Genomic DNA, 144,179 nt, shown 5'->3' with positions numbered 1-144,179 from the left:
CCGGGGGGACCGAGCCTTTGCAGCAGCGGCCCCCAAGCTCTGGAATAGCTTGCCACTCCATTAAAATCGTCCCCAACTGTTGAATGTTTTAAATCTTTGTTGAAGACCCATCTGTTCTCTTTGGCCTTCTCCTCGTGAGGAGGACATTAATATCCTGATATGTTGTGTTGTTTATTGTTGTCATGTACTTTTTACTTTTTATCTTGTAAAGCACTTTGGCCAACACTGGCTGTTTTATATTTCTCTTTTTTTATATATATATATTTTTTGGGCTTTTTACACCTTTATTGATAGAGGGAGAGGACAGTGGATAGTGTAGGAAACTGGGAGAGAGTGGGGGAATGACATGCGGGAAAGGAGCCACAGGCTGGATTTGAACCCGGGCCGCCCGCTACATGGGCGCACAACTTAACCAGTAGGCCAAGTCTGTGCCCAACACTGGTTGTTTTAAATAACAAATAGCTAAGCAATTTCATTGATTACTCATAGACCCTGAAAACTCTGCAGCAGTTATTTGTCCATTCAGGGGAACTGCAAGCACAGGGTTTGTCTTTACCTGCCCCTGATTTATCTTCCAACCATGTTTCATAAACAGCAACATCCATTATGCCATGAGAGACAAATCACACTACTTCATTTGTGAATCTTAGCTTGGATCTCAAATGTATTTTGACTAAGCAGCATGGGGGGAACGGGTAATAAGCAGCAGAGGGGAACCGTGCTTTAAACATTGCGGATGCTGTTATCACCAATAGGTGTCATTCTGTTCCCATTACGTGTTATTTCTACCTGTCACATTCACAAATTGCTCCTCTAATGCTGTTTTATTAAACTGGAGTGGAATCGTGTGGTGACTGAGTGTGAACAATGTATTCAGTATTCTCTGCGTGTCCATGATCCAACAGTCCAGCTCTGAGTACACAGCTTCTCCCCTCAAGAATGTAGCTATAGTGCCCCATTGTCCAAGGGCACAAGCTGAATGACAACTACTTTGGTACTCTACAGGACAATACCAATGTTGTCTTTTAACTCATGCGATCTCATTTTGTTACAAATCCACGATACCTCACGGTCATAACTAAAGCACTAGAGAACAGTGCTGCAGAGAAGCTACCATTCCAGACATCCAGTTCTCCTTTGACTTCTGTATCCTGTACAAATCTTAACAATAGCTAAGTCTCTTGTATCTTGGAGATTGTAGTTTGATAAAATTTCCAATCGGCGCTTCATTTGCTAGCTTTTTTTTCAAGACTTTCATCAATTTTTTTCAAATCAAGAACAAATTTTTAGAGGAATTTTGGAAATATGTTGATCTGTCCATTTGCCATAAGTCAGATGATAAAATCCAAAAAATGAATGCCCATTTTTGCCCATGCAGTGCTTTCCACTACAGAGTCACATCTGCTTTTAAAGCAGTGCAGCCTGGGGGCTTGAAGAGCACCACCATCTAGTATTGGTTTTTTCCCTTCTCTCTCTCTCTCTCTCTCTGTCTCTCGCCGATATCCGATACCAGGATCGGATCAGTGCATCCCTAGTAATAAGTCTTCAGTGTATAAGAGTGTTTCTCATTAGGCCAACTATATTGCTTCAAGAAGTACTGTTCTACAGGGGAAATTGTCATAGATTCTGAGTTTGCATTAAATGACATCTAAGCTAGGTCTTGATAGTTTATCTACAACCTGTTGAACCAATAAAAACTCAACATGATTTGTATGTCTGATTGTAAAATCTGGACACTCAAAAGTGTCCTGGTGTGGCTTTTGGAATTTGGACCAATGGAGAGTTTCCACACTGTTTTTTTCCTCTGGTCCACTACTCTTTGTAAGCATGCCAGCACTAGTTGTCACTGACAGCCAGTCCTTTTCAACTCATTTCTATGCCAGTCACAAACAGGGCGGCACAGAAAGGATTGAGGAACAGAAAGGGGCTCAGTTGAGTGACTACCATGGGCAGCCATACCAACAGCCCCCTCCTCTTTTTTCTTTCTCCCCTGCAGAACAATGTGTCAGTGTTTAACTGTGCCAGATTCACTGAGAGAGTTGCCCTGCGTTTATTTATGAGTGTATCCACAAGGTCGTGCAGCAATCGCCCTACATTTGACACAGTCTTTAAATGGTCACATCAGCAGACAGATAATCAGTGAGATAAAGAAGAGCATCCTCCATGCCAACTCGGGGAGGGGTGGAGGTGGCGTTGGGGTTGAAAGGGTGAAGGGAGGGGTGTATATAAATGGAGGCCAATGGGCATTCACAATCCCACGGTCTGTTTGTGCTTCATCACTAGCTGCTTTCAAACCCAGAGAGCCTGCAGACATGGCGTTCAACGGAACCTGGAAGGTCGATCGCAGCGAAAACTATGACAAGTTCATGGAGGAAATGGGTGAGCTTTTGGTAGTGTAGACCACAGTGAATATCTGAGTCACGTTAAGTTACATAGCTCTATTTTTTTTATCTATTACAGGCATATTTTCATGTTTATTTAGAAGGGCCAATTTTGAAAAGAGTCTACTTCCAAAGCATTTACTTTTGAAGTATTACCAGTTCACTTTTAAATCTTAAAAAGTAGGTTGTGGTTTGAAAAATGTTGCATTTGACAGCTTTTTTTCAGTTTGATTGTCTTTATCCGACGTCGTCAATGAATTGGCAAAAACGCCTTCCTCTTAAAAACTAAAAAAACTTAGTGAAGAGTTGTTTAAATGTGCATAAAAGGTGCATTACAGAAACACAATCCAAGGTGAGTCTTCAAAATGTTTACAGGCCTGATTTGGTCCATAAGTCCCCTGTTGATTGGGTCTGATCTGAGCTATGATGGCAATCTGTGTGACCGTATCATGTCTTTCCATACAGTTGGACATTGCTGTATGAGTGATAAATAGTACAGCGATGTGTTGGTATGTTTGAGTTGTTTACGGTGCAACCCATATAAATAGCAGCAGCTACATTCAGATCTTTTTTTGGACTTGGCCACAGACTGATACCTGGCAAACGAACAAGTGAAGACGTCGCATACAAACTGAGCTGAGGATGTAAAGGAGTGAACGTTTACTTCAATACCCCTCATTTTTTCATGTTTTGTTGTTTTTCTGTTTAACCATCAAGGTATTAACATCATGAAGCGCAAGCTAGCAGAGCATGACAACCTGAAGATCACCATCGAGCAGACTGGAGACAAGTTCCAGATCAAGGAGTCCAGCACTTTCCGCACCAAGGACATCGACTTCTCCCTGGGCGTCCAGTTTGACTACACCTTGGCTGATGGCACTGAAGTCTCAGTAAGTACCATGAAGTTTAAAACTTCTAATATAAATGTATAAAGATATAAACTTTTCCCAAAGTGCTTCACAGAATAACAGAGACAGAAAACAACAGCAATGTTAAAATTATAAAAAGGCATGATTTAAAAAAAGAAATACTTAGAAAATAAAAGAAAATCAACACAGTAAAATTTATAAAATAAGTAAGAGTGGAAAGAAAAGTTAAAAATAAGGTAGTTAACAAGATCAGATGAACACAAGAAATAAATAGATAAGTATATAATAAATTTTTATAAATAAGTTAAATAAATACATGTTAAAACAATGGTTTAGATAATAATGATTTTAATAATAATGATTTTAATAATAATAATAATAATAATAATAATAATAATAATAATAATAATAATAATAATGCAGTCCAGGGCTGAAATAAACTACTCCAAATTAAAAGCTAGATTAAAAAGGTAAGTCTTAAGTTTACTTTTAAAAACACCCAGAGAGCTCGCCGCCCTGATGTCCAGATGCAGAGAGTTCCACAGCCTAGGGGCATAAAAACAGAATAATCACTCTACTTTGGCAAAGAACTTAGTGGATGGAAGAGAAAATCTACACTAATGCAACACAACATAAGACACTGTTTATGTTTTCAAACAGGGAACATGGGTGATGGAGGGTGATGTCCTGAAAGGCAAATTCACCAGGAAAGACAACAGTAAGGTCCTGACCACCACCAGAGCTCTGGTAGGAGGAGAGCTGGTGCAGGTCAGTGAGCCTAGAAGCATTTTAAAATCAACAATATGTAATGTGTTAATGTATAAGTGTCTCCATAACCCAACACACCTCTGTCTTTTCCCCACAGACTTACAACTATGAAGGAGTGGATGCTAAGAGGATTTTCAAGAAGCAGTAACCTCCAGTTAGAAGTTTGTCTTTTATTTTTATATAGATGACACAATATAGATTTGATGGTTTTTTGTTTTTTTTTTTCTAACAAGGCTAAGTCAAGTGTACTCCAATGGGATTCAACTTTACATACCTCAAAAAATGTTAAATTCTCAAAAAAAATGTAAAACTGTACAGTAATTATGTTCCAGTTAAAGCCCAAATTAAAACTTTAAACACAAAATCAACACGAGAGGGCGACGAGTGAAGTACAGAAAAAGTCAAAGGAGTGTAGGTGCAAGGAATTTGCAGGAGAAACGGCATCACCGTGCCAGTCTGTGTGCCTTAAAAGACCCTTAACAACCAGTAGCCCAGAGATGGCAAAACACACTGAAGGTATTTAACCATGAGGAACTGTTCTGTTCTTTCTAAGCCCAGATTTTTAGTTGAAATTTATGTTTCCATTCAGTAAGAAAAATGTTAAATATTTCAGCGGTAGCATATCTTTCAAGGAACATCGCTTGTTGTCAACAGCTTAAGAGGAACTACTTTTTCAAGGCAACCTAGTTCCAGCTCATGTTTTAAAGCAAGGTCATATTTTACGTGAATATAGCTGGTGTTGAATCTTCAAAGCCATTTTTTAAGTTTAAAGCAGCTGAAATTATTTTCTCTAAGTTTGATTAGAATGTAGTGACAATATATATAAAAATGGGGCATTAAAACACAAAAAAGTACATCTAGATCAAAAGAGAGACAATTGTGGATAATGTAAAGAAAATTACCCTTTTAACATCTCCAACAGTTGAGTAAATTTTCACTTTTTTCATGTGCTGTTAACAGCCTCAGAACATCAGAATTTACCCCAACACTACTTCATTAAGCAACACAATAATTACACAACAAAAGGTAAAGTATTGTACATTGTCTTCAGTTGTTGGTGAAAAAGTCAATTTGCACTAATGGTCCTTTATTGTAGTCTGTAACAATAAAGCATTTTTTGTCACTTGATTCTCTTTTTTAGTGTCTTTTATTTGTTTATTTTTTAATTTTTACACATTTAAGAATAAGATGTTTGTAATGTGAGTTACGCAAGTCTAAGTGTTGTTCCAAAAGTCACCAAACTTGCAAGTCATGTTCCCGCCAGGTCAGAAAATGAAATTATCAAGCAGATCACAGCAACCACAGAGATTATCTCTGCCTGATTGTGCTTTATGAGTCTTGTAACTTATCAACTTCTTTATCAAGGGAAGGATTTTGAGGAAGAGCCATATCACGATGGGCATACAAGACTGTGCTTTAAAGCTTCCTCTGCACAGTGTGACCACAGTCAGGTCACATGACAGCAGCAGAGTCTTGTGCTGTCATGTGCTGGCCTTTGGGTGATATCCTCAGCAGGAGAACATACTGGTAAATATGTGGATTTCTCACATGATGGGGTAGTAGAAAGATTGTGGATAATGGGCCTCATTCATTGTAAAAATGTTAAAGTCTTGCTAACCAGTGGTGTAAGGAAAAGGAAAACGTATGTGTGCAGTGAACATGCCTGACCACAAGAGGGCAGCAAATGCTTGCATTTGTTGAAAAGCAGCAAGAGAACTGGAGTATTTCATGGGTGACCACTTTATGATCTTACAATTTAATGTTCTTTTGACCAACTTAAAGAATCATCAATGTATCAATAGAAATAAAATGGTTAATCAGGGGTCCCAGTTTCATTGTAAAAATAGTCAAGCATGCAAATGTATTTCTTTATGTGTATATTATTTGCAACAAAATTTTAACTTAAGTGGACAAGAAAAATGAACAAATCTAGAAATACAAAAAAAAAAAAAAATTTAAAGGTTGATATCTCAATAATCACAATTCCAATATATGCCATTAAAAAAAATTATGCCGCAGATTTTTAATATTTTTCAGTGCAATTATCATGATTGTTTTGACAACATTTTTTTAAATGATAAATTACAATATTCAATAACTGCCAATCCCTGATGTATTCACCAGCATCTGCATTTTAAATAGATCAGAAATCTCATCTAAACCCAGCTGATGACTAAAACAGTGAAGCTATTGTCTCTACAGCCACTGATCCAGTCCTGGACGGTCTGAGATGATGTCTTGGATCAATTGATCCTGGACCCCCTGCTGAGCCTTGAGTGGCACTCTCTTTCATGGAGGTATAAACCCGCTGGCACAAGGTTAATCTGGCTAAGGCAGGGCTGCTTTGAACACCAGTTTGCCCCTGAATCCACCATGGGGAGTAAAGTCCTGTGAGACCCCTCAGATGCTGAGGCTGGAAGACTGTGAGCCTGCAGATTTCAGTGCTAAATGTGGGTTGGTGGGCCTTTTTTTCCTTTGGGCTCACATTCACAGTACAATTTCATGCTTTCTATCTTAAAATGATTAAAAACAGTGAGACTATTTCATGACATATCAGGGGAAAGTATTGCACCCTTAGTCTACAGTGCTGTATTTATTTGAGAAATGTTGTTTCTGTTTGATTTGCAGTGGTGGAAACTAAATACATTTACTCCTATTCTTAAAGCTCCTGTCGTGAACTTTGTTAACAGATTGTGTTAGGACAAATTTAAACCTCTTATATCTTTGCTGATTTTTTCTTGTACATCCATAAATCATATTTTTAAACAAAAAATGGTATCCTGTTGACTGTCAACACTTTGGAAAAAATAATGTAAATGTAAAAGAAAGGCTGTTTTGGTGAAATTAAATCACTTCGACATACACCTACCCCATGCCAGTAGCTTAAGATACTAAAAATAACTATATAGAAATAATCAAACTCTATGCAGATTATGTAATTTGCTCTTGGAGGTCATACCTAGGTATTAGAATTGATTTCAGTCCATTTCTTAACCAGATAAAAAATCCTCACAGGAGCTTTAAATACAATACTAAGTTATTTCTGCTGTACTAGAGTATTTTCTACACCTGCCCTACAACAAGACAGAGAAAATGTAATTTCAATCGAATTACATTTATCTTTAAAAGGCATAGTGAATGGTTACTTATCAGAATAAAATATTGAAAACATTATATTAATCATTTATAAAATGTGCAGTTTAGTTATAGATTAAACTACTTAACTGTGTATCAATTAGTTAAAATTAGCTCAAATGACATCACTTAGTGTAGCAGGTTTTTACCCATTAAAACCAATGATCCAGTTACAACAATAATGTCTGATATAAATATCTTTTGATATTTGAACCATAATAATAATAATAATAATAATACATTTTATTTATAAAAGCGCTTTAAAAGATTATCCAAGCGCTTTACAGGAAAATACAATTATACAATAGGAAAGCAAAAGGAAAACACTGCAAAAAAACAAAGAAAAGCAAGGCAGTAAAATAAAACAAAACAAGAAAAAAAATCAATCAATTATAGTTTAAAAGCCTTTCTAAATAGGTGTGTTTTGAGTCCGGATTTGAATTTGGTGAGTGAGGGAGAGAATCTGAGGTTTAAATGTGCGTAACTAAATGCTTATCGGTTAGCAGATTTTATTCGTCATTCATGAGCATATTAAATGTATATCAGTAGTAAAATCTTTATCATAAGTACTTCAGAGCAGCATTGGTAGATTTACGCGACACTTTCGTTAATAACGTAGTTTCAACATACTGCTATAGACACAGCAACACACAGTTCCTGCAAACCAGCATCTGCCTTCCTGTTGTAGTTAGATAAGTGTAGCCCAAAGCGAAATAGCACAGGAGTGAAGTAGCTTTACTTTTAGCTAGGCAGTGTTACATTTACCCTATAAGGAAACCTGAAGGACAGGGGTTGAAAAAAAGCATCCATTTTCTGGAAGATGCTGTAGCAATTATTACCCCACAGACATCCACTAATTCTATCAAAGGATAGACGCATAAAGGAATTTGGCTCAAAATAAAAAAATAAATGGGAGTAATTTATCAGATGTAAAACGATTTTTAAATAGAAATAGAACTCATGGACTCGCACTCAAACACTCATTCATGCATCAAAGAAAGCCAACTGAAGGTGTTGACCCTCTTGTGAGCAAAATCCAACTGGACAAAGAGATCCAGCCTCCTTATAAAGACTCTCTCAACTGATTGACACCAGCTGAGGGAGATCACAGGTGCTCCCAATAACGACTAATGAGAGAGGCATCCTGGGGATCAGATGTGGATCTCTTTACTTCTACCCCAAAAACACTTTTATCTAATATAAAACTCTAGATCCATAACAGCAGCACTAACGTACAGTATCAATACAGCTCTTTTCCTTGCCTTGTATCTGTTAAATAAGTACTGTGGTCCATATACAGCTGGTCAATATGAACTTCTCTTTGGTCTTTCAAGAAAAAGTTTGACTTTAGTAAAAAATGTGTGAAAAAAATGTAGAAGAACTTTGTTTATATCGTGGTACACACTCATTCAAACATAAGATCTGACCAATCATATCCCACGACAGACATGGAAGGTTAAATGTCACTATAAAACTGCTGTTGGTGGGAATGGTGTAAAAAATGTTGCTTTTTATCTGCTGGGTTTGGAGAAAAGGTACTCATCTGTAAGTGAAGTAATTTGAGACTATTGCGAAATCTCTGCGTTTTCCAATGCCTTTGTATCAAGCAATGTTATTATTCCCCTCGTTCCCATTATAAAGGACCAATCATAGCTAATCTTCAATCCTCTGTCCTGATTGGTTAAGAGGTGGCCCCTACTACGTCCTCTGATTGGTTGAGTCCGGCACTATCATAACTGCACACCCCGATCTGTGTTGGGGGGCTAAGAGGAAATCTGGTTGGGAGGGATAGTGTTGACATTCAAGGTCCCTCTCTCTGAACAGGTGTTTACTCTGTGACTACCAACAGCAGCTTTAATTAATACAAAAGGCAGGACCTTAATAAAAACAGACTTTTTAAGTATTTTATCTGGATTAATAAAGTCCAGATTGATGTCTGCATCCAGTTACTGTTCCTTTATACAACACTGATAATTAGAATGCTGTCATGTACTGTGGATCAAGACTGTAATGTATTTTCATTAGCACAGGGTAGCGCTATGGAGCTCTTTATTCCCTGACAGAGAGAGCCTAGGCTGGTGTATGATGTCATCCTCAGTCAAGTTATCATATGACACACACCCTGCTTGTACAGACGGACACACACACCTCCAAAATTATTGGATCTGAGCTCTAATTATTAAAATAACATCTCTCTGTACTTTTGTGGAATCAAAGAGCCGACTGTAGCAACACGAAATGAGTGAGAAACAGGAAAGTGGTGGGAATGTTAGCCTTCAGTGTTTTGATTGCTGTGAGACTGAGGGAGCAGGGGCCCACCCAAGGGAGATGGGAGCTGTGGGTGAGAGGAGGAGGAGGAGGAGTGGGAGGGAAAACAGTGAGAGGTGGACCGAGAAAAGGCTGAGAGTGAGGACGATGAGAGTGCAGAGAGGACAGTGCAGGCAGAGAACACTCCTTGCCCCTCCTCTTAGCCACCCCCACCTCACCCCACCCCACCCGCTGTGAAATCAAATTTACTGACTCACTCTGAAGTCGTCAGCTTATCTGAAAGAGTAACAATCACAAAAGACACCAGCAGCGTGGTGGGAAGAGTCAGGGCTTTTAGTTGAGCAATTGTTCCAATAAGACATAACCCTGTTTAGGCCCATCACCGTTTAGTGACTGTGCAGACCTTTGCAGACACATGCAAACTGCTCAGTGATGACTCACTGGTTACTCAGTGGTGGATTCTCTATCTGGGGCCTTAAATGCCTTCAGATTTAACTACGACTTTGGTTTCATGCCATTGTGCATGCTCAGATGTGACTTTTAGCAGACTGAAGAATTTTAAAGTAATGCTGTGATTACAAGTGGGTAGATGATGTCACCCAAAGACTGCATGATCTCACCATTACACAATATGGCCAGTTCAGCATTTGCAACAATTGAAATGCTGCTATTTAATGTACAACATCAGAATAAGGCTCTATTATCTACACGTTTACAGTGAGTAACTGCATTGGAAAGTTGTTGTTGTAAATTAATAGACTATTTCAATACATCTGTTCTTTTACTTTTGCTCGTATTTATTAGACAGGAGCATGTACTGTATAAAACAATGGATGATTTGATAGCAAAAACAAAACTAAGGCCAAAAGAAGTAGGTAGAGATGTGTCGTCCATTTTTACATACAGTCAATAGACAGGTTGGAGTGGGGAGTGACTGGAAATACATGGAGTCATATTCCCCTGTGAGTATATCCAATACACTGTATGAAACATGGACACAGTCTCAGTGATGTCACCCGTTGCTTTCTGAAGAGGCGTTTTGAAGCCCATAGATGGCTGCCTCCATGTTGGATATCCCAAAAAAATTCTAATTGTCTCTAACTTTTGTATTCTTTTACTCAAACTAGATACTTGCACTAGAGTTGAGGAGGACCAATAGACTGTATAAATAATGGACGCAGTATCCGTGACGTCACCCATCTGTTCCTGAGGGCTGTTTTGAAGCCAATCGACGGCGGCAGTCATATTGGAAACGGGGAACTCAACCAGTCATAGTGTGACGTAAAGAGGTGGGGTTTGAGCCTCTTAGCCAACAGCTATGTGTTCCCGTCCAGGAGTCAAGTCAGTCATGTCCTTATTTGGGCAAAAACTCATAATCTTAATAACTTCTGAACCGTTGCGTTAGAAAAAAATTAACCCCCGTACAGTGTGTGCCGATAGAGAGATTAGCTACGTAGAGCCAAGCCGTTTTTTGAACCAGGCTGTAAACATGTTTATTAATGCTGTAAAGATATACTTTTTCCCATTCATGTCTATGTGGTTTCCGGTGTTTCTGCAGCCAGCCTCAAGCAGATTCTCGATGAATTGCAGTTTAACTATGCAAATACATGGATACTCCTCACCCTTATAACATAGCTCATAATCACTTTTTGAGCTAGGCTTTAAACATGTTTAATTCTGCTGAGAAAATCAGCTTTTTAGTATGAGCTCTCATGGGGATTCCTTGACTTTTGGAGCCAGCCTCAAGGGGACACTCAAGGAAAAGCATTTTCTTTTCCACCAGAATTGACTGTTTGGTATATTAAGTGATGCTAGCAAGCTAAAGCTTTCATTAATCAAACATTGACTGAGACTTAAATGGTATACAGACATTACATCTGAAGCAACTTAAAGGTGACATATCATGCTCTTTTTCATCAAAATATATTAGTCTAAGAGGTCCCAAAAACATGTCTTTAAAGTTTATTGCTCAAAAAACATTTTGAAATCAGATTTTGGTATACCTGTAAACCCCTCTTTTTTCAGCCCTGCTCAGAACAGGCTGTTTTCTGTGTCTGTGCCTTTAAATGAGAATGAGCTCTCTGACCACGTCCTTCAGGAAGTGGATGTGCCTCGGCTGTCCAGCACGTTGATCTAATGTTTACATGTTGGCTGAATATACACGGCTGCTCACAGACCCGGGTCACTTCAACCCTCTGAATTTAATCAAGAATCTGATCCTGACGGAGAGGCGCCATCAGCAGGACCTTTCTGAACGATTGGTCACAGATTTAGTGTTTCTTGTTGTTTTATTTGTCAGTATGTCGACGTGTGTCTTGGTACACAGCTACAAACATGTAGCTATGTGGCTATGCTAACTAGCGCCAGCACTTTTCCATGAAAAATAAAAATCATCCACTAGATCTTCAGATCTGCAGACGTGGGGAGTAAAACCGACCTTTGTGTTTATTAAGACAGCCTACAACTAGCATGCGTCCCTCCTAAGTTCCTTGTTAGCACACAAGTGTGCAGGTAATGAAAAACAAATGGGGTGTGTGTAGACATGCCAGGGACACATATTTCAGGTAGAGAACCATTAAAAAGTCGATTTTGCATGATATGTCACCTTTAAGCGATACCCCATTGTTGTTGTCTCTAGCAGCACCAAGATGTGGCGATACCTCATTCATAGTGAAATTGCTCAAACACTGCTAATTGCTATATTTTATCTGTAAACTGTTATTCTTTAAAGTTACCTTTGTGGTCTTCTGTTTTTTCACCTAAAATGTATATATGCCCTTATGTGGTTTGTGACCAAATACCTGCAAAACGTATAGCATCCCATAAGCCACAGTTTTACTTTCTGTTTGCCGCTTATTAGCAAGATGTTGGCATGCTAACCTACTGAATTAAGATTCTGAACATGTTGAACATTCAATCTGTTAAAAGATTAGCTGTGACAGTTGGGACTGATTGAACTGCTTCAACTCTCCATAAATGATTCAATTTACCAACTAAGAAAAAGAAACTTGGCATATTGTTTGGATTACACAAAACCATAAGCTCTGTGACCTCTGACACAGAACCATTGGTAGACTTCGCTTTATTTTAAGCGGCAAAGCTCAAGAGATTTGGCAACTAAAGCATCAAGATGAGACACTGTAACTGCAGTGTATGACAACATACCCCAGTTGATTATTACAGAAAGAGGGGGTCAATGTTTTACTGCAGTGAGCAAGCAACACATTTAAAAGAGATAGTTTAACACAGACCCACATGGCTGGATAATGGATAAATCCAAAGTAGAGTAATACATTTTGAAACTCCCGTGGCAGAAAAAAAACCCAGACACATTTTTAGCAATGACCATGTCTGTCGTGCTGCAGCAGAGAGGGATGTAGAAGGGGAGAGAAACACCTCTCTAATGGACTTGTCAAAGGGAGTAACACCATTACAAAGTGTTGCCAGTTGGGCGTATGCATGTATGCACCCTGATGAATATGTCCCCTTGCCCACACGAATGCACACACAAGGACTTTTATCCCCCTCTTTACTCGACTCTGACACCCTCTGTGTAACCCCTCTAGGCACGGACGAGTGTGTGTCATGTGAGAAGCTGGTGTGCGCCACCCGGTGCGACTGTGCAGACAGGAGAGAGTGGAGATGTGGAGAGAAACTAAATTGGCTTTGGCCTCCGTCTCAGGAGTAGCCAGCCCCTGGGTTAGGAGGGCTATTCTTATAGAGGGCAGAAAGAGGTCTCCAGCTCCCCCGGTACACAAACCACTTTATAGGATCCCACATCATGTTTTGACGGCCTCCTGGGAATGTGGGGGAGGTGTTATCCAATGACAAGTGTGAGAGTGGGAAAGGAAATTGAGCTTTATGCAAGCCTTTGTCAGTAAAAGGCAACTTCTAAATGCAGCGAAAATCGCAAAGCCAGTCTCCATTTTCTAATTAAGGAGCCAAAAACTGACATAAGAGCAAACCTTTCATTAATCAAAATGTCGATAAGGTTCAACTAAAACTGATGAATCTAAGAACTTTATTTGCTTCTCTTTAATTTGATTGTTTCTATTCCCAGTCTCCTCTTTTCAACTTTATTTTGGGTTTGCCAGATAACATATTTACGGTGGCCCTGAAGGGAAAACACAACAACATTTCACAAAACGGAAAGGGTAAGGACAACACTTCTTGTTTCTGATTGGACAGAAGCCGACAGCTCAACGTCATTTCCTCTTTCTAATACTACTCCTCAGCTGAGTCCCAGCACAAATTTTAAACTGAGTTGGAAAGATTGGAAGAGGAAGACCACCTTATTGCTTTTTCTCCTTGTTATGGTGATTTTCATTGCTTTATTGAATTCATTGCTTTTTGTCCTGCTCTTCCTTGCCTCATCCCTCTTCTTTCCCTTCCTACTCCCTCTTCCACTTCCCCTGCCTCAACCTTGTACATTACCTGCCTCAGCCTTGTTCTTACCTTAAGCTGGACTTGAACCCAGAACCATCGGACTGAAATTTAGCAGCCCTGTCCTCCACACCACAGAGATGCTTGGCAGTGCATGCTTATTTCTATCTTTTCATTCCAGCATTTTGTTGTAATAGCTTAAAAGCACAGCTTTTGAGGAATGTCTTACATTTTAATCTCCCATTGGAAACCCATAGTGGGATTTGAACCAAGAACCATCAGATTGAACGGCAGTAGACCTGTTCTTATCACCACAAGGCTGCATGGATGAGCCTACTTTTGTAAGTCTTTTAATTCCACCATTTGGATATTGTACTTCAAAAGCACAGCTCAACCACACTGTGAGGTAAGTGTTTTTTCATCACACATTGGAAGCCCTTAGTGGGATTTGAACCGAGAACCATCAGATTGAAAGGTAGCAGGCCTATCCTCAACACCACAGGACTTCTTGGATAAGCTTTCTTTTGTTCTCATTCCACGATTTGGATTTTGTAATTCAAAAATTCAGTTGAAACTAAAGTGTAACTAATGAATTAATAAATCTTAGACCATTAACGTTAGCTAATATTTTAGCAAGGAAATTGGTTCAAAATGCGGGACAAATCAATCAAAAAGGTATCAAAAACTTCTTATTTGCTAGCTAGCTAAGATGTGTAAGCTACTTCTACCAGTGTTTATCCTCTGATGTTGCAGCAGTATACCGGGGTGCTCAAGTCTTGCGCATTTCAACCTTTTCACACGCTCACGCACCACACCTTGTATTTCTCACGCAGAATAATTACTAGGACAACCGCCACTGAGTTGTGCCGATTTTCTTTAAACTGTGGAACAGGTAGGAATCAAGTGGGTTTCCCGCAACGTTACGCTCTAAAGAAAAGGATGCACATGTGCGGTTGCAGACTGACCGACGTAGATCAGAAGACGCAGGAGCCCCATATATCAAATGTGTACAGTAAGTCATCTCATCAATTGATTTCGTAGGCTATTTACTGAACAAAATTACTACTTTTTCATTAACATAAAGAGAGCTAGGGAGAGAGTAAGAGAGAGGGCAGTCAAAATTGTTAAGGTAAAGGAACAAAATACAGCCTATATACAAGAACTGAAATAATATATCCACTGCCATATTCTCACCCTGAACTGAGTTCAAAACTTGAGAGCCCTGGTATACAGTATATGTTTTTGAAAAAATATTATTTGTGCTAAGGACAAGTCTGCTTTGAGTGAAAACTAGTCGAGAACATGGATGGAGAATTGCGTGAAAAGGCTGCAGCACCAGCTAGAATTTCCAGTTGATCTAGCTTGGCGCATGTTCCTCTAGTTTGTTCCAGTGAGTGATGTCACACACATTTTTTAGTGATTGGAGATTAATAAAAAGGGTCAAAATTTTCAACAGTAGGCTCATGTTTCACTCTGTTCTGTTTTTAAGTAGGATTTATATCATTAGTAGTTTTTCTATGCTAAATGCTAATTCAAATATGTTTTTTTTTTTGTTTGTTTTTACTTTCGGTGCTCTGAATTGTGTTTGGTTTGACTCGAAAAAACTGGAACAACGTGTAGGATTAATTTGCATTTTGTGGGAAGTAGTTGTACGCCTAGTTGGCAACCAGTTCCAACAAATCCGCTATCCTTACGGAGGCCTGAAGACCCTGTGATTTATTTGTCCAGTTTGGGCTACTGTAGCAGAATGTTTGTGAAAATAGGATGGCCTGTGCTCATTCTTGGGATTTGAAAACTGCTTGTTTTTTCAGTGACTTAACATATGTGTAAAAAAAAAAAAGAATAATATACTCCTTTTCTGACCCTAGCACACCTGTCTCTGTCCTTAAACTAGTCCTCTAGAGCAGGGGTTACCAAACTTTTCAGCCCGTGACCCCTAAAATATTGGTACAAAAGCCTTGCGACCCCCCACTGTCCCTCAAAGTGATTTAATTTGGCTTCATTTATCTGGTCTGCAGAAAATTAACCCACCTATATGAGCATGTGGCTGTGTTTCCTGTGCTGGTACTGATGCTTTTGATAATTAACGGTTCACTAACCTAAACTTAGGAGTCATCTGGCAAAAAGAAAGGCAGAAAACTCATTACATTTTATATTTTCAAGGTTTTTGCCACTATTTTTGTTGATATTTTTTTTTAACTATAATGGATAAAATGTACTGTTTTTAGATAATAAAAAAGAAACATTCTGGAAGACATCTCACGACCCCCCATTTGTGTCTCGTGACCCCCCAGGGGGTCCTGACCCTCACTTTGGGAACCCCTGCTCTAGAGCACGCTCCATGATGCACAATAACAACAATATTCAGAAAGAAGTGACCATGACAGCAGCAAGGATGATGTCAATCTTTAATGGCAGATGGCCTGAAATGTCTTCATTTAACATTTTCATAAAAACTTCTCATTTTGATCACCTCTTTTTTTTGGTTTCAAACAAACAAACCTCTGCAATTCACTGAAATACAGTTTCTCCTCACAGGGGTTGAAGTACATAAATATCAACAGTACTATGCATTAAGAAAAAAGAAAAGAACACACATGCTGTGAACATGCACAGAACACACAGGTACGCACATGGTATACTGAAACGAGAAAGGAAAATTTCTCATCCACAAAAGGGAGGGATCATCAGATTAATTTCCAGAAACTTCTGTACCGTACTGCTGGCAACACACACAGAGATCCATTCGTTCCAAGAGCAATGTTTTTCTCTGGATTTCACAGTGAGTTATGTAGGTAAAACAGCATTTATATATCAGATACAAACACACAGAGGAGCTCTAGAAAATTACCAAATGAATATACAATTAAACTTACATTAATACTTACAATGAATTATATAATGGGCATCTTCTATTAACTTTAAAAACCCATAAAAACACACGCACGCACACACCTTATAAATACTTGTTCTAATAAATTTGGTGCCACACTTGGCTTTAAAAAATGTCTTTAAAAGCAAAAACTGCTTCAGAGAATTAGTTGAAAGTATGTGCATATTATTATTATTCATTACAAACACTGACTATATTCTTCAACCACTCCAATATGATTGTACACACCCGGGCAAAAGATTACAGGAAAGATTGTTTTTCAGTTTTTGATTGTCACATCACTGCCGAATGTGACTTAGCCTCATCAGAAAAGTACAAGAATCAGTGTTTGTTTTTGTAAGAATGTGACATGAATGAGAAATTTGGCGTCAAAATGTCACAGGAATATGATCACTCCATGATATGTCAAACAGCAAAGACGTTATTGCAGGCCCAGAGGAGGCAAGATTACAAAAGACGATTTTTTTTTAACACTCTAATCATTGTTATGCAAATTGAAAATTTCTCCAAAAAAAAAAAAGAAAGAAAAAAAAAAGAAGACGAAGCAGGTTGGCTCCCTAAAAATAGAAGAAAGGGACAAATTGCTTTAAGTGACTATCCTTTCAGATGCAGAGTGGCTCTTTGGAGTGACACCAAAAGAGACATGCAGCAAAAATAATGTCATACTTCAGAAGAAATCAGATTGAGGAGTACAAAGCAGTCAGAAACGGAATAATTCCACTAGCCTAGATAGCTCTCCAGTGTAAAAAATAAAACGCCTTTGGTCTTTTGTTTCTCTATACTGTGCTGCTGTCCTCCCGCTGAACAATGAAGAAGCACATTTCTTTTTATAGCAGGGCTCAGTTTGCCGTGTTTTGCAGTCTTCGGGGTCACTCTGCCTTCACCGGCGATGGCTTCTTCTTGTCAATACCTATTTCTTTTCTTTTCTTTACACATTTCATTACCTGCAAACTGCAAAAAAAGTAGGATTTGGATCCGGCTGCACATCCTAAAGGACTTATATCTTGGCTTCTTCAGGTAGAGACACCACACAAAGACACAGTGTGCAGAAAAGACAAGAGCAAACCATCAGGGCTGCTTTGGTTTAGCAGGACGACTTAGCATCTAACATGGCACAAATAAAAAGGACAACAAGAATAAACACGTATGAAAGTTTCTCACACGACATGAACCAATCAAACATTTCAAACATTGTCTTGATTACAAAAATACTTTTTTGTATTTCTTTAAAATATCTAAAAATGTACAGCATTGTTTTTTTTCGCCTTTTTTTGCAAAGTCATGCTTCAACATGTATTTAATAATCATAATAACATTAATATGAATGATATACAGAATAGTAATAATTGTAGTCATATAATAACATTACCCGGCAGCGCTTTGGTGACACCTCCGGAAGTCTGGCCTCACAAAGTTCCTGCATATATTGTCGTTACACTTGCATATACACGATGCACAGCAAGAGGCCTGCTAACCAGGGGGATGCAGTCACAAAGGGGTGCCTGCGCCTTTGTTGTGGTACCTTTTTAAGTGTCAGAGGAGGCGTGGCCAAAGCGCTGCCGGTACATCTCGAGTATGTAACAGTATAAAAAAGAGTTGGAGGGGCTTTTTTGCGGGGAGGGTGGGGGGGTGCTCGATGTGTGATGGAGGCTGAGGTCTAGTATGTCCTGAGGCCCATGAGGCTGCTGCTGCCTGAGAGAGAGAGGGAAGAAAAAAAAAAAGGTGGGGGGGTGAGGTTGCCATGGTCACAGCACACAAACCTTGTACACTAATGAAAACACAGGGGAGCGTGTGGAACTTTTGCCCGACTTGAATGCAGTCACACAACCACAAGGATCACAAGAGGTAGAACCTTGCACACACAGGTACATGCAAAACATGTCTCTTGTTTTGTACTCAATTTGTCGCAGTGATGCCAGGACCACACACTCTTTTATCCCACAAATATCTTGTACCGGGTTTGTTTTCAAAACACTTTCTGTTGAGCAAAAGCTGAAACACACACACAAGCGAGAGCTGACAATATGGCTCAGTGCGGCTCAGTCATTCCAGCAGTGAGATACAGGCTCGAGAAATGAGACAGACCCTCGGCTTTCACAGCTTTTTCCACAAATCTACACTTTAATACCAGTTATTTCGCCAGAAGGGAGAGGGGAGCTTCTCTGGTAGTGAGGTGAGATTTACACCTTTTGTCCTCGCCTGTTGGGATCAATGGTTGTGAAATCCCAAGTTGTAAAAAAAACTCACCGACGGTACGCTGCTCCGAGATCTGGAGTCAGCTCCGTCCTCCTGGTTTCCTAATTGGACATGAGAGGCAATCAGCAAACACCCGTCACAGCCGGCCACGGCCACCATCACACATCAGGAACCTGTGGACACAAAGGAGATGTGGATTCAGAGAGAAGAAGGAGCAGGAGCGTTCAGGCTGCTGGTGGAGAGCATTTTGTTCATGGCAAATCAGCTGGCTACACCTTCAAGAAAATCCTTTTTGCCACCTTTTCTCCAAATCTGTCAAGCTCTACCCTAGCTGTGGCACGCAAGATGTCAGCCCAGAGTAGACTTAAATACTTCCCTTACAGCCATATCTCCCACGATCCATCCTAACTTCAGCTCCATCATCCCCCCATCAGCAACAGCAGCTGACTGAAGGGAAAGGTCAATCCTATGACCCCCTCACCCAAACCCAGATGTATCACCAAAAATAGACATCTCTTAGAGGCCCTGTTAACTCGGGTTCAGAGGGGTAGAAGGGGGGTAAAGAAACTCTTTGGAACAATAAACAATTAGAAAACCAAACATGACCTTAAGAGAGAGGAAGAGAGTGACAGACTGTTACAGGCAAAGAGGGGAGGCGGGTTCAGAAAGCAGTATTTTCCTTTTTATTTCAAAGGGGCACGGCTGGCCTAGCTAATGCCCTGTTGCGCGTCCAATCAGGGGTGAGGGAATCGATGCGATACTCAGCCGCTTGGCTAAGCTGATGCGACGCATACTTCCAGACCTCCCTATTTGTTCTGGCTGAGACACCAAGGTTAAAGACTGGGTTGATCATTGAACATGTCTGTGCGGATTAGGAAAAGGTTTAGTGATCTGCAGGCTTAATGTGTTACAGCCAATAACCCGGGCTGGGCGCATGATGTGAGATAGGTAAACAAGTGGTGTTTGAGAATGTGGGAGCTGACTGGCTTTCTCATGAATGTGTGCACTGTTTCCTGGCTTTATCTCCATGCAGAAAATGTTCCTGTGTGTGTGTTATCATCGATCACTGATCTCATGCTGCAAATAAAGAGAGAGAAGTCTTGTTCAAATTTAAACTCAGAATTTGACGGTGCTTTGCTCGAGCCTCAACCGTTTCATTTTCAACACTATGTAACCAGGCTTAAGAGAGCTGGATGTCATTTTGCTACCAATCAAAGAATTCTCACTTTCCATTAATAAGACTGGTGAAACACTCTGTTCGATAGGCGGTTCAGTTTGTTGTTTTGTTTGTAAAATGACAGTTGTTATACTTGAAAGCATTAATTAATTAAAAAAGGTAAAAGGTAAGAAAACTGAAGAAACTTACAGTTTCAGGCCTTTACTAATGTAGGCTGTATGGTTTAAAACTAATTATATCAACAACTACAGCATTCCTTTGGTGTTCAGCAATAGTACAATTTGAATGCTATATTGAGGGTGGGAATGGCACAGTAACTCATGATACTATAAGATACAATACAACAGGAATTTACAACATGATACAACAAGACATTAATATGATACAATGTGATACTAGACAGTATAATATAATGTAATATTATACAACAAGGCATGATATGACATCACACAACATGATATGATACTATACAGTATGATACGATACTATACAGGACGATACGATACGAAATGGTACGGTATAGTACGATACTATAAGGAATGGAACAATTAGTTACAATACGTAATGTTGCAATATGATATCGTAAGTTACGAGACAATACCGAACAGTGCGGTATGATACGATAAGAAACAGTATGCTACGGTGCGGTGTGATGCGCTACGTTACATTATGGTATGAGATATGATTTGTTAGCTTATGTTGTGTTAGCTTACGTTGTGTTACGTCACGTCGTGTTACGTCACGTCGTGTTACGTCACGTTGTGTTACGCTACATCCTGTTACATCACGTTACGTCACCTCACGTCACTTCACTTAACATTACGATGTGATACAACACAATACGATACGTTACTATACAGCATGATACGATACGAAATGGTACAGTACAGTACGATACTATAAGGAATGGAACAATAAGTTACAATACGTTATGTTGCAATACGATATCATACGATACGAGACAATTCAGAAAAGCGCAGTATGATAGGATAAGAAACAGTATGCTACGGTGTGGTGCGATACGGTGTGGTATGATATGCTACGTTACGATATGGTATGAGATATGATCAAGTCACGCCACGTTATGTCATTTTACGTTACGATGTGATACAAAACAATACAATACGATACGTTACTATACAATATGATGTGTTACGATACTGTACGTGTGGTACCATGTGCTACGATACAGTATGATATGGTACGGTACGATATGATACAGGTTACGATGTAATACAATATGATACAGCACCTGATTCATTGCACACGATATAGAAATTAATGATAATTGATAAGATGCAAGACAATCATCACACAATACATCATAATAGTTCATTAACTAAATGTACAAAATGACCCTTAGAGGTCAGGTGCCGGTTGAATGTGATTAGCATGATGTAGAAACAGTCTGCACAACAGTATATTGCAATATTGATATTTTGACCTGCTCCAAGTGTATAGTTGTCTTCTGACGCTAACTACATTTTTACATAACTCAGTTTTTAATATCATAATTTTATGAGCTCAGATGTTAGTATGAATTTCAGAAATGTAGTATTAACAGTGACATGTTCCATTTTGTTTTACCCATGGAGGTTATATGTACAGATACAGTGGCAGCTCCAAATTAAATCAAGCTGCACTTAAACTGCCAGGCAACAAATCCAACGCTGTGGAAAGACACAGACTCATTTTTCATGATACATGAAACAAACCTAAGTGGTGTAATCTGTCCTCTGAATGCTTTTCATGTCAAAAGGAAGATAATGTTAAACAATCACCCTCTCCAACTGAAGGAGTAATACATGAAGAATGTAAAACTGTATACCCGGTGTACAACAATGTTCACTATGTTAAATATTCTCATTTTGTAAATCCAGAGCTTTAACCTGCAAGCAAACCTGTATAGCCCTTAAAGATTTCTACCTGTGCAACCAAGCCAGGAAAAAGCAGCCTGTCTGTAGCCCCTTTAATCTGGAGAAAAGCCTTTAGGCCCCGGCTGTGTTTCTCACATACCAGCCAGAGCTGCTGGAGCTGGGTGGTGATGAACACAGCTGCTGACATGTATCCAGCTCCTGAGACCCAGTGCAGGGAAGAGGCAGCCATACTGTATGTGTGTAAGTGTGGTGTGTGTGTATGTATGTGTCAGTAGGGGGTGAAGGAAAAAAGTACCACTTCCTTATTAGACGGGGCCCCAGCTGGCCCTCAGCTCTCCTGTGGGAGTGAGTCCAACGTTGCACAGGAACCATTGGTTTTGTCGGGCTATTGGCCAAAAAAGCTCCTCAGGGCAGGCAGCCAGACACAAACACACACACACACCCACCCATACACACACACACACACACACATATATGCGTCTCTCACACACAACCATGCATGACACACACACTGCAGTCCCCCGCCATGTCTTGTCAGATGGAAAATCCGGATTACCTTTCCGTCCAGTTCACTAGGCATTAATGTCCACTATTAGGTTGTCTTTGGATGGAGCTCTGTGCCCGAGCATGAATGTCAAATATAATTCACCTTCACGAACATTCAGATAAAAAAACAGCCAAAGCCTTTAGGGGGACTACAAAAACAAAAATGTGTTTTTAAGGAGTCAAAACTGTGTAAGCTACCTGTTTCAACTTGCATGAAGTGGCACTGCTGTATGAAACAATTCTAAAAATGGCACCTTTTTTTTTTTTTTTCTTTTTTGATTGCACACCATCCCGTCACAGGCAGACAAATTGTACAATACCAGTGCAATGCAGACAGCCTCTCAGTAGTGTAACCTCAGATCATGTTTATTCTTGCAGTCTTGCAGCTAAAATTGCTTCAAAGTGTTTCACAAGCTCTGTTGCACAAATAAGTAACACCCTCCTCTCAGCCTCCATCAAGACATTAAGTAACTGGGTTTCCAACTTCAAACTGTATCCACTGAACAAACAAGCAGGGCCGAAAGAACACAAGGTCTGCTACAGCTGTGAAATGTCAGGGACGAACCGAGCAGCGAGGCTAAACTCTACTCTGACAGTTTACTGCAAGGAAGAAAAAACAGGATTTGTTTGGTTTTGAATCCTGTCACAAGTCAGATGTTTTGAAAAGTAAGATAGTCATTTCCATTTAATAACGAGGTTGAATTATATTGGAAATAATACAAATTTAGTGCTCCATCTAATCCTCCCTCCCTCCCTCTTCCTTCACCACAAAACTATGAAAATATGACTTGTGCTAGCTTGTGAGGCTCAAATTTAATAAAAGACATCTCAAATGTACAACAAGAACAGAAGACAGAGCCATGTCGTCTGCATCATCCACATATGTCATGGTGAGCAGTTTTTACCAGAGGCTTAAAGAGGAAGTGCCTCTAAAGAAACTGACCACAGTGACGTTTGAGGTGTTCCCAGATGCTGTTCCCAGCATCAAGGACAGCTGCTAACTTATTTAAGTTAAAGCTCTCAAAGCTTTGACTGTGACACATCTCTTTTTGCAAAACATGCTGGGCAGTAGGCACAGACACTTAAAAAATTGTAGCATGAGTCAGGCTTTATTACTGAGCATGTGCTGCATCTTTTTATGGTAGGCCTGTATGTGTAAATCTGCTGCAGTGGCCTGCTGTTCTCACAGTGTTCTGACTCGGCTGTGCTTCACCCCCTTCTGTAAACCGGATGTGGGGGTGTTGTTCCATCGAGGGGCTAATATCCACTGGGGCAGCCTGACCCTTTAAATGACTTCCTCCTGGTCTGATAGAGAAATAATTATTTCCTCCAAGCCCCTCCCTTCTCTAATCCCTTTCTCCTTTACCCAGCAGAGATGAAATCCCCCAAATTACTCCAACTTTTTCTTTTTTTCTCATGCTGCATGTTTTTACTCTCTCCGAATCAGGATGCAGGGTTACAAAGGGACAAGTGCAGAACTAGCACCAATCAACAGCTTGATGAATGTTAGCCTCCTCCATAGTAACATCACCACCCACCCGCTCCCCACCGGCTCCCCAAGGGGTCGGGAGGACATGTTTCTTCCTGTCCTGAGACATTGGAGGGAGGGTACTGGTGACAGAGTGACTGGCGCCGAGTGCAAACACACACACACACGCACTCACATACACACACGCACCCAGACACAGTCTGCCAACACAGATATAAGGAGTAGCAGAGGATTTGTTGTGCTTTGTGGTTTTGTTTTTCTGCAAGCACAACAGTGTTTAGTTTGTCTTAACCATAGGCGAAGCACATGTGCTGTGAAGCTCATGCTTGGTTATAGGCAACTCATGAATTTATCAAAGGACTTATTAGAAGCTAGTTCCTGTACTGTCTGCACTTAAACTAATTCATCTGCAATTTATTTAAAATAAAGCCCCATGCTAATCATTTTTTAATAAAGATTCATAAAAACTGCCCTCCCGGCATAATCCAGGTACCTCAGATGTTCATGGTAGATATTCCACATTTACGACCTTTTGAAGAATCACATCCTCTCATTCTCTTTCTGCCTAGTCTTCTTTATAATTCTCCACTGTGTGCTTTGTAACAACATGGAAATGCAGGCAGCGTTTTAAAATTAAAAACTGTGTTTCATACTGCCAGGATTTGACAAAATGACAAATATTCCCTAATATCTGCAGCACAGTACCAACATTATTATAGAACAATATTCAATGTTTTTTTATGAGGAAGAGAGTGTGTGCCTCGTAAAATACTCCTACACACAAACGTGCACAATAAAGGCTGATATGTGGAACCAATAAGTTCTCTCTAATCATCCACTAAAACTCTTGAGCTTGTGTTTTGTTAATGAATAACCATTTCCATGTAAAAGGTGATTTGGCACAGTAAGTGTAAAAAAAAGTCTATCAGTTTATCATTATCAATCTGGTTCAATAGTATTTGTAAGTTATTACTTACTCCTGTACTGATCTATATTTAACATCATGAAAGGGGACACTTGTAGTATGATACTGAGAGTTATCACCACATTATGTGCTCTCCCTAGGCTCTACATAGTACTAAAACATCTCTCACCTCATACGTTTTGATTTCTGGATACAGCTTTACTGCCTTGTTCATTCTTACTGCCTTGATTAGAATTGTTTCCAGACACAGCATGTAGTTTTTTCAGCAAATGGATGAATCCAATAGCACAATACCTGGCCAGCACCTAACAGCCGATGCATTTAACTATGCTACTTGCTAAGGCTAACTATCAATCTCTTTCAAGGGCTAGCTAAAACTGAAACAGAGCTAAAGGAAATATGAATGTGAATGCTGCTCTTCGCTGAGTTAGCAACTAGCTAAATAACTATCAAGATGTTTCTTTGAAGAAGTAGCCAAGGCTAAAACTGGGCTGCAGGAAGAGTACATATTAGACCTAAATGGATATTTGGCTTGTGGTTAAGTTAGCAACTAGCAAGCTATCTATCTAGACATCTGAGACTGCAACAAAGGACAACTGCATATAAATGTTGCTCTTTTTTAAGTTAGCAACTGGCTTATGAACCTTCTAGATGTTTATTTTAAGAGCTAGCTTAAACAAAAAAAAAGGCTGAAGGAAGGATTAATATTGAACCTTCAAAAAAAAGGTAATTTGGCTCCTTGGTGAGTTAGTCACTAGCTAACTGTCTAGTTATTTTACCAGTTAGAGGGATGAACTAAAGGATGACCTAAAAGTGACTTTATATGAATGCTAATCTTACATTTTCTTTGTTTGTGTTTTGCACTACGTCAACTCATGTCTCACTCAGCGGTAAGAAAACACCAAAACATTATCATAGTGAAAGTTAAAAAACACAAACAGACATTAAATGTACGCGCAGGAGGCAGACAGAACGGCAGGACGGGATTTGATTGGTTTCATAATTTGGCTCCTGATGGCAGGGATTCGTTGGTGTTTTCCAAGGTTTACTCCGGCTGTAGATAGCAGCTTTTTTTCACTCTTTTTTTAAGAACACATTATGTATTGATGCCATCGGGGCATAAAGATAATTTTAACCAGTATAACAAAAAGTGTATCTAAATCTGATTACCAACCGCATCTTTAAAGGTGACATATTATGCAAAATCGACTTTTTAGTGGTTCTCTACCTGAAATATGTGTCCCTGGCATGTCTACAAACCCCTCAAAAATGAAAAAAATCCATTCGGCCCCTGTTCTGATTTCTACACCTTTCTGTAAATGTGTGCTGAAACGAGCCGTTTAAGTTTTCAGTGTTTTTCATACGTCACAACGCCATCCGGTCTGTAATGGAAGTCAGATCTCAGAGCTTGTTCAGCCCATAGACTGTATAAAACACAACTCAACTCCTCTGTTTTTCATTACCTGCACACATGTGTGCTAACAAGGAGCTTAGGAGGGAGGCATGCTAGTTGTAGGCTGTCTTAATAAACACAAAGGTCGGTTTTACTCCCCACGTCTGCAGATTTGAAGATCTAGTGGATGATTTTTGTTTTTCATGGAAAAGTGCTACCGCTAGTTAGCATAGCCACATAGCTAAATGTTCGTAGTCTGGTACCAAGACACACGTCGACATACTGACAAATAAAACGACAAGAAACACTAAATCTGTGACCAATCCTTCAGAAAGGTCCTGCTACAGGCGCCTCTCCGTCAGGATCAGATTCTGGATCAAATTCAGAGGGTTGAAGTAACGTGGGTCTGTGAGCAGCCGTGTATATTCAGCCAACATGTAAACATTAGATCAACGTGCTGGACAGCCGAGGCCACATCCACTTCCTGAGGGGGCGTGGTCAGAGAGATCATTCTCATTTAAAGGCACAGACACAGAAAACAGCCTGTTCTGAGCAGGGCTGAAAAAGAGGGGTTTACAGGCAGACCAAAATCTGATTTCAAGGTTTTTTTTTTGAGCAATAAACTTTAAAGACATGTTTTGGGGACCTCTTAGACCAATATATTTTGATGAAAAAGAGCGTAATATGTCACCTTTAAGAATGAGTGAATTCTCATCTCCAATAATGAAGGCTTCTGTTGCTACTTGTCACTAGCTAGTTAACTCTCTAGAAATGTATTTCAAATGCTAGCTAATATTACAACAGCGCTGAGAGGAGTCCAACGTGAATGCTAAAGTTGCTCTTTGTTTAGTTGGCAACAAGCTAAGTACCTGTCTATGTCTGTCATGAGTAAGCAAGGACTAAAACAGAGCTAGGAGACCAATATCTGGTGCCTGTGTTTGCGTAAACACCTATATCACACTCTCTAAGATTAAAGTACGCTAAGTATGTGTAATTATGTGTCAGTAAATCAGGTTTGAGTTAAACTATGAATAATCTAAGTACAAAGTAACAGCACTGAAATGAAAAAACTCATATCTGTAACTTGTAGTTAGAAAGTAACCATAATGAATATTGGGTATATCACAAAGCACTACAGCCACAGAACTGGAATGAATCCACTGAGTGACTTTTACCCCTTGCTTTAATAACATTATCTACCGAAGCAGCATGTATTAGCATTTTACTTGTATTTGCTGAGATCAACCCTGTCCGTTTTATTAAAATGTTGGCGTCGGAGCTCGTTGTATATTCTGTTTGACTCACTGCCTTTGATGCATGAGATCAAGCATCACATCAATAGGAGAAGTCAACCCTCTGTACACTGTGACCTGAGAGGGGAAAGTAATGGAGTTCCCCCTTAAAAATCGCATCTTTCATCTCTTGTGATGATGTCTAAGGCGTGGCTGTGGTTTCACTGACCCACTAGGCTTTACACTCCAACATTTGCTTCTGGTAGGGTAATTATTTTTGTTTGCTGTTACACCTCTACATTTGAAGTCAACTAGCAGAAGTGTTACTAATTAGTTGGTTAGTTGGCAGAAAGCTCGTGGTTGTTTTTCATGTGAAGGTTTGAGGGCAAGAAGAGAGTGACGCACGAGCCATCTGGCGTGACAACCTGTGGTATTCCTGACATACAGTATGTGTAAAAAGATCACTGTGCTTCTTTATATAAACTGTCATAACATTTACTGTACTATTTTTATAGCACTGCACAATGTACACTTCTTTGACAGTGCAGGGCAGGGGGCTGTGTGTGTATGATGTGTGTGCTGTTACTCACACATACTTCAGCAGAACTGCCTGGACTTCCATCCCTGAGGAGTTCCATCTGCAGGTGGGAGCCAGCGAATCTAAACATGCAGAAATACATGAACATTAACACACGTATGCATGCAGAAATGTATATGACCATAAACAATCCCCACTTATTGGTGTGGTACACAACTTTTTGAGTTCATTTATGCTGGACTAAAAGTACTGTTGATCCAGGAAGAGGGAGTTTCTAAAAAGCAATTAAAAAAAAATCCCATTTGTTTTTGTGCTTAGAGTTTGATAAAAGCAAAACCTCTAGTTAATCTCTGTCCAAAGAAGGGGGCAGTATTAGCAAGGACATCATGATACGATACATATCATGACATGTGGCTCACAATGCAATAGGTATTGCAATATTTTGCCATATTCTACATAAATTGGTGGACATTTTGATGTAGTTGAGAAAACAACCTGCTTTCAAAAATTCAATTCTTGTCAAAAACATACGGTTGTCAAAATATAAACATTTTTTAACTTTGGTACGATATTATAAATAATATGATATTAGTACCTGTACCTACAAGTTCTTGGCACCCAAACTTTGGGAACTTTCTTGTTCTTAATTAGCGGTAAGGCCAGCATAAACTCTGTTCCCAGGCTTTATGCTAAGCTAAGCCAATTGCGACTGCTGGTTAGGTTTGCAAAGGGATGGAAAATTTCCAGAAAATTTCCATGGGAAGTTAAGCTGGGGAATTTTGGAAATATTCCAAATTTGAAACTTTCCATGGGAATTATTGGAATTAACTGGGAATTGAGGGTAATTTAATGGAAAGATATCATATCCAATCCAAGCATAAATATTTGTTTTGTTATAAGCAGACATCCATCCAAAATAGAAATCATCTGTGCATGTGATGGAGGAATGCACAGCACATGTAGGGGGCATGGTCTCAATAGCCCTGCAGTAAGCAGTGTGCTATGTGCATGTGATTGAGGAATAGCACAGATATTCAACTGTACTTGCATGAAATCTGGTTGTTTTAGTCAGGATTATGCTAAAATATATTTCCCCAACTATATTTAAGTTCCCTATTAACAGCCAACCTTCAATTTAGTAAATTCCTGTTTATTCCCATAAATTCCCATGGAAAGCTTCCAACTTTGAATTTTGCAACCCTACTGCTGGTAGCATTACTTAAGGGCAAAGTGTAGCAAGAATCTTTCTACCAATTTCTTGGCAAGACAACCAAAAATTGAATTTGCCCTGATACTTGCAACTCAATTTAGCAATTAATTGATTGACATTAGCTTGTCTTCAACATGGAAGCACAACAGCATGACATGTTTTCTTTGTTTGAGTTGAGTTTGGATAACTTTACAGTAAATTGTCCTCTTTATCCAATTGTCACGCTTGTTATACTCAACAAAAGTGGAACAGATAGGTTTTGTATTTAAATGAAAATCATATGAGGTTCCTCTACACAGGGACTATTGTTTTTCCAAAATCTATATCTTGGCAAACAGTCCAAAAGATAGCATTTACTAGAAATCCAATAGCATGACTGTACTTTCCCTGGAAATGATGACATCTGCTGATTAACATGGAGCCAGAAAGCTGAGCTCATGGTGACCTAAATTAGAATTCATCATTTTGTTTCATGCATGCACCGTATATCTTTTCATGTATGTCTCACATCAGTTTTTTACCGTTGGTCAGAAGAGGCTGTAGGATGCTAATGCAACCCACAAGCCCCTACTGACATCCCAAAACCCAATCCTCTTTGTGTGTGTCAGTGTGTGCACACATATCCAACAAATATGGAAAAATGCCAGCGAGGCAGATTCCACTTCATTTCATATTCTGACATCATCTGAGCTTCAGCTTTGGTCTCTTTGCTAGGGGCCTTTATACTTTCACAGCATCTGCATTATGTATGGAAATATGCTCTTTATAGCAGAGATAAAAGACATTAAAGAAAGTGTGACAATTTGAGCTTAAAATACTGCAAAGCATCGAAAAAAAAAACTAAACAGAAACTCAAAAAAACTGATTCAGAAACAGCATGTCGTACACTGAGAATTCATCAGGGTTAGCTGCAGCATACTGGCTCCATGAGAAGAATTTCAAGAGATCAATAATGAACTCTCTTGTGAACCCACAGTGAAGCTGTGCAGATTAGAAGACCTCAATAAACTGGATCACTGTTGGTTGGAAAAGAGGGTTTTTTTAGTGAAGTAGCTGATGGACAAATGATGATGCAAAAAAACTTCTCAAATACTGAAGCTGTCAACAGAGAAAAGCCACTCCTAGAGATAAATAAAGTGACATAAAACAGTTTTTTACTGTGTGAAATCTGTCATCTGGTATGCCAGACCTTGACATATTTCTCCATTTTTAATCTTGAATTCTTAACCATAAAATATGCAACATGTCTCAGTCAACTAAGTTCTTTCTTGCAAGCTCATGCAGAAAAGTTATGGTACTTTTGATGATTTGTCTGTAATTTTTTTTGTAATCTTTTCCCCAGAGTAATAAGGCAAGTGGTTGGTTGCAATCAGCATTAGCCCTACATGCAAATACTTAATGGATGAAGCATTTAAGATTCATTTGGTTCTGTACAATTCCTGGAAGTTAATAGGATCAAGAAGCACTTCAAGAGAGAGAGAGCATTTTATGTTTGCCAAAACTCACTACACCCTGTGTATTAAATATTTAAGTTGCTACTTTCACTGTCAATAAACATATTTCCTACATCAAGTTCTTGATTCATAAACTGCTTCAGCAGAAGACTATGGATACGGTTGTTTACTTGTGAAAGTTATTCGTGAAAGTAAAAAAAAAAATGTAGTATGGGAAAAACTTGATTGCTACTTGTGAGAACTGCTCCCATCATCATTCCATCATCACTAAATTGAGCTTAACGGTTAAACCAAGGATTAAGCATAACATCAAACTCCCTGTAAACATCCAACCTGATTTTCCTAATAAAAAAGGAGAAATCTAACATCCAAACTACCCCATGACTTTAAACCACCACAGAAGAAATAAAGATTGGTGCTAGTCGGTAGATTTCGTGTGCTCTGAGGTGAATCTGTGGGATGAAGCAGAGAATGATTTCAGGCCTGACAGCAGCAGCTGCTTGAGGGGCTACAGAAACAGAAAGGGGCAGTGGTCGAGGTTGAGGTGGTGGTGATGGTACGGAGTGGGGGAGGGGGATGGGTTTTGCAGGTTACCTGAGCGTGGAGCGAGGAGGGGTAGGTGAAAGCGGGTGGGAGGGCCGGCGACAGCTCCGCCGGGTACAGTGGGTATGATGCCCACACGTCTGGGCTGCTGGGATATAGAGCAGGCACTGTGAGCTCATCTGTGGAAAGAAGAAGAGGAGGAGTGGAGTGAGGAAGGTGGCCAGTGGATGGGCGGGTGGCTGAAGAGACAGGGTGGAGGTGGAAGTGGTGATGGTGGTGGTGTAGGTGGTGGTGCTGATAGGTGGTCATTTGTGATCTGAAGTAGCTTCCTCTCATTTTTATTATTTCAACCAAACCGACTGTTTGCTAAACTCCTCCCCCAAACAACAATTTGTCCAATCACTGCTGAGTCAACCAGCAGTGGATGCTGCTATGAGTCCCTCCTTCCTGCATTCCGAGCAGGAGGCGTTCATCCCTCAGCATCCAGACTGCAAATGTATTATGCATGTACGAAGACACCACTGGCTGATCCGGCCTACTGTCTCTTTTTAGTCTATTCAGATTGTAAATGTAGATTGTATACAATGAATATCTTGAAAATGTTATGGTTGAAAATGTTGTGGTTGAAAAATGTAATGTTTTACTTTCATTTGTTGTAGGCTCCTAAGTGTAATTATAAACATATGTAGGGTGTTTTTTACTCTCTTTCTGTCTCTCCCTCAACGTTACATGTCTCTCCGACAGCATCTATTACAATTCAGATTATGCAAATTAAGCGATGGAGTCATTTAGCAACTTCTAGCGACTTTTAGGACAGCCAATAACTTATTTCCTTATCGAGGAGTTGGCAACACTGCATCAGAGTTAAACTACTAAGATTTAGCTAGATGTAGCTAGAACTTGGTGTTGACTGTTGCCTTAGCTAGCTAGCCCCGTATTAACACTATATCTTGTCTGAAGCTTCCAATAAGAATCAATTGTTAGCATAGCTCATAGTTTTAACCAGGTTACAAAAAATGTGCATGATTGTTTGTCATGATTGAAAAGCCAACTAGAAGCATAACCTTTCTATTTTCAGCTACTCATGAAACTGAGGTTAGCTTGTTTGGGTAGTTAACTGCAGCTGTGACTATTGCAATTTTAGTGGGCGAACTTGAAAATTATTGGCTATGAATAAAAAGTCTTAATGTCTCTGAAATCTGAGACAGATGTTTTATAACTACTTGATAGGTCTGTCCCAATTTGTTGTCGCACACCACTACTTTGCCATGTGAGAACCAAAACTAACAGGCATGGCTTAGCCAACAGTTCATCATACGTCTCTGAAATCAGTAAAGCTGTCTTAATTGAAGTTGAAATGAGAGGAAGCCATCTCAAAAATGATGATTTACTTACTGAGTCAAGTGTAAAGTGACTGTGGAAAAAGATCATAGTGCATGAGTGAAGAGATAGGTGAAAGTGCAGAGTGGTACAGAGTAAACGAAGATTTAAAACGTAGTTCCAGAAAAAAAAAAAGACAGCAGCTCAATGGAGAACCATCACATAGCTGTAAAATTTCAAGCAACATTTTTCCTGTGTCTCCTGCTGAGTGTTTATCATGGCATGATCAGATAAATGGCTGATCTTATCAGGAAATGACGGCTATGTCTCTCCTGGTGATTATGTCATGGTTTCATTAATCGTTTCCCTCCGTTTTCCACTGGGGCACGGAGTACACACCCTTTCTCCAAGATAAGAGCAGTTTGATCATTTGGGAGGAATGTATGACCACAGCTGGCCTATGTTCAACTATCAATGGGTAATTCTTGTTGAATCCTTAACTCCTTAGAAAAACATTTGATTGAATGGGGAAAAAGGACAGAGCTACTTTAGCAAATTCTGTACACGGCTGGTACTTGAACTGAAGGACTGTAAGTCCAAATAATTAGATATACAGCTAACAGGGAGCATGCAATGTTTGTGAATTATTAATCTAGAAGGAGAAGCTGTCATACCAAATAGCTCTATTAAAGTTAACCCACGACTGAAGTTTGCAGAATCTGATTTTAAAGCAACCTTTTGCATGAAAAGTTAGAGAGAATCTATTTTTGGTCTAGATTGATAAAACGGATATGCAATGACCTGTTTGCACAGGATGGGACATGAAAACCATTGGCGGCCAATTCAATCTCCATTTCTGAAACAGTCCTCTACTAAAAACAACAAATCCTAAAGGGAAACAGCTGTCCAGCCAATCTAATAAAAGAGAAACTAATGGCCAAGGAAAGCAGCAACACAAACAAACTCAGGGACAGACAGATAAATGGTCGGAGTACTTACATGGGTCTCTGCCGATGAACTGTGGCCCGGGGCTCTGCTGGGACGGAGGGGGGTTGGGGGTGCCAACCAGTTTGTTCTTGGCCATCTTGGTGTTGGCTTTGGCGAACTCCAGCCGCAGGGTCTGAGGGATCTCTGGATCAAACCGAACCCCCTGAGAACAAAACATTAAGGTGTGTCAGCAAAAATTAAATTGAAAGTTTGCCTTGTGAGTGGATAACAGTTGGACTACATTTGTACTAATTTAATATGTGGGGATCACTACCACTATTTTGGCAAAGGTTGAATGGTGATACATGAGACAGTTTGGATCTGAGATGGAAACTCAATTTTGGTAGTAAATATGTGTCATCAAGAACCAAATGTGTCATCAGTCAAGAACCAAAGTCTGTACCTTCACTTTAAAACTGCAATACACAGATAGACATCTAGTAACTTTCTAAAGACATTGATAGCATCTCTGCAGAAGTAAGTGTGATCATTCAGCTTTACATTTTCTATTGTTACTCTTTTGATAATGCCTTAAACAACATATTTTCAGTGTCGTATCTTGGATAATTTAATATTATGGGTTCATCATGTGGGTATCAATAATTCAAGCATAGTTTCGACAATAACATGTTTTTCTCAGGGATGGCAAATGGCTCTTTAATACCCATGAACCCAAGCTGAAGTTGTCACAAGCAAACTCACAGTTCTTTGTTGTTTTAAATGATAAAGGTGTCTAAAAATGGTGCTGTCTTCGGTTGTCACTCATCGAAAGCTGAGTGGATTTAAAAGATTGATGGACTTTTTTGTAAAGATTGCCTCCAGGGATTTGTAGCTGGCTTCTCTTTTGTCTCCAGACAGACTTGACTTGAAGTGCTTTTATAGAAGAATACACATCCTCTGCCTGGGCAGAGAATAAATGACCCTGAACAACTAAAAAAAACAAGTCCTAAATCTCATCCGTAAAAGGCATTATCATCGACAAAAGAGGGTTGTTGGGGAGAGCGATGGTTATCTTGAATGCCCATAGAGCTTACATGAGTTCCTCATAACTGTTCTATCTTTGGACACTTACAGTCAAGGTTCATGTTAGCAAAAATCCAGAAAATAATGCAGGTATAAATGCATCAGTTAACCATGGCTATCTCTAATTGAAGTGTTTTATGATTTCAGCACGCTTCAGTTGTGACAAATGCTGATTCAATTTGAGATTTAACACACTCCCACTTTCTGAATTGTATTTCTACCTAAAATAAAACGTCCGTAGATTTCTATAGACGTTCTATAGAAGGTTACGAGAAGTCAGCACCTTGGGAAGTGCCTTTGTTGTCTCAGTTTTGGGTACATCACATGACGACTCTAATGACCTCAAAGACAAGAACAGTAACACTCTGCTTTAGCAACATTGCCCCAAACAGACCGAAAAAAAAGAATGATTTTATTCAACGCTGAAGTGGTGATGTTGTAGATAAATGAGAGGGTCTGATAGCCTTCCTTTCATGTGCTTTAAAGTGGTGACGAAGCAATTCAGACCACTGAGGAGTTCGTTATCATGCATGACTTTCCCATTTCCATTTTTAGCCTTGTTTTGTGTGGCTTCTACGTCAAACTGGACCTAGCGAATATCTGGGAAAGTCACTCTGAGTACTCTTCGCTTCAGGATTGTATGAGTGAATTTACTGCTGAGAACTTGGCGGTAAGAAGACTTTTTTATTTGTCATAAGTGGGCTGTAAATTTCTCACTTTGGAGAGGAGCATTGTTTGGGTTGAGGGGAACTGATGTGAGCCAAGATAGAAATTCCGAGGCTACCTCATGATGCCATTTTCTCCACAGTGGACTCACTAACTTAATAAAACATTAAATCTGCCATTGGCTGTGGCATACTGGAAGTCTCACAGCTTGAAGTAAGCCAGAAATTCAGGGAAATTCCTGAGATGCCAACGCTAAAAGCTCCCTGACATACCAGTTATTTTCACTTGCAGTTAGATCTATGTCAAAAAACCTCTTCATGTTCTCCAGACCAAATCATTTTTCTATCTTGATTACATTCGCCTGAGGAGAAACACAAAATGTGACATAAACAAAGGTCTCCTTCATCCTCAAACAATGCATCTATTTGTTTGCCTCCAGTGGAAGCAACAAGGCCGGAAGAATTCCACCAGCAACTATAACCACCCTCTAATTAACCTCATTCGATTGTCTGTTAAAAAAAAAAAAAGAATAGAGGCGCAGGAAAACACGAAGGGTCAGATCAATGGTGAAGGGAGAAAAAAAGGCAGTGAGGAGTGAAGTTCTGCAGTAAAAAAAAGAAGCGAGAAGCTGCGCTGATCGTCCCTGCAGGCTCGGGCTGAGCTGAGCTGAAACAAGCGAGGGATGGCTCTTCTCATGAAGGGGAGGGAATTAACTAGGATTGCCTTGGCTCAATGCACTCACAGCTTCTGCCAGTGGAGGCTGCAGAGGTATAATAAGGTACATGGATATAATGAGGCCTGAGCACATCTCAGTTTGAACCGTGTTGAATCCCTCCCTTGAAATGTTTTTTTTTTAGCTTCTTAGCACTTCCTTTGCACTTCTGCGTGTATTGTTTGGGTGATAATTGTTGTAATGGTGTTTTGCAAGAATAAGGAGCTCCTTTAGAAGCTCACAGTTTGGGGGAAATATCACAGAAATACCATGACGGGAAACAAATCCCCTCCTTCCTTTAGTTTTTTTCCGTCTTTCTCATATTTCAATATGCAGATAGATGTTTGCAAAATCTCCATATGACCCCCGGGACGTAGCTTTACCCGAAAAAACAAGAGAGCTGCTCGATTCTCAGCCCCACTGTGTTATTCTACGGAAACAGTCTGACTATTGTTGGCTCATAATCAGATGATAATTTTTATCCTTTCTTCAACTCTTTGTGTGCCTTTGATGCGCAACAATCTCTCAACATCTAAAAGTTGACAGACCCCGCTATAGTTGTCACCCTTCCTCTTTAGGAGGATGATAAAGCTGATCTTTTTCTGCAACAAAGAGATCAACACAAAACTCAAAAGAATTTGTGTATGTGCAGACAGGTTAGAACAACAATGGGAAACTGAAGCTGTGTGAGAGCGACGCTGTCTATGCTTTGTTTTAAGAGAGCTGAACAAAACCCTGTGAGGACGGGCTCTGTTTCATATTTGATTCTCCCTCATCAAGGCTTTCTTCTGAGCTACATTCTGAAATAAGTGAGATTAAAATTAAACCCTGGATCAATATCTTCTATTTATATGTGAAGAAGGAGCTAATTTTCTTTCTGACCTTGCAGCCGAAGCTTTAAGAAGAAGGCTTATTTACTTAAACAGATACATTCAGACGTACAGTATGTAGAGCAGATATTATATGTTGACTTTGCTACTGTTTCCTGTGTGTTGCATGTGAAAGGAGATGTAAAAAAAAAAAAAGATCTGGATTCACTGGATAACACATGCATTTGCACAGAAGGCAGACAGAGATGCGATTCCGAGTCATCACAAGATATACAGGCGCAGAGCTGGAGCACGAAGAGGGCATGACACTTACGTTCAAGGCATTCTTAGCAGCCTCCGCCTCTGATCGACTGTCAAAGCTGACAAACCCCACCGGCTGGGGAGACAAGGAGACAGAACAAAAGAAAAAAGAAACATGGTTTAAGGCAGAAAACTGAGTCGGCGTTTCTGTCTAGGTGACATAGACATGTTGTTCTTTTTTTTTTTTTTTTTCAAGAGCCCCCCCATCATCTCCAACCCCCCTCTTTTTTTGCTGTCTCCCTCTTTTTTGACCTGTTTATAAAACAGTGGCGACAGAGAGAGGAAGAGAGCAAGAGAGAGGGAGAAATGGAGGCTGGACACTCGCAAGGAGAGTCCATCATTCTGCTCCCCTATGCCCAAATACGGGCAATATGAGAGAGGGAAAAGTGCATGTGAGGGAGGCAGAGAGGGGGAGAAAAGATAGAGGAAGAAAAAAAAGAAGACAAATTGTTAGGAGAAGGGAGGGTGTAGAGAGAGAGAATGTAGAGGTTAAAGGTAAGAGGAGAAATAAAGGGAAGTGAGGCCTCATGGAATGGGCCTGTCAGTGGAAAACAATGCAATATTTTTACATCTTCTTCACTGGTGCTTGTTTTATATCCCAGTGACATCACTCTCAAGCCTGTGCCCGAGATTGTAAAGGTGAAAAGAAACAAAAACATCAAGCATGAGGGTTTGGTTGTTAGATATCTTACTGTTGTTGCATCGACGAACAAAGAATACACATTTTTTTAGGGGGTAAAAAAAAAAGGCGTCTATGTGTGGATGTTAGGAGGAGAGGGTGGGGGGTGAGGAGAAAATCTCCAAACATGCTGCTCCCATGGGGTCGCACTGCTGCGTGTGATCTGGAGAAGCAGTGTAGGGTTATGGGAATTTTGTACAAGAGGGGAAATAGGAGGAGGAGGAGGGAGTGAAAAGAAGAAACATTGAGAAAAAAGAAAAGAAGGACGAAGTGAAGACGTCAGGAGGAGGAGGAGGAGGACGTGTAACAGGAGTATAAATAGAAAAGGTCTGAGATCTGACTCTTGCTATATATGGAGATGGCTCTGTGTGCTCGGCCTGCGAGGGAGCAGGAGATCGATTGATCTGCATCATATTTGTCATTAGTGGTGGAGAGTCGCTCCAAACAAAGGCAGGCTGCAGGAATGTTACAGCACTCAGCAAGACAGGAATATAAGCATCAGCTGACTTTTAACCTTAGGAAGGTTGCAATTATGAAAATACGAGGCAAGGTGAGGAAGTGCAATGAGAGGGCAAAGTGCACAGAGAGCCGCTGAGCATGTCATTTATTCATTAAACAAAGAGGAAAAACTGCACCGAGCACATTTTGTATGTGCAGAAATGTGGACTCCTGAAGGCTAAAGTAGGCTGGCGTTGCTTTCGCCACAATCATAGGAGTCAAATTTGTCCATTTTAATTTCACCGGACGAAAACCTGTGACATTTTGGGGCTTTTGCATTTCATGGATATGCTTAGCGTGCAGTTTTGCACCTGCAGCCACATTCCAAAGTACACCTGTGCATTGTAGTGAGGAGTCAGAGCAAAACCAGCAAAAGCATGGCATAAGTTCTCCATTTATGGCTTATATAATGTGGTGTGTTTTTATGTTTTCTATCAAAGTAGTTTCAAGATATTTTTGGAGATAAATCTGTTTTTAGGGATGTACAATCCATTTAAAGATCCCATAGAATACCACTTGATAAAAAAGATAAACTTTTTTCCCAGCACTTAGTGACTGAAGTCTTTCTGAGATAGAAGACCAAGGATCTCACCAGCTGATGGCATATTCGGAACAACTTCCTGAGTCGCTGCTACTTTTCAGACTCAAACCCAACCTGCCTTGAATGATGTGACCTTAATACACATTCACAGTGTGATCAACAACGTCAGTGACATAAGTTTTACCACAGACATGTGGACTTCCAGTGAGGTTTGTCCAGTAATGTTTGATTTGACGGATCAGTGTCTGGAGGAACATTACTGTATGTACAGGAGTGCTCTGAAAAAACTGACAGAGGGTCAGATGTGTTCTTTGTTTTCGTGTATTGATAGTGATTTCTGTTACAACTGGTAGGTACAAAATATTATTGTATATATGCATATTTGTCCACTAAATCTCAGCCTTCCTTACCCTCAGGTGTCCATAAATTACATATTTCAAAATACAAAAATGTAAAAAACAAAAGTCGGTAAGCTTAATGGTTGTAGCCATCAGGAGCAGGTTGTATTTAGTATTTGGTATTGGCTCAGAAGAGTAAATACTGTGCATCCATAAAAAGTTGTTACATGATGTTGTTTGATGATGTCATTATGGGCAAAAGAGACTTGTTAAGGGCATTTCAAGCATATTTAAAGACCTAACAATGGATCAACTTCTCAAGAAAGAGGGTTGACAAATTACTCTGTAAAACACTCATTAGCTGCGGGTTCAGACAAAACACAATAAGGTGCAAATTTGAAAAAAGTACATAGTTGCTAATTACCTTTAAAAAGTTTCTGACAGCATGCAACCGCAATGAAACACAAAATGGGAAAGTCCCAAAATAAGTAATAGGATTTCACAACCGGAAGAAAAAAATCCTTCCTTTGTTCCTAGTTTTAGAGGTATTATTCTCAGTTTAAATCGCCCTAAACCCGTCTAATGAGCTTGTCATGTCTTTATGGGAAACAGTGTAATGTGGTAATAAGTACACTGACATGAAGCTAAATTGCTTAAGTCTGGATGTGGACACCTGCCAGCTGAGCTCATTTTCAGTCCCACGCCCCTCGGGGCTAAACTCAAGCGTCAGTTCTGTTCTTGTCAAAACGCTTCGCTTTGACACCTCAAAAAATCTTTTCCCGTCTCCCTCCTCATCCCCGCACATCCCACCGGAGTCGACTGTCTGCTACTACAAGCGCACTATCCAACTGCCAAAGGCAAGTTGGTGCAAATCTTTCTCCCTCCTCTCCATTCCCCCCTCCCCGCAATAAAGTTTTTTTTATTTTCCGATTCCAGGTACTTCCTGACAAAGTGTGCTAATCCTTCACAGTCAACAAGCCGGTAACCACAGGAGGGAAGGAAAGAGGACAAAGGAGAGACAAAGAAATTAAAGGTGTTGATGAGCAAAGAGGTGAGAAATTTTAACAGTGACAGCATTATGAAAGATTGACTGACGCCATAGTTCATTAGTTTCTTTGTTAGGAAACAGAGTTCAGGGTGTCATGTAGCTCACCTGTTTCGAGGTGAGTTTTATCAAGGAGCCTTCATAGCCCTGAGAAAAGAGAAAAACAATGTCAGAACAGTCAAATGTTGTTTTGGCAAAAAAAACAAAGGATTTAACTTGATGTGGAGAACAACATACTTTTGATTTTCCAGGGACGGAAATGGAGTACGTTTGATTTTAAGGTCAATGCTGAGAAATTAAAAATCAACTTGTTTTTTCTGTCTTACAGGGTCACCAATGATTTTGGAAAACAGTTTTTTAGTTTCTCTATTGCAAAATGAGTTTGCATTATGCGTATAAAAAACAGCATTTCTCATCAATTAAACATGGACGTCGTTCGATATATTTCTTAGATATTTTTTCATGTTTTTGCAGTTAAAATAGTTTTGGATCGATATTTTTTGGAGAGTTTCTTTAGCCAAATCGGTTGAAAAAACACAATTTTAGAACTTGGATGAATTATTGAAATAAATGACAGTAAGCACCAATACCAACGAAAGCACTGACAGACCAATTTGTATGAGAGTTTAAAGGTTCAAGCAAGGCTATTTCTCGTTTGAAAGTGCTCTTAAGAAGACCATATGGACCAGTTGTCGTGTCTTACCTGATTAATTAAGATTTACTGCCTTAGCGCTCATGTTGTAAACCATCTACTTAGAGTACATGCCAGGAGCATTATCCAAGGTAGAGATGGATGCATAGCAATTGTCCCATTATTCACTTTAACTGTGCTGCTGCCACCCCATTAAAGTGCATTATTCAAGGGCAGAAGTCCAAAAAGGCTTGCAGCATTTACCTACATGCATTCACCTGAACTAAACTCTGGGACTCTGTGTGCCTGTGACAAGGTGAAGTTTCTGAAGTGAAGCAAATAGCTTTGTTTTTGTATTGCAGGCAACAAGCCATTTTTCCATGACACACACACACACACACACACGCACGCACAAGCTTCCCATGGATCAAGATGTGATTGAAACTCGGCTTTAGGAACACAGACACTTGAACCTCGCGGGAGAGTTTCCATTGCCGTTTATTTCATCACCATTAATGGAGGTCCCATTGACTGCTGGAAAGAAAAAAAAAGCTGCTAAGAATAGCTGCAGCCCATCCATTTAAAACATACAAACATACCTTAAATGGTCTGAACAGGAGATAGAGCTCCCGGGGCTTAATATCCAATGGAAGCCCGCTGACAAATAGCGTTCGGACCTGAGGAAGACAAGAAAGAGATCATGTATTTTTCATTAACCTCCACCGGTTATTAATAGCCACTTTGCATACATGACAGTAACAGATGACGTTGTGAGAAAAAGGACACTGAACATGGGTTAAATAGTTCTCTGGGTTGGCTTTAAACTAAAAGATAGCCTTTTCAAACCCTGATAGTGATGTGTTTCAGCTCAGCAAACACACCCGCACACCCTATCACACACACACACCTTTCTACAGTGAGCGCATTGTGTTCTCCTGTGTAATCTACAGCCTGCTGTGTTTTATGGCAATCCTCCCTCACAGCTCTGGCCTCTGTTTTACATTTGAACTTTTCAACTTGCAACTTGAGCTGGCGTTGCTTGGGAATTACAATGTATACGTTCGCAAAGACAGACTAAAAGAGAATTTAATTGTCGAGGTCCACACAGAGACAGAGAAGGTGAAAACCACAGCGGGAGTAACACGAGAGAGACTACAAATGTATTTCAGGCAAAAAAAGTGATCGTTATCATGGCTGTTGATAGACAACAAAATGACAGGTGTACTGCAGGGAAAATTTGGGGTTGTCAGAAGGAAATTATTCAGATGGAAGCTTTACTTTCAGAAGGAAAATCTCAATGTTCAATTATTTTGAAATCACATCTAAAACCTATGTTTTCACTGCAAATGTTCCTCTCTACTCAATCTAAACTCTAAGAGGTAAAAGAGCTGGATGATATTTGTGGGTATGAGATACAAGGGGTTGTACTCATGTGCTGAGAATAGGGATACACGTGAAAAGTTGCCTGGGAACTGCTGGTAAAAGGTAGAAAAAATTCTATGCATTTTAATGCAAAGTGTTTCTTAAAGCCCGCCTCTCAAATATCGAATTACCCATTTAGCATAGCAGAGATGCTAATGTAGTGGTGGAATGTTTTCAGGGCAGTGTGAAGCATCTTGTGTTGTAATTTTTAAGATAAATATGAAGATGGATTATTTACTTTGAATGAAAACAGCTAAAACTTTTCAATACGTATGGTAAGTTTTTGTTTCACAAAGCTTTACTTCTTCTTTGTCTCAACCACATGAGGTTAGCTTTCTCTCCTCTCTGCTTTTTTGTGTTTTTCTTTTTGCTATGAATATAGAGCTAATTGCCTTACAATGTATTTCTTGTAACACGTACTTATTTACCAATAACAGATAACAACAGTCAGGCTTTGTGTGTCCCTAGGCCGCCATGTAGCTTGCCATGCGAACTGGTGAGACTGTGTAAGCTAGCAGTGATACCAAGATATTTGACCCACTACTCTATACATTTAAAAACATTTTGGATAAGTTGCTGGAAAACAAAACATTCAATAAAGAGAAATAATAAATTGATATGCTTCATCATGAAGCTGGAGCCACGAGCCAGTTAGCTTAGATTAGCAAATCAGCAAACGGCAAAGGAACTATCCAGAGTATCATATGAACAAGATTAGGGATGCAAAATTCCGGGAATTTTCAAAGTTGGAAACTTTCCATGGGAATAAACAGGAATTTATGGGAATAAATAGGAATAAACCAGGAATTTACCAAATTGAAGGTTGGCTTTAAATAGGGAACTTAAATATAGGTGGAGAAAATATATTTTAGCATGATCCTGACTAAAAAAAAACAGATTTCATGCAAGTACAGTTGAATATCTATGCAGAGCCATCCTCAACAAGGCTGGTCGGTGACACTGAAGAGGAAGAGTAGGAGTTGGATGTTGAGGAAGTGGACATGGAGGATGTTGATGAGACCCAGGGAGAGCCCATTGCCTGAAAGGGCTTAGCAAAAATGCAGATGCTAGGCTTGAGAAGCTTGAGGGAAAATGCTTTTTTATTTGCATGTTGAATGGGACTTTTTTGGAGGGAGAGGGTCTCTTTTCATTTAACATTTTGAATGGGACTTTGTTGGGATTGTGTTTTTGTTCATTTTTGAATGGGTTGGGTTGGGGGGATGAGTAATATTTCAACATTCATGTTTTTGTTCTTCAATGAAAGAATTGATGTTCAATAAAATATAATATAATAACACTTGATAAAGTTCTACTTACAAATACATCTGTTTTAATTGCATTATTTTGGATGGATGTCTGCTTATAACAAAACAAATATTTATGCTTGGATATGTCACCTTTCCATTAAATTACCCATTAATGCCCATTCATTCCCATAATTCCCATTAATGCCCATTAATTCCCATGGAAAGTTTCCAATTTGGAATATTTCCAAAATTTCCCCAGCTTAACTTCCAATGGAAATTTACTGGAAACTTTACCGGAAATTTTCCACCCCTTTGCAACCCTAAACAAGATATGTATCCACATATCTTGTACAATACAAGTGTAAATCTAAATGATACCATGCTAGGGAGCTAACACTGTGTGCATTTCCAACCTAAACTAAACAGGTGCTAGCTCCAGCTTCATACCTAAGGGATGAAAATGAGAGTAACAATGTGGTATAATAAATTATGCTTTATCACACAATTGCTATTCATGTGAGTTGAAGAAAAATCTTTCAATGTTAAGTGGCAAGAAGTCTGTTTTCGATGCTTGTGTTACCCCGTCAGTGACTCAATGAGTAACTTTGCTGCCATGTCTACAAAAGGCTTGTGTGAATAGTGGTGGCTCTTTTCAACCAATGAAACACATTAACAGCAACCTTTAGTCAACACAGACATAGCGGTACTACACAACAAAGGTGCTGAGATGTCCTGTCTCAACATATGAATGCAGATCTGGTTACATTTTCGGGGTGATGAAACAGGAAAGTTGTATTTATTACATGTAACTGTAGATGTGTCAAAGCTTCATCAGGTCTGTAAGTTGTATTTCTTTTATAAACTACATCATTTTGCATGTACTAACACAACAGCTTACATTTAGGAATTACTGAGCGACATGACAAATCCTCCCTATCCTAACACAGTGACAGCACACTATCTGAAGCAGACACTAACCACACCTTATTCTCCAAATTATCACATAATTGAAGTTGACTAGATACAAGAGAATAATTGCTTTCACGCACATCAGACAAAAATCAAACAATAGACTGTGTGCACACGAGCAACTCCACTGTACACAGCCACATCAATACCATAATAGTAGATTTGGAAGAATAATTGAATTAATTGAACTTCTGATTCAATTTAAGGCTGAATTTTCAATAAAATGGTAGGTATGCATTGCACACAGCAGATTTAAAGGCCCCTGATTCATTGAGTAGAAGATTCAGAACTCCAGAGACAAAGGAACTGCTGAACTAACACTACACCTCATTCCCACATGTAACCTGATACGCACCACTGATGCCAAAGGCAGAGCAACACACAAACAAAGAAGCTTAGCAACTGGGCGAGTGATAGCTGGAGAGTGCCAAGCCGGCCATCCAGCCAACAAATCTCACCTCGGCGACTTTCTCACCTTCGCTTCTTATCTTATCTGAGGCGAGCTGAACCCCCGCGGGGCTGTCACTGGGTTCTGTCTCTGGCTGTTCTGTTTAAGTAAACTCTTGTAGAGGGTCTCCTTATATGGAGTTACACAGGAACAAAGAGTCAGGACAGGATGGTATCAATCAGACACGAGCAAGGCCAGTCACTGACAGCTGCTGAGCCTGATTACACTAATAGTAGTGTGGTGGCGAAGCAGCAGGAACTAAAATAGAAATGAAACTAAATTCTTAATAAAAGGTCTGAATCCTTTTAGGAGACAGTTTAATGTCCAGTCTTCTTTTTTCTACCACAAATAGTTTTGTTGAAGCAATCCATGACCAAATAGAGATGCTCAAAAAAGAGATTAACATTGGATGTTCCTGGGTAACATTTTTCATTATTAAAGCTAGTGTGAGATACTTTCATTTTGTGATGCACCCCTAATCTATTTGTTGAATTTGACCTGTACATTTGTAAACGGTGGTTTTTAATAGCATTATTTTAACAGTGAAATGTATCACTAATTGCAAATGTCTGCCTTGGAAAATGTAAAAAAAAAAAAAAAGAAAAAAAAGAAAAGGACTGTTTCTGAAGCGTGTTGTTAATCACCATCTGGTGAAGACCCCCCAGCAGCAGTTTCAGACATTAACAGCAACTTGATACGTAAGTAGTCAAGCTTCATGCTGATGGTCTTGTTCGCTTTCGTAGGTCTTAAAGAGATAGCACTTATAATTTCTGTCTGTTTCATTAAAAAGTCCTCACTGGAGCTTTAAAGTGTCCTATACCATCAAAGTAGATGTTCAACTATGTCTTGCACTGATTTGTCAAATGATACACCAACGATGACAAAAAATATAATGCTGTATGTATTCCTACTGATATTTATGACTTGGCCAATTATTTTAATGACAAACGGGACCAAAACAAGCTAGCTATCAGTTACTGGTCTTTATTGTGTTAGTGTTTGAATTTCCTCACATTGAACACTATTGGCTACCATGAACACCAATACACATATATACACTTAGTCCTTCTCTATCTTTCTTTTAAGGGGAACAGCTTTAACATGTGTAATTAAATGACACTACACAAAGCTGTCTATTGGGAACTCTGAGTATTGTTTCACTTTGATAACATTAAAGATGAAAAATGTCAGTTGCACATTGTTTCTGTAAACCTTTGCACACCCTTTTGGATAAATGTTGCAATTTTTTGCAAAGAGTATCCAGTATCTAGTATCCAATTAATTTCTGTCTCTTGTAATTTTTTGTAATTTTTTATTTTTATTGTTATTTTTTGTTTTTCTATTGATTCTAATTGTTATTTTGGAACTACCTATTGTCTGTTCTTCTCATACAGTAGGCTTCCTTCTGTTCCTTTATGTCCTTTGTATAAGTCTATTTTCTGTCTACGTGTTTAAATTTGAAAAGCAACATAAAATAAAAAAGAGTATCCAGCTTTTTTATTACACACAACAAATAAGTCTGTAATACAATTTGCATATCCCAATTGTCAATATTTGTTGTTTATTTTATCCTATGAGATTTCCTTCAATTAGCAGTAATGCTGTTATGCTTTTATACACTCAAAGCACTGACAAGACCTTGGGATTGTAATCCTATAGAAAATAAAGCTATAAAAAAAACAAAAATTCTCCATGATGATTTGACAGTTTGCAACACTTCTGAAACTGTAACTTAAACAGGAAGTTGGTGCAAATCAAGTCATCTATCTCCCCTTCAGCAAGATACCTAATACCTCATCCCTGCTTTACCTTGAGTCTTCTAAGAGACACTTGAGATCTGGATGTGCAGACACACCAAACAATGAGTCCTCTACAGGTTTAGAACAATGGGACATTCTTTGCTTTGTGGAACCTCATTCCTGAGACTTCCTGACGTCAGCTGTTGTGATATATGATCGCTTCGTCGTGTGTCCGGTTGTGGAACTGACTGAAAACTCTGGATGAGGGATGACTCACAGGCAAATGTGTCATCAGCTCTCTCCTGCAGACATCTGTTGTTGATTACAGTATCAGTCTTTATTTATGTTCCTCTGAAACTAGCTCAAAGAGAGGTAGAGAGAGTTGTAAAGGCTGAGCAAAGTGAGGAATCAAAGTTTCACAATGCAGTAAAGTAAACTGAAGGTCGAGGCAGGGGTTGAGAAGATTCTGTGTATGCATAAAAAGCAAAGATAAACCCTTTGCCATTGTTTTATTGGGTTTTAAGAGCACTGTTTTATTACTTTTCTTGTGAGTCACATACCTACATTTCCATAGTGCTGAGTAGCCTGCTCTGGGGCCTTTGAATCACTGACCATTTATGGCGTGCTCGCACACCAACAAGCAGTCAGGCTTCGATCAAAAACAGCAGTCCCTACCTACCACAAGCCAGCTGAGCACCTCACAGCCGGCTACCAGCGCAGTTCCCTGGCAACGCCTTAGTGCAGCACAGCAGAGCGTGGAGCCCCGGGCCAAAAACATCAGATCCTATTAAGGCCACTTCTGCAGCGAGTCTCAGGGGATCAATGCACCTCTAATCAGAGATCCTTGACTCCACAAGCACCGGATGAGGTCATCACCTTATTGATACTCTATCATTGCACCTGGAAGGTTTGCTGGTGCCACCCTAAGTCTGGGGAGGGAGGGGGGGATCTGCTCTGACAGCTGCTATTAAGTACCACAGTGATTTATAAACTATGGCGTATTACAACATTGATCATATTTATAGAATTAGGGCTACTCAAACTGGGAGCACTAATAATCAAATACTGTTTTTATCATTTTGTCTGCATTATTTACCCAACCAACTGCTACAAGAAAAATACAAAGATGTCACTGCTTCCCAGATAATAATTGCAGCTTCACATGTCACCAACAAATGTTAGCATTATTGATTTAAAAAATGGATGAATTACTCAAACAGTTTGTTGAATAAGGAAATCAACTTTCTCTCAATCAATCGATCAAATTAGGCACCAAGCATTCTACAGAGAAACCGTTGATATTGATTAAGAAAGGTCTGGAAGTCAACAAACTCAACCCTTCAGAAACTGCAAACAAGCCAACAGTTGAACCAGACTATTTGAAAGTGAACTAGACCCGCTCATTGATAAGGTCATATTGGCCAAACCTGTCACAGCAGATGGTATTCCACCAATGAGTCTGGTTCTGCTCAAGTTCTACAGAGGATCTGAGAGGATCTGGAGATACTGAGACTTTTAAACCTAAACTAAAATATTTATTCAGTCTGGATTGTATGTAGAGTTTAACAACTTTCGTACTTTCATGTTTTACATTGTTTTATTATTTTTTTTAATCTTAACTATCTGTTTTTTATCTACTCAATTTTTTTTATATTTTCAGCCTTTATTTTATCTTCAACTCTTATTCTTACCCTTTTTTATTCATTTATTTTAACTATTTATCGTCTTAATGTTGATTTTATGCTTTAACTTATTTCCATTACTAGAGGTGTGAAAAAATATTGATACAGCAATATATCGCGATACTTTCGCCTTCAATATGATATTGATATTTCAACTCTTAATATCGATGTTTTTGTAATAATAAAAATTCACATTTAAGCCGAGTTGGAACTAAAATACAACTTCAGTATTTCAAAAACAATAAAGTGGAAAAGTTGTTTTCAGTCAAACAGTTTTTACTTAATTTGTCCTTTCAATTTTGAGTAATATTGTGTGATTTACATAAACACCATCCTTATTTTTTCTTAGTTTACTGTGTAGAATATCGCAATATATCACAATAGTGTGAGATGCTGATACTATCATATCGTCACCCAAGTATCGTGATGCGTATCGTATCATGAGGTTCTTGTCAATACTCACCCCTATCCATTACACACATTTTATTGTTGTTGGTGTGCATTGGTCTCTATTTTAAAATACTTTTTTATATATATAATTCTTGCCATTATTTTATTTTTGCTCCTTTCTTCTTTTTTGTATTCAATCGCTGTAAAGCACTTTAAATTGCATTTGCTTTGTATAAAATGTTCTATATAGATAAAGCTTGATTGATTGATTGAAGGTTTCTGCCTGTTTAAAGGAAGGTTTTCCTTGTTATGCTGCAAGGTAATTGCTCATTGGTGGATCGGTGTTGAGTTTCTGTGACTACAATTTTAACAGTAAGGTAAGTAGGACCTGCTTTTTATTTGAAGTGTCACAGGATAGCTTTAGCTGTGATTTATAAATGAAACTTGATCGACTGACTTTAAGTTGAAACAGAACAAAAAGTTTTGATGTTGACTTTGGGGAACTTTTGTTACCATTTGACAGTTCCAAGTTCTTTTTAACCTCTAAATAAGTTTGGCTGACCTTAAGGATATTTTCAAACCCGTCCTCTTGTCTGAGAACAATGCAAGTATCAAGCTTCACACAACTCTGATTGCTCATGTTTCTTCCTTGTCTGCTGAAATCGCATCCATTTCACTCGAGTGCAAAACTACAGAAAGAAAAGACAGCCAAACCTAGAAAACGAGATCCAAGTTATAACGAAACAAAATGATCTTTATGTGAACCTGATGAAGGAGCTAAATTACAAAGTATGATAAATTTAGAAATGAACATCTGATGCTAAAAATATCAGCCTGGGGACAATGTTTTCTTTTTTTTTTCTTCAATCCTTTAAGTCACGTTAAGTAAAAATCTTACTCAGGGTGTAAAACAAAGAGACCAACCTTCCATCAGAGTATTACATGTCATGATGTGTCAATTAACAAATCTAAAATTGACAGCAAAATTGCTCGAGAGCTTGAATACTAACCGACTGGAACACCGTTCAAAACCTGCATTAAAGCATCTTAATTTTTCTCCAGCACAGAAAGCAATTTGTCAGCTGTTATAAAAGCTGCTTGATTTGTCTAATTAAATGTCCTGGCTGCTTATTCATGTGTCATTTCTATTCAGCCTGCGTCGCAGACTTATAAAATCTGTAACACCTATTGCCTGAAATGCCTCATTATACTCTGGGTGACTTTCTCAGATATTTGCCCTGACTTTAATTGAGAGCTTTTTTGACCGTTCATTCCTGGCTGAAATGAGGGACATGACCTTGGCGCGATGTGAGATGATTACTATGTGTTTCTGTGTGTGTGTGTGAGTGTGTGTCCGCCAGCCAAGTTATTAGACAGAAGGCCTTCGACCCAGATGTGCCAGGACGAGGCTTTAACCTTGAAGCCTTAAAACAGAAAGTAAAGTGGCTTATTGTAATGTGTTTGTGCCACAGGCTGGGTAAAAAAATGACAGCTTGCCAGCTCAAAAAAGTAAAGCCAAAACATCTGGAGCTCCTCCTTCTGACTGGCTGTAGTGTCGGTCATAATCCCGCCTCCTCCATGTTTACAGATGGGACATGGCTCAAAGCTTAAAACTAAAATACACCTAAAAGATATTTACCTCAAACATAGTTCCGGCCGTCAGAGTTTGTTCTTACCATACTCAGTATTCAGAAAACTAAAGTCAGTATTTTTCTGAGTTTAGTTTTAATTACCAAGAATTAACAACCTGGAAAACAAGTTGCATCGTAATATAAGATGCAGTCTGTTATAGGGGGTCTGTATAGTGTCTTCACTATGTGGAGTTAGCAATCCTGCTAGCTAACCAAGCGGCAACCTTTGGTCTCAAACTATGAAGCCCATGCGGAAGTGTTATAAACTGCAATTCATCGAGAATCCGATTGAGGCTGACTGCAGAAACACCTGAAACCACATAGACACCAATTCAAAAAAGACGATCTTTACAGCATTAATAAACATGTTTACAGCCCGGTTCAAAAAACGGCTTCGGTCTATGCAGGTAATCTCTCTCTCGGCACATCCTGTACGGGGGCAAGTTTTTTTGTAAAGCGACAATTCAGGAGATATTAAGATTACAAGTTTTTGCCCATATAAGGACATGACTGACTTGACTCCCGGACTGGAACAAATAGCTGTTGGCTAGGAGGCTCAAACTCCGCCCCTTTATGTCACACTATGTCTGGTTGAGTTCTGCATTTCCAATATGGCTGCCACGGTTGATTGGCTTCAAAGCAGCGCTCAGAAACAGATTGGTGACATCACCAATACCACATCCTTTATTTATACAGTATATGTAGCTATGGTAACGTTACTTTACCTAATGTAAAGTAACGCATAATGTAACGCACCGTAACATAACGTAGCGTAACATAACGTAGCGTAACATAACGTCCTGTGACATATCGTAGCATAGCGTAACATCGTAGCGTAACATATCGTAGCGTAACATATCGTAGCGTAACATATCGTAGCGTAACATATCGTAGCGTAACATATCGTAGCATAACATAGTAGCATAACATAGTAGCATAACATAGTAGCGTAACATCGTAGCTTAACATCGTAGCGTAACATCGTAGCGTAACATCGTAGCGTAACATCGTAGCGTAACATCGTAGCGTAACATCGTAGCGTAACATCGCAGCGTAACATCGTAGCGTAACATCGTAGCGTAACATCGTATTGTGCTTAGCCTGTGATAATTTTTTTAAAGGATTTTGGCTAGACTTGGATTTATCACTGTAACAAAGTTTCTTTTCGGTTATAGCGCCATCTTTTGGGTGAAAATAACGGAATGTAATAATACACCTCTTCCTACATTTGATACTTATATAATGGTTGCACCAGTGTATAGGATGCAGCCCACTTTTTAGATTACAAAAGGTATTTAAAGTGCATCTTATACATCACATCTTACATTACTTGATGCTTTTGGATCCAACACCATGATTGACAGCTCTGATGAAAAATGTAATAAAACTTATAAAGAGTTGCTGAACTTCACAGAATTCTGAGTGTCAGCTTCAAATCCACTCAAGAAGCTTTTCTGCTCTAGAAAGTATTGTCCTGAGGGATCTTTTGTTATTTTATCGTTTTATCCGATTGCACATGACTCTGACTAGAAGCATCATCACCAGCGCAACAGGTCAGCACCCATCAGAAGTGCATTTTGGCTTCACTTTTGACACCAACAGGAGATAGGTGAGGATGTCTTGTCCATCTTTATATGCAGTCAATGTTTTTTGTTTGTAAAAATGCTAAGAAGAAGTGTTTAATTGGACTAGTTGCATCCAAAGTTTGGTTTGGTGTTCTCAACCTAAAATCAAAGTCTACCCATAAGCGTGTGAGCTCAGGGTGAGTTGAGGTTTCTTGCATCAGTTGAGCGCTGCGTTATTAAAAAACAGTCTAACTGACAGACTCCCACACTCCCCTGCTATCTGACTTGTCACTGCTCAGTGTTGGCATTGCTCTCCATCATCCTCACCGTTTTTTTTTTCATCTTCCGTGTCAGAGAATGTGAAGAGTGAGAGATAGCAGGGCTCCGAGAGGTGTCAAACGACCCTAAATGGATGACTCCGTTTGTCTGTTAATCACCAGAGTTTGAAGGGTTGAGTTTCACATGCAGGGTGAGAGGTCACAGGTTAGGTGCGGGTTGTTGCGTAGGCCAAGGGTCAGCTGTTGAGGTTGAGCACACTCTAAACGTCACAACTTAACTTTTGCAAGGAGATTCTTTGTTTTTCTCCCTCTCACTCTCTCTCTCTCTTTCACCAAGAACTGCTTTTGAGCAACAATTACGGCTCAGTGAAGGCCTGTAAATGTTCCAACAGGTTAACCTTTAAAAGACATTTAAACAAATGACCTAGGAAAAGCAAGCAAGCGCCCACTTCGCCGTGTTTTTTTCCCCCTTCTCTTGCAGAGCTCCTAACACTAACAGTTTTCATTGTTTTAAATGTAGACTGGAAAAGACGTCACCAAAAAGCCTTAAGGTGTTATTTAGATGTTGTTGAAAAGAGCGACTTCCTGGCTGTCAGCTTAAGAGTTTATCAAAATCCTTCATAGCAGCTTGCTCTCTTCTTCCTTTCTCTTATCTGATGCCTCCCGGTGAATGGACTTAACATTCCTCAGCGCTCATTAACGTGAACTAATCGGCCAAGTCTGCCCTGCCTTTTCCTGGACTCCCTTTTGTTGCCGCCTGCCTGAGTGGACACCTTACACTGTTTGGTTTAGAGGGTTGGGTGGGCAGAGGGTTAAAGTGTCCCGAGCAAGTGGAGACAAAAACAACAGCAGATACTCAGTCATGCTTTGTGTCTCCATGAGGAAACGTAAGCCTTCTGCTAATATGTTCCTATTATATGCAGCTGTTCCTCATTGTGTGTGGAAGTGTAGGCACTTAAAGATCCCATTTTTAGGACTGCCAATAATGATTATCCCATTTGAACTTTGACACCTAGTTAAACATGTTTTATATACTTAACTTCCTTTAATGTTCAACTAGGCAATTTTTTAATTTACAATACTGTACAAATTAAGAAACTCAGAAAATAAGCTTGGTCCAATAAAACGCTTTGGCTTGATAAAATTACAACTCTTACATGTCTTGACTTTTCTACAAACAAATTGACTTTTAGCATTAAACAGTTCATTTTTAAGATGCAATCGGGATCCGTCTGAAGTTTGAAGCAAGGCTACAGACTATTAAACGGTGAATATCAAATTTGAGTCTCAGAAACCAACAGTTTATTATTTATTTTCAACAACTTAAGCAAGGTTTGGGACAACATGATCACACAAGTCTTATCAAATAAGTCTGTGATAAAGAGTTCCTGCACATTTGCTTCTGCCTGTTGACACTGTGGCAAAAAATTAAGTTCCCGTTAGCATTCTACATTTGTGAACACTGTGTTAAATCCTTCGTTTTCATCTCAGGCTGGACCCTTAAGCATTGCATATAGGTCCGTCTCACCCTGTCAGAATTCTAATTTGCATAATCATCTGTTAACCATACATTACCACTTACTTAATGGTGCCACTTTGTGTGAATGTGTAACATTTTTTTGACAAAGCAGCTATTTGCACACACTTAAAAGATACATTTGAATGCAAGAGACAATTAAGTCTTTTCTTTGCTATTCTAAACTCAACGCACACAGGGGTTTAACAGCTACAGCCTTTATTGCTCCGGTAAAACTGGTAACCTAGGTTAGCTGTTGTTTGCTTACTTTTTTAATTCACCTATATAACGTAATGTTTTTTTATGGAAAAATATTGTTGTCATTTACGTGCTTTATCTGACATTATTGTCTCTAATAGCCACAGAGCCTGCTGTTCTGCTAATGGTACATAATCCTGCTTTACAGGTTAAAGGTACAGTGTGTATATTTAGCGTCATTTAGAAGAACAGATTTGGTAGAATCGCAACTATCAACGCAAATTCAACCAATCAGCGTGATTTTTTCGCGGCCCTACAATTTTTTACAATCACCGCAACTTTCCCGCAAATTTGACCTTTTACCTCAATCTCAGCCCCTGCACGTCATCGGTTTTGTCATCAATTTGACTTCCTTGGAACATAAACGTAAGTCCTCACTTGGTCGGCACTTTTCAACAACAAAACACGCACAGAGAACGGGTGAAAAGAGGGGACAGCAGGCAGGACAAGTGACCATGACAACGTTATTATTTATAGATAGAGGGGCTCAGTGTTAGCTTGGTAACCTACCTGCAGCAGGTGTGCTTTATGAACCAGCTCCCCTCCCCCCCCTCCATGCATCTGTCTCATCTTCATTGATGATTTTTACCCCCGGTGGGTGTTAGTGACAAAGACACAACCGGGGGACGTCTGTTTACTATTTGATGTTTGACGTTGTTGCTGTGGTTACCGTAAAAAGCTCTGCATCTACAGCTTGATTTAATCCAGTTTGGTGAAACATCTGACACATTCAGTAAGTTTTGATCAACTCCTTGTCATCAAAGATGCAGATTAATTTCAGAGTGCGCGAACTGACTGTGCATCAGTCGCTGCGAGGTGCATTCAGGGACCGTCGTAAATGTGCAATACAGTCCTTTCATGGCATTTTTCTGTGAATCAAGAGAATCAAAATACAGTCAGTGGCCACATCAAGAATGCTTTCTAAAAACAACTGTAATTTAGCATATTTACTTGCCCCTGAGATGTTATTGGGGGAAAAAAGCAAAAAAAAAAAAAAACGCAACTTTCACCGCAATTTTTTCAAAAAGCTGTCGCAAAAAAATCCCGCGAAATCCTGGAGGGACTGGTTTTTAACCAATGTTTAATTGGGTTTTTTTTAAAGGTGCCATTGTTCTCAAGCTCCCTAATGTGAACTGGTAGTTTGTTCCAGGACTGTGTGCCTCTGACAGACACTATCATTTGGCTGAATTTGTTTTTAAGTCTTGGTACATCACAGTCCCCTCTAGTTTGTGCTCTAGTATTTATCATATGGTGTAAAATTGCCCGAGTGTAATAATTTTTGTTTTTTGTTTACTTACATAGCCGGTCTCCTTCCACGGAGGCCGCCATCTTGAATCGCCATGTTCCTTCAGTAAGTTAGAACAGACAAACTAGTAAGGTTGAACACAATTTTGTATTTGGTGAGGGGCAGCCAATTTGTATTGATGGAAGTTTTTAATAGTAAAATCTTGTCAAATGGAGGATCGTACTTATCATTCACTGAGGTGCTTCTTGACCTCAAAGACCACTGTTGATTCTGTAATTTCACCAACAAGAGGGGTATGCACGGGAGTGTTTCAATCAAGAGTCTGACCACTAGATATATCACAAAAGATATTCCCACTTCTGGACACTCTACCTTTAATAACGCAAATGTTTCCTGCTTGAAAAATTACTTCGGAGATTTTAGTTGTCAAAGTAGCTGCTGATTAATCTGTCAGTTTATGAATCTGTCTGCCAGTCACATGATCCACTTCAAGTTGATTCTTTTATACAGTAATGAAGAAAATCTGGATTACCACTATGGGAACTTTTATGTGAGCTGGTTTGACAGGTGAGAAAGTTCATCTTCTTTTCCTGGTAAGTGTACAATTCCAGTTGAACAACAGACAACATAAATAAAGCTTGTGATTAGGTAATCCAAAAAGAGCTTACTAAACTTTTCTCCCACCTTTTTAAGGCTAATCTGGAGCTGTTTGACCGTGCTTGGCTAACTCTCGGTGGCCAGCCAAAACGTCTGTGGGCACTCAGATGTCCAAGTTTCTCCAGGTTACCGTTCTGCCAGGCTCACTCCTGTCTTAAGAGCTCTTCCCATGACCATAAAAGGCCCTTCTGTTCAAAGATCTCAGGGTCATGCTTTCAACGTATGGGGTGATAAGGGATAAGGGGTCCGTCTAGTCCATTGGGGACTAAAATGGGCAAGGGAGTGAGTGAGTGAGGGCAGGATGAAGGAGGAGGGAGCGGTAGGAAAGAGGAGAAGAAGAGTGCCGAATTATAAACAGTACCAGGGCGGAGGGAAAGAGGGAGGAAACGGCTAAAGAATGAGATAAAGAGGGAAGAAAAAGGGCAAGAGGGAGGAGGAAATGGAGAGGAAGGGAGATAAGTGTAGAAAGGGAGCAGGAGAGAGGGGGCCAGGACACAGAAAGGAAAAAGTGAGCTGAATTTAAAAGAAAGGAGAAGGAGGGCTCACAGCAGCGATACCAAGGTGGATAATTATAGCTTGTGAGTAAGCATATTAAGTGGAAGTGACAGAACAAGCGCATAAATACAGTATGACAAAGCAAGACAAGATGGTCGACACTGTCTAGGCACAAACTCTCACTTCTTTCGCTTGTGCGGCACATCATTAATTAGAAAGCAAACTCAAGGATGACAACTGCGGCCTTGAAAGGAAAACATATGAGAGACTTCACTCCTCAGTTGTGGTCAGTTTTTATAGTTTATATATAGCTGCAGATATAAATATATATTTAAGTATCTCATACAGTTCTTTATCTGATTCCTTTTTTTCTTCTCTCCTCACATCAGGATCCTTTGCCAGCCGCTCCTGACGCTAAGCCTTGTTGTTGTCTTTTCAAATACCTCTTGTCGCGCAGCTGACAAATGGCTAAGATAAGATGACAATTCCCTGCGCGCTTTTATAAATAAACTCCTACCTATCAGACGGAAAGCAGGAGCTAAGTTTCACAGTGTATGTGTGTGCTTTTTTCTTGTGTACATTTAACCGTTTTCGGGAGTGTTTTATAGTCTTAATGTACAATAAATTGTCTTTTCTTTATGCCTGTTTCGTGGTCACTTTACCCTCCGAGCACCTCCCTCTGTTAACGTCTCATGTCACAGAGCGTTAATACATCTGCGTGCCCTTTTCATAGATACATGCACACAGGAACGGACCACACACATGCCCACAGCAAGTGTGTTACGGACCGATGTGGCCTCCCTCCGCTTCATCGTGCTTCTCCAGCAGCACCACGCCGCTCCCCACCTACGTCTCCCCACCGAAAAGGTCACGCCGGCCACATGACCCGCTATTTGAAGAGGAACCCGGTGGATACCCAAAGCCGGCCAAGCACAGTCCAATTACACCCCAGGGAGACATGGAGCATTTGCTGAACTCTGCTCGAGTGATATTCTGTTTCTCTTCGGGCGCTTGTAAAGATCCACTTACATGTTTATGGACAGCCAAGAACTAGAATCAACAGATGTTTTACGAGGCTCAAACTCCTGCTTGGCAGTCCAAGGAGGGACAGGTTTACAAGGATTATGATTATGAGTTGGATTTCAAGTGATGAGTAAAAAAAACAACAACAAATGCACAGACATTTTACGCTCACTTATTTGTCAGCAGTAAGGTGCATTTTGAAGTAGAGCTGGGCGATATTGAAAAATATGTTAAATCATGTTAAATTATTTCATATCAGTCGATATCGATAGTTATCAGGATAAATATTGAATCATTATTTCATTTAAATTTGAAGTCAGATTTTTGGTCCTGAGTGAAAGTCGAAGACGGTTTATTATTTTGTATCTGGATTTAGTTTTCTGATAAACGTCTTGAATCCATCATTTTATACAATGTTAATTTGCATATTAAATGTATGAGTATTGTTTTGAGTAGTACACTCCACTGTAAGGTCACTAAAGGTTATGGGCAGAGTGATTTTGTTCCCACAGTGCAGTGAACGCATCACGGTTATTCAGTGTTCAGTTGTCCTACGGTTTTGAGTTTCCTTCAGTATCGCTTGTTTCAGCTGTGTTTACATTCCGCTCCAAGCCCCGCCTACCTCTCACTCTGCAACATGATTGGCTGTTTAGTTCTCATTAGTGCCCCCTCCCTTTCCACTGGTTGAGGGGTGTAATTACTGGTTTATTTAAATCAAATTTTTATCGAACATTTGTTATATTTATACTGAGAAAAATCATATCATGATAATTATCATTATCGAATTATCCCCCAGCCCTATTTTGAAGGCAGACCTCCAAGGTAGAGCAGGCTGCACAGCTCTCCACTTAAATAAACAGAGGTTGGCTTGGGGGAAATTTACAGCAAGGAGGTTGAAGGTCAAGCTTGGTCGGCTGGCTTGGTTAGCTACAATGCATTCCATGTACTTACAACCTGTCCTCACCTTCCCCTCTCTTCTAACTGTCCCTCTCTTCACTGTTATCTATTAACTCAAACCAGGCCTAATGTTAATCTTAAGTAGATATTTTTTATTATTTCCAAAACAGTTTAAACTGTTCGTTTTTCTGTTGATCAATCATAGTGAAGAGGATGAAAAATTTGTCACTTTCCATAAGCATAAACTGTCATGTAGTTATTCCATTTAAAATGATAGAAATTGGGGAAAAACATCACGTCCTTAAACCTTAAAAGGAGCAAACTAATGACACCTGTCGTTTTGATTAATCAGCTGATTCTGTACATGAATGAATGTTTATGCTTTATGCTTTATAATAAAGGAGAAAACTGGACGTTGAATTTAACTTAAAACATGAAGGGAGGCTGGATTGTTTTATGTTTACGATGAAGTATAGGGCCACACTAAAGAAGAAAAAGAATGAGATTTAATGAAAAATCGTAAAATGACGACAATAAAGTCATAAAACTATAAGAATGGCCCTAATATTAAAAGAACACAATCTTAAAATTTTTGATAAAGTACTAAATTTACCAGATTAAAACAGCACATTAATGAGAATAAAGTTGTTACAATACTAAATTTGTATGTAAACTTACAAGAATACAATCATTTATAAGATTAAAGTGGTAAATCAATTAGAGCGCATTTGTAATATAACAAGAAAATACTGTACATTTACACCAATGAGATCAAACAATTGCAAGAACAAATGTCAAAATTAAAGGCGTAAACTGCCGAGAATAAAGTCGTAAATTGACGAAAATAAAGAAAAAAACAAAATTGTGATTTTACAAAACTTTACAAGATTAAAGTCATACATTTAATTGTAATTTTTTAGTCTGTATTAGCCTTTATGTTACTCTGAATGCCAGCCCTGCACTAAAATGAAGAACGTGGAGCATTTTGTGAAGTTTTACTTGAGTACGAGTTTAAAAGAAATGTATATCATACTTAGAGTTGTGCAACATTTTTTCACAGTCCTGAAACCTCAAACAATGTGGTGCTAATGTGCCAAATTTTAAGCATTTTCGTATTTGTGACACCTGTTACTCAGTTCAACTTTACAAGATGCTCTACATTCCTCGTTTTGGTGTTGGATGCTGGCTGCTTTTCCGTTATCCCCTGTCAACAGAACGTATTGGTCAACCACAAACTACAATGATGAATGTATTATAGTGATGGTATGACTTTGTTGTTGTATACACTACCAGTCAAAAGTTTGGAAACACCTTCTCATTCAATGGTTTGTATTTATTTTAATTATTTGAAACACTGTAGATTAATACTGAAGACATCAAAACTATGAAAGAACATATATGGAATTATTTAATTCACAAGTGTTAAACAAAGCAGAATATGTTTTAGATTTTAGATTCTGTAAAGTAGCCCCCTTTCTCCTTCATGACAGCTTTGCACACTTTTGGTATTCTCTCAGTCTGCTTCATGAAGTGGTCTCCTGGAATGGTTTCTAATTAACATGAGCCTTGTCTAGAGTTCATTTGTAGAATGACTTGCCTTCTTAATGTGTTCGAGACCATCAGTTGTGTTGTTCAGACGTAGGGTTAGTACACAATGGATAGCCCTATTTGACTTCTGTTGTAATCCAGATTATGGCCAAACCAGATTATTTCATATTTTTGATGTCTTAAATATTAAACTACAATGTTGAAAATAATTAAAATAAATAATAACTATTGAATGAGAAGGTGTGTCCAAACTTTTGACTGTTTATGACATATACATTGATATAACTTATAGCTTAAAATGTACATTTCTGCTTTATTCTCACAATGTTATTAAACGTACAACTTCACTCTCCAAATATTTAGACTTCAATCTAATAAATATTTAACTTTTTTGTACGACTTAGTTCTCTTTAAATTACGATTTCCTTTTTTGACATCTCAATTTTTTTATTCCTGATTGTGGCCCTTATACTCTGACGTATGTTTGAGATCCTACTACAAGCAAATATTTTCACAGCTTCAAAGATAAACAACTTCAATGATTCAGTGATGAGGAAAATTTAGGCTGCAACTAATGAATGTGATCAGTATTGATTAATCTGCACAAAGATAAGTGGCTTGTTGTTTTTCCAACCAAATATGTGTTGACCACAGACTTTGAATGATCTGTAAAATAAATCACATTAACTGTTTTTGTTATCAAAGAATGCAGAAACAATGTTTTTCAGTTGAATCATGCATAAACATTCTCATCATTCTGGCCCTAAAGTAAGTAAATAAATCTTGATGTGATACATTTTTGGTCAGCTGTTCCTGCACTGCATGCACTGTCAAAATATGTTACCTTCCCGATAACACAAACATGTCTGGAGTTTGTCACCTCACCTCCGTCACCATGAATATACATCAAAAAGTTAACAGGAACACGTGCAACTGTACGATTTAAACCCTCCACAAATATTTCCTGTAGAAAATCAGATCTACTTTAAGCCCCCCCCCCCCTGCAGGTCTTTTGTCCATACAAGGTGTGGAAACCCCAGCTGTTCCAAGCGTATCTTAAACATCCACCACACAAGAGCCAGTCTGTCACCTCTGCTCCATCAGTGGCCGCTGAGTGCCACAGCATGTGAGAGCCTCCAGAACACCTGATAATAAAGCTTATCAAAACCAGCCTGCAAGATTAGATGCTGCAGGGAGGAGGAGGAGGAGGAGGGGGGGGGGGGGTCTTCCTCCTGCATTACTCGCCTGAAACAGCACCATGTTTGGTAAGCGTTGGTTTACATTAAGCATCGGCGAGCTTTGGTTTACAGTGATGATGGTTGAGCAATGAAGCAAGGCAAGAGCTCGCTACGGCGCTTTACTGGTGCGAATCAGTGATCCATTGAGTCACATACTACACAGTGCAAGGAGAAGAAGAAGAGGAGGAGGAGGAGGAAGGGGAGAGCTGCTGCCGTTCAGCATGTGAGAGTCATACCAGAGGTTGTTAAACTTTGGCTCTCATAAGGTCATCGTTTATGGTTAGTTTAGTGCTGTTTAGCATTTTACTGTAACGGCTACCGTGATAATTGTGAATGTTTCCGCTCAGATTCAAATAAAGAAATGTGGCGCAACGCATGAATGCACAAATTTGAAAATGAGTGAAGAAGTAGTTTGTATTCTACTTGTTTTCATCTCAACAAAAGACTAAACAGTGTCGTTAATGAATCAGGAGGAAAAAGCGCAAGTCATACTGAAGAATTGGTCTCATTTCTCTAAGTCGTGTGTGTTTTCTGTGAAAGAAATGCACACCCCGCCTGCAGGAGTCCTCCATGTTGAATGTCTTTATGTGCAAATTCACCTTAAACCAGCTCACTTACACACATCATTACCTAAAAGACAAAGTGGTGCTCTCTAACATTACATTAATTCACTGAGTAAATTTACGTCCCTGCCAGTCTGGGTGGCTTCCAAACATTTCTACAACCATTAAGAATCCTCCGGCCATTACTCTTTCCTTGTCTCTCCGTCTGCTTTTTACACGATGCAAAAACCACTTGTCTCGTCTGGAACTGCTGCTTGTGGACGCAACAGAATATTAAACACTAGATTTATTTATCAGATAGAGAAGAGATGGAATTTATGATGATTATCTTTTATTCTAGACGGACTACGTCACCTAATGTGCTTGTTATTCTTAGCATTACTGAGCAGTCACAGCTTTGTTGATACTTCTTATCGCTTATTTTGTTCAACCACCAATCAACCAACTAAAAATTAATAATTTTGTGTCCTATAAGAAAAAAAAAGGCAGTAAATCTGTAAATTTGAGAACCTAAAATCATAGCTTTTTGGCCTTTATTGTCTTGAGTTATTAATAGTTAAATTAGTTTGGAGTTGTGCTGAGTGCCTTATCTTTTAACTGTTATGGCTTTAAAACAAAGCTTTTAGATGTTATAGGGAATAATGTGTGAAGCTGAGAAACAAATCAAATAATTTCTTATGTTTTCTGCTATTTGGTTAAAAAGATAAGTTTCTAACAGTGGTACGTAAAAGTGTAGTGCTCTTTAAACTGTTAGTTCTTGCAAAAGTCATTTTTCTAAGCAGATAAATGCATCAAGTTTCAGCTTCCATGTGATCAAAATGTGAAGGTGTGCTGCTTTCTCTTGTTTACGTGGCTTTTAATTTGAAAAACCTGCATTTTTCACTCTTAATCTTGCCAAATAAGACATCCGAAACACGAGCCCTTAGCCGAAACTCTCCATCAGGTTCCCAAGAAGTCACTTTCCCGAATCTGCAGCGTGCTCACTCACACTCACTCACTTACTTACTCCATCTAACCTCTGCAACAGTGGACCAAATATGGTGTTACATCAGGCCGGCTGCGTTTGGCTATTCAGTTACAAAGTGACGAACACAACACCCAGCCGTAATCGAATTGCTCCAAGAGAAATATGTGATATAATCTGATATACCTTTCTTACATCAGTAGGCTGCGTATGTGTGGAGCTCTGAAACAACAAATCTGTCGTTTGTATAGAGATACTTCCATGCCAAAGAAAATTCCCTCATTAAAAAAGCAAACACTACAACTGAATTTTCTAAGAAGGAGATGTTCTACATCTATGATTGTGCAATGTTTACTAAAGGGAAGAAGAAAAGCTGGGCTATTATCCAGCATGTTAGAGAGGTAATGGATTACCTCACTTTTTGGAGAAAAACATCATCATTCTGATGTGTTAAGACATAATTAAGTCCTTTTAATAAGGAGGATCCTCCTGCTTGAGTGTAGTGCAGGGATTCTGTGCTACAAAGACGTATTGCCTACATGTTGCAGCAGCAGATATCTGAACACTAATTCACCCCCTGGCTCTGCATTCTCTTAAGTAGTGGTTGTGAGTCTTGTGTGAAGCAAGACCAAACAATACTTAAATTGTTACTGTCGGAGAATAGCTTGTTATCTCCCATAAAGAATCATTCAGGAATTTTTAAGGAGGGATTAATGAATCTCTCAGTCCAGAGTTATTTGTTGGACTTAACTGTGATTAATTTAAAGCTCCTGTGAGGGCTTTCAGTTTGTGTTGATTTTGGCGCCCCCTGTGGACAAAGTAGCACACTTGATGTCTTCGTTCAATAATAAAATATGTTTGGGGACCATAAAACTTAATGCTTTCTCCGAACAGTCAAATATATCCTTAATTGTGAATTCTATGATGTGAAATGTACAAAAATAGGCTTTTTCAGCAGTGCAGAGTTGGTCACTTTGTCTGACACCTACCTCGTGGCAGCATTTACATTATATATATATATATTTTTTTAAAATAGTAAGCCTTTTAACTGATGGTCTCTTTTTCTTTTATAGGCCTGAAAAGAGAAATTAAATTTAAATTCAAGCTGTTTCATGACCTGCTAGAAACACATCACAGGAGCTTTGAACAAAAGGAAAGGGATATGGCTAACCTGAACTTTCATAGCAACAGTATAGGCGATGAGGTATAGTACAAAAATGAGGAGAAAGAGATGTAATATAAGCTCCACAAAGGTAAAGGTGAAGAACAGGTGCACTTTTTAGTCAAATAAACCCAGATAGGGAAAGATAAGTGCACAATACAATCCAGCTTCTAGGCTGATATCAGCAAGACTTAGATAAGCTGACTTCAACGACATGAAAACTCAATATTACTGCAGGAAAAGCCACAAAAAAAAGTCATGACACCTTAACCCTCCTGTTATCCTAACATTTTCCTGAGCTGTGCATTCTTCTATATGTCAGCTCCACCCCTATGTTGTGTGAATCATCAATGTCTTCACAGGACAATATTTCCCAACCCACGGTACATCAATGTTCTCATCGGAAGGAGTCCCCCCTCCCTGTCCCATGTTGTTTGACCTATCAGAAGTTCACACAGTAGGCTACAACAGGTATGGTGATGTTAGGTTAGGGCCCTAAAGCAGAGGGAGGTTTTTCTAGATGATGAAACAGCCAGGGGTTAAATTGACCCCAAGGAACAGGTTGCATATAAAATGTGTGGAGGACAGTGTAACATACCACCATATTAATTTGTCTGTTTACCCACACTGAAAAAAATGTTGTGTTGAATCTACTAAATTGTATTACGTCAAGTTGTTGCATTAAATACATTTCTTATTTAGAGAAATGTATTTCATGCAACAACTTGACATACAGTTGTGCTCAGAAGTTTACATACCCTGGCAGAATTTGTGATTTTTTTTTTTTGGGTCATTTTTCAGAGAATATGAATGATAAGAGAAAAACTTTCTTTTCACTCATGGTTAGTGGTTGGGTGAAGCCATTTATTGTCAAACAACCTTGTTTACTCTTTTTATAGCCTATCATAATGACAACAGAAACTACCCAAGAAATCATACAATCTGCCAGGGAACTTATGAGCACAACTGTAATTAAATTTAGTAGATTCAACACATTTTTTTTTCAGTACAGTTGCCCCTTTTGAATTAGGAATAGTCATGAAATATGAAGCAAAAGAAAAAAAAAGTTAACCAGATGAAAAACTGAATGGGGTGAAATTGACCCCAAGGACAACAGGAGGGTTAAATATCAAATTAGAATCTTGAATGGTAAACGCAGGGTAAAAAGTTGTGCTGAAAACAAGCTATCAGCAGTGGATGTAAATATAAAATGGTTTATTCAGATGCCTTTATGCATCACGCGACGACCTGTTCAAATTCAAACTGCAGGTATAGATGCTCGCGCGCGGGTACATACCTCCTCTTCGTGGTTGGTGAATTCACTCTGCTCGTTTTCCTTCTCGGTTTTGTTGTTATTCATCCTGAGTCGGGCTCTCTTTTCACCTTCGCGTTGAGGACTATCTTCTGTTTCTTCCTCTTCTTCTTTCGTCTTGCGCTTCTGTGTGGCTCCGTCCTTCTTCTCCAGGACCACAATCTTTATAAAAGCCCCCTCGCGACAGACAAACAGTCCGCGTCCGACCGCTGTCCTACTGACCCGAGCTTCCCACTTACTTTGGCGACATGAATGATGACTGAATATCAATGTTCTCAGAAGAGGGAAAAGTCAGCTGTGAGAGGTGCTTTTTTTTTCTGTGCAGGCGGATATTCCTCAGCATTCCCTGGAAAGCTTCTCCGCAGGCTCTTGTTGCTGTTCCCCAAATGAAATACAGTAAGTGTTCAGTGGACTGCGCCGCAGGCAAACTTCTCTCTCTTCATCTCCGCGTGAGGGAAGGAGGGACGGATGAAGGAGGGAGGAGGGAGGGGTTTAGGGTGGGGTAAAAGGGTGGGATGCACCGTCTGCTGCGCTGTAACAAGTTTTATCAAGTGCTGAGAGAGTGGCAGCGGAAAATTGGTGCCTATCACCAATCGGCTTCTGGACCAGCTGAATGTTATTTTAGTCACTGCAACATTCCTGCAATATTAATGCAGTGTGGTGTCCATCTATAGTGGCAACACTGTGTCTCCTTCACTATTCATGTTTGGCTACTTTTTAATACCTTTACAATGTGTAATTGAAATGAAATCCCTTATATTTTTAAAACTATCATTGGAATTTTAAGATTTTCTTTTATCTGTTCACCTTTGTTTTCTGAAGTAATATCTAAATGCTTCAAGCTATTTAACTGCCAAAAACAGAGTGTTAATAATTAGTGGAATTAGCCTCACAGTTTTTGAAGTGAAGTAATGGTTGAAGTGCCATAAACCTGCATTCTTTCAGACGGCCAGTAGGGTGTGACTGCAGTAGTTACAAAAAAAATCGGTTAAATTTAAGCGGCAACCTCCGGTCTCAAACTATGAAACCCATGCGGAAGTGTTATAAACTGCAATTCATCGAGAATCCGCTTGAGGCTGGCTGCAGAGACACCGGAAATCACATAGGTGACAATTCAAAAAAGACGATATTTGCAGCATTAATAAACATGTTTACAGCCTGGTTCAAAAAACGGCTTGGCTTTACGAAGCTAATTTCTCTATTGGCACACACTGTATGGGGGTGAATTTTTTTCTAACGCGACAGTTCAGAAGATATTAAGATTACTACTTCTCTGTTAGCTAAGTAAGCATCTTCCCATCGATTTTGAAGTTTCAGCCACTCATTCAAAGTCTCCTCAAATACAACACAATGTTTATTTTGTGAGTTCTGATTCATTTAAGAGTAACTTGACAGTATTTTAGGATACTCTTTTGGGCGGAGCTACCCGTGACTGACAAGTAGCTTGCTACTATAGGGATGGGAATTTACCGTAATCCTTGTACTTGATTACTTGAATTTCCTAATGAAGGATTACTCGAGTACTCGCAACACAAACCTTAAGTTCCCTACAGGAGCTTTAAGAATTGTAAAAAATGAAACATATTGAGAAACACACAAATTGTGGGATTCACACGATTATATCATACCTGGTAAATGGTGCACCTGCAGTGCACATTAAATAGTTTGGTAGCAATTGTGTTTCTGATAAACATTACAGTTTGCAGTGAATGCTCTTGTCTGTCAGATGTCCATTTAACAACATCATGTATGTTAAAGATCTTGTATAGCTATGTTTTGTCTTACCTTTTTAATCTAGCTTTTTATTTGGAGTAATTTATTTTTAGCCTTGGACTGCATTATTATTTTTATTATTGCTTTAACATTTATTTATCTTATTCAATTATTTATTTATCTATTTATTTCTTGTATTCATCTGATCTTGTTAACGCTACCTTATTTTTAAACTTTTCTTACCATTATCACTTATTTTATTAATTTTACTGTAATGATTTTATTTTTAAGTATTTTATTTATAATCATGCCTTTTATAATTTTACCATCGTTGTCGTTTTCTGTCTCTCTGTTATTCTGTGAAGCACTTTGAGCTGCATGTTTTTATGTATGAAAGGTGCTATATAAAGAAAGTTGAGTTGAGTTGTAAACTTCTGCTTTTAAAGGACCTATACTAGTAATACTAGTAGTTTAAATGCATTTCATATATGTTAATTCCAAAAATACTGTGTGTCCCCTTGTGATTGGACGCCAGATGTACAACATTAGCTTAACCTGATAGCCACGCATCTCTTCACTACATTTGAAAGAAACCTGTTCAGCAGTGGAGCACACTTCTGACACATGACTCATAAGGAAGAAGTGTTTGTAATCTATTTGATTTTTTTGCAGCATTGTTCATATTTACATGCTACTTCCTTGGAAAACCCCACATTGTGCTTTGTTGGTATTTACTTACCTTTGTATTCGAAGAGTCACTAATTTCCCCTTATACCTTAACCACTGTTTAACCTTTAACCAAGCTGCGTTACATACCATCAGTTTCCGTCGTAAATCTGGCATCACAAGACGTCTTGGTAACCTGCATACTCAGGAGTATTTTCTTTCTTTCCTGGTCTAAACCCCTTGAAATCCAACACTCAGCATAATCCATCATCAGTTAAGACGCACAGAGCAGTAGACACAGATAATTATCAACCTGGCTGTTTAATAAATATCACATGCATCATGGTTTATCATTTCAAGGCCTCTTTGAGTAGTCTTGTGGTTTCAGGCAAATATTTCTCCTCAGACATCACCATGTACAGCCTACTTATGTCTCTGTTTACAATGACAATGGCAGGTTGTTCATGTAGAGAGGTAGTGGAAACAACACCTGTAAATTACTCGAGATTTTGATATGATAACAAGTTGCGCTAAACCGCTGTGAGCTCACTCAAGACTGATTTATGACCTGAGAGTGGAGAACAAGAGAGCCAGACCCCGCAGCTATGGAAGTGATGTCTCAACAACAGAGAAGATCAACAAACCACTGACTAAGTTTGCTGGCACTCCTATTATTGTCTACAGTGCAGGGTGCAGAACAGCCTTAAAAGCAGCGATCAGGTGACAAGGCAGCCTTGAACGCTCCCCCTGTTTCAAAACATTTATTTTGAGCAACTGCCTCACTTTGTGTTTCATGATGAAAAGTTCAAAAGCTGACAGTAGCTTGCTGGTGGAGACTTTGACTATATGTTGCATGACATTTATTGCGCTGGACAAGAGATAGCGTTTTATGACAGCGGGTGCAGAAAACAGAGCGCAGTTTTTGCTGAACTTGCACCTTAAAAGCAGCTATAGAAGAAAAAGCAGTCATCGTGGATCGGCCGTGGAGTTATCAGCTCTCTCCCCCCTTCCAGATTGTGTCTATATCAATTACTGTGCGTCTGAAGCATACACAATGAAGAAGGAGAATGGCAGATTCTTTTTATGCTGATGAGAAGCAGCTCGGGATAAGGGGGGAGAGGGAGGAGGGTCTTGGAGTCTTCCAAGCAGATAAAAATGGAAATGTTCCCCATGCTGCTCAACACCCCTGTATCAAAGCTTCCTGCTGGAGTCTGGGGAGCAAAAGAGGGGGAGGAGAGGTAAGAGGGAGGAGGAGAGGAGGGGATAGGAGTTTGAGAGGGGGGGGGAGATGAGAGGGGGAGATGTCCCAGCTGTGTTTGACAGGTCTCAGGGCTGAGCTGTGTGGTCTGATGCTCAAGGAGGGAGGGTGCCCCCCCCTCGCCCCTCTCTCCACACACACACACACACACACACACAAACACACACACACACGCACACACAGGGAGGGAGGGGGGAGCAGCAGCTAGGAGACGGTTTGGTCACGGTGTCCTGGGTAACATGTCAGCAAGCTTTGACATGGTCCAGCCTTACATGAAGATATCTTTGTGTTATCAACAGCACGCTAGCTTAAGAAAAGGCAACGTTATCTGCTTAATTGGATGAAGAACTCTTGTTGTTTTAGGGAAAGTTGAAAGCAAGACAAAAGAGAGGAAATATGTTAATGTCACCTTATAGAACAGAGTTATTTGAGGCACTTTGGGCATTACTCCTTTATACTTTAAATACTGAGATGTAGTGGAGAGGATCTTTACCTTTTTCTGTGTGTTTAATATGCCAAACGTGCAGTAACAGCTAGCAGCTGGCCTAGTTAGCTTCAAGAAAGATGAGCCAGCATGGCTCAGAATGTAAAAAATAATGTCTGCCATCAGCACCCTGAAAAGTCTTACTAACACTTCATATACCCTTATTGGCACACATATACTTTTAGATGGCCATCTTTATTGGATGTCATAAGCTTAGGTTGGTATTTTAACCCTCCTGTTATGTTGTGGGTCAAATTGACCCTTTGTAAAGTCTATTTTTAGGCAATATATGCCTTCCAAACAAGCTAAATGCAGCATAAAAATCTGGGCAGCATGTGACATCACTTCATAAAAATAAAATTCAAAATATAAAATAAAATAAAAAAATACCTGTCATGTAAAACTATTGTATTTATATTTAGGGCTTTTCAATGTACATTAAAAAACGTTTTAACATGAATTTTAATAAAAACCAAGTGAGTTATCCTCATTGAACCATGATCTGTGAGAATTGAAGAACACCAATGGACTAAATCTTGATTTCAATGGTCAGTAATGAAGTTAAAAGATAGATTCAGAGATTAGATTAGATTTTTTTGGGTCCTGACACTTTTGGATAATTGAATATGCCCCGGGTCAAATTGACCCAGGAACATTATTGCTGTTCCAGAGAAACGAACATAACAGGAGGGTTAAAAGCTCCAGCCTCAAAGATTTCCATTCCCAACAGCTGGCATTCAGTAAACTAAACTGGTTTAGGAAGTCTTGTCTATTACAATACAGTTAACAATTGACAGCTAAACAAAAACAGCGTGTAAGAATGTCAAAAATTCAAAATATCAGAACTAATTCCTTTAAAAAGCAGGGTTATAGCTTCACTAGCTTGGCTCTGAACAATAAGGATAAAACCTGCACCTCAACATTTTTCAAAAAGCCTTGTCATTACAAGATATTCTGCAACATGACCCTTGTTATTAGCTGACCTCAATAGAAGGCCTGTGGTCCAACTTACATTAAGATAACTTGGGGTATCAACAGATCACTGGTTTGAGGAAATAAAACTGTTGGCTGAACTTGTTATGGAGCCCTTGTTGTTCTGCTGTAATGATCATTTCACATAATAGAAGGGATTTATTTTAGGCTTATAAGGAATAGGCATCTTAGCAATCTTGCTTAAATATCACCAATCTCATCTCAACATTCTAACCAGGAAGCTCCAAGTAGCCAGGAATGGTGAGCTAGGAATAAGGTAAGGTAGCATGGTCCTATTTTACCTTTCAGCTCTTCTGAAGCTTGCCAATTGCTGTCTTATATAACCTAATTGGCGTGAATATATTGTTAGTTGATCCTGTCTTTAGAGGTGTTCAAGAAACATTTTTAAAGCTAGTAAACACTGTTAGATAAATTCTGCTGATAGATTTTCTCAGGGACTTTATCAATCAAAGCAACGACAGTCATTAAGGCCCTTTAAGATAACACTTAAAACACCTTGAGTATAACAAATCAGAACCTTCATTTGTGTAGCATATATGATGTTTTTTATACTCAAATTAAGACTCTTGAAACTAGCATGATTTTTGTTTTCGCAGTAAGCGTTTTTGAGACTTCTTGTTTTTAAAGAGGTCCACATCCTTTGCGACAACAGTTACCCTCGGCTGTTTGTATCTTCATTAGGATTCTTTAAAATACTTGAAGACAATGTTACTTTAGTTTGTTGTTTTGGGTTTTTTTTATTGGCGAACCATAAAAAGCCATTGTAGTATAAAGTTACATTTTTAGGGGCTAAACAAATGGTAACATTTAGCAACATTAGGGTATGACTAACCCGCTCAGCATGGGTTGTTGTTGACAACACCTTCAGGTTGTTTTTTATGACCTAAAATTGGTCTGTCTCTTTACAATTGTCTTCAGTCTTTTTAAATAAAGCTAATCTAACTGGCTGAATGCTGTGGGTCCACATTCAACATCATGTTACATATTTAACATTAGTATCATTTTTTTTTAACTCCAAAGACGGGCATATTTCTCAAAATCTCAGAACAATGTTTTAAGAACCAGGGGTCTTTTGTAACCCAGATAACAGACATTCTGACTACATAAGACAAACCTTGGCTGCAACAAAGGCAAGACTGAAGATTGAGACATAAATCAGATTATCCGATATCTTCTTCTGGATCACTGACTCATAGCTAAAAGGCCAGCTTGATATGAGCGCCAAAACAAGAATCTATCATGACACAATGCCGATGTATTGACCAGTGGTGTTTTCCCGAGGGAGGACCCCCACGGTTCTCGCAGTCTGCTCGGTCGGTGGTCAGATGACTGGTAGATGATGTGTTGTCTTGTTTCTCTTTTCTTTCACTCTTTCTTTGCATTCCTTGAAGTCGATATCAAAGCAAACTCACGGATTGCTATGGTTACTGACTTCTTCCAAAACAACTTGAGACAAAAAGAGAGGGAGAACAATGTTGCAATCCTTTTTAGAGGTCATCTGTAAAAACAAGCAGGCCCTCTTGTAAGACCTGACAGCAGCTCTGGGTTTGGCAGAGCAAAACACTTCACCCTTTTGAGTGATGTGGGGTAAGTGGGTCTCATTGGGCTGCAAGCCAGACCATTCCATTCCTTTGACTTACTGATTCTTTCCTCCCTTATGCTTAGTGCCCTTTGATCTTCCTCTAACATCACCAATGAGCAGTTTGTGGTCAGATTGACCCACACTAATTAGCCATGAGGGGCAAGAGCATTGTTTTAGTGTGGTTGGTGTTTTTCACTAGCTTTATCACAAGCTAAGGTATTTTCATGACTTCCATGTGACATATAAATCACACTGAACAACAATACCAACACTGTGAAGTTTTCTTTAAATGTTTAGGTTGTTTTCTCTCATTTTGAATTATCTAAAGTGATGTTTGTAGAGTGTTCTGTTGTAGAGCAAGATAATCATGCTAACTGCTCAGTTAGGATCTATTTTCAATTTAAAGAAATCCCCCGTTGTCGTTCACTTAATGATCCTCAGAAATCCATATACACACTAACACACCTGAAAATTCATATGGCATGACCATTCAAGATTATTTATCTTGTGTTTAAAGATGGGCCCATGAAATGCTTTAAGCTTAGGCGTGCAAACCACAACCATGCTCAACGTATGCCCACGTAAAAGGTACACTTAATGCGGGCATTGGGTTAGGGTTATGATAAGGGTTAGGGTTATGAATAGGGTTAAGGTTATGATTAGGGTTAGGGTTATGAATAGGTTTGGGGTTATGATTAGAGTTAGGGTTACTGTTAGGGGTTATGGTTAGGGTTGGGGTTTAAGGTTAGGGTTAGGGTTGAGATTTGGCTTTAGGGTTAGGGTTTAGGGTTAAGGGTTAGGGTTATGAATAGGGTTAGGATTATGATTAGGGTTAGGGTTGGGGTTATGATTAGGGTTGGGGTTATGATTAGGGTTAGGGTAATGATTAGGGTTAGGGTTATGAATAGGTTTGGGGTTATGATTAGAGTTAGGGTTACTGTTAGGGGTTATGGTTAGGGTTAGGGTTTAAGGTTAGGGCTAGGGTTGAGATTTGGCTTTAGGGTTAGGGTTTAGGGTTAAGTGTTAGGGTTATGAATAGGGTTAGGGCTGAGTTTTGGGTTTAGGGTTAGGGTTAGGGTTGGGGTTAGGGTTATGATTAGGGTTAGGGTTGGGGTTAGGGTTAGGGTTAGGGTTAGGGTTAGGGTTAGGAATAGGGTTTCTTGGATCAATAAGTGAGAATTTGTGTTTTTTTATTGATAAATTGGGAAGAAAATATATCAGCTGTTTTACGGTTGAGAATTTGACTATCAGAAGGGCCCCTTGAGGATGCTTCGCCCCCTTTGCTCTGAGAGTCTAGCTCCGCCCCTGGATCAAGCTACTACATTCATATTTGTGTATTGCTTTGATTACTAAAATTAGTAATCTAGTAAAAGAAAGAAAGAAAGTTTGTCTTTAAGGCGTATACCATACTGCTTAGTATCCCTATAACTGTTCAAAAGTTATTGCATGTTGTGTGAATGTTTTCTAACAAACTGAGCATTTTTTCTTGACGCAATACGCTAACTTGACCTAGATTGTAGTATCTGAAAAAGCAGCTCCGATTGATTACCTTTTGCATTCAAGACTCAAGCTGACATTTCTTGCTCTTTTTCCAAGGGCAGCGGGTTATTTTTGGCCTGATGATGGCTCTAAACAAATCAAAGAATCGCCAAAGTTAGTACATTTCATTCTAAGAGGAACATGATTGTCAGTTTCCTATTTCGTGGCAATCCATTCAGCAGTTGTTGGCATTGTTCACTTTAAACCACATGTCTCAACCTCATGGTAGAACCAGAGAACAGACAGTAAGTCCTAGACACTGTCTTGAAAACATTTGCATGTATATACAAGTTAATGTAAATACACAAGGTAGATGTTGCTCAGTAAAGTAACACTTTTGGCCAAGTGGAAAGGTTGTGAGATCACCAAATGTATCAAGATGTATCCTCTGGGAACCATGAACATATTTACAAATCTCATAACAACTTATCCAGGGTGTCTCTCACTTATTGTTCAACACATGAGCTTAAGCAATATACCAGAAATCTTTAGTTTAGTTATTAAAGTTTGCCTTTGTTATCACAAAGACTTTGTGCCAAGGTTCAGTGTCCTCATATCGGTCCTCGCAAAATGTTATGCTCTGGTTACTGTCAATCACTGAACACTTGCAAGAGGAAATGAAAGCCTCTGCCAGGAGAAATAATCCCTCAAGAATGTGTTGCCTTACAAACTTAAGTTTCCTTTAGTTTAAGGTTTCTTTTTAGCTGGCAATGTACAAAAGTGTAAAAGGTGAGGTTAATAGTTCAAGAAGGCCAAAAAGTTAAGTTCAAGATGTTCAAGTGTGGATTTTGTTTTAGCAGTCTGATCTGTATTATACGTTACTGTTGTTCATCTTCACATTTCCTCTGAAGGACTGGCTCAGATAAATGTAACAGGCCCTTGTGATTGCCTTGTTTAAATTACTGAGTAGTGAAGAAGAATGTGCATGTAACACTTCAGGTCATAGTCTGGAGTCTTTAGGTTTAGCAGAGCGTAAAATCTGACAAGCCAGGAGATGGAAATCTGCTGCAAACATAAGTAAGAACTAGAAAAAAAAAGGTGCCTTTCTGGAAAGATCTGAGGTCTTAACCTACAGAACACACATGAAATAGGCACAGTTCTGTGTCATTCAACTGTACTTTAAGCTTTCATGGTTCAGCTGGCAGAGGAAGGGTTGAGAACAGAGAACACGCTAAGTATGTCTCCTAGGCTTGAATTCCCAAATGTTGACACAAGTCTACGTAATGGACTATAATGTTCCCTCTGACTGCAGTTGAGTGGTCCTAAAAATGTCTTTAAGCAGGTCAAAGGGAAGTGCGTAAAGTTATATCTTCTCCTTTGTTGTGCAGTGGAACCAATAAAAGGTTAAACTAAAACCCAGCCCCAGAGGTCTTTGTCTTTCCCACTGCCTTTAATCTTTATTGAACAATTTGTGTGTGTGTAAAAAAAAAAGGTAGTTAATTTGCTCTCTGTAGTTAGCTTTGAGCTGCAGAACTCTGTGTATTGACCTTCACTGAGCACATTTAAATCTTCTACTTCTAATTAAATCTGTAACATTTGATGTAGCAACACCTTGTTAATGCACTATGGGGTTTGGGTATTATTAAATTATATTTTACAGTTTTGTGTTATTACTATCATTATAAATATCATTACTATTTGCAGAAGTAGAAAATCATTGATATAGCTATTTAGCATACACCTGTACACCTCTCTTCTTAAACCCCATTTTTACAGACTTGCTTTTATGTGATTTTATCTTTCTAACCTCTTTTACTTCTATTTTATTATTAATTTCATTTTTTATCCAAATAATTAATTGTTTGAAATTGTATTTGATTATGTATTGTTCAATTTATTTGTATTATTTTCATTTACTATTTTAATGTTCCTAATTTATCCTGAACACTTTTTCTAATTTTCCCGATGTGATGTCGTCCTCTTAATCTGAAAACCTACTTTATTGTCCTTTTAATGCTTTTATTTACTTATCCATTTTTATTTATTTATTTTCACTTATTTATTTTATTTATTTATCCTTGAAAAACCTCTCAACAATGATTTACTGGTCTATTTCCTACCGCTTCATTCTGTTTAATTGACGTGTATTCCTTTTAACCTCTTGTGTTGCATTTTTGTTTCGCATTTTTAAAATTGAGCGAGAAAAGATTTGATTGTTTCCTGAATCTTTTCTACCTTTAAGACTAGTCAGTTAGTTGGAATTCCAATTTCCGTTAAAACCACCAGGAAATAAGTTGCTTCAGAACATCCCTAGTTAAGACACTGCAAATGTTACATAAAACTTTCTAAGAGGTTGAATTTGTGTTCCAAACTTAATGACAAACTATGAAATATTTGAGAATGTTCTCTTAAAACCACAAATATACAACAAAGAGTGGTGCTGAGGAAAAGAGGACCCCCAAAGTATTGTATATTCATCCCCTGTAGTACACAGATATCTGTATCAATTGTATTTAATCATCCAATAAAATACTTTGAAGTCTGGACCAAAGCAGCGAATCCACCAACCAACACGAACACGGAGCTATAGCGCGGCTAGAGATGCATGACATCCAGTGTTTCAGGGTCCCTGTTGTGATTAAATTAATAATTTCAGTCGGATTGCAATGGAAATCACTGCGCCCTATAGGTCACATTTCACTTTTCAAAGGTGGAATGGACCTGGATGCAAAGGTCAGCTGTCAGAAAGCCTTTATCCTCCGAAAGCAACTGGTGGCCTGTTTGACCATGACTGACTGCAGTGGACAACAGCAGGCCTTTAACTGCATGTTTTGCTGAAAGCACAGATATTATTGTCACTGAAGAGCAGGGACAGGGTAATTCTTCCATTTTTATGCAGTCATTCTTTCTTGACGGTGGGGAAAGATGAGTTTACTTGGGTTTCACTCACATTTTTACATTATGAAGTGCTCTATTAAAAGCTAAAGTCCCATTCTTCTCTCTTTGTTTGAAACTATTGACTCATATAAAAAATCTATACTGTATCAACAGCCAAATATTGATTTAAGATAATCATAAGAAAGAAACGAGCATACCACAGCTTCAACAAACAAGTGGGAGATGGATAATTCAGTTTCACAACAGTACAGTAAGGGAGAGGTATAAATAACTACTTCCAAATATAGAACAACATTTGAACTTCCTCTTCAAATTCCTGCCATGAGTTGCTATCATCACAGCCATTTCGCCTCTCGAAAAAACCCACCGCAGATTAAGGCTACACTCAGCCCCCATGAGGTCCTTGTCACTCTTCACATCCGTGCAACTGTGCCCAGCATCTGTCTTGCCTGTCATATTAAAGTAAACTGACGCTTTGGCAACACCCCAAAATAAAAGTGATGGTACTGCAGTGAGGGGAGGGAAAAACAGAAGAAGTGAGAACGGAGAGGAGCCTAGAAGTGGCCCCTGCTGCACTCCACTGCTGAAATAATTAGCCCCTGGTTGACGTGGACTCCTCGTGGGACTCCACCGTGACATGTCCAAATGAGTATTGGCAGTATGCGACACCAGCTGTGGGCCTCCTACAGGGAGCTCATGTCCTGCGCAGCACTGAGTACAAAAACAAACCCTTTATACCCTGAAGAGCAGAGGCCTTGGGCTTGTTTTACAGCGACAAGAGTTTAAAGGAAACAACTGTTCAGTGTGGTATCGTCTGAACTTCTTGTGTCAGGTGTTTCAGAGAGAATGACCACCATGTACAAATCCATCCACGCCCCAATCTGCAAGGCTATGCCACAGATGGGAGCACCACCCAAGGGGCTCAAAGATAAAGGGGAGTGGAGGGGCTCCAGGGATAATCCAGACCCATACTGCAGCGGAAATGCAAGTTGCAACCACACCCGTGTCAATTACAATAAGCCAGGCATTGTGTGAAATTCCCACTGTACCCACGGCACCAATTTGGCAACCTCTGGTGGGAGGGCGCAGGACTGGCAACCAAGATGAGGATAACCCCACCCAAACTTATCTTTTCTGCTCTGAAATTACACTTTTTGAATGATCAACAGATAAACAGACACAGCAACCAGTACACATGCTGTTTTCTTGTCTTGAAACTTCCTTTTAAAGCTATTTTTAGGACAAAGAACATGATAATATCGATATTTTTGGTTGTTTTATAAATAAATAGTGTTTCAATTGGTTATTTGTATCACCTGATGGAACAAAGCCTCAAAGCAGAGGCTGTACAAGCTGTTTCTCAATAGCTCCCCCTTGTGATCAAATAAAAAAGGAACACTTGCAGACATAAAAGCTTCTTGGTGTGATCTTTATTTCAATAATTAGCTTACTTTTTATTACATTTATAAATATATAAGAGTGTTATCAATAACATGGCACAGGAAAATTTGAAAATATATCACGAATAGGCTTGATCTGAAAACAAAAGTGCACAACCAGATGCTGTCATATGTCGAATAACTGGTGTTATTCCTCATATTCAGGAAGAAATTGAGGGCGTGCTGTGATCAAGAGGTATTCTCATAAACATTAGGGACACTCAAGTGTAAGAGAAGTGCAAGTTGAGAGAAACATGTGTGCAATGGCTTTGTGTAGTTGGATGTATTATTGCTCCATCTTAGTTTCTCACAGGCGTGCTGCCTCCTTTGGCGGTCTTCTTCAGGTGGTGATAGTTGGGCAGAATCTTCATGAGGAAGTCCAGCTGCAGAGTCTGAGGCTGTACGATTAAAAAGAAAGAAAAAAAAACATCCTCTGTTTTACACGCATCTGTGCATATGTAAACAAAACTTTGTGACTGGCAGGCATGTAGACAAGCATCGGAGGAGACTGACCTGTGGCTTCTCGCTCTGCACGCGCCTGATGCAGTTTGAACCATACACGACTGTGTTCTCCGGGACGACCTCACACGTGTTTACCTGGCAACACGCCCCGATGATGCACCCGCTGGTCAGGATCACGTTTCGCCCAAGATCAGCTGGGATCCAATACGGCAAAAATATACTCATAAGTCAAACATATATTTCATTTATACAGAGGTCACTATCCATTTAATATTTCTGAGTGACAGACAACACTGATTAAAAATCTCATTTTGCAACACTGCTTTATGGAAAACCTTTTTTTTTCTGCTTATGATAGATGCAGGGGAGTATCAAAAGGGATGGCTAGGGGTGGCATGCCCCCCCAGATCTAACTGGCCACCCCTTGTGCTTACCTAAAATCTTAAAATATGATTGGCATTTGCCCTGATAGAGGCAGAACTTATGTTAAGATAAATCGTTTGGGCTGTGTTTCAACCGGCTGTGAAAAGCTTTCTTATAGCTCAAGCTTAGATTTAAATGTTGGCTCTCTTTTGTGTTTTTTTTCTTAACCCTCCAGTTATGTTCGTTTCTCTAGAACAGCAAGAATGTTCCTGGGTCAATTTAACCCGGGGCATATTCAATTATCCAAAAGTGTCAGAACCCCCCCCAAAAAAATGGTAAATCTAATTTTTAACTCCATTACTGACAATTTAAATCCAGATTTAGTCCATTGGTGTTCTTTAGTTCTCACAGATCATGCTTCAATGAGGATAACTCACTTGTTTTCATTCAAATTCATGTTAAAACTTTTTTTAACATACATTGGAAAGACCTTAATATAAATACAATAGTTTTACATTAAATGGATTTTTGTTTTTTTAATTTTAAATTTTTTATTTTTTTTATTTTTATGAAGTGATGTTCATAAATTAACAAGACATCTCTTCTGTCACATGCTGCTCAGATTTTTATGCTGTATTTAGCTGGTTTGGAGGACATATATTACCTAAAATACACTTTAAAAAGGGTCAATTTGACCCACAACACAAGAGGAGGGTTAAATATTTTTGATGCTTTACTAGTATTTGTTAAAGTGGATGTGATTACAGGAGATAGAAAAGGTAAATAAAATCGTCATGCCATTCCTACATGAGTTGGGCCACCTCAAGAAAAAAGTCTGGACACACCCCTGCAGTGGTGATGCAGCTTCAATAGAAGGCAAATCAAAAACTTTTCATATGTGAGAGTATTAGGAAGCAATTCAGCAATTATGTGGTACTTTTCCCATGTTGCAGACGCTTAATAGGATTACAGAAAGTGATTACAGTACTTGCCTTTAGACTCAATCACATTGTTGTCTCCTATTTTCAAAGCCTGTGAGACTGTGGTGTAGTCATTAAGGATTATTTCTTAACAAAGACAATACATTCAGAAAGATGAGATATTTACTGAGTGTGATATTTTAAACAGAAGCTTGTCACTGCTCTCTGGTGGTTACTACCCACATTGTTGATACACTCGCTCAACCACATCTTTAGTCTTTCTATGCATGTCCTTTTAAATGAATACCAACTTTTCAGCAGTAGCATTTCTTTGTTGTGTTACTGCTTTGTGTAAAGGATACCACATCCAACTTCAAACACATTATTGGTCCCAATTGTCATTGTTTTTGGCTCCACCCCTTCTGTGTCTGGCATGATGTTTTCTGGATAACTGTGGGAAAAAAAATACATACAATTATTTTAAACATATAAGAAGCCAGAGGAGAAGAAAATAGTCTGATAGGTTATTGAGTGTGAATGCACACTGTACCTGTTAATGATAAGCGCCTGCTCCTCTATTAGATTACCCTCTCCAATGACAATAGGCCCTGCCTCTGCTATAATCCGTGCTTTGGGGTGGACAACTGTTCTAGCACCTGAAAAAAACAACAAATAAAATATTTAATCTTATTGTAATATACAGCAGCTGATTTGAATGAGATGTAAAAAAAAAATAAAAATGGCGTTTGTAGTTAAAAGCTATTTCTCACCAATGGTAACATCTCCTCTTATCTCACTCTCAACACAAACAACAGCTCCAGCTGCTATTTTAGCACTGCAGGAAGACAAAGGTAATATTTTCTTAATATCAATCATGCACTGAGAGGGGAAGCTACATGACAGGCAGATAATTGGTCAATCCAATATAAAAAGGCTGTCGCCGTCTGTGTTTCAGCAGGATGATGAAGATTTGAAACAGACATGTTATTTCCCAATATTTACATTTGTTTAGAAATGATCTGTAATGAAACAGGATAATGCTGATCAGGCGTGTTCATCTACCTTTTCTGTGCCGCGATTTGCTTGGCGTCTGACATCCCTGCGACGATGAATTGGATGATCGACTATTGATTAGTAATCCTAGGAACGAGCTGGAGCTCAGGGGTTGATTGTGTTGGTCTGAAATGAACACATGAAACTTTGCTGCACTCTACTGTATTTTTAATGTTACTGCATTGTAAGGATGGTGCAGTTTGTTTTATTTCGATATAATAATAAAAAAAATAAAATAAATAAATAAAATAAAATAAATAAATATAATAATAATAATAATACATTTTATTTATAAAGCGCTTTTCTAAAAACTCAAAGACGCTGCACAAAGGGTAAAACACAATTTAAAACAACAGAACAATAAAAACATGAATAAAATAAATTTAATAATCACATACATTTTGTGCAACAGAGGCTTTTATCCAGCTAGAGTGCCTACCAAGCTAGCAATGTTCTGTTCTAAAAACATTCTGTTATTGTTACAGAGAATGTCACTGTAATGTTTTCAGCAGGAAATTAGCTTTTTGTTCAAAGGATGTTCTCTGGTAACATTCTCTAAAAACATTAATAAAATGTTTGGTAAGTGACAACATGCCCTTATGTTCTTGAAAAATTCTCAGAGGGAAGTTTTCTTTATGTTCACTATTTGTTCTCAGATAACGTACTCTAAAAACATTCAATAATCTGTGACCTAAAGAATGTTATCAAACATCCATTGAATTTTAAAGATAAAACATTTTATCTTTGTTCTAATTAAATATCACCAGAATATTCTTAAATAAAACATTTTGTGATTTGAGGCGTCAGAAACATCCTGAGAATGCTTTGAGAATGTTGCTTTTTTGTTATTAAGTAAACTTTGGCAACATTTTAAAGAAAACATTCAATAATCTGTTACCTGAAGAATATAATCAAAACATCATCTGAATGTTGAAGACAAAATGTTCTTCTTTCATTGATAGTTAACAAAAAAGCAACATTATTTACATGTAAATCAATAAACATCCTTAAGATGTTCTTTGAATATTACACCCAAAACATTGTCTTGAAACATAATCAGAATTAATAGGGAATGTTAGCCAATGTGGTGAGAATATTCCCTGCTAGCTGGGTACCTATCTTCATTTATAAATTATAAAAATATTGCTCATTGCTTTAAAAACCTTCTCCTCCATAAGGCTGATGTTTTACTGTGAAAGGGGTTTCAGTGATTAGAATAGAATAGAATAGAATAGAATAGAATAGAATAGAATAGAATAGCCTTTATTTGTCATTGTCAGGCGTACAATAAAATTAGAAGTGCTGCTCTTGAAGGTACATGTGATAAATACAAATAAAATAAAATAAAAACAGGTAGAAAATATGTATTAAGACAATATAAATACAGTAATAATATAAAACAAATGTCAAATATATACATATATATACAGTATATTGCTGTGTCCCCATCACTCCAGCAGATGGTATGAGTAAGCAACAGTGAGAAACTGCTGGAGCCAAATGAAGACTTATATTTACATAAATGTAATTTGAAAGAATCCCATATGTTGCTAACTGTTAGAAGGTTTTTTTTTTTTATATTGTGCAAAATCTGAGATGGTCAAATAACACTTGCTCCAGAAATAGCTTATTTTCTTTTATTGAGATGCAGAATAAACAGAGTCACTCATTCTCTCTGTAACTGCTGAGTGCGTGCGCATGGAAAAATTTTAACACAGATACAAAGTATTTCCAACAAATCTAATCCACTCCCTTAAGAAGGAGTTTGATCTGTGTCAAATCAACCGGATTTCTCTATGACAATACAGGAAATTGAACATCACTGTATTTTCACGATAAAATATAGACTATTTTCAGACAAATTGAATAAATTTTTTTTTTGTTCAATTGTCCAATACTACACAAGCATAGTATTTTAACACTTTTTACGAAACTAAATGATCTGAGAATACGTCTCACTGCTAAACAGGTTTATCGAAAAGACATTACGTTATATTTTGTTTGATAGAGCAGTCACACAATACTGTATTTACAGGCTAGATTAACAGGTACAAGGAGGGCCTCCACATTAAGATGGCATAGAACAAAAGTAGCATATAATATGTGCTACTTTTTAAAAAATCTTAACTTCACTTTAGCATGGTGGATGGGGCGATGCAAATTTACAAAGGATGAAATACTTTTACAAATTTGGAGACAAATTCGCATTTTTTGGAGAACATTTTTACAATTTATAAAACAGAATTTACTAAGGACAAAACAAATTTACATTTGAGGTAACAAATTTACAAAATCAGAAACACTTTTACAAGCAATGAGACAATTGTACAAGTGATTTTTACCAGTCCCGAAACAAATTGCAAAAACAAAAAACTGCAGATTCTGATGGAATGGGAATGCATCAGTGATTTTCAAAATAAAAGGTGTTTGTAATATGCAAATGTACAACAGCCAGTGAATTCAAATATATTTGACATTAACAACCCTATTTCCACGAGAATACTTTAATTCAGACTGATTAGAGACCACCTCAAAATCTTTTCCTGCCAATCACAGCTATATCTGATTTGGAATTTCATTAAAAAAAAACATTGGAAATTTAGCATAGGCTATACATTTATGTTGCACATACATTCATATTACAGACGTCTTTTATTTTGAAAATCATGGATACATTCTCTTTGCATAAGAATCTGACGTTTGTAAATTTGTTTTGGGACTGTTAAAAAAGTTGTTTGTAAAAATGTAAAAATGTTTCTGATTTTGTGAATTTGTTTTCTTAAATGTAAATTTGTTTTGGCCTTGGTTTAAGTATTTTGCTCATGTAATTCTGTTTTATTAAATGTAAAAATGTTTTCCAAAATAGAAATTTGTCTCCAACTTTGTTTCATCCTTTGTAAATTTGCATTGCACTTCCCAGCCACAATACTTTAGTACTTCAACTATATGCTATATAGTACAAGTGAAGTAAAAATAAATGAGAATTATATGTGCTGAAAGAAGCACTTGAATAAATGTACATACCTTTGTTTAAAACAGGGGTTCCCAAAGTGGGGGTCGGGACCCCTTGAGGGGTGCTAGACACTAAAGCTGGGTCCTGAGTTGTTGTTGTTTTTTTCCAAGTAATCTAAAAATTGGACATTTTAATCATTATTGTGAAAATATCAACAAAAAAATAGTTACACTTGAAATATTTTGTAAAATGTGTTTTCTGCCAACATTTAACTCTCCTGTTCCCCTCAAATTTACTAACATCTTTTATCCTTGGGGTCAATTTGACCCCAGCAATTTATTCCTCCAGAAACTGATTGTTACCCAGGTTTATGTGTCAGGTACTTTATGTTTCTTTATTGACTACCTAAATAGCCCTTTAAATAAAAAATATTTCAAGCATAAACACAATTTAAAGCATTAAGAAGGACTTTATTTATAAAACACAACATCAAACTGCTGCGAGTTTGTCATGCTCTCGTTGGCCCCGCTTTGTTTCTTTCTTATCAAAACATATTACACAGGACACATCATTGAATGTCTTCAGAGACATGGTGGCTGGAAATATTATATCTCAATCTAAAGGTTGGTGGTACGATCCCAGCTCCTGCAGTCACATGGGGAAGTTTCTTTGGTTAAAGTGACCTCAATATCATCCAAAACAACCAAAAGAAATGTGTGTAGAATGTTGAAATTTCTTATATACAGCTACAACAGCCTGGGGTCAAATTGACCCCAAGGAACACCAATGCGCACATTTTTTTACTACAGAAAATTGGAAAATATCAACATTTTAACATGTTTTCCCAGTTATCCCCATTCAATTACGTAAAGTAATGAAATATGAAGCCAAAAAAAAAAGATGTTAATCATTAATTTGGAGACGTTAAACACTGAATGGGGTCCAATTGACCCCAAGGATAATTGGAGGGTTAATCACTTTGAGTGACAGTGGGGATCGTGAGTCTTTGGCACCAATATTTTAGGGGGTCGCAAGTTGAAAAGTTTGGGAACCCTTAGTTTAAAACAACAAGTTATACTACACTGGTCCTAAAATACAGTGGATACACAACGTACAGTATATTGGTGTTACGTGTCTGAAAGCCGCATGACATGAAGGTCAGAGGTCATGGACAGGGACACTAACAAAAAGACACTTAAAACCCTCAAATACAAACAAATGTAAGGCCCTTGGGGTCTAAAAGGTTGAGTGGAGGTGTAAAACTCCACAGCCACCCACTAATTCTACTACAAAGAGTAGACAAACTAAGGAACAGGCCTAAACCAACTGTAATCTGAAAAAAACTCTCCTGAGAGATCAATCCTCTTTTTAATTATCCTTTTGCCACCCTCATTCCCTCCACAATACATCCACAAACATACACACTCTCTCACAACACACTCTTCAAACAAACCCCAGAGGAAACAACTGAAGGTGTTGTCTTCTCTGTTGCACACCCCTAACCGAGGGAAATGAGCTCTTTTTATTGAGCAGCCAGGCTGATGAGCTCAAGCTGGGTGCAATGAGGGCAGGTGCTCTCAATGATGGGCTTGTTAGGAGCCCTGGAGGTCTCAGACTACCTCCATCTGTAACAATTGGTATGCACTATATCAGACTTTTATTTTGAAAATCATCATGGGATGTGTATCCCCTCATTCTGTCTAACTTAGCAGTGCTGATTTTCGCACAAGCGCTCCTCGTCTCATCAGCTGCTTGAACTCAAAGTGAGCAGCGGACAGGAACACTTGAGCCCTCGTGCTCAGTGAAGAAGGCAGTTTGGATGAACATCAGTAGCTTCCGATATTACAGGTTTAAAATATCGCGAGAGCCCTGTTAATATGTAGTTTATAAAAGTGTTAGTTACATAAAAAACTGGATTTTTTTTTATTTATTTTTTTTCTGAACGGGTGAGAAGCAGAAGAGAGAATTTCGTGCAGCCTATAAAGCAATTTAAACTTTGTGGAAATATGTAACTGTGACAAATGAGATTAAAGCATGGAGCAGTCGGCCACTCTCGACATAGAGACGCTAAAGGTAAGCAGAACATGTTAAAAATATATGTTGGGGTTTTTTTTTGCTGTATTTTAATTGAATAGACAAGTTAACAAGTGAAATTGGCGACTGTTTGACTCGGAAAACTCATGACGCAACAGAAAGCTGAGTTTTATTTCTCGGGGGATACTTCACGGACTTGTTTATGAATAATTTATCTGCATATGTGTTGTTTTATTCAGCAGTTCAAGCTCGAGCCCCTCTTGAGTGTTCTCTGCAACAGGTGCACCCTTTGCTTGAATTGTTGAATTAAAAATCTCAGTTAATCAAAGATGAATGTGAAGCGTCTGCTCACTGTTCCAAGTCTTGCAGTGTTTGCATCTCTCTCCAGGCTGGGAACATGATGATTAATAACCGCTGACCAGCGCTCAAACACCTCAGGAAGCCTGCCTGCTGGAGTTCTTTACATATCTCCTTCCTGCACTATATCTCATTTTCTATGCATCCTCCTCTTCAAGAATCAGAGTAATGTGACAGCTTATGAATATTCCTCCTGCATGCTTTCTCATTATCATTCCAGGCTATAGCAGAGGAGGGAGGCACTAACCTCTGGGTACAGTGAGTGCATCTCGTCTCCTGTGCTGCAGTGCAAAAAGAAAAGCGGCAGCTCGATGTCAGGGAGCCACACAGCACAGCTACTGTTAGGCTGTGCACTGAGGGAGATCCATTGGCTGTTTACACACACACACACACACACACACACACATTCACACACAGAGCTCCAGGCTTAGTTGTGGGTCACACTTATCAGTCAAGAAATCACTCCAGCTCACTTTGCCAGCACTTCCCACTTCCCAGTGACAATCTGCAAGTTTCCCCTCTCCTCTAATTTGTCACGCTTTGTCTGCTTCTTTTCAATTCTAGGGTATATCATGTAAAAATCCACTTTCCTTTTTTATGTTTTTGCAACATTATGTTTGTTGATAACATTCAGTCTGGCACCCCCTTCCCCCCTCCCTTGTGTGTTAGACTGATGAATGCAAATGACGCCTATGGGGTGCTGTCCAAAATGGACCCGTAGGCTCTCCAAGGATTTGCCAAGGGATTAGCAGGGAAAGCTAGTGTACTGTGGAGAAGTGTCTGTCTGTTTACATCAGCAGTTTTGCCAGCGCCATCATCAACACTGAGGGAAGGAAATGACAGAAGCTGAAGACATTTGAGATTTAAAGGGATATTTCAGTTTTTTTTAAATGGGGTTGTATGGGTCGGTCGAGGACCGGCCGGCAAGCTAGGCTATAATTCGCTGCGGACAGGGCCTCCTATTTCGCATAATTTTGCTAAAGTTGAGAAAATATGGTCCAGGCACTCATCGCAGTGCAAATGCATGCACCAGTAGAAAAAATTGGAGCTATTCAGTTTGCCGTCAGAAACTCCCTTTTTGTTTTGGCACTATTTTCAGACGCACCTCGCAGACCGGTGTTCTTCCGCTGCATGAGCACGGATACACGCCGATCAGCTGTTTGGATCAACAAGCACGTAGCATGATCAAGTAGCGGTATCGGTCTTTACAATGAATTAAAATCACTTTTCTGCAAATTGAAAAGATGGGACATACTAGTCTTTATCCCGGCTGTTCAAACAAGCAAATCTCCTGTAAGGCAGGGAACTCTGGATGATGAGTGATGCAGACTGGAGGCGTATGTGAGCCGCTGGCATCCTCTGATTCAGAAAGGTCCTGAAGTATTGTTGTCAATAAGTCCCTCTCCCGACAGCAGAAGCTCTCTGGGTTCGTTGGCATGGGCTCACAGTTTACACACCAGCACCACCAGGTAACGTGGGATCTCTCCTGCTCACTTGTTAGCACAGAACTTTCTCCCCTCTTTTCTTCGGTACGTTTGGTCCGCATCTGGAGTTCTTCCTCTGTAAACTCTGGTTCATAGAGAAATCCTCTTGTGTCCACAGTAAACGGCATGTCATTGTCACTGTCAGAATCACTCATTTTTGCAGTTTGTAGTTTTTGTTTCTAAAAGTGTCTGCTAAAAATGCTACGTGCTTGTTGATCCAAACAGCTGATCGGCGTGCTCATGCAGCGGAAGAGCACCAGTCTGCGAGGTGCGTCTGAAAATAGTGCCAAAACAATTTTTTTCTACTGGTGCATGCATTTGCACCGCGATGAGTGCCTGGACCATTTTCTCAACTTTGTCGAAATTACACAAAATAGGATGCCCCGTTCGCAGAGAAAATAGCCTAGCTTGCCGGCCAGTCCTCTGGGAATTTTCTCATTAAAGGAGAAGAGCTCACCGGCACGCATTGTGGCTGGCAGGAGCAATAGTGTACCGTGACTCATACGACCCCCCTAAAAAAAAACTGAAGTATCACTTTAAGAAAAAAACGGCAACAATGAAAGATGCAAAGGTCAGAAGTGTGGCCAGATTTGTTGCATACTTTTGCATCGCCAGGTGCAAATGTGTTCATGAAAATGTCATCAAAAGGAGACCTCTGTGTGGAAGAAAAAAAAAAAGGAATTCTCTCTGAACACTTCAAAACAGTCTGTGATGTTTTCCTCTCTGATTGAACACCTGCAAACTTTACAACGTGCCGGACTTGTTGGGAGATCTTTGATCCCTGTCAGTCTCCTCCTTACGGCGAGGTTGCCTTTCAGCTCAAGGAAGCGCACCGGCATCCATCCGTAAAGGGCAACCCGCACAAGGAGAGATGAAGCCATCGACCAGCCGCGCCGCTATTGTAACTCCACCAGAGATGATGGTGCCACAAAAATTGGATTTCACATCTTAAGTGGAGCGCCTATTGACAGCTGCATTCTCACCCACATGCTTCATTGTCACATCAACAAAAATGTGAAATGGCTATGTCAATGCATTGAGTTGCACATTTGAGGAATATAATTGCTTTTCCCAGTTACAGCTGAGTATTCAGGCCTCTCTGTCTTTGTGATGGGATTTCTGTCAAACTAAAACACCCTCACAAACCTAAACAAACAGGTGCCTTAATGCTGTATGTCATGATTGTGTCCACTCTTTCTTCCCCCAGTTGCTGCCTCAGCGATTGTGCATGCCTGCACTAGTACAAGCTCCACAGTCATTAGTGCTTCTCAAATGTTTTCTTACCTCCAGCTGAGGCAGCCCTGCGGGACTCCTGTGGCACCGCTGAGTGAGGGAGCGCTCTGCGATTTGCTGATTAACATTATCAGGCGTTGATAACGTCTCATTTTCTTTCATTAGGGGCTCCTCAGCTGCGTTTTTGCTGCCTCTGCGGCGTGTCAATGTTTGATCTAAAACAGCATGTAGAATATCATGCTGCACGCTAATTGGTGAAGATGAGGCGTGCTGGCGGAGGGAAGGGACTGCTGGGTAATTGCTGGCTTCGGATGGATCCAGCTGTAACGTCAAAGCACTGAAGACCCCCCCTCTTCTTCCTGCGAAAAAAAGGAAAGTGACACAGATCTCAACACGAACTTGAAGGAACTGATGAAGAAGCATTTATATGGATAAATATGGCAGAACAACAAATCCATGAACACTTTTTCAGCACTTTGCATGATCTGTTGAGAAAGCAGTTTTTATAGCTCATTGTACCTCGGAGTAGCAAGTTACCGTGTGGGTGTTGAGTTTCTATTAATAGAAAAAACATGTAATCAGGACTGTAGGTGGAAAAGCATCCATAGCTTTGAGTAGATTTCACGGCCATCTGTTGGGGATAATCTGTTGACACTCGTCTCCAGAGCTCGAACATATCGTGATGATTTCTTTGAAGATAGAGCTGCTGCTCAAAATGGCCCAAACAAGAATTGTTTCAACAAGGAGTGCACAATGGAAAATGCTGTTTTTGTCTCTGTAGCCTGACTGGAGAGAGAGGTCTTTAGATTTAGTGAAGTTTGGATTGTTCACTGTCCCAGACTTTCGATTATGTTCACCATAGGATGTAAGACATTTTTGATACACTCAAGTAAAGCTGACCGGTAGATGCAAACACCTTTTGTGCAGACTGCACAGACAGTAAAACTGTAGGAAGTTAGAAAGACTGTGATGAATATGCAGATTCCTTTGTCCTGACTGCATAAAGAAGTAAAGTAAGTTAATCAGGTTTTATCCATATGGTGATTTTTCTTATATAACCACAGTTTCCTCAAACTAGATTACAAAGTGCAATAAATTGCCTTGCTTCCAGTGTTCAAATCTACTCAAACATGTGTATTGTGATACACATCTTAGAGAGAAAAGTACACTTGAAGGACATCCCTGCTTCCATCAGCAGAAATCAGACCTAGATTAGTTTACCCCTATAAATCGATATCTGAACGCATGCACTGCTAACAATCAGGTCTGAATCAAAACTATCCCCTTGATGCGGTATCACAAGAGCCAATAAGCATTAAGATTTCCTGACTCCCCGGAATGCATCAGAAATGAGGAAGCTGACCTCCATTGGACAAAATAATTTAGGACAACTTCAGACCTGTGAATTTCAAGCAAGCGGCAACCTCAGGTCTGAAACTATGAAGCCCATGCTGAAGTGTTATAAACTGCAATTCATTGAGAATCCGCTTGAGGCTGGCTGCAGAAACACCGGAAACCACATGGACATGAATGGGAAAAAGACGATCTTTGCAGCATTAATAAACCTGTTTACAGCCTGGTTCAAAAAACGGCTTGGGTCTACGAAGCTAATTTCTCTATCGGCACACACTGTACGGGGAGTGAATTTTTTTCTAATCCGACGGTTCAGAAGATATTAAGATTAAGAGTTTTTGCCCAAATAAGAACATGACTGACTTGACTCCCGGTTGGAAACACATAGCTGTTGGCTAGGAGGCTCAAACTCCGCCCCTTTACGTCACACTTTGCCTGGTTGAGTTCCGAATTTCAAATATGGCTGCCGCCGTCGATTGGCTTAAAAACAGTGCTCAGGAACAGATGGGTGACATCACGGATACTATGTCCATTATTTATACAGTCTATGTTTTCAAGCCTATCAGAAGAAAATCTGTGTGTCTTTCTTGATCGTAACACTTAAGCCTCTGTGTAACTTACTTTTACAGTGACACAGACTTATTGGAAACAGATGAAAAAGCACCACTCTGGGAGATGTAACCCAAGAACTTACTATGCAACAAAAATTCTTCCCCTGAAATCTACCATGGTTGTCATGTATGGAAAAATTCAGAAGACCCAAGTGCAGATGAACAAAACGTTTTAGTTAACAAAAGAAATAGGCAAGCCAAGTTTATTTATAAAGCACCATTCATACAGAGAGCAATTCAAAGTGCTTTACAGAGTTAAAAACAAAAACCAGAACAGTAACAATCAACAAAAACTTACTTTTTTCAAACAAATCCAAAGGGAAAAAACTGCGAACACGTGGAACACACGGACATAGTCATGCTGGGAAAGACAATGAACTGATCCCAGAGAGAGGACACAGAAAAACGAAATACACAGGATGATAAGCAAATGGTGCGGAACACAGGACACAGGTGAATCAAATGAGTGAAATCAAAATGAAGGGAAACACATAAGGGCAGGAAGTAAAACTTAACCAGATACACAGCGATCAGGAACTACAACATAAAACAGGAAAGAACACACAAGGAATTAGAACACACAAGGAGTACAACACAGGACAAGGTATCACAAGACACAAGGAGGACCTAAGAAACTTAAAAACAAAATAAACAAGAAATCTAAGAAAGATAACAAAAAAGAAATACAACACAAAAACAAAGGCAACTCATGACACTGGTGGTTTTTGTGATGCAGTTGCCTGCTGACATCAGTCCGATTAGCTTAACTGGCATGCTCAGCTCGGTGGTGATAGCTCCAACTCAAATGACTTTGGTGATATTTTAATGTCGTTTGGCACAAAGTGCATATTGCTTTACACTTGTCAGCTAAGCAGTCTGGGTATTATTTTAAGAGAAACATGTCAAAAGCGGAGTGGTGTCGCATAAGAAGGACGCAGAAAGACGCTGCTGCAGCTTAACTACAGTGTACTAAAGGGGGAAAAATAATGCGTTCATTTCTGACCTGAATCACATTGGGATAAAACCCATTAACCGTGGGAGCCCTGATGGTGACATCTGGATTTACTGAACACACAGTCACTCCTCAAGTCTCTAATTGAAGCGTAAACAATGCAGCGAATAGAAAAGAAGTCTTGGCTGGATGTTGTTTATCCCTAACCGCTGGCTACACTAGAAATATAGAGAGGCTGGCCATCGTCTCCAGAGGCATATGATATTGACAGACAATAGGTTCTGATACTGCATTATTTCTGATAGATTTTTTATCTTCAGCGAGTTAAGTATAACTTTTAAACATGAGTGTTTGATCAGATAAACCGAATACTCAAAAATACATGAACAAATTTGACGTGATGAGGAACAGGCTCCCTTAACTTTCGAGAAGTTTCATGCCTTCTTGAAAAGTCTTGACAGGATGTTCACTGGAAAAAAATGCCCCTCCAAAAACAAGACAAAAAACTTATTTCAAGGTACTTTTACCTTGAAATGAGCAAAAAAAATCTGCCAATAGAACAAGTGGAAATTTGCTTGGTAAGATTTCTTAAAATAAGACGGAATATTTCGAAAACTGTGATCTTAAAATTAGCAGGGAAAACTTATTTTAAGCAATATTTTACCAGTATTTTAAAGCTTAGTGTCCCAGAATAAGACAGGGATGCTAACAATTAATATTTTTTCCATTAAAAAAAAGATTTTTGCACAAATACATTTCATGTCTACTTCTTCAGTTGAGATATATATTCACCTTAATTTGAGTTGTATTAAAGCAGCACTTCTCTACATGTAAGACCATCTTGTACTTGAAATAAGATTACAAAGTTTAATTTGAGCATTTTGAGATGTCTTCTCATAGTGGGCTGGATATACTAATATTCAGTCATATTGTTTTTCAGGATAAGCCAGCTATGCTCAAAAGTAGGTGTTTCATTGTGTGCATGTAGTTTGAGGATGTATATGATATAATCTGATTTAGAAGAAACAGTGCCTGAAAACTTTAACCCACCCTTAAAAAAAAACCTTTCTTTCTTTCTTTCTTTCTTTCTTTCTTTCTTTCTTTCTTTCTTTCTTTCTTTCTTTCTTTCTTTCTTTCTTTCTTTCTTTCTTTCTTTCTTTCTTTCTTTCTTTCTTTCTTTCTTTCTTTCTTTCTTTCTTTCTTTCTTTCATCAATGGAGCTGTTTTCTGATAGACTCTCCAATAAAATGCATTTACTTAAATCAAGTAGTGTTTGTCTTAAATCAAGATTATCCGTCTTCTACAAATAAGATCTCAGCTTGAAAAATGTATGAAATGTAAAATAAACCTTGTTTCTTCTAAATTACAACTCAAAACCAGATATTTAAAGATTATTTGACTTAACAAGATATTTCAGATTTCTTAAAACAAGTCTCTCTATCTTGCTCAAATGTTACTTGTTAAGTAAATGTATCTTAAATCAAGTGGGATAAGAAATTTTGACTAAAAATGAGACAATTTCAATTGGTACGATTTTGAAGTTTTGGAATGTAAGAGCATTTTTAGATAGAAGACCAGCAAACTCTTTCATTAATCTGAAATGTCTGTAAACACAGGAGTCATTTCTAGCTTTAGTATCTTTTCTCATTGATAATTACAAAACACAACAAGCAAACTTTCGTCTATAGACAAAACTAAAGTTGTGTGAATTTGTAATGGATCCTGCGCAAAAGTTTCTGATTGAGTTTTAGAATCTTAAAGTGAATTTCACACTTTGTACAGAAGGATAATACAGCTGTAATCTAATCTATTCTCTCTTTCAGGGCGTGCTTTGTGAGGAAAGTAGAAATCTAATTCATTATTTGGTGTATGAATGTATTAACCTGATCTCACTGAACCGCTGCTGAATTTCTCTTGAACAATATGCATGAGGACACATAATAGTTTTATACACTAATAATGGAGGGGCTGTAGTTGGCAGGAGGCATCCCAGGTACAAGAAACTAGATAGAGATGATTTTTTTTTGTACTGTTTTTGTGGCGTTGTGATCTGAGGCCCTCTTAAAGGGATGGTTCAAAGGTTTTGAAAGTGAGCTGTTAGAGGTTTTGAGTTTACTACAGGCCAGCTGGTGTGGCATTAATGCATTGGCTTCATTTTTCAACACAAGAGCTTGCCGCTTGATTTAATACCAACACTCGACGTGCGACACTGAGACAACTCGGCTTTTACAGTCATCATTTTTATGAAGACTAGGAAAAATATTGCTAAACAAGCCAGCTAGACTTTTCCAACATTGTTCCAAACTGTTATCACCTCTCTCTGTTGACTGGTATAATTTCCAAAAGTTGGCATTCTGTTCTGTGCTTCATTAAAGTGTCCTCTGATCTGAATCGATTACATCATTATTGTCATAAGCTCATGTTTTATTATTTTCTTGTATTTGTGGTCTCTTCCATTGATAACTAACAATAACAGCTGATCTAATTACAGTGTGCAGTATGTGTAGGAACCCATATGTTGAGCAGTTTAGGAAGAGTATTGCCCAAGGAGAAAGAGCTGCCTGAGTAGGAAGCTAAGTTGTGAAAGAAGTTAAAATAAAGGGTACACCTAAACTTATGTTCTTTTTAGGTAGGCCTTTTTAAGGAGGCTAAAATGTGTTTTGACCTCATCCACAACAGAACAAATCTTTTCACTGATAAAAAAACATATTCACCCCTCAAACCTGAAGAAATACAAGCCAACCCTTTGGCATAGAACCAAAATGACTTGCAAATGATTGTCACAGGGTGCTGGTGTATGAGTTGCAAGCATTGACTGCATATAAATATGGATGATGCGCCTCCCAGAGTAAAAAAATGAAACCAAAATATTGTCACAAAGGGTGCAGCCATATTGTGCTTTTGACTTATATTGAGCCATAGCAAGAGCAGAAATTTGGCTAACGATATATATTGTTTAACCTTCACAACTGCAATGTGCGCATTTGCAATAGTCAAATGACAGGATGTGCAATGCCAGTCACATGACCAGGAATTGTTGTGTTATGGGCACACATACACATGTAGTGTTTATTTTTAGTGTCTGTCTATACCCGTTGAGTTTCAGTCACCGTACTGGGCTGGTGACACAGATTAAACATAACGTCAGAAATTACTGATGACAAGAGCATTTATTATAGGGATGCACGTGAATGAAAATTCTTGGCCGAAACCGAAAATGAGGAAACCAAGGCCAAAAACCAAAACACCGAAATAAATTATTATGCCAATTATTAGTACCATTGTATTTAAGGCTATGACTGTGTACTAACCTCACTAAAATCAAGGATCTCATTGAACATATCAGACAACGAGGGTGCATGCCCCTAATCTGGTTCAGAGAGACGAGTCCTTTTTTCTGTGCTCTGTTCTCCTTCTCCGGCGCTGCGTGCTTCTCCGTCTCCAAGCAGGTTCTCCACATCCATCTCGGCCTTGATCATTTCTCGTGCGCGCTGCTTTATTCTCACATCCAAGTCATGATCTTTAAAACGCGGATCAAGTACAGTCGCGATGAAGTGCAGAGGATATGGATAGATCTCAGTGAAACGTGTGCTGACAGACTCTAAGAGTGTACTTTGCATTGTTTCACTCCGTGGTCCGTCTCAACCTCTTTGCTTAGAAGACGCTTTAGTGCTGCAAGTAAAGGAATAACGGATGCAGACATGTTGGCCCTTATCCAGACAAGCTTTTGACAAGCTATTTGACATTTGTTTTATATTATTCTATATTTATAATAGTCTTTTCTACATATTTTCTAAATGTTTTTATTTTATTTGTATTTATCTCATGATTTAACTCATTTATCTAATTTCATTGTACACCCAACAATGACAAATAAAAGGCTATTCTATTCTAAGCGCATACTGGGCACGTTTTTTGCGTGCGTCATCACGTCATTCTGTTTTGGGCGTGTTGTCTCAGTGATAAAGGTCTTTCAGCCGAAACTTTTCGGTGCATCCCTAGTTTATTAGTGAAGCATATGTAGTCATGTGTTGCTCCACCTGTGCTCTCCCCTCCTAGCTGCATGGATTTCTACTGTAAGTAAGCAATATTTGATTTCTTCATAAACCAAAGTGTTTTCTCTTATCCGTCACAGTTGGACGTCTTGATCAGTCAAGTCTGGCGTGTTTGTGGGAGTTGTCTGTGACTATGCGCTCCAAAAAAATGCTGAATTGACAAAATGCCAGCTTCTATGTACTCCTCTGTTTTTCTTTATGAATAAGCTTGCTTTAGGAGGCATGACCTGACCAGGATAAAACATGCATTCAAACTCTTGCAAAGAAAACAATGGATACACTAACATTGGAAAACAGTGGGTTGCCATAGAAATGACAAGCACTGACGTTTCCCATGGCAACAGAGGATTGAAAATAGATTGAATCTGTCCAGCAGGGGCATGGCTGGAGGCTAAAATATCGGATCAGAACACTTCTTCTAGGTGTCATCTGAATGTTTTAGGAAGTTTTTAAAGTCTATAAGTGTAGAGGTGTTGAAGTGTCTCTGAGATGATCTCCATGCGTGGTCTAACTGAACTTTGAGGGAAGTCGTGTCTGTGAAAAAAAAAAAAAAAGTCTTGTGTGACACTGCACAGAGAGTTTATATTCAGCCTTTGAGTGAGCGCCTCTCATAATGCTCCCGTCCCTCAGCTGTATCGCTGGTTAAATTGGAAGCACTGACATTTCTAGGCCAGAGATATGGGTCATTTGTATTTGCTGCAAAGTCGCAACACCCATTTGTGAGACATCTGCCATCGCTGGCAGACACGACCCAAACTGTCGGTCCGAGGAAACAGTCACTTAAAGAGCGGGTGAAGCTGTGAGGCTGCAGGAGAATCTCATTGCTGTGTTTGTTTTTACTGTTCTGGTTTACAGATTGCTTGTTCACTCATGGCTTTTCAGTTAGGAAGTAAGAGAGTCGGTGCAGAGACATTATACTGTATATTTCAGTTGCTTTATAAAAGTTCTATTGCCTAAAATTACTCAACAGTAAAGTACTCAACGATGATATTATTGTTTGCACCTTGACTAGTCTCCGTTATTGCTGTTTTTGTTTTCATTTTCAAGTGCTGTCAGTTATTTTCTCAATTGAATGTTTAACTGTTTGTCTATTAATGTAGAGAAAATACAAAGAAATTATTTTACAATTTCCTGGAGTTCAAGTTTTTTGAATAAATGAGCTTGTTTTGTCACAACTAATGATCCAAAACAAAGAAAGACTCAGTTTACTGAAACATTTTGCACCTAATTTTATTGCCGATATTTGACACGCCTCAGATTTGAGTAATTGACTAAAAACATTAATGAAGGATTGATCAACTATTAAAACTGTTGAGATTTAAGTTGCATGAACCATACTGTGTTGGTCCATTTGCTGGAAAGTCATCTCTTCTTTTCATCCATTGTTGTGACTGAGTCATATTCAAGCAAAGGCTTTGCAGATCCAACTTCCCAAATGGGAGACTTCATCTGCATTCTGTATCATATATTATATTTTTAAACCTGCTTTAGTTTTAAAATGCCAGCTGATAAGTATTTAATTAACTGATGGATGGTAATAAGTTACAGCAACAAAATAGGCATGGCAGATGCATGCTCCACACTCTACCTAACACACACTTTCACACACTTTCACACCACCAAATACAGTGTCTGCAGTTTTCCAATCAATGAAATTCATCAACTGCTCGCGTTTTGTAAGAGATTTCGATTTATTGCTACAATAATAATAATAATCACCATCACCAGCTGAGACTGGGCTCAGACTCCCTCTATCAGCAAGTTTCTACAGCCGTGTGTGTGCACTGAAAGAAGCACGAGACCCAGTTTCTGCCTGGGTCAAGTAATTGAGTTCTTTTAGGAAAACAGTCTTCAGCTTGCTGAGCTAAAGAGTCTTCGTCTGCTCTGACTCAGTTAATGAGAGTCTGTCAGGAAAACATACAAGCTAATGATATATGCCAACAGTGTCATATGCTAATGACATGCTGAGTGTGAATAAAGCATGCAGGTCAGGGATTCTGACTTTGAGTTATGCATGCATTACACTCCTGAGCTCTCCCTTGGGAAACTGTGCACAGGTGCGTCTATTATAGATGTTTGTATCACGCAATTAAAGCGGGGGCATACTATTAGTTGCCTTTCGGAAGTAAGCAACTTGAGGAACATTGGACATAATAAACACGATACTGCACATTTTATCTTAGTTTGCTCAAGTTTTTATCGATGCAGGAGGAACTGATGACAGGTGGCTTCAGTATGAGCTCAACATCAGCTAACAGAGCAGTTCAGTGATGGGGAGTCTCACACTGTCAGCCCGCAGTCACGATTGGCTGGAGAACCACCACTGCTCACCCTTGCCTGGACAAACCTGCTTGACAGACATCATCCCCTCTGATCTCAGATCAGAGCTCCCATGCGGAACACTCCAAAGGCTGCACACTAAGATGTTCTGGCACCTAACTGATCCTTTGTCATATAATCTGCCTCCTTTTTTCATTAGTGGAGGAAAACCAGCAGCTAGTGTGAAAAGTCACACATAAAACTGTGATTTAAGTAGAGATATCCTTTATTTAAGTCATGAAATGCCCCCCTGTAGCAGTACTTTCACATCTTGTGTTTAATATAGCACCATAAAACCTGCTTAGCGCTTGTGGCATTGGAAATATTGATTGGCAGTGAAGTTATAAAGATCTCAGCCAGAGGGGAGCGGTAAACAGGTCGGCCTGCAGGAAGCTGTCACTCACAGCGACTCTGCGTGTGTGAACACAGCGTCTTAGTTTGACAGAATGTCAACGAACAATTAGCATTGTCAACAAAGCTGTGACATGTTTCTTAATCCATACAAATTAATTTTCAGTGTTGATGCTCGTGGAAAAATTAAGGACCTTGTTATCAGGACTGTAACTTACACATTAAAGCTAAGTTTAATTTACGTTTTTTTTGGTTGGTTTTGGATTTTGACATGGAAAAGGAGCCCCTGGAGTCCTTAAAAGTATAGTTTTATATTTTTTGTATTGTGCAGAAAAAATAATATCTTGTTCTCACAAGATAACTATTTTGTCAATTATCTTGTGTGTGTAGGTTATTATCTTGTGCACGAAAGTTAAAATCTTGTGCACAAAAAATTGTAGCTAGTTTTGACTAGATCATTATGTTGAGTGCAGGGATTGCTCTGTTATGGGAGACTTAATGATCTTGTGTGCAAAATACAATAAACCTGCACTAACAAGTAGTTATTAGTGATAGGCTGATATGTTTTTTTCAGGGCCGATACCGATACTGATTATTAGTAGTCAAGGAGGCCGATAACCGATATTTGGAGTCGATATTTATTTGCAGTAAAAGGGGAAATATTGGCGTCAAAATTTCTCCAAACTCCAACACTTAACTTTGTTTAAATGCCTTTAAGCATGTGGTTATTAAACAACATTTTTGATATGCAACATGTTAAAGGTTGTTTTATCTTAGACAATACACATCTTTGTTTTAAAATTCTAACAAAAAGCAGGGAGCTCCCAGGCTCACGGCATGTCTTATAAAGTACAATGAAAACTTAAACAAATAAATTGCTCCCTAAAGTTTTTAACGGTAAATAAAGTTTTCCAAAATGTCAATATAACTGAAATGTTAATCTTTCACTTATCTTTGTTTTAAAGGGATATTTTTTGAAGTGGGGTTGTATGAGTTTTAAATCTCTAGTAATTGTAGGGGCCACAATGGATGCTGCTCAGCTCGTCCCCTGTGATGAGAAACTGCAGGAGAAATGGAACGCAAGCTAGGTTACAGTTTCTGCAGACAGTGTCATTTCTGACATGTTATATAGTTAATTTTGAGCCAAAATAACTCAGTTTTAAGTTGATCTCTTATCGGCCGTCAGATTTTAAAAAAAGGCCGATGCCGAAATGCGTCAAAATGCCGAATATCGGCCCGGCCGATAATCGGTCTATCCCTAGTAGTTATCTTGTTCAAACAACTTATCTTGCGCTCAAAAGTTAATATCTTGTGCAAACAAGACAATATATTTTTCTGACAATATAATTATATACTGCACACAGGTTATTATCTTGCAGAATCTAATTATTATCTTGAAGGAACAAATTATTATCTTGTACGCGCAAGATGTTAACTTGTGCACAAGCTCATATCTTAAGCATCTTGTGTGCATAAGATAATGAATTGCATCCACAAGGAAATTATTTGTTTCTGCAAGATAATTTCTTTGTGTCCACAAGTTAATATCTTATGCTCACAATTTAATAACCTGTGCACACAAAACAATATTTTGTGTGCAAAAACTGAAAAGTTCAAAGTTATTTATTATCTTGGCTACACAATATGATAATTTTGTCATTACAGGTTACTATATATTGATTATCCAGTGAAAACAAGTTGTTATCTTGTGTTTCATTATTTCTGTGCTTTAGATAACAAGTGATGTTGAACTTCAGGGGCTCTGTACATTTCAGATTTTTGCTAGTTCACAGCCTGTTATTCCCACAGATGATGGCTCTTTTCTGCAGTAGAGGAAACACAAACCATTATTGCTATTTTTTTTCTGAGTGGACACTCTGACTTGTTATCTCTTTCAAAGAAATAAATTCACCCACAAAACCGTGTCTTGTAGGAACACAGCATGATGAATGACTCTGCCACTTGTTCAATTTCTAGAAGTATGAAGGGCTTGCGCGCAAAGCTACGTCTTTGCAGGAGTTTCAAACAACAAAAATAGTCTTCCCCTGACAACAAAAGCTTTTCATTGCGTGTTACAGATGAAATGTCCTCTTCTCATTCCATTCAATTAACGTATATTCCTGCAGTGCTCCCACCTTTTGTTCTTCTCATTGTAGCACCACCCATCAAAGAATAAGTAGAGTAAAACAGCCGTGCCTCAGCCAAGAGTCATTTCTAATGCTCCTGGCAAGGGTAAAACAACAATATGAGAATTTCCCTGTGGTGTGTGTGTATATCCTTGACAGCAGGCAAGCATAAAGCCATGTGTGTATGTTTGTGTTTGTATCCCAGATCACCCAGGAGCAGTTTATCCTTGCGTCGCAGTCCCTGCACCTCCAGCGGCCCGGCTGTGATGCTGTGTACCCGGTGGGTCTGTACGGCTGGAGGAAACGAGGCCTCTACTTCTTCCTGCTGCTGCTGCTGGTCACCATGATCGTGAACCTGGCCCTCACTGTGTGGATCATAAAGGTCATGAATTTCTCTGTGGTGAGTACATTAACGCATCCTATAATGAACTAAAATATATATAAGTGAGGTCTTCAGCAGCAGTTTGTTCTGTATTCATGTGGGAAAAAAATATTTGTACTGCAGCTATACAAGTTTTCATTAAATGAAAATAAGATGTTTTTATTTTACAGATATGTTTGCACTGGTTGTTACCTTTGTGGCTAAAAAAAAAGTTGTTTAATAGATACATTTTTATATTTTTCAAGGTTATTTCCCCAGGTATTATTCCAAAAATGTTGATTTCCCATCCTGAACTCAGGGCTTATATTCTATTTCAAAACAAAAATTTGTATTTTCTGTCCCTCTCTAGCTTCATGCTGTTAAAGGAAAGTCATTAATTTTCAAAATGAAATACGGCTCCGCTCACAGTTTCATAGGAGGTTGAATATTGGTCTTCATTGTTACCACCGTGAACTGTTCTCTAAATGGAATTCCCAAAAAGGGGAAATATGAATTATCTTTCTTAGACCCTGAGGTGATGTCTTAAGATTGCTTGTTTACCCACCACTCAAACCTCAATTTTTTTGATTTATTACCAAAAAAAGAGGACAGAATAAAGATTAAACACAAAAATTGGTAAACAAGAGTAGCAGGAGCTTGTTTGGCTAGAGGAAGAAAAGTGCCAAAAACTCAACCAGAAACCCAGAAAAATGAAACACATATTTATTATGACAATTAAATTTAAAAAGTGTCCAACAATTTAAAATTACAAGTTTAGAATCAAATGAATATTTATTTATCCACCATGAGGAATAGGGTTTATGGCTTCAAAGAAAAACACAATCACATGGATCACAAAAAAGACTTTGACAGTTATGATAGCAAACAATTAGGAGAACACTCGTAGTCCTTGGCATCATCACACTCAGTATGTTTCAGAGTAAAAAACAGCAAGCTATTTAAAATGTTGGGGAAGTACAACGTGGGTTTGGGATGTGGTGTTGTTAGTTTAGTAATATAAAATTTAAAATAATTTTTGTTCAAACATTTTTTTCTTTTTCATGTTTGGTAATTCAAAAAATTATTCATGCTAAGCTCACAAAAATACAACCAAAAGATATAGAAAAGCTGCATAATACCAAAACTTCTAGGGGAACTTTTGTGTTGAATTTTGTGCTCCATGTGAACGTACCATTCGATTATTCTCTATAGTTTAGTTCTCTACATCAGAAATTACGACTTGCGGGGCGCCGGTGGCCTAGCGGTCTAAGAGCCCCACGTACAGAGGCTAAAGTCCTCGTCGCAGGGGTCGCCGGTTCGATTCCCGGCCAGTTGACAATTTCCTGCATGTCTTCCCCCACTCTCTACTCCCAACATTTCCTGTCTCTCTTCAGCTGTCCTATAAAATAAAGGCAAAAAGGCCAAAAATATAAATTAAAAAAGAAAAAAAAAGAAAGTACTAATTACAGCAGAAACTTGATCCTACTTTTTTTTAAATTGACAAATCTCTGACTCATTCTGAATCTTTACATTGAAAACCATTAAAAAAAAAAAAGAAAAAAAAGAAATGTATGTTAGTGTGGAGTTTCTTACTTCATCTGACACCTACCCCAGGATAATGGTTTTAGGCCTTACAAATGACTATAGAAATAGTCTCTTTGCTGAAGGTTTCATTTGTTTATGTTGTTCACAAAGAGGCATCAGTATTTATTTCAGTCTACTTCAAAATGAACTATTCCAAGGGGCTTAAAAAATGCTCAATGAAGACAACAATAAAAAGCAATATCCAAAGTTTCAAAATTTTACAGTATACAGTGTTTTAAAAATATGTGTTACTGAACTTAAACAGAATGTTGAAAACACATTAAGTTTCACTGATGAGGTTCTCTGAAGTATTGACAATCTCTGCTTCCTCGGATGACCCAAAGATCAAGCAGTGCTAATGTTGCTGTAGCTACGGATTTCTTCCTTTCGATCCCTCTTTGACCTGAATATAAAGCCTCAGTGGAAGAATCTGAAATGTGTCACAAGCGTCCTCTCCCATCTGGATTTGATAAGGAATCATAAAAGACTTTGAAGCCACCCGGCTGACACAGAACGTGTTAATCTCACAGCGAAAAAACCAAACAAGCTGCTGCGGCGAGCTCCTCTGACATTTCCAGGGACAATGCACACAATTTAGCATTTTGTCAACAAACTCAGGATGACAGCATCCCCCCCTCTTCTGTGACGAATGCTTCCCCAGATTCCTGCTATCACTCCTCTACTCCTCTGCCTCCCATCAATCTGTGTCACGAGCAAAAGACCTTATCAGTGCTGTTGGTGTCGCTCCAGAAAATGTACTTCCCTGCTCCCCATCTCTGAGGCAGCTAAATAAGAAAACACATGCCAAACTACACCCTGTTGTATTGGTGTCATTATCATTTTTGCGGGGGCCACTGGCACAAGAGCATTGTTTCTTGGTCAAGCTCCAAAAAGGCTTGATCCTACATTTCCCATCCTGCATTTAATCTTATTATTACACTCTCCCTGCCATGTAAATCGCCTCATTCTTGGCACGTGGTTCAAATCATAATTATGAGCAACTGAGTGGGGAAAAAAAGTTGACGTCTGCTTCGTCCTTGTAAAACAGAGTCGGTGGTGTGGAGAATTTCTAACACTACCATTCTGCTATTACATGGTCAAAAGAAGCAAAAACATAGCAACAGACTGCTGGTATAAAGGCTGCTAATGCACCTCAATGAGATGTGACATCACATCATAATCCTATGCTGACAGTAACACAATTGATTCAGTGAAATTATGTTTTGTATCTCAATTCAATTGGTTTCAAACCACTAAAAGAGAGAAGATACTGCAGTACATTGACTTTCCATTTTACAGTTTTTCAACCTGGAATTCAAACTTGCTTTTTTATTCCCCCTAACTTTTTTATTAACAAACAAGAGCAGTCTTAAAATTAGACATCTGTTGGATGTACAAGTTACTCTGAAATATAGAATCTGTTTAGGTGCATTTCGACCAAGAGTTCTGGGGGATGAAAGACCCCAGAACTACTTTACCCTGAACTCTGTATGGTCTGTATGTAGAACAATGCACTTGCTATCTGCTGCAATGACATCCGAGCTTCCATCGACAATAATCTGACAATGTAACAAGATACCTGCATAAAACAGCAGCTAACAAAACACCCTAAGATCATAATATCAACTTGAACAACACATCTACTCGACAGTGTGTTGTGAAGCAAATCAGCATTTAGATTTCCTGACTCACTGGAATGCATTAAAAATGACTGATCTGACTTTCACTCTGCAAACACATTTTCAAAGTTCATTTCATCTCGGCTTGAGGACAAACCTGAGAAAGCATGCATCTTTTTTTCCAGTAATAACAAATGTCCATCATTATGTTGTTGTTTTGGCAAATGTAACGCCCGTTAATTGCAAGTAAATCATTAAAATGAACCAGCTTCCTTTTTGAAATTATACCACTGAAATAAGCCAGAGTGAAGCCTTAATGTAAATAACTGTTTACAGTGAAACTGAGACTCAACAGTCAAACAGGTGCTCCTCTGGGGGTGTAGTGAACCGAGAAATGACAGCATATCTGGAGGGGCTATTTTTGCTTGTATTATTTCTTCTGAAAACTTGGTCACTTCTTAAGTTGCTAAGAAAACACAGTGCACAGAAAAAAGCCTTGGGAAGAAGCTATTTATCGCTAACTCACGGTGACACATAAATATGGAGAAGCTAGTTAATGTTCTCAGAGGCACATAATATTGTGATATAACAGCTGAGGTTGCACTTTTCCAGATACATTTTTTGTTCAGTCACTGAAGTGAGAAACATCCTATGTATAATAAAAAAGACAAAATACTCACAAAACAGTTGCAACCTAATAAGGTACAGGATCTTTTTAAGCTTCTAAGATGCTTCATTCCTTCTTGTAAAGTCCTAAACTGCTAGAAGAACAAAATGTAGGTGTCAGGATGAGGGGTTGTGGGATACAAGTGCAGACTACAGGGTTTCTTGAAGTTAATCCAAAAAGGAATAACCACAAAAATCGCAAGCGATCAGAGAGAGAAAGAAGAAGAAAATAAAGAAGGCTAAAACCAAGAGACTCCAAAACCTAAACAAAGTGTTACAATGATAAGAGAAAAACTAAACCACCACTGCAGATCAACTGACTGGAACCAAGATATGAGGGGGACCCAGGAAAACCTTTTAACAAAACTAAAAGGGCTGTTAGAGACGCCTTTGAAGAAAACCAAAAGACCGGGGTAAAGACTGACCCAACTCCAACTAAACTATCTTCTTATAGACCTAAACAGAGAGGGCAATATTACTGGGGATTTATGGTGCTTAGGAAAACTATACATGCAGAGATCACAGGAGAGCTCCTCTCAATAACTCTGAAGGTGAGCTAATGAGTCAGCACAGGGAACTGGAGCCCAGGAGCATAAGCAGCCACCCACCTGCTCCAGATCAGGGGCAATCAGGCACACACACTTGACCCTGTCCTGTGCTGATTAGCTCACCAAACTCAGAGGCTGTTTTCGAAATCTCCTACTGTACTAGCAGTGCGTACTGATTTGGCCAAAATTCAGTACGTAGTAAGTAGTAAGTGAACAAGAGCAAAATCTGCAGTATGCCAAAACTCCCCGGATGTCTACTGATTCGGGAAAATTTCACAGTATGCATCGGACCAGTCTGCCTCAAGTACTGTTTCCCAAAATGCCCAGTGCTCGTTCTGCTTTTTCTTTTTCCCTCTTTTTTTGACGGGGGAAATCAGTTTTATGTGCTGTGAAAATTGTTAAATTCCATATAAACCACTTCTTAACTTTTTAAATCATAAGTGATGCTAAAGAAGAAGTTTTGCAAACAACTTGGATGTTGTTTACTTCCGCTTTCCAAAACCGTAAATCCAGTGACGTCTGGCCCAGCGTGGTGAAACACAGATCGAACAGAACAGTCATACTACATACTAAATTCAAACGCAGTATGTAGTAGGCAGTACCTACTGCCTACTACATTTGGAGGTAGTATGTAGCAGGCTGTAAGTGGCAAAACTGAGTGCCCCTCACAATAGGAACATTTTTAAAGAGAAAAACAGAACTTTTGATTTCTTTTTCCAGGTTCAAACACCTGAAGTAAACTGGTGTAAAGACTTTGTATAACCTACTATTAACAATGAAACTGAGACTAACCAGAAACAGAAAATCTGATGCTCCTCTGGTAAAGAAACCAAGAAATGACAGTGTTTGTTTTGAAGTTTTGAAGTGGGGATTTTGCCAGAGTTGCTGACTAGACTGTGAACATAGCAGCACACGGGACAGTAAATCTTGGATGGACACCAATGACTGCTAACAGCTTGCTACACCAGAAATACCTAGTAGTTGGTACGGGTTCTGAGATCGACTGGAAATCAGATGGTTGTACCTTATTTTGGTCAGTGTTTTACAGCAAAGTGATACAAATTTTTTATATATACATAATTTTAATAATTTGTAGGTTTTATGTAGTGCTTTTCCTAATACTTAAAGTCGCTTTACATAGAATAAAATTAAAAATAAAACAGGTAAATATAACAAAACAAGGACAGAGGTGGGGCGGGGTTAGAGCTCACGTGTATTGTATGCTTTTTTGAACAGGTAGGTCTTGAGGTGGTTTTTGATTGATCGAAGTGAATCAGAGTTGCGGATGTGTGGAGGGAGAGGGTTCCAGATAGCCGGGGCAGCGATGGCAAAGACTCTGTCCCCCAAGGTGCGGTGCTTGGACTTGGGGCATTTTTGCCTTTATTGATAGGATAGCTGTAGAGAGACAGGACATGTTGGGAGTAGAGAGTGGGGGAAAACATCCAGAAAATGGTTGCGGCCAGGCTTCGAACTGGCGACTGCTGCAACGAGGACTATAGCCTCTGTGTGTGGAGCGCTTAGATTGGCCACCAGCGCCCCTTTATTTTTATTTGAAAATAACTCAACACCATGATCAACTACACACCCACATCAAAATTGTATATTTTGCATTAGTCCATTACATACTCTGTGACAATGCAAATAAATAAATGAATATAGGCAGTAGTTATTAAACTGGATCTACACCAATGTTTAAAACTCATCCTCTGTACTGGATCAAAATGTAGCACAGAGTTGATAAAGCCAAACTATGACTGGGAGGATCCACATCCACAACACCAAAAGCTTCTCTCTGGTTGTCAAGGACAGCAGAACCTTGGGTGATGTCTTTGACTGCACTTTTCTTTGAAACCTAACAAAGCTAAATCTTTTAGTTGTCATTTTTCCATCTCAGAGTCATCGCCTGTGTCTTCTCATCTCTTCCTTTCACTCTTGCTGCAGCACTCATCCAGGCCTTCAGCACGTCACGACTGATCTGTCGTAACACCCTCCTGTTTGTCCTGCCTCACGCCCAAACATCAGACTGACTGTAGCTTGTACAGACCCTTCACTCCCACCACATCACCTCCACTTCAGCACAGGAGTGACTTTAATGTCAGACTGCTGACACACAAAGAGCTCCACACTTCCACACCCACCTCCTCTGACTTTGTCCTCCGGTTGTTTCCAGTCTGTGTGATGGGGCTCTCCTCTCTGTTCCTTGCTTCTATAATTCACTATCTCTACGCATTTGTGCTGCTGGCTGTATGGAATCTTCCAACACATCCGCCAGAACCCATCTGTTCATTCAAATCCTCTCAAAAGCTGCTCTCAGACTTCACTTTACTTATTGAGGTGCACCTTTTATCAGCTTCTACTGAATTATCTACTGAAATCAGGTCCTGAATAAAAGAAATGGAGGAGGTTGGTGGAACCATGTGTTTTTCTGGCAACCAGCTAACGTGTCAATCACTATGAGATGAAGGTCCAAAATTAGCACATACTATTTCAATTGCATGCTATTTGCACACTGCAGTCAAGCTGCTAGCGTCTTCATTCTGCCATTGTGACACCACTGCACTGTAAAATGACACATCTCACTTTACAGTTTCTGGACAGCTATGTGAACAAGTCAAAGTAATATGAACTCTGAGTTTGAGATAACCACCTCTAAGCTAAGCATACAGTTGCAGCTAATCAGAATAACATCAGCAGATATCAAGCGCCAGAAACGCTGGCAGAGCACTATTTCAGAGTAAATTGCCACTGATCTTTAGCTTGGATCTCAGGCTTAATCTCAGGTTGGCATGCTGTGACCACTCATGTGCCTGCCAGAGCAGGGAACAATATTTTTGATGTATACAGGACCAACCCTAACCCTATGAAACAGAGAAGGCAACCTTGATCAATCAATCACTTTTTAGGAGTTCCAATTGTGTTGCTTTAAATACCTTGGGATCATTTGACGTCAGTGAGTAATGACAAGTTATCTCAGAATAACTAGACCCGGGGTGCCGTTGAGAAGCACAATAATGGAATTTTAAAAATGTGATTAGTCGCAAATTCAGCGATTAATCACAATTTAAAAAATAATAATTTGACGGAAATCATTACTGATGCTTCTATAAGACAATGCCATCAGCTACAAGAGGAATTACTTTTATTTTCTTATTTTCAATGCCTGAAAACACTCATCAGGTAGATTTCAATCAAAGTTATAGGCAGCATACTGCAGGAACAGCTTGTTTTGAAATATTCAACATGGCAAAGACTGTCTACGAGGGATACATTTAGCAGTTAAAGAAATTATGAGAGATAGGAGGGGGAAAAAATCACCACTTACACATCCAGAGGACCAAATCTACGAAGAGATCAGAGGTACTGCTTTGTCCACAGGGGGCGCCAAAACCAACACACACTAAGAGCCTCTCACAGGAGCTTTAATACACTAATGTAACTAATCATGCTTAATTTTACTTAGATTTGATTGTACTACTTTCAAAGCAGTCTTTTCCTTTGATGTACTGTGTGTCTGTCTGGTATGTGAATTGATAAGCCATAAAGTTGTGGACTACTTAACAGTGAGCGCTAAGTCTGCACAACTTCTGAACAAAGTTATGTTGTAATTATGAGGTCATTTACAGCCGCTTTTTAGATCAATGCTAAACTTTAATAAAGTTATCACAGACTTGATGCTCATGTTGAAAGATAAGATTACTGAGGCAAGTTTTAAATCTCCATTAATTGATTTTTGGACCTCACAAAAATGAGAATCAATGGCCGTCTGAACCAGCTGTGAAAATACATCAAAAACTCCTGCTTGTGATCTGTAACATTCAGCAAAAATGTAAAGTATACATGCAACAGTGCATGATGCAACTTTCATTCCACTTCTTCAGTTTTTAAGAGCACCTTGTGCTACTGTAACTACTTAAAATGTGATGATAGTAATCAATAAAGCGATGCCATCATCAGTGCTGCTGTAAATCTATTCAACCACACTGTCTTGAGTCATCAACATTCATCTCACAGCTGCCACATTAGCCTTCCTCTCCTCAGTCTGCCTCCCCCTGCATGCCACCCCTCACCCCAACACCTCTGAGTGTCTGCACCATTGTCACTTCGATGTCATGTCCTACTTTCTCACTGTCACTCAGCCCTGCCGCCTATCCACTGGCCCTCCTAATGCTCTCCCTAATGCAGTTCAGTGACAGCAGGGTTCAATTTTTTATGCATTCGGGAAGCGATAATCCTTTGAGTCAAACCAGGAGATATCAGCCGTGCTCATGATTTTGTTTCAGGACGGGATGGGGAACCTGCAGCTAAACCACGACGGGATTCGCCTGGAGGGAATCTCTGAGTTCGTCCTGCCTCTCTACGTGAGCGAGATCCAATCCAGAAGGGTAAGTTGCTCCCTTAGCTCTTCTTCCAACTTGCCTGTTGATCAATACGCTGATGAACTCAGGGTAACATCCATCGACTGGAGATACCTCCAAAGCTGCAGACAAGCTGCTATTGATCTGAGGAAGTTATGATCAATTCATTAAGAACAAAGGCCAACTTTCCTCTGAACTCTGACTTGATGATACTTTGATGTTAACTTATATTGTGCTCGAATAGACACTCTGTCTCTCCTCCTTCTCCTCATTTCCTGCCACCCTCCACCATCACACTATCGGGGCCTCCCATCGGCCGGAGATGGGTAATAGGCTGCCTCTCGGCTCCTCTCAAGCCACATACAACCCTACAGGAGATTACAGGCGATTACAGAGGGACCACAGTCCAACCGCTTGGATTTCCAATCAAGCCCACGCGATAAATTCCCCTCTTCTGCTCCCATCCTTCCTTCCTTCTTTCTCTCCTCTTTGATGTTTTGTAGATTAACCAACACAGCTCCACTGCAAAGTTGATCCAAATTTTCCCTCTCCCACACGACACACAGACGCTCGGTTGGATCATCCCCTTTTTCAGTGATTAGGCATGGTGCGAGGAAGCAATTTCAAGCACTAGAACTCGGGGTTCCATGTAAATTTGATTTTTGAGGGACGTCGACAGAGGAAGTGGCGGGCACAATTTGACACAGTGGATCGTGAAACAACTCAGAATAGCCCTCTCTCCGTCTTTGATGTTGAAGTCCGAGCTAAATGGTGATTTAAATAAAACAGCTGTGCGCTTAGCAGTAGAGAAAACACCACAAGGCCATAGCCTAACACTGGACAGAGCCAATATTTCATTCCCCCCGGTGCAATACCACCTGCAGACATTTTTATTGTCTTATTTTACAGACATGCCGTGCACTGGCCCCCTTATCTACCCACACCAGAGATATTTGCAGGACAAAAATCTCTGCGGGTCACTCGATATTTCTCACCTGAGGAAATATGTCAAGCACTGCGAAAGCCGGGGATTATGGTTATCCAATGAGTTTACAGCACAGCGCACAGTGCTGTTCTTCAGTCAGATAACCACCATTGATCAATAAGCCATTACCAGAAACAGCAGTGACATCAGCAGTGCACCACAGGTACCTTAAAGTTAAATATAGCATGATTTCTTTCTTTTATATGTTTCACCAAGTCCACGGCGCTATCAGGGCGGGACTCAAAGTGGCTTTAGTTTCACTTCCCGTGGATCAATCAGCGCTTTGAATCCTCATCAATGACTCAAGCTGTAATCTGTGAATACCAAGTGGGAACGGCTCCCTCTGTGTTTTTGGCAGGAGCTCTGGTAGCTGGCAGTAAATTACAGTCAGAGTAGCCCCTTAAATCCGCACTCTCAGGAGCATGTTGTGAGAGGAGAGCTGGTAAGTTTGCAAACACAGTTTACACTTAATGGGGCTCCTGCCAAGACGGAAATAGAAGCTGCAGTATTAGTTTGTAAATTTGTGCAATCAAAAATATAAGAGTGTGGAATTTGAATCCCGTTCTTAGATGCATTCCAATTTGCTTTAACATCCTAAACAGATCACTTTGTAGCCAATGACAATAATAAATCAATAATGATTTATATACTATTGTTTATACCCCTCTTTTGTCACTCATAACACAATCTTGGCAGATTATTTAGCTCCTGGGAATGATTGCTAAATTTTTGAGGCTTCCCTGCATCCCAATTTTTTTGTTTCCCTACCATAGTTTACATTTCAACCAACAACTCAAGAAGTAAGACGAAGTTGGAGTGGAGAATTTACATCTAAAAGTGGATTTCAACCTACATTTGCATGCAGATGTCTTTTAAGAGACATTATTATGGGTAAATCTATGTTATATGACCACTGATGGCTTCTGGGATTGCATTATGGACGATGTGTTCTACCTCTTTTGTCTCTAGAGAACTGTTTTCCTGCTTGCAGCCAATGCCCGCTGAAGTGCTGGTGGACGACTTTTACTCAGAGTACAAACAGAAGCAGAACACTTCTGATGCCAGGAAGCTGTCTATAACACCTACGGATCCTGCATTATTAAGCAGAATGTGTAAATAGAGACACTGATGACAACATGATACTTTATAAGATAAGAGATAAGATAATAAGATAAGATAATCCTTTATTCATCCCCCAACGGGGAAATTCATGGAGTTACCGCAGCAAACAAAATGGTGTACAGTACAAGAATATATATAGAAAAGAAATGTTCATCAAAGACGACAGCTTGGCCATAATTCTCCTGTCAGCCACCACCTCCACAGGGCCCAGGACTGAGCTGGCCTTCTTCACCAGTCAGTTGCAGCAGGTGAAATCCTTCCAATGTGGCGTTCGTGTCCGATGTTAGCTCTGTTAGCATGATGCTACTCTGCCAGTATTCCCTCTGGTGCTGGGTTAGCTCATCCACCTTATCGTAGATAGATCTTACAGTCCCCATAACGGTGGGTGGAAGGACAGGTCGATGTCTTTTCTTAGCTAGCACCTCAACACCAGCACGTCGTCCTGCCTCCTTCTTCTCAGCTCGCAGGGAACATTGAGCCTAGCATCGTTTAGCATCAACATGCTACGGGCTGCTAATAGCTGATCTCGTATGTAAACAATGCGACCATGGTTACATGTAGGATCTCTGGACACACATAGGAACAAAAATAGCAAAAACACCACTGCAAGCGTAGCCAGTTTGGTGTCCATGGCCAACAAATGAGTCATTAAAAGACATGAAAGGCTCCAAATACAAAGATAAGTCGAAAAAAGAACAACGAAGAGAGAGCTACTGCAACAAGCAGCCACTTGAACAGCGCTTAGCAGCAGAATGATGTACAAAGAAGATGAAAAGAATATTACAACAATAACCAAAAAGTCCTTATATTATTCACAAACCGGAACATTTCTCAAAGTTTTCATGAGCTCTGCCCCTCAAATTTGGTGGAAAACTCAAATACAACAAACCTTAAGAGAAATAATCTCAAATTAGTAATATTTAGATTTTATTATGCCCACAAATCCACTGCCAGTGTTTGACATTGGAGTAATTTTCAGCGGGTACCTGCACACACTTTCCACTCAGAGTATCATGAGTTAACACTCAGGCCTAATCATGATACCATGCACTAAAGAGGCTGTTCACACTGGGTAATATAATTAATGTCACTATATTTTCCACAGTTTAATGGCAAAGAGCAGGCAGCAGTGCCTCAGTGTTGATGCTTCACATTCCCTACCTGCTGTGTGTGAACCCAGCTGGTCCCGACTGCCTCTCTGAAACTTCAGATTGGGCATCAGTTTTCCTCCAGCAGGTGAAACCTCAAGTGCAGAGATGATTTCAAACACTTAGAAATTAGAGTGCCATTGTTGCTTTCGCATCTGAAATTATGGGCATTGTGCTGCTCCTGCTTGAAGGTTCAAGTGTAAATGAGACCACAGACACTCAATATTGTGATCCTTTTAATACGCGTCACTAATGCGGGGCTCTTTTTGCAGAAGATTCCAGTTCTACCCGTGCTGAGCTGTCTGTCAAAGCTGACAGGAAGATTGATAGATAGACTCTTCTGTGTATTATTCCTCCTCACCCTGCGGGCTTCCTCTGTGCAGGTCTGTCTATCTATACATTCATCCATCTGCCTGTCAGCTTACACAGGTGGCACAGCATCCACACACCTGCATTTTTAATCCCGAAAGGGGTGACCTTAATATCAAATGTTTCAAATCGGCTTTACTCTTAAAATTTCAAGCATATGATGCCTCATAACACCTACGCCTACACCTGTGAAAGCCATGATACCGCCATTATTTCAGGAATGTGAAATTAGTCTGACACTTGAAAAGACACTCTATTGAAAGCAACAAGAAATGCTGTAATTTTAGGCTTAAATTATGAAAGCTCTTCTGGCAGGTAAAAAATTCAAGTGTTTGTGAAACCAAGTGTTTCAGCAGACATATGTTTGTCTTTTTGAACGATTAAATAATGCTTGTTCAAAGAAAACGTGTTGTCAGAGAGCTTTTTTGCAATTGTAGAGTAATGGCTGTTCATTGTTTGTTATAGGCATATGTGTCTACTTCCACTTTTTGCAAATTTGTAGCATCATTAGAAGTTTTAACTGACTATTTTTACCAAACATGACATGTAATAGTTGACAGTCCAAGCACACAATGGTTCTATTTTGATCAAAAGTTTAATAAAAGATTGAATGATCTAGTACAAATTAAGGCTGCCCAAAGCAGCTAGAATTCTAGTCGTTTAAATGAAAGTTTAAACTTTAGCTAGCTGAGTTGTCTAAAGGTAAGAAAACACTCACAACAGTCCATATTAGGGGTGGGGATTAATAAAATTGTATCAATGTCAATGCCATTGTCGATGCTGCTTATCAATTCAACTCCTTATCAATTCTCCTAACGATTCCTGAGTATTTTTTTAAGGGGAAAAAAAGTAGTTCTACACAGTCTTCCGCACCAAAAGGAACCATTTTATTTTTTCCAAAATTATGTCTGCACAAGACTGAATGTGAACATATTCAACTTGAACATACTGAACAATAGGTTGACCTCATTCTCAGCAGCATGAGTCCGGACGTGGCCCCTGGAGCCTGGAGGAAAAGACTTTGAATTTGGAGAGGAAAAACGGTTTTCCTCCAGGGGTCATTGCGGAGGTATTTTACCCACTCTCACATGGAACCCTTCTCCACTTCGACCCGACGCTAACCCAAAGCTTCTAGGCCGAGTCGACAAACACTTCAGCATATTTGAGGTATTTGCACCTAGGAGTTCTGCATCGCAGAGTTTGTGACGTAATGCAACGTACTGCGACATGACGTTGTGCTGGGAAATGAATCGTGAAGAAGAATCGATAACATTTGAGGTGTACAATTCCGATGGAATTGATCAATTGGAACCGGTTCTAAGTCGGATCGGTTTTTGATTCCCACCCCTAGTCCATATTGAGCACAATTTATTCAACTTGGCCAAACACTAGATCTCAGTCCTGCAGATAAACTGTTAAATTTATTTTACTGAGTGGGGTTAAGGACAGCAGAGCTAGCACCACCAGCCTTCAGTTGTCCTTATACGTCAACATACTGCGCAGTCAGTCATCTGTGCTTGTTTACATCCAGGTTGCAGAGCAGTAGACCATTAACTGGAGCTACAGCCGTGGCTAGTGGCAGGTGGCTGTGCTACAGCTTAGACACAACATGACTGGCATTTTGGGTGAACAGTGATCAAAATATTAAGAATTTGTTTTGCTAACTAGTAATTCTGGTGCCGTCTAGCAAGAGTGATGACTTTTAAACAACTTTTAAACAACAAAAAACATATTGATAATTTTACTTAGTGCTTTTAATGGAAAAACATGGAAATTTGTCTTAGATAGCCTGTTTTTGTTTTTCCTACAGTAATATAATAATGTCTGCTTGTTAAAGCTCCAGTAAGGAACTTTCAGTTTTTAATAATTTTGGTGCCTTGTCTATGTTGATTTATTTGTACATTTGAAATAAGGGTTTGGTTTTTTTTGTAAATAAAATTTCATCCTGCTTCCTTTAACAGTGAAATCTATCATGTATCAACAATCTTTCCCAGGAAAAATTTTAAAACAAAGATCATTTGGCAGTTTTTGCTGATCACTTCTTATGACACGCATCAGCTTTAGACATATGTATAACTTCATAGAAATAATAAATCGTCTTGCTGATGGTCTTGTTCACTTTTGCAGGTCATCAAGAACACTCAGTATTAATTTCAGTCTGTTTCACAAACAGCTGAAGTCCTCACAGGAGCTTTAGAAAACCACAGAGATCAAATTAGATATGATTAGCTTCATTTTTTTAACAGAGTTTATTCAAATGATTTTTTTTGTTTTTTTAAATTGATTCTTCGTTTGAATATCAATAAATGAGCACTGAGGCACAAATGTGTTTTTTTATATGAAGAACTACGGGAGCAGCTTTCACTCTTTAATCCTCTGCTTGAAGTAGTTCTGAGAAAAACAAAACATTAGCTGGTGTGTTCAGCCTGCAGTCCTGGCCTTTGATTTGAAGGCACATGGTTAAAGCCCACTGATGCAAACAGAAGGAGGACTTTAAAGGCAGCAGAAGACTTTGATTTCTGCTTATCTAAGGTCTCCATTTCTGTAGAAAGGTGACTGGAGTTTCTGTAACCTTGACTCTTATATCATCTGTGACGATTCTTCAGAGCTCAAAAATGTGACATCTCTACTTTCTCTGGATGTTTGTAGTGAGGATCTGTTGCTTAGTTAAACTAAAACCACATGAAAGCCTCCCTTGAAGCAGGAAAATGCTATATTCAGTTGGTTTGAATACGCTTTTTTCTTATTTAAAGGTTTGATAATGTTATTGGCAAAGAAGATTTGGCCCCTTGTGATAATCTCACAAATGTTTTCATATTTTTCACTTTGTAATCAAGTTAAAATGCATCTTTTCTTTCCATTAAACTCAGTCTCAGTCTGACGCACGTCTCTGTATGAGGCAACACAGTGCCCAGATAGTTTTTATTTTGATCAAATCTCTGCTCTTCAGACTGTTGGCTCTCCTTTTTGTCTCCGGGGACCCTGACTTATCTAAAAATAGCATCAGATGCAGGTGTATCTTTATTGGGGTGAAACTTCTCCCTCGCTCCGTCTCACCCACTTGCATCGGTGACGCATGACAAAGATGATTGTGAGCACCAGTGCTGATCTGAATTGCAGTCTGCTGATGCAACTGCAGCCATTCACTTGTTTCATTCGCACAGTTTTGAATTAAAGCTTTTTTTGGAGCGGCATCGGTGCCTTTAGAGATCTGAACACCCACTTTTCTAGAACCAATTTAATTAAACAAACAGTATTAAACTGGAATACAGGAGGCTTTTAATATTAAAAACTATAAAATAAGACAACAAAAATGTCCCAAAACAACCTGTACTCCATGTGCAAAGAGCCACCCTGCAGGATTTGCGGTTCTAAGAAGAAAATGAAGAGGTAACAAGCGTACCTTTTTAACATGTGACATGTTTGCTTCATTATTTTTCCTGTTCAGCTCAGAGTGAAAATGATCCACTGGCAGAACAATCAAATATAATTAAAATTTAAATAGATGTATGCAAATATGTGTTTGGGATTACAGTTAAAACCCCAAGCAGTGCCCCCTTTTCTCTGCCTTTACTTTGCTCTCAGGAAGACAGTACAATCACAGGCGCCGGCTTTGTTTTCAGCTTTTTCATCGGAGCAGTGGGCCATGCTCCTGCGTATGCCTCTGATGTTATTCATTGTATGCAGGGAAGCATCCTCTGCCTTACAGCAGCCATGGTAATTTCTCAGTCTGACGGGGCCCCGCTGCACCTTCAACAACGGGCTCCATTTATGTGCATTCGCTCTGATCTGCACTTGACCTTCCTCAACAGGCGCAGTGACTAAAAAGCCTTTCATGTGATCCCAAAGAAGTGTCGAGGAGAGCAACAGCGTCTCAGTCATGTCCCCTCAGGAAACAGCGCAAGACCTATAAACTCTATAAAGGGGGGATGCTTCAAATCGAGAACTGAAAATTGTCTTCGTGTCGGGTGTTTCCGAGAGGAACTTCTGTTCATGATGTGCATTCATATCCAGAGCGAGCAAACAGGGAATTAAAATGAACTGAATGACCTCTGCAGATCTACACATAGAAAAAAAACGTGGGATAATTTGCTTGAATTGGACAGCAATTTAGAAGAGCTTGAAGTTAATCAAACATATTTGACTGCAGCAGACCGTAGTTATTAGCTCAAATGTGATACTATAGCTGTGTCCCAATTCAGGGTATGCACAGCTTGGACGTACACATCACAGCAGCAAGACGAGGCTGTTTCATTTCAAAGGAGCCTTCAAATTGTCAGTTTCTTCCCAGTCCACAAAGTATGGATTGGGTGAGAAAGGTTCAAACTGTCTTCCTGTTTGGCGATTCCCAATGTGTTCAGCAAAGCCCAAAACGTACAGCCTCTGTGGAGCTCTTTTTGCATGTTTTCCACTGTGCAGAGGTAGCAATCCTATTAGCTACCAGTACAGTAGTCGAGCAAATGATTGTTGACTTTGGAAGCTGAGGTACAATCACACCGCCCATGACCAATTCTTTCTTTCACAATTATTTTTATTGATTTTGTAATTACAGTGCATGTAAGCATTGACAGTGTAAAAAAGTAGATATAAAGAGTGTGTGCACAAATGGCAGTATTTCAATACAACACAATACAACAGTTTTACTGGCCTTTTCATGACCATGACCCCACGCCCCTCCCACCCCAAACCTCACATTACTTACATAAGGCAAAAAAAACAAAAAAACAGACAGACCAAGTTAGGTAAAATAAATAAATGACCAAAAATAAAAAGTTAAACAGACATTAAGGCATTAAAGATAGACGCTCCCTCTCTCTCCCCTTTCTGTCCCCCTCTTCTTTCTATCTAAGTATTTGGTGAAGGGCTTCCAGGTCTTGTCAAATGAATTTCTTGATCCCACAAGTGAGAATCGGATCTTCTCAAGTTGAATTTGACTAAGGATCTCCCTGAGACAGCTGTTATGGGAAGGAGGGAGTGTGTGCTTCGACCCGATCAGGGTGAGGCGTCTAGCTAGCAGAGTCATAAAGGCTAAGACATGCCCTTTGGTCGCTGAGAGGTTGGGCACTCTAGAAAATGGGACTCCAAATAGGACAGTGAGTGGGTCAGGGAGAGGGACTGTATCAAATACTGTTCCCAGTGTGTCAAAAATTTGAGTCCAAAAACCTTGTAGTTGCGGGCAGGACCAGGACATATGGGAGTGATTAGCAGGTGAATTCTTGCATCTGTTACAAGTTTCGTCAGTGTCCGGGTAGATTTTAGCCAGTTGGGCATTTGTATAGTGTGCTCTGAAAATAACCTTACACTGCAAAAGAGCCTGGCCCATGACCAATTTAGTCACGCCAACCACCACCGCCGGTCACTTGTCTTGAATTGAGTAACACATTAAATTATATTTCCATGCTTTTTATACTCCTGTTTAAAGAACACAGTCTACTTTCAAGGTGTCAAAAGTGTGTCTTCTCCTCTGAATTTTATGGTACTTGAATTTGGCTGTGTTCTCTGTGTTCTGAGTTTTTTGACAGTAGAGGTAAAACCCTGCATGCAGTGTGAGCCTTGTCACCATGCAAACAGCAACACCACCATGTGCCATCACTCAAATGACAAAAAGCTATGAACCTCAAAATGCAAAACTGCCAGAAGCAGAACAAGTCCAGAGTTAAATAGTCTGCAGGGGGAAAAAAGGAGACACCTACACCTGTCAGCAATACAAAACACTTTTAGCTGAGCTACCACCATCCCCTGTCTCTGAAAACTCATCCTACTCTTCAACACTCATTGGATAATGTAGTTTTGATTTGATACATTGTAGTGTAATGTAGCTTAATGTAAGGGTTCATGGTCAGTAAGGTGTGCTTGGAATCCAGTGCAGCACTGATGCAGTTATACTGATTGTAGAGATTCACCAGAGACTTCCTCTAACAGCGCCTCTGTTTTGGGGATTCAATGAATAGATTTGGTTTAATATACCTCTCCATTTTAATATTTTCTGTTGGTATAAAAGTAATTTGTTTGAAGTACTGTTATGTTGTACCATGTTCCAAAATTTCAGTGATTACTAAAGGGAATACGCTTAGCCAAGATTCCCCCCTCCTGCTATAAGGATCCCAAAATAAGATTAAAGATCCAACTGTAACACTTTTTTTCCTCTTCTTTTCTCTCTACCTCTCTTTCTTACTCCTTCCCTATTCATACTTCCCCTAGGACAGCATGTTGGTCTTTCAGTCAGAAAAGAACGTAACGCTGAACGTCAGAAACGAACAAGGTCATCTGACTGGCCAGCTCACTGTGGGTAAGTCTGTAATCCTCTCTGTTTCCATTTTAAATGAATCAACTATCATTACCATTGATCGCAAAAGCTGATTGGTTGAACCATTGATGGTTCATAAAGAGCCACCATGATGTCATCCATTTAGTTATACAGTGCTGTTTTGAAGTCAGTATCACCATGTTGGTTTTATGGAGCCTGAAGTGATCAAATCTTGACAAACTCAAACACTAACTTCTCAAATGATCTTCTCTACGACCAAAGCTGATTCATCATCACCTAACTACACTGCTTTCTATTATTAAATTCAGCTTGTTCAACAATGTAGATTTGGTGAACGATGGATCGTGATTAAAACAAACCAGCTAACAGTAAATAACTGCTCTTTTCATCACTAGAGCTAGCTGTTCTCTGTGCTGGAAAAGTAAACAACAATCCTAACTCCCATGCCGGTCACAACAAATCATAGACTGTATAAATAATGGACATAGTATCCGTGATGTCACCCATCTGTTTTCTGAAGCAAATGCTGAAGTCAACCTAATGTCTATTGAGCTAGTGTGAGGCTTTCAGCCTCCTCACCAACAGCTAGAGTTTTCCCACCTGTCAATCAAGTCAGCTGTTCCTCTCATAATAGAAAACTCATGATCTTAATATCTTTGAAATTGCCGCATTATGAAAAAATTCACCCCCCTGTTCAGTGTGTGCCAATCTAGAAATGAGCTATCCAGGCTACACTCGTCTTTTGTACCAGGCTGTAAACATGTTTATTTCTGCTGTAAAGATCGGCTTTTTTTAATTGGTGTGTATGTGGTTTCTGGTACTTCCAGAGCCAGCCTCAAGCAGACACTCAAGAAACTGCAGTTTTTAACATGTCCACATTGGCTTCAATTCTCGCGGCTGGAGGTTGCCGCTTGCAACAAATACATGAATGTTCAAGAAACAATGAATGAGCTAACAAGATCGAAATTGTCAGAAGGAAGTGCACGCTTTTTCAACTAAATGATTAAATTTTGTCAACAAAATTATCAGTCAGGGAAACTAAGTCTTAATATTTTTATTATTGTAGACCCGAAATGTTGGTCAGATGTCGTATCTAAGCTGTAGTGCAACTAACCGCCACTAGCTGGGGTTGTAGCTAAGGAAAATGGCTACTGCCATCATGCTATGATGCTCTACTACCCTACCTACTACTACAAGCCTGGATAACAAATGGCATCTCATTGCAACTTGGCAGTTATTTGATCTAGAAAAAGGAGATACATTTGTATACAGTTGCTAGCTCTGCTAATGTTTGCAGACTAAGTGATCCTGTTCAGCCATATTGAATAAATTGTGCTCAAATTTGGACAGGTGTCTGAGTGTTTTTTTTACCCTTAGATTAGATGGTTAGTCAGAATTAAATTTCCCTTAAAACTAGTTGGAAATAAGTCAATTTGAAACATCCCTGCTTAGAGTAGATGCACATTACTGCAAATTAAAGCTCACAACAGTTTAAATAGCAGTAGAAACTTACTCATTGAAAAAGCTGGACTAGCTAGTGACAATCTGTTATAATATTTTTACATTATTTGGATTGAAAATGACCCAAAAAGTGAGCCACAACAAACACTGCTAGGATATTAAGTTTAGATGCATAAATTCAATGAGAGCTAGTGTTAGAGCTATAGTTATTTGAGTGTATGTGCCTTTAATTGTCTTGCTGCAGGTAATTGGTGCTGCTAAATGGGAACTACTGATCATGTGCGATGCAATGTGTGCTTTCATCTGAGCAGGACAAGGAGCAACATTATTTTCTAACCGTAGCTTTGTTTGGTTTTGTATAGTTTTGTCGCTTTTGTGGAACAATAAGTTAATAGCGATGAGAGAAGTGATTTTGTTTGTCTATATTTTTAATAAATTCTCAGTTTGTTTAATTTTGTACGGCATTCATTTCATTTTTTAGTAAACCTATTATACAACGCACAAGTCCTGCAGTAGTGGCAAAAGGTTTTTTCTAAAAGTTGCCACTACAGCTACAGCTAGCATACACCTAACAGCTCCTTCGCGCTCACCCCGCCGACTGAGCATAGCTACAAGTCTACAGATAAATAAATGTGTGAGATAATGTGCTACCCCTACATTTATTCTGAGTTGATAAATGAGCCATGGGAACAAACTTTCTTCAAACCAGGCTGTAAACTTGTTCAGTTCTGTTGTGGAGTTGGAATAAAACAAACACAAGTGGCCACTTAAGGAACTGCAGTATTTGGTACTTTGGATTTGGTGGCACCTTTAGACCCAGAGTTTTGCTCTTAATTATGTTATTATGTTCAACTGCTTGAAAAGTGATTTTAAATTAAGCTTTCCCTGATTGCTAATAGCATAATTTATCTATTAAAATAATGACTGTAATCAAGATAAGTGCAGCACTTCATCTTTAAATCCTCTTTGAATCCCATGATGTCTTTAAGAAAGACTGTAGTTTCTTCCAGACACTAACCTTTGCTGCACTTATTGAAAGGACAATGGATTCTTCTTATTATCATCAAGTTCAACCATCAGTCAGCCCAAATTACCAAAGTCATTTACATGATTAATGACCACTGGAAAGAAAATGACCTGCTTATTAACATTAATAGCTATTGATCTTAGCCAACATAAGTTGAGGGTTGATGCTGATTTGACAAGACTGGTGATATGACACACTTTGGTCGCGCTTGACCTTCCTCAGAAAATTAGCGCCCGCTTTTGTAGAAAGTGCGTTTTTGTCTGAAATGAGATGAAACTTGGCGAGAATAATTAAATTCCCCAGCAGCCCGTGGATTAATGAAACCGGGGGGAGGAGAGTGTGAGAAAGGCAGACGTTAAAAAGTTTCTGCATGCACATCTGGAAGAAAACACCAAAGTCTGGGAATTAATATTCTTCACCAGCGGAACAGATTACTGATTTGTCTCCATCCATTGTAAAAGCACCGCCGATCCAGCTTTGTTAGATGCCTTTCATTTGCAGAAGGAAGCACTCTGCACAGTTTTTCAGATTACTAATGGCCTCATACGCCCAGACTTAACTTCGAAAAGCTGATTTGCGAAGCAAGGAACACATGGAGCAATATTTTATTTGCCTGCATCATCTTCAAAAGGAACATTCTTGTTGAGCATCAATGACAGATGGAGAGTTTTAGGTAGAAATGTCTCCTTTTAATGCTTTTAGTTATCAAAACAAAATGTAATTTCAGTCATGGACAAACATGCATCAACTGTTGAGAAATCCAGTATACAAGGAAACATATAAAGAGTCTAAATTGAATCTCCAGCACTGGGCTTGAGTGCAGTTTGCAGTGTTTGTCGTTTTTGAAGCTCCAACATGGATGTTTCCCTCTCTTTGCTCTCGTTCTGCAGGACCTGAGGCTGTGGAGGCTCAGTGTAAGGGACTAGAGGTGCGAAGTAAAGACGGGGAGAGACTGCTGTTCACGGCCAACGAAGAGGAAGTCATCATGACCACTGAAAAGTTTACTGTCACAGGTAGAACGTGCTCTACTCTCATTACGCCTGATCATTGTTTAAAAGTCTTATCACTAAGATCATTTCAAGATTGTTTGACTTAACAAGATATTTAAGATGTCTTAAAACAAGTCCCTCTATCTTACTCAAATGTTAGTTGTTAAGTAAATTTATCTTAAATCAAGTGGGATAAGACAGTTTGACTAAAAATAAGACAATTTCACTTGGTAAGATTTTGAGTTTTTGCAGTGAAATAGCTTTTGAATTAATGTTAATATCAAATGAATACTTTCTCAAAATCCTGGGGTTGATCCTAAGCTCACTTGGAAGCAGGACGAGGTCCTCAGTCTAGGTATTTTATCCACCAGGTTTTATCAAAGCATGTATGTTTGGTTAACACATCCTTGGCTTAAATTTAGTGAACTTTTATGGTCCGTTGTTGTTTTTTCTTCCAGGCTCAGAAGGTGCTGTGTTTGGACACTCGGTGGAGACTCCCCTGATCCAGGCGAGAGCCTCTGAGGACCTGAAGTAAGTTCATATTCATTGACTTTACAGAATTTCATTAAAGCTTAATGTCACATGTTCATATCCTGTTCAATTTAAATGAGGATGATTTGAATGATGATGATGAATGTACTGCAGCATTTCAAAGTCTCTGCCTGAGCTGACAAAAAAAAAAAAAAAACACATGGCAGGCACCATCATTCACCAGTATCATTATTCTCCAGCACTCTGTTTAAAACTCCAGCATCTACTAGTTGGCTCGTTATCGCACAAATTAAAAACTAGATTTGACCATTATATTAATTTCACAGCCGAGGGATGAGCTAATCTGTTAGTCATTCTCTAAAGCAGTCTGGAATTGATTAAGCACAGAGAGAGTATGCAGAAAGTGGGTGAGGTTGAGCTGCTTATTAGACTCCCGTGAATGTGATCCCTATCTCCCTGCAGCCTGAGGCTCCGAGTGCGGCGTCGCTCCATTAGCGAGCTCTAACGAGTTTGGTTTGTTGTCCACCTTACTGGTCCTGAAGGGAGCGCTGGGATCAAAGTTGGCAGAAAAAGCTGTGTTCTGGCATCTTATTCCTCCAGAGTGAGAGGAATACTGATGAGGCTTGCTTTAAAGCAAGCACACACACACACACGCACGCACACACATGTGACTGGCACACACAGGCTTAGCTCAGAGGTGACCATCTGCAGTGTGCGCTCTCTTAATGAGACAAACAGGAGACGTTTAAGACACCAAATCTCCAACATGTTTGATTCCATTTGATTCAGATGTTCTTTCAATGCATATTTAATGAAAAATATTTAATTTCTAAAATTGTTGAAGTTAGATTCTGTTTGTTTGGTTTGCTTGACAGCATATTGGATCTGTTTGATTGGTTTAATTAAAACACCATGCATGTTCAAAAACCCATTATTTCTTCAGGCTCCTTCAAAATAAGTCTCAAATTGCTGCGAAATTCCTTCAATGAAGAATTATGAAATATTTCCAAACAAGCAGATGTACAAACTGCACTTTCAGGACTTGAAATAAACCCTCCTTTAATCTCAAACTAATTTATTTTCCAAATACTGAAAAAAAGAATTCAAAGAATTTTCATATTAATCGTACAGAACTATTAAAAAAAGGAGAAAACAGAATCACGTGGGCTGTTAATTACACAAATTCAAGCCCAACAACATGTTCTGTTGGTGTCATTTTTATTTTATTCGTTAAAGTGTGTTTTTTGCACTAATTGGGCTTTTGGCAAAGTAAACAAACTTCATAGCTTTGAAAACTTGTTCGAAAGCTTTTTAAAGCTGCTGTGAGGAACTTTTGTTTTGTATCGATTCTGGCGCCCCCATGTGGACAAAGTGATACCTCTAATCTCTTGTCCTATACATGCAAAAGTAGTGTTTTCAACAAAAGCCTCATCCTGTTGTCTTTTAACAGTAAGCTTTATCAGGGAATGTGATTATTTTCCATGAAAACAGTCGAATAAAGGCTGTTTCTGAAGCGAGATGTCCATCATCTGGTTTGACACCTACCCCCTCAGGGCGGTTTCAGGCATTAAAAATTACAACAGAGAAGGTGCCAGTGTTGCTGCTGATGGACTTGTTTGCTATTGAAGGTCATAAAGAGGCATCAGTATCATTTTCAGTCTGTTTCTCAGCCAGTTTAAAACTCCTTACAGGGCCTTTAACTACTTCAACTGATACAAAATGACCTGCAGGCTAGCTGAATAGCGTGTGCCACATATCATTATGTTGTCATTCAGTTGGAGTCAAAAAAAAAGTCATAGCTGTACAAACTTTCATGCAGCCACAGGTGGAGTGAGGAGAGCTGTGTAGCTCTGATGGAGAGAGGTTAGATCTGTCAAAAGTGTGTTTAATTTAAATTTTACTAAATTCATGTAATGCAGATGTTATCAGATTAATCATGAATTTTCATACCTGTGACATTGATATCAGTCGAGACAATCACTGTTATCAGTAATCAGAATAGTTTTTGCCTTTTGGGGCACTGGTGGCCTAGCGGTCTAAGCGCCCCACATACAGAGGCTATGGTCCTCGTTGTAGGGGTCGCCGGTTCGATTCCAGGCCGGTCGACCATTTCCTGGATGTCTTCCCCCGCTCTCTACTCCCCACATTTCCTGTCTCTCTTCAGCTGTCCTATCAAATAAAGGCAAAAAGCCAAAAATATAACTTAATAAAATCAAATGATAATAATAATAATTTTTTTTGCCTTTATTGAGCAGCCCCAATCTCTGCAGAGTTCAGAACTTCAAAGTTAAATTTGTTACATTACATTCATTAATAATTCAATTCTAAAAAAGTAAGCCTTTAACAAACTAGGCCAGCATTAAAAAGCCAAAAATGTTCCCGAACAAAATTCAACACTTTTGTTAAAATAGAATTAATAGAATTAAATTGTGATCAAAGCTCAGAGGGAAAACATACATAGCAGAAAACTATTCTAAAATGTAGGACCTAATAACAGAAGCTGAAAATGTTATTGTTTCCGTTTATTTCTCTGGTTCTGCTATCTTAAGATCATGAGAACATTTATTCTACTTTTGTATATTAATTATAATGTTGATCAGGGACCGGGAGGCGCATGCCAGCGTGCTCGAAAAGCAACAGCTGTGGTTCCTGATATTGGGGTGGCACATCCCAAAATATTGGTAGAGGATGAAGGGAAGTAACAGTAAAAGTTAAACCAACCAAGGGAAACAGGAAAGGAACCAAGTATAGCCCCAATTAAAAGGGTTTATTTATAAAAGTAGAGTCAAATGAACGACTTAAAACAAGCTTCTGTTTAAAACAGTAACAAAAAAGAAGCTGATCTTTCAGAAAGTTACAAAACCCAAACACTGTTAACTGAAATGATATAAAACTAAAAACAAACAACTAATGTTAAGTCCTTGAGGGAAAACACCGTCCTACCACTGAACGAGCGAGCACTAGTCAGGAAAACGTCCAAGCCCACTGGCGATGGCTGCTTCTTCTCTCCTGCTTAAGTACTCTGCTGCTGATTGCCAAAGGTACAGGTTTGCCCAACCACCTGCTGCATGCAGTGAGACCTAGAGCAACACCCAGACAAAAACACAACACAAACTACAGAACGTAACAATGTGAATGTCAGATCAGGTATTATTACAGATTAAAGCTGGGGTTGGTAGTCAGATTTAGATACCCTTTTTGTTATACTGGTTAAAATGATCTTTATGTCCCGATGGCAATCAATACATAATGTGTTCTTAAAAAAGAGTGAAAAAAAGGCAGCTATCTACAGCTGGAGAAAACCTGGGAAAACACCAACCAATCACCATCATTAGGGTCCAATTTATGAAACCAATCAAATCCCGTCCTGCTGTTCTGCCCGCCTCCTGCACGTTTGTTTGTGTTTTTAACTTTCACTGTGATAATGTTTTGGTGTTTTCTTACCGCTGAGTGAGACATGAGTTGACGTAGTGCAAAACACAAACGATGTGTTGAGGACCGGTTTTGAATCAGTCACGATCATATGGTCGCGAATCAGCAGCACTCATGCATGTGAGTGGGGGCGTTGTTTTGGAGGAGCTCAGAGGGGAGGGGTTAGACAGAGTCCTGAGGAAATGCTACATTCAAATTCATGCTAGATTTCCATGACTACCAACCCTAGCTTTAAAACAACACTTTACCTGAATCACTGTCCTCCACAACTGCTCTGGCAGAGACACTTCAGGTGGAAATCATTTGTAATCAAATGAACAACAGGCCGTTTATCTCAAGAAGCTGTCCTCTTGTTTACTGGAAGATAAAGATAAAGATTATCCTCTTGAGATCTGAAAACTGAAACCACATCAGGCTCTTTTTTCATTCTAAAACCAGACACTACATTATGAGCCAGAACAAGAGTGATGATTGATTGCATGTGTAATTCCAATTTATTATCTAATGTGAGGACATAATGCTGGGTAATTAAAGCGACAGTATCCAAAAAGACTGACTCTTAACTTAAAAGTGGAAGTCTGAAACACTGACATCCCCATGTTATATTAAAATGTGGTCTGCTTGTTTTAATGTTCTCCCCACAGCTGGTTAAAACACTGAAATTAACACGCTCCAAATCAGACTTGAGTTTGTTTTGTAACTCTGTTGGAGATGAATGTGGCTGGAGGCGATATGATTTCAGGTTCACTGTCCTTCTGCACAATTGTCCATCTGTGCGTCACACTCTCGTGAACAAGATATTTCAAGAATGCCTGGAGGGCATGTTTTCTAATTTGGCAACACTCAACATTCACTTGGACTTATGGATGAAATGATTGGAGTGTGGTGGTTCAGAATCGGGTCACTGTCATCTTTCATAACGCATGTTTGGCAAACACTTCTGATTCATGTGCTAATTTTCACAGTATTTACCAAGGATGTCTCGTAGGATTAAACGCTTAAGTGATGTGTTGAACAAAAGGTCAAAGGTCAGTGTGACATCATAATGTGCTGACAAAATACTTCTTAAACCATGACTCTTATCCCAATCTTCAGAGCAAGATATCTCAGGAAACTCTGCAGAAAGTATCTCCATATATGGTGCAAACGTCGACTTGAACCCAATAATTAACTGGTGGAAGTTTCGATTGTCACAGGTCAACGTCCTGTGATACTACGGGTGGGAATTGATAAGATTTTGCCAATGTCAATGCCATTGTCGATTCTGCTTATCAATCCAATTCCTTATCAATTCTCCTACCAATTCCTGAGTATTTTTTTGAGCGGAAAAAAAGTAGTTCTACACAGTCCTCAGCACAAAACTGAACATGAACATATTCAAATTGAACATACTGAACACAATAGGTTGACCTCATTTTCTGCCGCGTGAGTTCGGATGTGACTGGAAGAAAATACTTTGAATTTGGAGAGGAAAAACGCTTTTTCTTCCGGGGGTCATCGTGGAGGTATTTTACCCGCTCTCGGTGGCCTCATTTTCAGCCGAATGAGTCCGGACGTTGCCCCTCGAGCCTGAGGGAAAGCGTCCCGACTCCGAAAGGGGGGAGGTAGGCGGGGGTCCCCCCCCGACGAGAACATGTTCACATGAACCCTTCTCCACTTCGGCCTGAGGCGAACCCCCAGCTTCGAGGTCGAGTCGACAAATGCTTCAGCATATTTGAGGTATTTGCACCTAGGAGTTCTGGGTCGCAGAGTGTGTGACATAATGCAACGTACTGCGATGTGACGTGATGTCGTGCTGGGAAATGAATCGTTAAGAAGAATCGATAACATTTGAGGTGTACAATTCCAATGGAATTGATCAATTGGAACCGGTTCTAAGTCGGATCCGTAGACTGTATAAAATATGGACGTAGTATCCGTGATGTCACCCATCTGTTCCTGAGAGCAAATCGACGGCAGCAGCCATATTGGTAATGCGGAACTCAACCAGGCAGAGTGTGACGTAGTGTGAGCCCCTTAGCCAATGGCTGTGTGTTCCCGACCGGGAGTCACGTCAGTCATGTCCTTATTTGGGCAAAACTTGTAATCTTAATATCTTCTGAACCGTCACTTTAGAAAAAAATTCATCCCCCGTACAGTGTGTGCCATTAGAGAGATTAGCTTCATAGGGCCAAGCCGTTTTTTGAACCAGGCTGTAAACATGTTTATTAATGCTGCAAAGATCGTCTTTTTCCCATTCATATCTATGTAGTTTCCAGTGTTTCTGCAGCCAGCCTCAAGCGGATTCTCGATGTACTGCAGTTTATAGCACTTCCGCATTGGCTTCATCGTTTGAGACCGGAGTTTGCCGCTTGGTCGGATCCCGTTTTCGATTCCCACCCCTATGTGATGCCCTAGCGATGAGAGAATGACATCGTTTGTGACCTCACCAACTCAAGCATGTCTTTTCTGCTGATGTTGTAGAAGCGTCCACAGTCATCCACCTGCTCCAGAGAGAGACACAGAGCCAGTTTTGATCTGTTTAAGTTGGTCTGTGGGAATACTGGCAGATGTATTCTGTCACTTGACTTAATAGCAAACAACCACACAGCAGTATTCTTCTTTCCCCAACATCAGTGGGGGTCCTGCATTGTTTATACACCTCTGCTTCTCTGGGACTTCTTTAGCCGTGAGTTTTACAACTCTCTCCACCACCCTGAAGGTGTCACAAGTTCAGCCTTCTTTTTTCAAACCACTCGCCACCTGTTAGCAAAGCTCTCTGGATGATAGGCACACAGCTTGGCTGGCGTCCATGTCGCCCTTCTCTTTCCCTCTTTAAAGACACATCGTTCTTTTTGTGATGTGTTTTTTATTTTTCTCTGCAAGCCAGCGATAATCTCAGAGAAGAAAAAAGAGCAAATCAAAGGAAGCCACCTGAGATCAGCCTCTCCTTTTGAAGCACCTGCTCTTCTCCTGAGCACGGTGTGTATGTTCCATTGTGCCCTAGTCTGTGTTTGTCATCATCATGATGCTTCAGAACATTTCTACACTCAGAGAAAAATAAGTCTATCAGCATTTAGGACATGTTTTAAAGGCTGCTCTGTCAATAAGTGCACAGGATTATATCTGTGCTGCAGTCTTCTTTTATTAATCTGTTCGATCTTGAAAAGTTGAAGGATTGTTTTCCAGATTCTTTTGAACAAAAACAACTCAATGATTGCTCAGCCTGAAGATAAAACATAAAGTCCTGTGCACAGCACTATAATTATGTAAAAGCATGTCAAATAGACATTTGTTTAAACAGAAGTTAACTTCATTTGTTTTTTAATATCTGGAATATCACAAAACGTGGATATAGATGATTTAGTAGGCCCCTATCTTGTCAGGTTGAGGCCAAAACATCCCTGACCTGACGAGATCTCTGAAGGTGAGCTTTGGTATCTGGCAGCAAGATGTTAGCAGAAGATCCTAGCAGCACCCATAAAATTTTTGAGCACTTCCAGCGTTAACTTTCAAAAGTTGTCCCACGGCACTTCTACTCCCATTAGTAGTAACCGTTAGGTACACTGCAAAAACTGAAATCTAAGTAAGATTGAATATCTCAGATAAGGGTGAAATTTGCTTATTTTTTGCCTGATAAGATAGTTTTTCTCACTAAGCAGTTTTTATTTTAGAGTGTTTCACTTGTTTTAAATGATCTCAGTAAGACATTACAGCTTGTTACTGAGATTGTACGACCTATATTGAGTAAATACATGCTTGAAACTAGAATATCAACTGTTACAAAGCTGTTTCATCAACACTCACAAGTATAAAACTGCTTTTTCAAAGTAATAATTTCTTATTTCAAGCATGAAATAAGAAATTTTTACTTTGACACAATTGTATCTCTTCACACAATTACAACAAATGACAGCCAAATGTAATCCACTGTTTTATTTTCAATGAAACAATAGAAAATACATACTACTATATATTAGCAGAGTTGGCACAGTACTGTAAACTGACACTTAATATTTAAACATTTAACATTTCAAACCGTTTCAAACAGAAATAATTACATTCAGATAAATTCTTCCAAATTACAAGGCATTAATATGATTTATGAATTCCACAGCTTTTAGCTCATTTAAGAATTTTAAGAAAATGATCCTACAGATTGAGAAATATATTCTTACCTTTTGTCTTTCCATCAAGAAAAGTAAATTAGTTTTTAGTATAACTTTGCTGGTTTCAAGAAATGTAATGCCTAGTGCAGGTCATTATGTCAAGATGATGGCACTAGCATTTACTTATTTTAAGAATATTTTTCATTATGTTGAGAAAAGAAGTCTCATATTTTTTTATTTCTATCAAGAAAAATGTACTTATTATCGGTGAAAATACACTAATTTTACGGTATTTCTGGGTTCATTGAGGTTAGATATTTTTACTTGTTTTGGAAAGTCTTGACAAGCCAAATTGTCTTGTTCTGTTGGCATATCATTTTGCTTAGTTTAAGTAGTATACCCCCAATTCTTGTTTTTTAAGTCTGTTTTTTTTTTGCAGTGTATGTTTAAAAATACTCTGCATGCTTCATATTTGATTTCATTCAATGCAATTCAATCAAGAAACTATAAAAACGATTGATAGAAATCTGTTCAGAGCATTAGCAGCAGCTCTAGACTTGGAAGTTGTACCTCGAAAAACTATCATCCTAACCCTCCACCATTCCTGTTGATAAAGTTTATATCAGAAGTCTCGCCCCTTCTGGATTCTGAATGGTCAGTGATCAGGAAGTGACAGTGATGAGTGTGGCGATGTTCCAAAAGTTGAACTGTTTTCAACTGAGAGCACTGCAACAACAATCAGCTGATGCTTGGGGCGTTTTTGCACTGAGGACGCTGAGTCCTGGAAATGCTGAGTCACATTTGGTTTGAATAGATAATAGGTGCTGCCAGCGCAGAAAAGTCCTGGAAGTTTGGGGTTGGAGCCTTCATGGATCGGACTTGCCTGTTTTGCAGAAGCTTGATTGAATTGAGATCATGGGAATTTGGAGACCAAGTCTTCACCTTGAACTTGCTGTGTTCATCGATGCCACTTCCATTGCTCTGTGGTCCAGTTCTACAGATCACATACAGATTGCAGATTGTTTGGGGGTTGTGAGGAGTCAGCATTGGCACCCTAACTGTGAGCTCCAATAGCTCTTCTGTTGGATCAGACCACCATGGTTGGTCATACCCTGTCTCCAGTTCACTAGTTTTCCTTCAGACCACTTTTGGTATAGGTACTGACCACTGCAGACCTTTCTCACCAAACAAGAACTGTGGTTTTAGAGATGCTCTGACCCAGTCTTCGAGGCATCACAATTTGGCCTTTGTAAAAGACACTCAAATTCCTTACAATTGCCAGTTTTTCTTGCTTCCAGCATATCAACTTTGAGGACAAAATGTTTGGTGTTCCTCATTGTGCAACACAGCTCCCTCACTGACAGGTACCATTGTAGAGAGATAATCAGTGTTATTCACATAGCCGCCAGAGGTCACAATGTTATAGAAACATGAAGAACAGTAGATCTAAACAGTGAGTTATCCTGAATAAGTATTTTACTTTTTCTTTTTTTTTTTATCACACTTCATTTTGTTATTGCATATTTAGCAATGTAACCGTGCATTGCATAGTTTTCTGAAGTCCTGCAGGGTCTAATGATGCTAGAAAAATGACTCAATGATTCAGAACTGACTGAAAATGATTGATTGATGTTGACATTACTGTTTGTTTTTTGTGTTTCATGCTTCAGTCCACTGCCTGCATCAGCTGTATGTTTTAAAAATACAGGAAAAGTGTTGGTACAGTGCTTTGTGTCTGGTACCGAGGATCTATACTTGATCCAGAGGGCTCTGAAACGAGGGCACTGCAGTTATAAAGTGGATATAGTCCTGAAGGAGCGACCTGTCAGTCTGTCATGTCCTTCTCTCGGCTCACAGCTTCATTACCTTCAGTCATCCTTCTTGTCGGGGCTCTGATCTGCTCCTTCACCTGGCGCTGACCTCCTTGGCTCAGTTTCACTCTCAAAACACCCCCCAGTGCTGAGTTTGAGGACAGGAATCAAGACGGATAATTGCAGGAAATTTTGCTGCAAGGATTCATGTTTTGGCTCCTCGGCTCACTGCCCACTCAGTTTGATAACTGTAGCAGCTTCGAGCCAGAAATTACAGGCCTCGATATGAAAATATTTCCGTCAATTACATAATAGGATCATCTTGTGTCTCGTTCTGGAGGATGGTGCTCTGATTCCTCATGTCCCAAATCCATCTGAAGAGGCAAAGAGAGATTCTGTTACATTCCTCTTGGTAAAGCTGGTTCTCAACGTTGTTTTTCTGAAATTTCACTGATACATCTGTCATCCAGTTTGTTTACACTCAGAGATACTCAGACTACTCTCCTGACATGTTTGGAGGACAAATGGTAGATTGACGTCTTATCAACAATATAAAGAGTCTCGACTGTGTCAAGAACAAACTTCTGCTCACATTTTCTGTAAATAAAACGACGGTGTAAAAGCACATGGGAATCTGAAGTGAGACGAGGCTGACATTATGAAGTGAAGGCAGACCAGACAGGAATGGAAGGCATTCTGCTTCCTTACACTGCAGACATCACATGGTACATCTCCAGGCCTGGCATCAGAGAGCAGGAAAATAGCTTTTCATTTTATTTTCTTCTCAAAGTCTCTGTAAGAAGAGTCTGTTTGCAGCGCAGGCAGCCACGTACTCCTCTTTCGGGATAGTCTCTGCAGTAACTGTGTCCACACAAGAGTGACAGGTTCATTAAGAAGATAAAGGCAGAACAGAACAATTCTTCTTGGGTCCGCTTAGCTGAAGTCAGACCTTTTTTTATCACCAATTTAGTAAGATTGAGATGTAGTGCTGAAGGACTATATTCTTTTTTTCCCCTCTGGTTTGACAACAAAACAGAAATATGGTACTCTATGACTGTGTGGTATTATTTGTCCTTTAGAGAAATGTTGGAGTGGGGACCTTTTATAGAGACTGTTGAAGTTTTAGCATAAATAAACCTCTATTATTGCTGCACAAGGTTTAGATCCGTAAATATAAAACATGATGCAACTAACATTTTATTGATAAATCTTTGGGGTTTTTCTCCTTAAATTGAGTCATGGTGCTATTGTTGAAATGTCAGACAGATGCTCATTAAAACGACCCATGGCCACATTCAACATAAAAATGTAGACGCTGTAGTGAGGAGCTGGATTTTTAGTTTGAGAAATGTTCTGGTTTCTATTTGTACTATGAGTAGTATTGACCAAGCACACATCAGCAGGCTTTGCTGTATGTGGAAAAATTTGTCAGTATGAAGAGCAAAAGCAGGAGGAATGCAATCAGTGTAACGGCATCCTGCCTCCAATTGACTTCAATTAATGTTTGCAAGTGCAGCGGACAATTCTGGAACAAAAGTTTGACCTAGAGTGACAAATCTGTGTAATGCTGTGACCATAGACTGTATAAATAATGTACGTATCCGTGAGGTCACCCCTCTGTTCCTGAGCGCTGTTTGGAAGCCAATCGTCGGCGGAAGCTATATTGGAAATGTGGAACTAAACCAGGCAGAGTGTGACGTAAAGGGGCGGAGTTTGAGCCTCCTAGCCAACAGCCATGTGTTCCCGTCCAGTAGTCAAGTCAGTCATGTCCTTATTTGGGCAAAAATTCAATCTTAATATCTTCTGAACCGTCGTGTTAAAAAAATTCACCCCCATACAGTGTGTGCCGATAGATTAATTAGCTACGTAGAACCAAGCCGTTTTTTGAACCAGGCTGTAAACATATTTATTAATGCTGCAAAGATCGCCTCTTTTGAATTGGTGTCTATGTGGTTTCTGGTGTTTCTGCAGTCAGCCTCAAGCAGATTCTCAATGAATTGCAGTTTATAACACTTCTGCATGAGCTTCATAGTTTGAGACCGGAGGTTGCCGCTTGGCTGTGACCCAAAAGCCAATCAGGATTTACAGTTGTAGACTTTAGATTTTAGTCGGGCTGTTATAAGATTAATTTGTTAATCAAAATGAATCGATTGTCTACATTTAACTCGCAATTAATCACAAATGAATCACATATTTCTATCTACTCTAAATGTGCCTTAAAGGGCTATTTATCAAGATTTGAATACTCTAATCAACATGGGAGTCGACAAATATGCAGGCTGTACGCAAATGTATGTCTGTTATTGTTACAGCAATCCAAAACTATTCTACCGTGAAACTGAGACTCAACAGAAAAAGTTGAAAGTGGGCTTTTCCTGAGGGATGCAATTTATCAAGGAATGATTTGCAGACATTTTTAAGATAAGATAAGATAAACTTTATTGTCCCGGGGGGTAATTTGTCGTGGACATAATTTTTGAAGGGAAACATTTAGCTTTACTGTTAATCTGAGCACATGGTTACTTCACAGGATGCTCACTGGTCTGTAAACAAAGTAGCACATGGAAACGGATGTGTTGGCTCAAGGCCATGTATCGCTAACAGCTGACTATAAGTTGACCACATCAAACTTTAAACACAGAAGGCTGGACATTATAACAGACAAAGGAAGCATCAAACACTTACAGTTTAGAGGCTGAAAAAACGATGAGATTTGCAATTTCTGCTTAAAGATGATACTTTTTTTTAACATCAAAAGGCAGCAGGTAATCATGTTACGTATCCACATTTTGTATGGATAGTAAATACTGATTGTAATGGTATGATGTGCAGCTAGGACCATTAACCCCAGACGTTGAATAAAACAGACGCATGGGCAAATAATGACAGGTTGGTTTGTTTAAGTAATGCGCCAGAACAGCAAATCAGTGCTCAAAGAACCTAAGAACAACATCCCAAGGGGCTCATTATATTCATTATACATCTCTGAGCTGTAGAATTGAGGAAACAGGCTCTATGCAGCCCATCGAGACACTGGATGCGATACCATCGTATAAAAATAAACTTGACTTTCACCTTTGGAATCCCCTCAGCTAACAGAGCAGACATACAGTATTTAAAGCAACCTCATCCACTACGGCTTCAGCTCCAGCCTTCAGCACATTTTATGCTGTCCAGATCTGCGATACAGAGACCTTTTCTGAGAATCTAAAGGTCATCCCGCACGCTGTGAGAAAAGCTGGTCAGATTTCTCAGGGAGCCTGTCATAAACAGCTGATGTGGCTACAAATGCCACACAGGTTATCTGCAGAGAGGTTTCTGGATGGAGCCGGAAAAACCTGAAATGTTCTGAGTTCAAGAAGCTGCTCGGCACTGAGGATGACTTTGCAAAAAAAGAAGAAAAGGGAAACAAACCTTATTAATGAATTTTAAACTCCCCTTGTTTATTTCAATATCTGCACGAGTAAGACTGACGATTTGACAGTTTTCTTATAATTTACTTAGTTAGGGGTAGATGTCACTGTACATTCTTCAAAACATTCCTCCAGTTCAGTCAACTTGTTGATTTGCATCTTAACCCTCCTGTTATGTTCGTTTCTTAGGGACAGCAATACTGTTCCTGGGTTAATTTGACCCGGGGCATAATTAATGATCTAGAAGCGTCAGAACCCCAAAAAATCCCAATAAACATTTTTTAATCTCATTATTAACTTCATTACTAACCATTACTAATCAATATTTAGTGCAGTAGTGTTCTTTAGTTCTCACAGATCATGATTCAATGAAGATAACTCACTTGTTTTTTTATGATTTTTTTTTTTTATGTACATTGGAAAGCCCTAAATATAAATACAATAGTTTTACATGACTTAGATTTTTCTTGATTTCATTTTGCATTATATTTATTTATTTATTTTTATAGAATGATGTTGATCAATTATTCTATAAGTTGGTTGCGCTAATTAAGACAAGCAGACAAAGTTTCATACCAAAAAAATACTTTTAACATTTTTCTTAAGATTTTTGAACTTTAAAATAGGTCAAATTGACCCGCAACATAACAGGAGGGTTAAATTCAGCAGATGATACCCTCAGTTTATCGACACGCAAGAATGAAAAAAAAAATCAGAGATGTGCCCCTCGTTGTTGAAACCTGCAAATCAGCTCAACAGAGAAAGAAAATCAGAGCAATTTTAAAATCGGGCTGCACAGTATCCCCACAATCACGATATGAGCATTTGCAGTAAACACATGAGAAAAAAAACGATGTACATTATTTAGATCAGAAGTGTGAGCCATGACACGTATGCCATGCATTCACTTAATCTAAACAATCACTTAAAGGCACCAGCTGGTCATAAACTACTCTCCAATGACTTTGTGTCCAATCGATGGGGACTGTGAGGTGAGCTAAGATGTGATGACTGAGGTAGAAAAGAGAGGTGAGGAAAATGTGGCTGGAAAAGAACCGCACATCTGCTTTTTGAAGCGGATTCAAGACAGGCGACTTGTCACAAGAAATGCTTTCCCCCCACGTCCGCTGTGAAACGGTGAATTTGTCAGTTCTTCTAACATCAGAGGCGTTGGAAATTATGGTTGTTCGTTTGTTTGTTTGATTGTATGTTTATTTCTCTAAGCAGTTTTATATTCTTCATCATGAAGCATAACATTCTTTTTTGACCTTGGTAATAAAAAGATAGCCTTTTTAGTGTTTCTTGCATTTCAAGAATTTTGAGTTTCACATCAACTTTTAATGAACTGTTGACACGTCTGGAGTGAGTTACAGTTGGTTACAAAGCTCAGAAACTAGACCTTAAAATATCTGTACATGAAATGGAAGAAGCTTTAGATAATTATAAAACCCAAGTGACATTTTTAATTATAATTGTTCTAATTAATTTAAATAACGCTTTATTTTAGACTCTTAAAAACTGAGAACATTTGTCTCCAAGCAGCTTTGCCCTAACTGACTGTGCCCAGTATTTGATGACTGAATTTTAGTGAAAATATCAAGAACCATATTGCTGGTGGTGTATATTGTTTAAATGGTTTTGGTACTGACTTGTCTATGTGAAACCACGGTTAACAAATTATGAATTAAATAATGGAGGGGAAGATATAACAGCGAGGAGCGCTCGAACAGATTCTTGTGTCTCACTAATGAACAGCCGGAGTTAAGGAGAAGAAATGGTATGTTGTCTTGCCACTGGGGCTGGACTGTGAGCGATATTACATGACTGATTTGTGAAGCTGATCCCTTGATAGGTGTTTTCTTAATGAAGTACCTGTAAGGGTTAGGATATTTACAATAAATTATCAGCTACAGTTTGGAATATCAGGAAATGAAAGAGGAGTTAAGGATATAAAAAAAGGATCAATAAATGTGTTATTGAGTGATTCAAAGTATATCTGATGTTAGTGTCAAGGAAAAGCATGAAGAGGAGTGAAAGAGGAAAAAACAACAGAGCACACACCCATCTTCTCCATTTCTCCAGTCTCGGGTCAAAGGCGCCTTTTCACAGATCCTCTCCAAACTGTATCCACTGGAAAGCTTATTTAAAGTCAAAGAGGCTTTTCAAATGCAGATGAAATTCATTTGCTTTTTTTTTCTCTCCCTCTTTTATTCCAATAGCACATAATCTGAAATGTGTGTCACTTTCAGCGGGGTACGGAGATTTAAGCGATTTCAAGACGCTGCCTTAAAGTCTTCCATTTAAAATTCATTGAAAACAGATTTGGGGAAAGATGTGGAGGGGGGAGGAAATCAATTTGAAACGGTTATGAGTTATGAAAACAAATCCCACATTGATTGGCTCTCGCACTTATCTTTCCTTGTGTAAACAAATAGACTGCAGGAGGAAAATGCAAATTGCATTAGCCTCAGTGTTGCTGAAGGTCAGAATCAGCTGATACAATTATGGGCCGTTAAGGAGCCATACTGGATTTGAATAATGAGGAGAGCTGCTTAAACACGAACAGCAGCTTTGATATTCCACAGGTGGAGGAGGCATTGGTTTAACTAACAGCCAGGATGCAATAATGCAGTAAGAGTGGAGCAGAAATATCACAATAAGCTGCTTTTTTTTTTCAAATCGGAGACATTTTGACTCCATTTTTTAATGCCTCCGGTCTATTATGAAACATTAATACAACTGAAACCCATCATCGGTCCCTAAAGGAGTAATTACACAGGGATATTTTATCAACTACACTGAAAAACATTCAATTTAACCTCAAATGCATCCTGTATTGTCAGCTGTTAAATCACAGGACTACAAAGATCAGGACAGTATGAAAAGAAATAATTGAAGTTCAAACTCTAAATCTCTGAGCCTGCACTGATTTATTTTCCTTTATCTTCAGGCTGGAGTCTCCAACGCGGACACTGACTATGGAGGCCCCCAGAGGAGTGGAAGTGAGTGCTGCCATGGGGCCGCTGAAGGTCAGCGGTCGAAAGGACCTACAGCTGGAATCCACCGAGGGAGAGGTCAGTAACATTGGGGAGGAAAACATTCTCCTCTGCAGTAGTTTATTTCTCAACTTCCTCTCTTTAATAATTCTGATTTCAGTCAAGCAACCCTCGTCTGTGGAGGGTTGAAGCTTTTGTTGCAGTAGCAGCAGAACATTGTTTGTGTTCGGTGTTCAGGCTGCGACCTCATCACTTTTCTCAGATTTGCTGGGGTGGTGCTGAGGCTGAAAGTAGGAATTCAGTGCTGGTGCGGGGCAGCAATGGCAGAGCAGAGGGGGAATGGAAATCTTGCAGCTTGTATAGACCGCCACATTTGGAGGATGTGTTTGTCAGATGGTGTCGGGAATGACACATGTCAAGTGTGAAATCAATCCAGCCTAAGCTTCTGGCACTTACTTGTAGATGTGGCTACATTTCTGTGCATTTAGAGTAGGAGTGTGCAATTTGGTGTTTTTCATAATAGTTTCCCTACCTAGCCTGAAAAGTACTTGATTAAAGGGTAATAAAGAGTTTTCTTATAAACAGTCATTTTAATTTCACATTTTCTGTTGGGTTTTTATTTCTCACGAAATGTATCTTTTTCGAATATTGTGTATCCAACATATTGAATGCATTTCCCACCTGAAAAAAATGCATATTCCATTTTCTTTTTTTTTTAGTAAAATACTTTTAACATTAGCCTTCTTCACATCATCACTTCATCCCTTTGTTTTTCTTAATGACACACGATCACCAATTCTAGATCAGTTGGTAAGCGTTCAATTTGACATTAATATTGTCTATATTGCTCCACCTGTCCGTTGTCCGTGTGTGCAACAAACATAATCAAGGCTAGTTTTTTGGAAACATTTCAAGATTTTGGCCCCCCCTGTGGATAAACAGTGCCTCTTATCTAAAGCTGATTTTGTAGATTGAAAAAGTCTTCCCCTGCTTTGCCCAGACAGATAAATCACTTATTAAAAATAGTTCCCATGGAAAATGTTAAATAAAGGCTGTTTTAGCAACATGCTGTTAAAAATGGACGAATGTATAAATAATGGACGTAGTATCCGTGAGGTCACCCATCTGTTCCTGAGCGCTGTTTTGAAGCCAATCGACGGCGGCAGCCATATTGGAAATGCAGAACTCAACCAGGCAGAGTGTCATGTAAAGGGGCGGAGTTTGAGCCTCCTAGCCAACAGCTATATGTTTCCGTCCAAGAGTCAAGTCAGTCATGTCCTTATTTGGGCAAAAACTCGTAATCTTAATATCTTCTGAACCTTCGCCTTAGAAAAAAAATTCACCCCCGTACAGTGTGTTCCGATAGAGAGATTAGCTACTTAGAGCCAAGCCGTTTTTTGAACCAGGCTGTAAACATGTTTATTAATGCTGCAAAGATCGTTTTTTGAATTGATGTCTATGTGGTGTCCAGTCTTTCTGCAGCCAGCCTAAAGCAGATTCTGGATGAACTGCAGTTTATAACACTTCCTCATGGGCTTCATCGTTTGAGACCGGAGGTTGCCGCTTGTTCCAGAAATTAAAAATCATGATATGGAAATAGTTGGTTTGCTTTTGTAGGCCACAAAGAGGTGTTAGTCTGAATTTCAATCAGTTTCATGAACAGCTAAAAACTTCTCACAGGAAATTTAAAGTGTTGAAGTTTATAAGGTTACGACTAAATGTGCGGTTTAAATTCAAAATAGTAGTATATGACAAATGAGAACATTTTAAACTTGATGACTAAAGTTTGCATATTCACCCCAACCAAAACAAGAAAGTTGAAGGAGATTTCATGACAGTTCATCTCGGATTTATTCAAATACTGCAGTCTGGATGGTAAATCATGGTAACAACCAGCATGGATAAAAACGGACACTTTACAGTTCCAAATACCTATATTTAATTTAATGATAACGTTCTACCTTTGCTGCTTATCTTACCTCACCTCATCAGAGCTGCTTTACCTCACTCCAGCTGTCACATTGTAATCTGTCAGTTTATCAGTCCTACTCTGTAAATCATCTCTTCAGTGCTCCCCTGACGATGTGTATTTAATACCTTCCTGCACGTCTCTGATGCTTTTTCCTCCCAGATACTTTTAGACGCCAACACCATTCAGCTGGGCAGCCTCCCGCTGGGCGTCTACACCGCGTTGCCCCATCAGGTCTCCCAGGAACAGGAAGTATACGAGGTGTGCGTCTGCCCCAGCGGTAAGATCTACCTCTCCCCTGCAGAGAGCAGCTCCACATGTCAGGCTATGAGTAACATCTGCCTCTGGAGCTGACCTGGGGACAACTTTTAACATCTGCTCCGGGGCTGCTGAGATCAAGACGCCTCTCTCTCTTTCGGCGCATTTGATGAAGGGTGAAGCTCCAACTCTTTGCTGTCTGAGCTCAGATCAGGACAGAAGCATCAGTCGGCTGCCTGCAGCGGTCTGCTGGAGGTCAGGACTCCTGTACTGCTGACAGCATTTGATGAACAGCAGGCGGAGCAGCTCTCTGGAATCAGGAACAGGAACACTTCCACTAACTTTTTTTTAGAGGACACACCTTTATTTTTCTACTTTGTTTTAGATGGAGACAAAAAGATTAAACGAGGGTGCCTTCAGCATAAAAGGAATCATTTTGTGACCTGTCTGTGATGTTTAAAGACGAGTAAGCACAATTCTGTCATCTTTCCCCCCCCAAAAGAAACATTTTTTAATAATCTCAATAGATTTTTTTGGTTCTTTTCCACTGTGTCAACAGCTGTTCTGTTTGAAATTAAACATGTTTTTATGTGGTATGAGTTGAATTTGTCAAACTGAGAGAGAAAAGGAGACATGTTGAATGTTCAGGTAAATATTACCTTCAGAGGACTCTTCCACGACAAGGTAAATCTATTTTTCTTGATATCACTTAAGAAAATACTTCATAATAAAATGCAGTACATCATAAAAAGGATCAATGAGACACTGTTTAAAGGTGACATATCATGCAAAATCGACTTTTTAATGGTTCTCTACCTGAAATATATGTCCCTGGCATGTCTACAAACCCCCTGAAAATGAAAAAAATCCATTCTGCCCCTGTTCTGATTTCTCCACCTTTCTGTAAATGTGTGCTGAAGCGAGCCGTTTCAGTTTTCAGTGTTTTTCATACGTTGTAACGACATCCGGTCTGTAACGGAAGCCAGAGCTTGGAGCTTGTTCAGCCCATAGACTGTATAAAATACAACTCAACTCCTCCTCCGTTTTTCATTACCTGCACACACGTGTGCTAACAAGGAGCTTAGGAGGGAGGCATACTAGTTGTAGGCTGTCTTAATAAACACAAAGGTCCGTTTTACTCCCCACGTCTGCAGATTTGAAGATCTAGTGGATGATTTTTATTTTTCATGGAAAAGTGCTAGCGCTAGTTAGCATAGCCACATAGCTACATGTTCGTAGCTGTGTACCAAGACACACGGCGACATACTGACAAATAAAACTACAAGAAACACTAAATCTGTGACCAATCGTTCAGAAAGGTCCTGCTACAGGCGCCTCTCCGTCAGGATCAGATTCTGGATCAGATTCAGAGGGTTGAAGTAATGCGGGTCTGTGAGCAGCTGTGTATATTCAGCCAACATGTAAACATTAGATCAACGTGCTGGACAGCTGAGGCCACATCCACTTCCTGAAGGACGTGGTCAGAGAGCTCATTCTCATATAAAGGCACAGACACAGAAAACAGCCTGTTCTGAGCAGGGCTGAAAAATAGGGGTTTACAGGCAGACCAAAATCTGATTTCAAAGGGTTTTTTTGAGCAATAAACTTTAAAGACATGTTTTGGGGACCTCTTAGGCCAATATATTTTGATGAAAAATTTGATGAAAAAACCTTTAATATTAATCCAAATTTAAAATCCTTGAAATCTAAGAGGACTCGTCTGCTGATGAGGGCCTCAGATATGTTTAAAAGCTTTAGAAAAGCACCCAAAATGAAATTTTACTGATAATTTGTAACATTATTTTTGCAGAATTAATATTACAAAGCCTTTCTTAAGTACAATGTTTCCTCTTGTGTAAGAATTCCATACATTTGACTTCATTTTTATCCATCTCTGTTTGCTAAGTGAAGGAAAACCTCGTCAAACTACCCGTCTGTAAACCTGAGTGAGCTGTACTTTGTCTCTGAGGCGGAGCTTCACCGTGGAGTTTGACACGAGAGGCTGGCTGACCTTGGCTGTGCAGCTGAGAGAGAGAGGCAGGCAGCCATGTGTTAGAGAGCCTGCCAGGGTGCGAAGGCTCCCTCTTCCTCGTCCTCCATCATCTCTCTGCTGCAGAGGAACGCTGCTTTGGTAAGAAACACAAAAGCATCCTAACTGCAGATTAACTGCTCACTGGTTTTCCTCTAGGATGTTTTTCATGTTTTAAACATCTAAGATTTTATTTTCCAAGTGTGTTTGTCGTAACACACCATCAAAATAAGATATCCAAAGAAGGAGGGAAATAGAAAACACAATGTTCTCTCACTGAACTACACTGATGCATTAGTTTCTCCTTTTCATCTTAACAAAGGCCTGGAGCACTCAGTAAAAAAAAAAAAAAAAAAAGGTATTAATATTTCCTCAATATATAGTGCTGCAGACCTTCAACCTGTGAGCCAAAGTTTGTGTTTTTGCCTCTCAGAGGTGAGTCCTTGAGCGACTGATGCATTTAATCATCAGATCTTGTACACATTTGAAGTCAAGGTGTGCCTTTTAATTATTAAAATGTTGATTCTTTTCCCTTATTAAAATAGTTTTTTAATATTAAAACGTATAACAAAATACCAATCACAATCAGAAAAATGCATCTCTTTTTTGACCAACAATCAAAACTTCAAAGATATTTAGTTCAGTGAAAAAGAAGAAAACTAAAACTGGAAAATATTTGTGAATCAGGAAGTTGAATTTTTTTTTGATACATTTACTGAAGTTTGTATAGAAAATGATCTGTTTTCTTAACATACATGTCATTTTTCGTAATTATAAATAATTGTTTGCCACTCAACTTTTAATTTCAGCTCTAAATTTAACCTCTTATTGGCTGAATGACAAGAATGAAAGCTGTCAACGCTAAATTAAACCAAAACAAAGTTACAGAGTGTTGATGTATTTAGAAAAGTAAGATAAGATAAGATGTTACTCTTGATCCCCCGGGGGGAAATTC

General features: G+C 39.2%; 4 protein-coding genes across 15 annotated transcripts in view; 2 read left to right on the top strand and 2 right to left on the bottom strand.

Moving 5' to 3' along the window:
* LOC117807548 (fatty acid-binding protein, intestinal-like) overlaps positions 1-5,146 on the top strand; it is a 45,220-nt gene extending 40,074 nt beyond the window's left edge. For 3 of the 5 annotated variants that reach the window (XM_034676874.1, XM_034676872.1, XM_034676873.1), the window contains exons 3-6: positions 2,284-2,379; positions 3,099-3,271; positions 3,911-4,018; positions 4,116-5,146. In XM_034676874.1, the coding sequence (XP_034532765.1) occupies positions 2,313-2,379; positions 3,099-3,271; positions 3,911-4,018; positions 4,116-4,166 (399 nt within the window). In that variant the 5' untranslated portion in view covers positions 2,284-2,312 and the 3' untranslated portion in view covers positions 4,167-5,146. Of the gene's footprint in view, positions 1-2,283; positions 2,380-2,640; positions 2,734-3,098; positions 3,272-3,910; positions 4,019-4,115 lie in introns of those variants that run through there. The other 2 variants (XM_034676876.1, XM_034676875.1) reach the window with 2 other exon arrangements.
* An 11,049-nt stretch (positions 5,147-16,195) lies between these two features.
* LOC117807570 (RNA-binding protein with multiple splicing-like) lies at positions 16,196-65,553 on the bottom strand. Of its 5 annotated transcripts, XR_004630002.1 has the most exons (9): positions 65,083-65,548; positions 41,447-41,524; positions 40,325-40,363; positions 37,129-37,191; positions 33,597-33,747; positions 31,329-31,456; positions 28,123-28,192; positions 18,945-19,066; positions 16,196-18,389 (listed from the first exon to the last, which is right to left on the bottom strand). XR_004630002.1 is itself a non-coding variant. In XM_034676901.1 (8 exons), the coding sequence occupies exons 1-7, from the start codon at positions 65,143-65,145 to the stop codon at positions 28,130-28,132; spliced, it is 585 nt and encodes a 194-aa protein (XP_034532792.1). In that variant the 5' UTR covers positions 65,146-65,549; the 3' UTR covers positions 18,953-19,066; position 28,129. The 5 variants fall into 5 exon arrangements, 1 of the variants encoding a protein (XP_034532792.1); XR_004630005.1 differs by lacking the exon at positions 31,329-31,456 and having other exon boundaries at positions 28,129-28,192; positions 65,083-65,553; XR_004630004.1 differs by lacking the exon at positions 31,329-31,456 and having other exon boundaries at positions 16,196-18,385; positions 65,083-65,552.
* Positions 65,554-77,580: 12,027 nt separating this feature from the next.
* On the bottom strand, positions 77,581-80,548 carry dctn6 (dynactin subunit 6). The gene is made up of 7 exons (XM_034677292.1): positions 80,417-80,548; positions 80,125-80,189; positions 79,905-80,010; positions 79,717-79,805; positions 79,427-79,474; positions 78,123-78,265; positions 77,581-78,007 (listed from the first exon to the last, which is right to left on the bottom strand). The coding sequence occupies exons 1-7, from the start codon at positions 80,449-80,451 to the stop codon at positions 77,909-77,911; spliced, it is 585 nt and encodes a 194-aa protein (XP_034533183.1). The 5' UTR covers positions 80,452-80,548; the 3' UTR covers positions 77,581-77,908.
* A 4,516-nt stretch (positions 80,549-85,064) lies between these two features.
* Positions 85,065-141,946, top strand: LOC117806990 (zeta-sarcoglycan-like). Of its 4 annotated transcripts, XM_034676007.1 has the most exons (9): positions 85,065-85,433; positions 100,440-100,634; positions 109,293-109,394; positions 112,895-113,005; positions 119,193-119,280; positions 122,638-122,760; positions 123,195-123,267; positions 138,923-139,046; positions 141,100-141,946. In XM_034676007.1, exons 1-9 carry the CDS (start codon positions 85,395-85,397, stop codon positions 141,289-141,291), a joined length of 1,047 nt encoding a protein of 348 aa, XP_034531898.1. In that variant the 5' UTR covers positions 85,065-85,394; the 3' UTR covers positions 141,292-141,946. The 4 variants fall into 4 exon arrangements, with proteins under 4 accessions (XP_034531898.1, XP_034531899.1, XP_034531900.1 ...); XM_034676008.1 differs by lacking the exon at positions 112,895-113,005 and having other exon boundaries at positions 141,100-141,789; XM_034676009.1 differs by lacking the exons at positions 109,293-109,394; positions 112,895-113,005 and having other exon boundaries at positions 141,100-141,789.
* Positions 141,947-144,179: the final 2,233 nt, after the last annotated feature.

Source organism: Notolabrus celidotus, chromosome 23, assembly GCF_009762535.1.
Source record: "Notolabrus celidotus isolate fNotCel1 chromosome 23, fNotCel1.pri, whole genome shotgun sequence".
Classification (NCBI taxonomy): domain Eukaryota; kingdom Metazoa; phylum Chordata; class Actinopteri; order Labriformes; family Labridae; genus Notolabrus; species Notolabrus celidotus.
Note: the sequence above shows the minus strand (reverse complement) of the source record. Positions and strands in the feature narration are given on the sequence as shown.

What these genes read in the sequence shown, in the direction of transcription:
- LOC117807570 (XM_034676901.1), bottom strand. Translation starts at nt 65,145, where the DNA reads ATGAATAACAACAAAACCGAGAAGGAAAACGAGCAGAGTGAATTCACC. An exon ending in TAAAACTCACCTCGAAACAG is followed by an intron (nt 37,192 to 40,324) that starts GTGAGCTACATG and finishes TTGTCTCCCCAG; the next exon opens with CCGGTGGGGTTTGTCAGCTT. An exon ending in GTTCATCGGCAGAGACCCAT is followed by an intron (nt 31,457 to 33,596) that starts GTAAGTACTCCG and finishes TTCTTTCCACAG; the next exon opens with ATGAGCTCACAGTGCCTGCT.
- dctn6 (XM_034677292.1), bottom strand. Translation starts at nt 80,451, where the DNA reads ATGTCAGACGCCAAGCAAATCGCGGCACAGAAAAG. An exon ending in CAAATCGCGGCACAGAAAAG is followed by an intron (nt 80,190 to 80,416) that starts GTAGATGAACAC and finishes GTCTTCCTGCAG; the next exon opens with TGCTAAAATAGCAGCTGGAG. An exon ending in TGTGTTTGAAGTTGGATGTG is followed by an intron (nt 79,475 to 79,716) that starts GTATCCTTTACA and finishes ACTACACCACAG; the next exon opens with TCTCACAGGCTTTGAAAATA.
- LOC117806990 (XM_034676007.1), top strand. Translation starts at nt 85,395, where the DNA reads ATGGAGCAGTCGGCCACTCTCGACATAGAGACGCTAAAG. An exon ending in TCGACATAGAGACGCTAAAG is followed by an intron (nt 85,434 to 100,439) that starts GTAAGCAGAACA and finishes TTTGTATCCCAG; the next exon opens with ATCACCCAGGAGCAGTTTAT. An exon ending in GACTGGCCAGCTCACTGTGG is followed by an intron (nt 119,281 to 122,637) that starts GTAAGTCTGTAA and finishes CTCGTTCTGCAG; the next exon opens with GACCTGAGGCTGTGGAGGCT.